The 111,234-nt window shown below is 37.5% G+C and overlaps 1 protein-coding gene across 3 annotated transcripts; it reads left to right on the top strand.

Moving 5' to 3' along the window:
* The first annotated feature begins 4,570 nt into the window (after positions 1-4,570).
* Positions 4,571-69,708, top strand: LOC140500787 (uncharacterized). 3 transcript variants are annotated; one of them, XM_072603699.1, is made up of 7 exons: positions 4,574-4,953; positions 22,666-23,829; positions 25,671-25,770; positions 27,444-27,689; positions 40,232-40,365; positions 50,577-50,700; positions 68,748-69,708. In XM_072603699.1, the coding sequence occupies exons 2-7, from the start codon at positions 22,686-22,688 to the stop codon at positions 68,905-68,907; spliced, it is 1,908 nt and encodes a 635-aa protein (XP_072459800.1). In that variant the 5' UTR covers positions 4,574-4,953; positions 22,666-22,685; the 3' UTR covers positions 68,908-69,708. The 3 variants fall into 3 exon arrangements, with proteins under 3 accessions (XP_072459803.1, XP_072459801.1, XP_072459800.1); XM_072603700.1 differs by lacking the exon at positions 50,577-50,700 and having other exon boundaries at positions 4,572-4,953; XM_072603702.1 differs by lacking the exons at positions 40,232-40,365; positions 50,577-50,700 and having other exon boundaries at positions 4,571-4,953.
* Positions 69,709-111,234: the final 41,526 nt, after the last annotated feature.

The following is a 111,234-nucleotide window of genomic DNA, read 5'->3' as shown; positions in this document are numbered from 1 at the left end:
AGGCATTTTGCAGGTGTGCTGTGTGGCAGCTTCAAAGATCTCAACCTTTTTTGCCTCCAGTGCTTTTAAAACTTGTGAGACCGTTTCCTGAGGCTCAGAACATGCCCGACCACTCCAAAGTCACACAGCACTAAGTTTCACTGGTCAAGTTTAAGCCTAGGTCTCTCAACCATGGGGCAGCCTCCCAAGGCTAAGCTTATAAAGAAAATAACATTATTGTCACGTTAGTTCATCCATAATTTATTACTGGGAGGCAGGGACAAAAATCTTTTTGGGGAAATTATGCGTATATTTAATCAAGAAGGTAATAAAATAGGTGCCTATTAGATCTTGGAAGGTATGGGTAGGAAAAGTGACTTTTTTCTTCAAATCCCAGAATAAAAAGATGGGGGAAGAGGGGAAGCAACTCCTAAAACTCCTTATCTTAAAGTCATGCAAACTTAAAGAAAAAAGCCAGAGAAAGCTTTAGATAACCTTGTAGATCAGAGAAGACCTAAAGGTAAGGTAGAGATATTTAGAGTACATCTCTGATTTTTTTTTTGGTTTGACAAACTCGTTGCTCTTCTACGAAGTTCTTTGGTATCTAACAGATAAAGTATAAACTATTGAATAGACAAGTGATAAGACCTTGTTTGGTATTTCTTAGGTCTTAATCTTTTGATAAAGCTAAAGAGGGACCTTTATCTTGAAGAAGATAAAAAGAATGCCCTAGAGTAATTCGAGATATATTTTTTTAAATCAAAAAAAGGGAACTTATACTCCTCTTGATTTCCATAACACTGATCTTTCTTGGTTCTCTAACTTCCTCTCAGACTCCTCTTTTTTCAGTCTTCTTTGCAGGATCATTATCCAACTTCTCTGTAACATTCATATGGTTGTCCTCCAGGACTTGACTTTTTCTGATTTCACCTCATACTAAGTGTTCAAGTGTCACATTTGATACTCCCACACCTATATATTTAGACTTCATCAGTCCCCAGAGTTCAGGTCCCCCATCATCAACTATCTGCTGGATAAGGTAGTCCTTGCTTACATTTTAATGAGGGAAGTCAATAATAAAAAAGGAGCTGAAAAAGGGTAGGAGGTATGGAATAAGGGGGCCTAGTAGAGAAAGTAGAAAGTCATAGTAAACTGCTTTGGAAAGAGAGCAGAGCAGCCTGGAGAGGAACCACAATTTCATATACTTAGATAGCTTTAATTAGATACCTAAATATATCTACTGTATGAGATGTTCAGGAAGTTTACCACCTCCTGGTGTGAGGGCTTGCCAAGCTCTTTTTGGGGCTGCTCATCTATCTTTGGTATCTACCTGATTTATTCAATCCTCACCTGTGGTTCCAAGAAGCTGTAGCATACACAGCAGCCACGCTCTGGTAAACCATCTTGGCAGACGGCCTAAAGCAGGTTGAAGGTAATTGACAGGCCTCAGACCTGTAAGTGAGTTAAAGGGATGTCTACCCTGAGCATGTAAAGATTTCTTCAGCAGAGTGGGCCAATGAGAACAATTTGTTCCCAACAGCAATCAAGACAGCTGAAGCAGGTGCCATGAAATGCTTAGAGTTTGGTCAGACATTGAAGATGCCAAGATGCCACTGCTTCCCAGGCTATGACCTGTTGTCCAGACTTTTGTGTTGCCTCTTGCCTTCTAGACTGACTCAGGAAGAGAAAGTGAGGATAACTTTTTGAAGTTACTACTTCAAATTATTTGTCTAAAATTAAACTTATCTTCCCCTCTAAACCTGCCCTTTTCACACTTATCTATTTCCATTGAAGGCACTATCATTCTTTAAATTACCACTCTGGAGTCAGTCTTCCATCTCAGAGATATCCAATCAGTTGCCAAGTCCCTATTTTTTTTTTTTACCTACACATTATCTCTTGTATCTATTTCCTTCTCCCTATTCACATGCCACCACCCTACTTCTCTTCTTACTTAAACTATGGAATAATTTTCTACTTTGTCTCTTTGTTTCTAACATCTCCCTTCTCTACTCCACTCAGCTGCCAAAATAATATTCCAAAGGCACAAGTCTAGCCGTGTTATGCCAGATACTACGGAGGAACTTTCACTGTTAATCCCTATGCCTCCCTATGGGGAACTGTCTCTCTCTAATCACTATTTCAGCAAAGCCCTGGGCAACACTTCTCTTCCTCTTCTCTGGCATCTTTCGTTGCATTCTTGACTACTATATCACACTATTGTTTCATATTTGATACTGTAATCTATCCAAAACCCCCAGATATTTTTCAGATGAATTTCTGTCTAGGCATGTTCCTCCACTTTCTTGTATTGGTGATATTGATTGTTTGAATTTATGTGTATAACTTTATATTTATTCCAATTCAGTCTTTTTCATGTGATCTTTTTATTTCTGAAATTAACAAATAAATATTTTCATATACATAGTATAATATTAGAGGAGTGTGCATGAAACAGAATTTCTTTATGCTTTTCTTTTAAATATATGTAATTCAACATAGCAAGTCAATAAACATTTATTAAGTGCTTAATATGAAAATAGTCTCTGCTACCCTCAATGTAAGCTCAAAGAGCTTACATTCTAAATCAGGAAAGCTGAAAATGGTATGTCTTAGGGGGAGGGGAGGAGGTCTGTGTTTCTTTCTGACCTTCTGTGCTATTAAAAAAATAAATAATTCAATGAACCTTTCACTTCCTTTCCTTTTGTTTTTTCACTATGCTATTCCTAGGGCAGCTAGAGGCACAGTGGGTAGAGTTTTGGGCCTGGAGTCAGGAGGACTTAAGTTCAAATCAGATCCCAGACATTAGCTGTGAGATCCTTGGCAAATCATTTAACCCTGTTTACTTCAGTTTCCTCATCTGTAAAATAAAGGGTAGAAGGAATGAAATAGCAAACCATTCCACTATCTTTGCTAAGAAAATCCAAATGGGCTCACAAATAGTTGGTTGACACTGAACAATTTCTATTTCTATCTCCTTTCCTATCCATTATACTTTCCCATTGGAGGGAAAAAACTTTGTAAGAAATATTCATAGTCAAAACAAAATCCAGTAATAACAATCTGATGTCTTATTCTATATCCTAAGTAAGTCATTATCACTGTCAATCTTCCAAATATATGGATTCATCACCACATTATTCAGAGTCCTTTTGTCTTTCAAAAGTTACCTTTTTATGTTATTGTTATAGTATAAATTGTTCTAGTTCTGCTTACTCTACAAGTCATAAGTAAGTCACATACAAGTCTTCCCAGGTTTGTCTGACTTTGGTGCAATCACATTCCATTACATTAATTTACTATAACTTGTTAAACCATTCCCCCAATTAATGGGCACCCCCTTCTTTTCTACTAAAAAAAAAAGAGCAGCTATATTTTCATATATAACCAATGGTAGTCAATTAACATTGTTACCTAGTAGGTACACTTATTAGGTGGCCACTAGGTGCCAAGCACTGAGCTACCTAAGCACTGGGGATACAGAAAGTCAAAAGCAGGCCCTGTTCTCAAGGATCAGACAGTCTAATGAGGAAGATAACATGCAACCAAATACATACAAAGCAAGCTATATATAGGAAAAATAGGAATTCATTATCAGAGGGAAAGCACTAGACTTAAGCCAGGTTGGTGAAGGCTTCCAGTAAAAGCTGAGATTTTAGTTGCAACTTAAAGGAAACTAAAAAGGTTGAAGTGGAGGAGAGAGAACATTTTGAGTATGGGGGACAGTGTGAGAAAATGTCACAAGGCGGGGGATGAAGTAAGGCCAGAGTCACTCCATGGAAGAGTGGTGGCTGGTGAATAAAAAATAAAACTGGAAAGGGTGGAGGGCTTTGAAGTTGTGATAGGCTTTGAAGCCAGTGGAGTTTCTTGAGAGGGCAGGGGCTGTCTGTCTGTCTGATCAGACTAGTACTTTACGGACTGCAGTGCACGGAGAGTCTCCTGGGAGGACGGGGTTGCCCTCTGCAGTAATGGGAGGTGGCAGACAGGAGGGTTAGAGGGAAAAATCGTGAATATATGAGGACTTTTCCTCTTTGAGCCAAGCAAGACACAACAGTACAAGCTCAGAAGGAACGCTGAGCCTAATGAGATCGCCTCCACAACATGCAAAGATATGGACTGGATCAACTGGACATAACTTCCGAGGGAAGGCATTAAGACTAAGGAGGCCGCTCCGGGCAGGGCTTCAGCAGAAACTTGAAGGAAGGGAGGGAAGCTACGCTGTCTTGGGGCTCTACGTCGAGGGGGCACCCCCAGGTTACAGCAAGTGCAGTTTCTTTCAATCGCAAGTTGAAAACAAGGTTTTGTGGCGTAGCCGTTCGACTCGCTTTAGATCCTCCACTTTCACGCTGGGGTCTCGCCATTCCTCCGCCCCCGACCCTTTTTTCCTGGTCGCCGGGCGGAGGGCCGCCTTGCTTCACACTCCCCTGGGCAGAGCTTACACCGACCGGGAGCGAGAGATAAGCAGCCGAGCCCAGCGCGAGCCGTAGCTCCCGCAGGGCCCCGGAAGTCCTGCAGTGGAAGACTGGGGTAAGAAGGGGCGGGGAGAGATACGTTGGGGGCGTGGCCAATGGAAGGGGCGGGGCGGGGCGTTCCGAACTGTCCTAGCGACTGGGCGGAGCTCAGGAGGGAGTGGGGAGGCCGCCGCTGTCGCAGCAGCTTGGAGGCGCCGGCCTAATCGCGCACGTGGGGGCGGGCCGGAGAGGCCGCGCCGAAGGAAGGAACAGGTGGACGAGCGGACCGGGAAGCGGCAGCCAGGCTAGCCTCCAAAGGGGAGCCGCGCAGCCCCAGCCTTGCTCCGCCTTGGGTCCCCCGGAATCGGCCAGGCTCGGCTCCCTCCAGCCGCGGCCGGCGGAGAGACTTGCCGCCGGCCCTTGCGGGAGCCCTCGCTGCGCGCCCCGCGCGGACCCCGCTGCGGCTGTTAGCGTTAACGGCCGGTGGATGCCGCCCGCCGCGCCGGCCCGGCCGATCTGCTAGGTGAGTTTGGCTTGGGCTCCGGCGCCTACAGGTGGGGAGCCCGGGGCCCGGAGCGGGTGACGCAGATCGGCCGGCAGCTGGACTGGGTGGAGCGGCCTCCGCTGGCGGCTCCCGTGGCCGCTCCGGGAAGCACGCGCCGTTGTTTGGTTGGATGTGATTGTCTGAGGGGCACTGCTTCCCCCTCCCCCCAGAGCTCTGCGCTAGGGAGGGCTCAGATTGTCGCTTTGCCACTTACCACCTGGCCCTGTGACCCGGTGTAGGGGCATGATCCCATGCCTCCCGAGGGCGGGCACAGACCCTGTTTTTCTGCGGAGCCCTTGGCAGTTGCGCAATCAATGCGCGTTCAGTTGCGGGAGGCTTGTCAGGTCACTGTCCTGGGCCTCAGTTGTCTTACCTCGAAGGAACTGGTGGCTTCCTCTTCCAAATGAGTTAATTTCAAAGTCGTAAGAATTGACTTCCTGTGGAATTTTTAGTCTTTTATTTTTTTTTCAGATTATCCATGCTTGTACTTGTTTTATTGTTAGGTAAACTCCCGATCGAAATAGGGAAGCTTTTTTTTAGTTCCTTGCAGTCGACATCATTTAGCTGTCCCTTACATACAAGATGAGGATCCAAAGATAAGCATGGTACGCAGAAGATCCTAGATTTTCAGCTAAATTAGAACACCGGAGACAGCAACAGCCCTCTCCTGTTTCTCATTTTTCAGATGAAGAAAGACCAAAGGGAGGAACTAATCTGCCCAAGATCACACAGGAGCAGAGTTCCTATTTTTAAAAATTGGAATCTACCCCTTAATAACATCCTTCGCCCCTCAGAACTTAGTTCTTCCAGTGGTTTTCCACTCACGTTGTGAAGCATAAGTACTTTTAGCTACCCCCACGAACCAAAACAGTGATCATAATCTAGAGAGGAGGGACTGAGGGAGTTGTTGGGAAGGCTCAGCTACATGGTGATGAGATTAGAGGTGATCTGGTTTATTTTGGGAGGGGTATCTTGTTCTGTGTAGCTGAAGTCCAGTAGCGCGTGGATGGAGAGTGGAATTACTGGAGGACTGAGCACTGAACTTCCAAAGTTTAGGGGTTTGAGGTAGGGCTTTGAAAGACTTTCAAGCTCACAACACTTTCCATCATCAGCTCTGCTTGGTAAATTGTAAGCTTCCTGAGGGCAGGGACTTTCATTTTATTACTTGTATCCCCAGTACTCTTAGCACAATTCCTGGCACATAATAGGTACTTATTAAATGTTTATTGAATTGAATTGAACTACTTCAGTTCATCTTGAATCGTAAGTGCTCCTAACTTTTCCTCCGGGACCATGCACACTTTTATATACATTTTCCAGCACCTGTTCTTGCTTCTATTTAGCACCTCTAAGTCTTTTCCAGTTCTAAAACTGACTCCATTTCTTACCAAGCACAACCTCCTCAATTTACTGAAGAGGAAACCGAAGTTGAAAGAGATTAAGTGACCAGCACAGGAGTATATGTTCTTGTTCCGTCATTTCAGTCATATCCAAAACTTTGTACCCCATTTGGGGGTTTATTGGCGAAGATACTGCAGTGGTTTGCAGTTTCCTTCTTCAGCTAATACTGCAAATGAGGAACTGAGGCTGTTAAACAGGGTTAAGTGACTAGCTCAGGATCACACAGCTAGTAAGTGTCTGACGATAGAGTGAACTCAGGAAGAGTCCTGATTTCAGGCCCTGCACTCTATTCACTTCTACATCTAGGGGCCTCTACAAGGTTATATAGCTATTAACTTATCGAGATAAGATTCAAACTGTTCTTCCTGACTCCAAATCTTTCACTTTTTTCGGGGGGTGGCACACTTTGCACGCAGTTTGAGGCAATCAGGATTAAGTGATTTGTTCAAGGTCACATAGCTAGGAATCTGAGGCCATATTTGAACTCAGGTCCTTCTGACCAGTTGCTTATGCTTATCCATTGCCCCGCCCAAATCTTTTACCCTACCCACTACATCACTTTGCCTTCAAAATAGAAGGATGAAATCATAAAGGCAAATTATTTAACTGCTTTGCCTTTGTTGGAGTACTCTAGGAGATGTCTGACAAATTAGTAACCTCCCCCCTTCCCCACATTATTACTGTATCATGCTTCCAAATCAGATTTGTGGCCTGGTGGTATGTAGCGTACTCTAAGGACAGTCAGTTCTGCTTCTGTCCTAAGGTTGAATATCATCTGAGTTACTTTTACTGTGTGTTCCACATCTACCTCCTGGGTTTCTTAACATGAGTGTATCTTATTGTCCAGCGCTATTGTATGCCTTTCTCTATCCTTTTTCCTGTCCAGTTGCTGTTGGATAAGGTATACCCCCCCCCAAGCATATTCCAGTCATGAGACTCATCCCACTGAACATCAGTGTTACCCATGATGTTAAATTTGCATCCTTGTTTTAGTAACTCCTATTTGCATGCATTCGAGGCAAATAAGTTTTTTTGCCCAATGCTTTCTTGGAATTTATTTCCTGTGAAATTGTGGCAGTCAGTAATCTACTATCATTTTTCCTACATTGTAACTGCTCTCCATGGTATCTTGCTTGCTTGAGATATATGGATAATCTTCCTTTATCTTCCTTTTGTTAAAGACCTTTTGATTTGATTTCTAAGACTCCAGGCAAATAGAATCTTACCCGCTCTTTTTAGACAGTCTATCTTTGGCCAAAAGCCTGTCATTCCTTTATCATAAGCTTTTAGCAACAAATCTAAATTCCATTTTAGATATTATGTTTTTAACCACTAGCTGTCTTCTTCCGAAATCTGCCTTCTCTCCCCTTTCTGAAGCACTTGCATTCAATCATCAGTTATGAGTACTTCTTGCTCTTAACATCTTAATTTTCTTTCCCAAGACTTGTTATTAAAGAAAAAAACAAATTCATCTGCATAAAGTGTCCAGCAAACCTAGTTTAGGATCATAAAACACCTTAAGGGCTAAAACTCTTCAGTTAGATTTTTCTTATTTTGAGACTGGGTTTTCCTAGCTTCCTCAGGCAGGAAATACAGTGGCCACTCATGGACCTGATTCCACTGCTGATTAGTATAAAAACTCTGACCTCTGTTTCTTATCTGGGCTGGTTTGCCCCTCCTTAGGCTGACTTGTATCTTTAACCACCCAGCCTTTCCCCAGCTGCTCCTATTCAGGACTTCCCGTGGATATCCAATTGGCTTTAGCAGTACTACAACTCAAAACTCCTCAGTTTAAACCATCCACCAGCCCCAGGTTCTTCCTGTATTAGGGATTACAGATGTTTTCCATTACACTCTGCTACTTTGCTAGATTCTAATCATTTAGTATTTGTAGTAGTTAAGGACTGGCTGGACTGTGTTTTATTTTTAAGAAAAAAATTTGTAAATAAGACTAATGCCACTAATATTTTAGTGGCCATGTTTTAATTTTTCAATTTTTTTAATTAAAAATTTTAAAAATAATTTTTCATGATATCCCTGGGTTTTCCCTGTGCTGTATGCCACCTAATACCACTCCCAAAGAACTGTCCTTTTAAACAAAGAATTTAAAGGGGGAAAAAAGGAAAAGAAAAAAATTGTAAAACTGATCAATACACTTCCCCTCCCCCAAATCTCACATTACATTCAAAGTCTTATACCTGTGAACCCCCTACCTCTTCAAAGAAGCGGAGAGGTATCTTCTCATATTTCTTTTTTGTGGTCAAGCTAGTTCTTTACAGATTTGCAACATTCATTTTTAATTGTTTTTGTGGTTCATGTTCTTTTTTATATTGTCTTCAGGTACATTTTTTACTTTTGTTTTCTTTGTTTTACTTTGTTTTCTTCATTTTACATCAGTTCATATAAATCTTTTCTTGATTTTTAGTATTTGTATTTTTCACTTGTGAGAAATGACCCTAACAGACAAGCTCAGACCCTTGTAATAGAACAATATTTATTTTGAAATTAGGAAAACTTTATTAATCTTTATGTTCATTCTCTCCCTGCCCTCCCCCGGCCCCTCATATGAATGGGTAGCTCCCAAGTAAGGCTATAGGAAGACTACAATTTGTTCAGACCAATGCAGGCCCTTTACACTGTTGAACTTCTGCCACATCGCCACATCATCTCTTGGCCACCTGACTTCATGTTCTCTCTGATAGGCTTCCCCTCAGACAGCTGTCAAACCCGCACAAATTTCTGACCTTTTACCTAACCATGCTAGAACACAGCTCTGATTAACTGCTGTCACTTAAAGCTGGGAGGAGTTTTAACCCTGTGGAAACAGAACTTTTTCCTTTGTTTCCCATGCTTCTTACAGCAGAGTACCACTCCATTACATTTATGGACCACGATTTTTGGACCCCTTCCTTAATCAGGGGGAATCTACTTGGTTTCCAGTTGTTTGCTACCATTGAGTCCTGCTTTATTTTGCAGTACAAAGAACCTTTCTTTTTGTCATTGTCATTTGGAGAGAGTATATGCTTAGCGTGGGAATCTCTGGGTTGTGGGTATTTTTGCTACTCCATTTACATAACTCTAAATTGCTTTTTAGAAGAGTTTCACTAATTCACAGCACCACCAGCAATACCTTAGTGTGCATATCTGTCCATAACCCCACTAATGTTGACTAGTTGTGTTCATCTTTATCGATTTGTTGGGTATGAGGTAAAACCCAAGGTTTTGATTTTCATTTCTCTTATTAATAGTGATTTTGAGCATTTTCATATTGTCGCATTTTGCAAATCTTCATATGAAGACTTCATATCTTTTGACGTATTAGAGAATGATGAGTTTTATATATTTGTTAATTGTCTATATATCTTGGATATCAAGCCCTTATGAGAGATATTTAACAAAAAAAATCTTCTCTTGATCTTTTTTTCCTTTTTCTTTTAAAATGAGTTTTTAATTGATATCTTTTGTTTTTCTATCATCAAAATGTCTCTCAGTATATATTTACCTCTGCTCTCCCAAAAAGCCACCTCATGTAACCAAAAAAAATAAATAAATAAGGAAAAAAGGCAAAAATCAGGAAAATTGATGAATATGTCAAAAAAAGTCTGGAGATATATGTATTACTCCACACTTGTGGCCCTCCCACCTCTGGGGTGGGAATGTCTTCTTTCTCTTTTTTTGGGGCCAAGTTAAGTCTGTAATTTTGCTACATTCACTTTTCGTACTTTTCTGTATTAATCACATTTATCATTTCTTCTAGCATAGTAATAGTCCTTTTAATTCATGGATTGAGTTTTGTTTAACCATTTTCCAGTTGACAGGTATCTATTTTGTTAGCCATTCATTGCAGCTACAGAAAGTACTGTTGTAAATATTTTGGTGTATATGGGGACTTTCTTATTGTCGGACTTTGAGGTGTGTGGGGAAGGGCATGAACATTTTAGTCATTTTATCTGCATAGTTCCAAATTGCTTTCCAAAATTGGTTGTGCTTATTTACAGACTAAGTGACAATGCACTAGTGAGCCTATTTTCTCCTAGCTCCTTTGATACTAATTTTGTTGGTATAGAAGCTGGTCAGTTTCATGTCATCAAAATTTATTTATCTTTTCTAATTGTCTATATCTCTTTTTGGTTAAGAATATGTGGTGTAATCCAGCTAACATGTATAAAATGCTTTAAGATTTACAAAGCACTTTGCAAATATCCCATTTCTTTTAACAACCTAATGAGGCGGTGCTATATAGATGAGGCAGTGCTTTATTTATTTTTTTTAATTAATTTATTTAACTTTTAACATTCATTTTCACAAAATTTTGGGTTCCCAATTTTCTCCCCATTTGTCCCCTCCCCCCACTCCAGAACACCGAGCATTCTAATTGCCCCTATCACCAATCTGCCCTCTCTTCTATCATCCCTCCCTTCCCTTGTCCCCATCTTCTCTTTTGTCCTGTAGGGCCAGATAACTTTCTATACCCCTTTACCTGTATTTCTTATTTCCTAGTTGTATGCAAGAACAATACTCAACAGTTGTTCCTAAAACTTTGAGTTCCAACTTCTCTTCATTCCTCCCTCCCCACCCCATTCCCTTTGGAGGGCAGGCAATTCAATATAGGCCATAACTGTGTAGTTTTGCAAATGACTTCCATAATAGTCGTGTTGTGTAAGACTAACTATATTTCCCTCCATCCTGTCCTGCCCCCCCCATTGCTTCTATTCTCTCTTTTGATCCTGTCCCTCCCCAAGAGTGTTGACTTCAAATTGCTCCCTCCTCCCATTGCCCTCCCTTCCCTCATCCCCCCCACCCTGCTTATCCCTTTCTCCCCCACTTTCCTGTATTGTAAGATAGGTTTTCATACCAAAATGAGTGTGCATTTTATTCCTTCCTTTAGTGGAATGTGATGAGAGTAAACTTCTTACCTCCCCTCTTTTTCCCTCCACTAAAAAGTCTTTTGCCTGCCTCTTTTATGAGAGATAATTTGCCCCATTCCATTTCTCCCTTTCTCTTCCCAATATATTTCTCTCTCACCCCTTAATTTCATTGTTTTAAGATATGATCCCATCCTATTCCATTCACTCTGTGCTCTCTGTCTCTGTGTGTGTGTGCGCGTGTGTGTGTATGTAATCCCACCAACTATCCAGATACTGAAAAGTTTCAAGAGTTACAAATATTGTCTTTCCATGTAGGAATGTAAACAGTTCAACTTTAGTAAGACCCTTATGACTTCTCTTTGCTGTTTACCTTTTCATGCTTCTCTTCATTCTTGTGTTTGAAAGTCAAATTTTCTTTTCAGCTCTGGTCTTTTCATCAAGAATGCTTGAAAGTCCCCAATTTCATTGAAAGACCATTTTTTCCCCTGAAGTATTATACTCAGTTTTGATGGGTAGGTGATTCTTGGTTTTAGTCCTAGTTCCTTTGACTTTTGGAATATCATATTCCACGCCCTTCGATCCCTTAATGTAGAAGCTGCTAGATCTTGTGTTATCCTGATTGTATTTCCACAATACTTGAATTGTTTCTTTCTAGCTGCTTGCAATATTTTCTCCTTGACCAGGGAACTCTAGAATTTGGCCACAATGTTCCTAGGAGTTTCTCTTTTTGGATTTCTTTCAGGCGGTGACCAGTGGATTCCTTGAATACTTATTTTGCCCTCTGGTTCTAGAATATCAGGGCAGTTTTTCTTGATAATTTCATGAAAGATGATGTCTAGGTTCTTTTTTTGATCATGGCTTTCAGGTGGTCCCATAATTTTTAAATTGTCTCTCCTGGATCTATTTTCCAGGTCAGTTGTTTTTCCAATGAGATATTTCACATTATCTTTCATTTTTTCATTCTTCTGGTTTTGTTTTGTGATTTCTTGGTTTCTCATAAAGTCATTAGCCTCCATCTGTTCCATTCTAATTTTGAAAGAACTATTTTCTTCAGTGAGCTTTTGAACCTCCTTTTCCATTTGGCTAATTCTGCTTTGTAAAGCATTCTTCTCATTGGCTTTTTGAACCTCTTTTGCCAATTGAGTTAGCCTATTTTTCAAGGTGTTACTTTTTCCAGCATTTTTTTGGGTTTCCTTTAGCAAGGTGTTGACCTGCTTTTCATGCTTTTCTTGCATCTCTCTCATTTCTCTTCCCAGTTTTTCCTCCACCTCTCTAATTTAATTTTCAAAATCCTTTTTGAGCTCTTCCATGGCCTGAGCCCATTGAATATTTATTTTGCCTGTTTGGGATACAGAAACCTTGATTTCTATGTCTTTCCCTGATGGTAAGCATTGTTCTTCCTCATCAGAAGGGAAGGGAAGAAATATCTGTTCACCAATAAAGTAACCTTCTATGGTCTTATTTTTTTTCCCTTTTCTGGGCATTTTCCCAGCCAGTGACTTGACTTCTGAGCTTCCTCTTCACACCCACCTTGCCTCCAGATCTGCCCAGCCAGTGCTTGGGGTCTGAGATTCAAATGCTGCTTCCCAGCCTCAGGGCTTTGGGCGGGGGCAGGGCTGCTATTCAGTGTGAGATTAAGTTCAGCTGCTCAGGTGGGGGCAGGGCTGCCACACAGGGCTCAGTTCCCTCAGGGGGTTTATGTGGAGACCTTCAACAATGGATCCTAGCTCCTGCCTGAGGCCATGCTTTAGAGATGAGGAAACTGAGGCAGAGAAAGGTTAAGGGAACTTGGCCAGGGTCATTATACAGCTAGTAAGTGTCTGACCCATGGATTTGGACTCCAATCTTCCTTACTCCAGGTCTAGCATTCTCAGTTGTACCACCTAGCCTCTATTAGCTGTAGCTGCAAATTACCTGTTTCCCTTCTAATTTTTAATAACTATGATCTTTAATATTCAGGCTGCATAGCTTTTTTTGAATTATTGTAGAATGTGTTGTAAAATATTGGTTTAAGCCTAATTTTTGCCAGACTTCTTTAAATTTTTTCCTGGAAGTTCTTATCAGTTAGGGAGTACTTCCTGGGTAATTTATGTATTGGGGTTTATTGAACCCTGAGTTATTATCTCAGTGTTCTCTTCTTTGTACAGTACGTTTCATTGATCTTTTACGTTTTTTAAAAATCATTGTGAAGTAGCTTTGATGATAGCTTACTTATTATAATCTAGTGCTATTTCCTCTTCATTCCTATTATTTTCATCATTTTTCTTAATATTTTATATCTTTCTCTCAATGAATTTTGTTTATTTTTTCTAACTCTGTAAAAAGTATCCCTTTGGTAGTTTGGCATGGAATTAAATTTATCAATTACCTTTAGTAGTATTACCATTTTTAATTATATTGTGATAATCCACAAATGAGCACTGAATAGTCCTCTATTTAAATTATTTCTTTAAGGAGTACTTTGTAATTGAATCAATTATCAAGTATCAGCAATCAAGTAAAACCAAGTAGTGAGTATGCTTTTGTAGATTTACACCCAAATATTTCATGTATTTTGTAGTATTTTAAAATGAGATTTCCCTTTCTGTTATTGCCTTTTGGAATTTGTTGTATAGAAATATTACTTAATGTTTTATGAGTTTATTTTGTAGCCTTCAACTTTTCTAAAGCTGTTAATTATTCCAATTAGTTTTTCTTGTTTATTTTTCCTAGGGTTTTCTGTGATAGAACTTCTCAATCTGTTTTTTAAAAAGTTTTTGATAAGTATATTTTCAGTATAATTGTTTTCCTTTGAAATCTTTATCATTATTATTATTTTTTCAAATTTTATGCATTTAAAAACATTATTCTGTAAAGGGGACCCATGGACTTCACCAGACTTGACATAGGTGGAGTTCATGTCACCAAAAAGGTTAAGGACCACAGTTTTTAATCAAACTACCATGCAGTCAACAAATAGGAATAATTTTGTCTTCTCTTTGCCTGTCTTTATTATGCCTTTAATTGCTTCTCTTGTTGCTAGCGTTTTTTGGACTATATCAAATAATAGGAGGGCAAGTAGGCATCTTGCTTTGTTCGTATAATATTGGGAAAGCTTGTGTATCACCGTTGCACATGAGGATTGATTTTCATTTTAGATAAGTATTTTTTTATCATATTAAAGAAGATCCCTTTCTGTCTATGCTTTATAGAGTTGTGTTTTTTTTTTTTAACATAAGTGAGTCTTGTACAAGGCTCTTTCAGCATATGTTAAGCTAATCTTATGGTTTTGAATACTTTTATTTTTAATATGATTAATTATTGTTTTACAAATGGTAAGCCATTTGTGACTTGCTTGTATAAATCCAACTTGGTCATGATGAATGATTTCTTATATTGGGTATATTGCTGTAGTCTGATAGGATTATATTTAAAATTTTTGAGTCGGTATTCATTATGATATTGTTTCATAGTTTCTATTTTGGTTTACCTCTTCCTCCTTTATACATGAGACTGAATTTGTCTCCTAGAAGTCATTTGGTCCAGTGTTTTCTCAATTTCGGAGAATAATTTGTATGGCATAGGGATTACTTGTTCTTTAACATTTGATAGAATTGTCCTGTAAATCTCTTAAGACCAGAATTTTTTCCTTGATAATTCTTTTGTAGCTAATTCTATTTCCTTTTCTAGAAAAAAAGCTGGATCATTTAAGATATTTATCAGGTATTCTAACTGGCTATTTTATATTTTTGAAGTTAATCCTCTTTCTTGTGTTTTCGGTTTTGTTGGCATAAATGCATAGTACTTTGCTTTTCCTTAGAGTAGGTCTTCTTATCTCTTCCTCCACCGAAAGTCCCTAGACTGTTTATTCATAGGCGCACTACTGATACACTTAGGAGCTTTGATCTGCCTATTTCTGCTAGGGGCCATTTCACCCCTCATTAGACAGCCTGAGGCCTCCCACTCCGGTGTTGCTATTAGTGCTAAACTGGTGACACTGGATCATCCTAGTCCTACTGCTGCTTTGATTACAAAGCTGGAGGTATACACTGTCTTCCAGTAGTAGGAATTACAGGTGTATTTTAAATTTTGTTTTGTTGAGTTGATTTTCTGCCCTCTTCATTTTAATCAGATACACTCAAAGGTAACTAATTTTCTTAGTCTTTTCAAAGAACCAGCTTTTAGTTTTTAATCGGTTCAGTAGTCTTTTAGTTTTCCAATGATATGTTTCTCCTCCTATCTTCAAAATTTTCTCCCCCCCATTTTTTCCTTAGGTTGTTTATTTGCTGAGTCTCAAGTATATGTTCAGTTTATTAATACTCTTTCTATTTTGTTAACATTTTTAGGGAAGTAGTTTTCCTTTTGGAATGTTTTAAGGGTGTCTCAGAAATCTGGTGTGTTGTCTCATTATAATTTTATTTTACGTAATTGTTTAAAGATTTGTTCTTTGATTCACATATTAGGATTTCATTATTAACGATTTAGAGTATTTCATATAATTAAAAATTATTTACAGTTTTTTATGAACAGTTTGTTCATATCCTTTGAACACTTATCTATTGGGAAATGACTTTTGGTTACACATGCCAGTTTATATATTTTGGCTACCAAATATTTAAATTTTTACTGCTTTACAATATAGTCTGAGGCCTATAAGTGCTATTTTCCCTTCATTCCTGCTTTTTAAACTTATTTCCTTTGATATTCTTAGAGATTGTTTTACTTGGCAGAAGGATTTATTAACATGATGGATCCTAGAAATATTTTATGGCCATGTTTCAATTTTTTTTTAAAAAAGGAACATAAATAAGTGATGGATAATTCTCATTACAAATTATATCTGTATCTCTTTATTGAAGTAACTGTCTGTGGAACTTTAAAAAAATCTTTTGCTTATTATTAAGGGTATGGTATTTTAAAAATCTGTTGTTTTGTTGGCTTGAGTATTACCACATATCACAATTCCTCTACTGTATGGCCAGGGGGTGGAGGATGGGAGTGGGGAGGTACTTTCAGTCTTGTAATTATGAGTTTTATATACTTACTTATCCTCAGATAAACTTTGATAGACCTGTACTTGAACATTTTTCAACCTATTAGATGGAATCTATAGGATTATTTTTTGGGGGAGAGGGAAATTTTTTTGTTATGAACTTGACAGGAATCAACATACATGAATATTTTCTTATAAATAGGACAGAAAATGTATTTCATATGAAAGTGACTCTACCAAGTACAGCTTGTTTTTTAAAGGATATATTACATTTTTAAGTAGAAATCCTTTGGTAGTACTGACACTGCCCTTCTTGTCTGTGTCCCCTTTTGAACTTTCTTCTGCTTTCTTCTGAGTATTTGAAAACATTTTAACTTTTTTTTTTTTGTCACTATCACTACCCTTTACTCCTCACTATCCCTTAGTCCCCATATAAAAGCCCTTCTTTTTAACAGATACAGTCAAGCAAAACCAATTTGTGTCATGTTGATTGTGCTCAAAAATGTAAGTCTCATTCTATACCTAAGTTACAGTTTATCACTTATTTGTCAAGAATAGGAAGCATGCTTCACTCTCAGCCTTCTGAAGCTGTGACTGGCTATTTAATTGATCAGTTCTTTTAAGTCTTTCAGCATTGTTGTCCTTTATGTTTTCATTATTTTCTTCCATTTCTTCACTTCACTCTACATTAGTCCATGCAAGCCCTCCCAGGTTTCTCTAAATTTATCATTTCTTAAAGCAAAATAGTATTCTTTTACATTCATGTACAATAATTTTTTTGGCCATTCACCAATTAAGGAGCACCCCTTTAGTTTCCTGTTCATAACTCAAGGTACTAGTATAAATATTTTTGTTCATATGGTTCCTTTCTATCTGTCTATTTTTGGAGTATAAGTGGTATCCTTGGGTCAAAGGGTATGAAACAGTTTCATGACTTTTAGGTTATAATTCAAATCACTTTCCAGAATTACTGAACCATTTCATGTGTCTACCATCTGTGTGTCTGCCCTCCCACAGGTTCTCCAGTGATTGTCATTTCCCTTTTTTAGTCATCTTTGGCAGTCTGATGATGGTTGAGACAGAACCTCAGAGTTGTTTTAATTTGTATTTTTATGTATTATTTTTTATATAGCTTGAATTTTTTCCTTTGAGAATTGCTTGTTATATACTTTAGCTAATTATTTTTGGGGGTAATGACTCCAGCTCTTATATATTTGTAAGGCTGTCCCAAAACTCTTAGTTCAATTTTAAGCTAATAAAGCCTTATTGTAAAGCTTTATATATTTATAAAGAACACCTTTTATAGTAGTTTAAAACTAACTGCACTAAGGCTTTTGATATAACCTACATAGTTTCAATACCAGACTTTTATTAGAGAAACTTGATGCGAAAATAACTTCCCAAAGATAACTGTTTCTCTTCCAGTTCTGACTCATTGTTCTTTGTGCAGAAGACTTCAATTTTCACTAATCAATTTCCTGGGAACCTTTCTGTCTCTTGTTCTTTCAGTAACTCTGCCCCTTACCTGTAGATGCAAAAGGTATCTTCTAATTTGTTTATGGTAAGACTTTTTTTATATCTGGGTTATTATTTATTTGAAGATTATTAAGGCATATGATATGATATATGGTCATAAGCTGAATTTCTCTTGGAAAATTTTCTGATTTTTCAGCAGTTTGGGTCATATAGTAAATCCTTTATTCTTGTCGTTAATGTCTTTGTATTTATTGAATTCCATGCCATTATGTTCAGTTTGCCTCTGTATCTTCTGTACCTTGTCATTACTGTTGATCAGCTTTTTTTTTTTTTTAGGTACTGCCAAATAATTTTTTATGGGTATTGTTTTGTAGTATAATTGGAACTCTGGTACTATTAGACCTCTTCCTTCCCACCACTTTTCATTATTCCATGTAGTCTAATTCTATAAATTTTATAAATTCCCTTGGTTGTTTGGTATGGTACTAAATAAACTATCTTAGGTAGTTATCATTTTTATTATGTTGGCATGTGTGAACATGATTTTCCATTATTTTATGTTATTAATATGGTATCATGTTTATAGCTTCTCTAACGTTGTATTCCCTGCATCCCTGGTATGAATCCAACCTGTTCTTGATGTATAATCTTTTTAGTATGTTAGTGTAGTCACATTGCTAAATGCTTTATTTACTATTTTTTACATTAACATTCATTAGTAATATTGGCATATACTTCTGAACTAAACAAATATCAGCTATGAGTACTTTCCTGTATTTAGGAGAATGGGGAGGGATGTATAACTCTATTGTATATAACTGGCTTTTCTTTTAAAGTATAGTGAATTCAGTATGCTAGTTTCAAAGCTGTTCTGTTTGTTCAGATTCCTTTTGGCCTCTCTGTATTTCATAAACATGTTTTAATGTTCTATTATTTACTCTTTTTTTTCCTTTTGGGCAACCTTATCCTAGCTACTCTCTCCCCCTCTACTCCCTGCCACTCTCTAATTAAGAAAAAAAGAAAAAACATAGGCTTTGTAGTCAAGCAAAACAAATTTCTGTATTGGCTATTTCTGAAAATGTATGGCATTCTAAATCTTGAATCTGTCCCTGTCTGTAAGTGAGGAGCGTAGTGTGCTCCAATCAGTCCTTTGGAATCATAGGGAGGTTCAAGAGGAGGACTCTTCTTCTTTTCCTTCTTTGATTTTTACATATACTGTGCTTGATACATCTCCATTGTGAAAAATAGTAAATCCTTCCATTTCTTCCACTATTCAGCCTTAGCAAATCCTTTACCAAACCCCTTCCTCTTTTCTCTCATAAAACAAATAATGTGCAACCAAATTATACTTCAGGCCCTGTGTTTTTCTTCATTTTCTCTATGACCCTGAAAGGTACTGACCTTCTAAAGGAGGGGGCCCTTATCTCTTCTTCACCTTGTAATAAGAATAATAATAATAGGTAGTATTTATATAGCACTTAAGTTTCGTACTACAGCCCTGTATGGTTAGGTGCTATTTTTTTGTCCTTTTACTGATGAGGAAAAATAAGCACTTAATTTTCATTTCATCTCTTCTCAGTGCTAAAATGCTTTTTCCTTTCTTGGTTTCTTTTGTCTGCTATAAACATTTCAGAGATTACATTTAGCTTTGTTCTTTTCTTGAGGGATGCTTGATAGCCCTCTATTCTGTTAAAGGACCATTCTTTACCCTGTGGGATTATACTCAGCTTTGCAGAGTAGTCATCTCTTAACTGATAAATCCTGTGGTCTGTTCTCAGTCCTTATTCTGCTTGTCTTTCATAGCTTTTGGCATTGTTGCCCAATCCCTCCTCCTGGGCATTTTCTTCTCCCTTGGCTTCTGCAAAAGTGTTCTGACCTGTCTTGGTTCTGATCGTTTCTTTTCAGACCTCTTTTCTGGGATTGTCATCTTCATCTCTGTGACAAGTCCCACTGGTTTCTGCCCTGGCCTTTCTTCTCTCTTATTGATCTCATCAGCTCCCGTAATTAGGTAGATAGTTAAAGAACATTTAAATGTTTGCTATGTTCCTGGCACCTTGCTTAAGGATACAAAACCAAGAAAACAAGACAGTCCCTATTCTTAAGGACTTTTCATTCTTATAGGGGAGGGCAAAACATAATGGGGAGCTAGAAAGCCTGGGGGTGGATAAGGAGGCATCTGGTGTGGGAGTGAAACAGGCTAGAGGATGAGCAAGAAGAGAAGAGAGCAGCTCATCCGGGGCTCCTTAAGACATGGAGCTTTCTTGTAAGGCATTCACCAGTCAAGGACCAAGAGATAGAATCAATTATTGTGTTAGGTTATTTTTCTCTGTCCAAATTACTTCCAAATTATGTCACTTTCAACTGTATTCTTATTATCAGCTACCTGCTGGGCATTTCCACCTGTATGTCTTTCTTGTAGGTATTTCAAAAGCAATATAGAATCATACTTTTAGATGGAGCTTAAAGGTCGTCTACTCTAACCCCCTTTTTTCTCTAGAAAAGAAAACAGAGGCTCTAAGATGGGTGAGGAACCTATGGCCTCAAGGCCAAATGTGGCCCTCCAGGTCCTCAAGTTCTTCACAAAACGGTTTTGTTTGGATTCAGTCAAAGGGCTACACTTGAGGACTTAGAGGGCCACATGTGACCTTGAGGCCATAGGTTCTTCACCCCTGTCCTAAGAGATGAAGTGATTTTGACTACTTAAGCAAAAGTTCTGGGATTTGAACCCAGGTACCCTAAAGCAAAATTCATTGTAATGGAATTTATATTTCTTTCCCAAACACAACTCTCCTCTAAACTTTCCAATTTCTGTTGAAGATCACCTTCCTTGTGAATGAATGATGAAAAAGATTTTATTAAAACATTTACTTTCTAGGTACTGGTGATACAGAGACAAAAAGTGAGAAAGTCTCTTTCCTCTAGGAGCTTACATTCAAATGAGGGAGGGGTGTCACAGCAATGGATACCGAAGCCATAGTCATTCCACTGCTGTGTGCTTTCTAGAAGCAGTCGATATTACTATTATTTAATGATTATTGATTTGAATATTGTTCCCAGAGCAAGAGGTGGAAAGTAGGAGACAGGGACAGCATGAATGACCTCAGAGCAGATAGCAATATGTCCAGGATGTATGGACATGAAACATGGTCTGGGGCTAGTCAGATGTACTTTATGCAAGTTTGCACATCCTGACCAAACAAGCCTCACAGGGAATTCCAGCTTGAGGAGCTTAATTCCCCCTGGGATGTATGACGTCTATGATGTCTGATTCCAAATGCCCTAAGATATCCAAGGTAGATGAATGTATTCCTCAGGGTTACATTACTGTTGTCATTCTTGACTTTCCCTTTTCTCAGCCCCAACATGCAGTCAGTTTCCAAGTCTTGTCAGTCCTCTCTCCACAGCATTTTTGGTATCTCATTCTTTCTGCTCACAAAACCTCTACCTAAGTTCAGACCCCTCTTTCATGACCAATGAAAAAAATTTTATTATTCTAATTGTTTCTACTCTTTTCCTTCTCCATTCCATCTTCCACACAGCTGCCAGATTGGTATTTTTAAACATTTTTATTCATTAAACATTTCCCAATTACATGTAAAAAATTTTAACATTCACTTTAAAAAATTTTAAGTTCCAAATTCTCTCTCTTCTCCTCTTGAGAAGGTAAGCAATTTATTGGTTGTACGTGTGAAGTCATGCAAAACATATTTCCGTATCAGGCATGTTGCAAAAGAACACACACACACACACACACACACACACACACACACACACACACACACACCAAGAAAAATAAAGTTTGAAAATATGCTTCAATCTGTACTCACTCAAATTGATATTTCTACAACACACACCTGACCATGGCTCCCCGTTGCTTACAGAGGTAAAAATAAACTGTTTAAGGTGGGCATTTGGAGCCCAATGCAATCTAGCTATATGTATCTTACCTTTCCAGTCTCATCTTCATGCACTCTCTGTTCTAGTCAAACTGAACTCCTAGCTGTTCCCTACATACAGTATTGTACCATCTCCTGACTATGCCCTTTGCTTAAGTGGTTTTGCACATCTGGAAAACACTCTTTCCAAAAACCTCCACTTCTTAAAGTCCCCACATCCTTCAAAATACAGTTCTGGTGCCACCTTTTCTCCTAGGAGGCCTTTACAGATTTGCACACCTTGCCCCCAGAGTATTTTTGCTCTCTTCATTTAGAAATGTATTTATTCATGTACACATTGTATTTATTCATGTACATATTGTTTCTGCCCAGTTGACTGAAAGTTCCTAGAGGAATAGATTGAGTTTTGTCTTTGTATCTGGCAACTAACACATGGTAAGAACTTAATAAATGTTCTGTTGAGACAACAATGTAAATAGAAAGAACAAGAAGAAAGAAAATAGATACTGTGTAATTACAGTGCTCAAGTTTGACTCTGAAGAAGGGAAACACCTTCTGTGTTTGCAGATGTGAGGGATCCTGAATGTACTGGCAGGCTTGGGTGATAGCTTGCATAATTTGGCTGAATTACTTTTCTTTTTTCGTTGTCACTAGAGATGGTTGTCTGGGAAAGGAAGAGAGAAAAAGTATACTTAGAAATGAAAATCACGTGAAAATAAAAAATGAACAAGATTTATTAAAATACTCGAATTGAATTTCATATGTTATACAACCTCTTTCAAAGGGGTTTTCATTTTACTTAAAAAAAATAAAGATTAAAAGATGACATCTCCACATTTATAAATTAGTCTTTTCCACTCTGGGATTTGATCTGTTTGGCAAATGTGTTTCAGCAGAACATTCCATTTCTTCCTGTCTTCCAGAAAATAGGGCACTATGCCTTTCTGTCTCTTATAGTCCATAGTTATAGACCTTATTTATATTATGCTCCACATGTTAAGAGACCTGGACTACAACATTGTCTACCTAACTTTGCAAAATTGCATAACACATTTTAACTATTCTTTTTTATTTGTAGGTCCTCCTAAGCTGTGGAAAATGAATGAATTTAAATTTAAATATCAATACATACCACCTGTGACTGTGCATTTACCTGAGGAAATCACCACATCCAAACTATCTTCCTCCTCTGTGGAGGGCTTTGAAGCCAAAATTGCAAGTCTGGTAGAAATGTTTCTTGTAGAGGTATATAGGTGTAAGCTTTGCCAGTTCACCAGCAGCATAAAAAATAAAATCAAGACACATGTATTTAACATTCATGAAAAGGATGAATGCCATCCCAGTTCTGAAGGTCAAGAAATGAGTACAGATCCAGATGAAAATGATTCCTACAGTATTGGAGATGAAATAAGTCAAGAAAACAAAGAGAATGAAGAGAATCTGGAGAAAATGTCCTTCCTGTTGCCCATGTACAGAATGCTTCATAACATGAGTCCTGAATGCTGTGATATAAATAATCATAGAGACAGTACCCATACACCCAATACGTGTGATGTAAACACACTTTTTGAAGAAGAATCTGGACAATTCCATCTAGAAGAACCCTGTTCTGTGGTATCTGATCCACTGTCCTATTCACCAGACCTCTCTGAATCTAAAAAAAGCAAGGAAGATGAGGAAGCTCAGTCTGAGCATCTAATGTCTCTTGGCTTGTGCCGCATTTCTAGTATGAAATCTCTAGGCATGGAAAAAAAAGTAGCCAAGTTAGACACAAAACAGGAAATGGGTAGAAGTCGTAAAAGAGACACAAATGACAAAAGTAACTCTTCTCAACCACTGAAGGATATTTATTCCATAAAGAGTGGTGAGGAAGGCTATCTCTGTGCCTCTTGTGACCAGCAGTTCACATCCAAAGATGCCCTTGAAATACATGATAGATGCCATAATGGAAGTCAAGGATTCCGATGTTTTTACTGTAATTTCAATGTGACTGAGTGGAATTTAATGGAGAAACACTTAAAATCTCATAAGCGGATGAAGAAGAGCTACCAATGCCTAACATGTGAGAAGGTTTTTGTGACCCAAAGTGCCTGGAAAGTGCACAAGAAGAGTTACCGTGGGAGGAAGGGCGCTCCTCCACACTCAGACTGCAAGGTGCTTTATGAGACAGAGCCAGCAGAAAACCTCCCCTTGACCTGCCGTCATGAGGGTTTGTTGAAGTGCCCTCCCTGTGATTTTATTGGTAAGTTTTGAAGAGTTGCTTTCAGCACTTATGCTCATCATTAACCTCTGAAGTTTTCTGTTAGACATTAGCAGTGATGCACCCGTTAATTTCCCAGTGTACCCTATTTTACTATCAGCTTCTCAAAGCTTGTGCTAATTACAAGACAATTTCACATAAATTCTAATGGAAATGTGTATGTAGAAAATGACTTCCTGGTGCAGTTTACATTTTCTTTTATTAATCTGCAACTTAAATGCCTCTAATTTTATTCCCTCCATATACATGTTTCTATTCAACCAAAGTAGTCACTTGGAAAAAAAATGACATTAAAATATAAAGGATTCTAATAAACCTTTTAACCAAGTTTTAGTTTCTAAAATCTAGTTTTACCATTTTAATCACCTTTTTCTTTAGCTTACAATAAATTTATCTCTTTGAGGTTAAGGATTTGGCTAAAGAGATTTCACCTCTCCCTGTAAACTGATTTAATTCAGTGATTCCACTGCCACTTTTCAGTTTGGTGCTCTTTTCTTTTCATATATTTTTAGATCTTGTCATAGACAAATATCATTGAGTTGTTCTGTCTCTTTCTTTAAGAACATACAGTAAATGCCCATTTTAATTGTAAGAATTATTGCAAGTTTCCTTTTTGGTTTTTAAGGTGATCAAACTCAATAAAAATATAAATTCCATAGCAGTGAGTTTATGTGATAAATAGATACTGTACATGGTTCTTTTACATGCAGTGATTGCTAGGCTAACTTTACTCGTGGACTATCAGAAATCCCCAAACAAATTTGATTGTGTTGGGAAAGGTCATTTACGGTTTCTAGTAATATTTCTTCCTTGCTGATACTATAGTAGTTCATGCTGGGCAAAAAACCTAAATCTTGTTGACCGCTTACCGCGATCTGTTCCCACAAAAGAGCTTGCTTCTCTTTGGGATCTTTTCCAGTTTTAAAGATGATGATTCCATGATTTCACTGGAATGAATGAGAATGTAACTTTTGGGTGAATGTTTGAGAGTTTGTAATTTGTTAAAAAGTTCCTATCAGTAAATCTGATCAGGAACAAAGCTACAGATGCTGTCGCTTTAATACCATGAGAGATTAGCCACAGACCACCTGGAAGACGTTGAGAACAAAGCCCAGTTCTTTTGTGTGTGTTAGTGATCATTTCTGGATGAAGTGTACCCTCTTCTAAAAGAGAAGTGCGGATTGAAGGTAAGCAGAAGAGCAAAAGAGAGGAGCAAGGCTGATGTGGGAGAGAGATTGCTCAAGACACTAGCGGGAGGGACTTGGCTAACAGAAGCTGTATTTGTGATGCTTGAACTACACTGTAATTTTGATAGCATTGGGCTGTTTGGTACCTGGTGATGTACCTGTGTATAAATACATCAGATAAGAATGGTCATTTGATTTCCTCTGTCTTTGCAGATTACAACCTCTTCATATCTCAGGGAGTTTTCGTGAACTGTTAGTAAAAACTTCATCTGTTGCTAGTTTCTTGGTGATCTCTCTGAACTCAGCCAGGCTGGCCTTTAAACAAGACATAGAAAACAGTTATCAGTACCATATTTGAAGATTTTCTTCCTTTTTAGAAGCACCTATAACTTGCCCCTCCCACTGGCATAGGCTTTGAGAATTCAGAATCCACTCTATGCCATAAAAAGGCAACCGAGGACAACTTTAGTGGAGATAATCTATAATGTAATTTAAAAATTACACTTGCATTACATGTACTATATATCGTCAGAATAAAAGAATTTTCTGGTAGCTACTAAACGTGACAAAAAATGTAATTTAATAGTTCCTAAATACATATATTTCTTTTTCTTGTTTTTTAAATCTTTAAAACAGACAGCGATTGGCCTAAGGTCCACAAACATCTGAATAGTACCCATGACTATAATGCCAACCCACATCCATGTACTGAGTGTGAAAAAAAGTTCTTCAGAATGTAGGTAACCTTTATCACCACTCTCTTACAAAACTAATTTGTTTGAAATGTCAAGGGTTAAGAGCAGGTGGGGAAATTGAGAGTAATGTAGCAGGAGAATATGGTAGTATATTAGGAATCTTGAGAAAAGAGGGTTTTTTTTAAAAATTGTTGTTTTAAACCAAATAAAGATTGATTGTAGGATAAAACAAAAACTAGAGCTTTTAAAAAAAATCAAGTTAGTAACCTGCCTCTTGGTTAGCGTGTTTTTATAGGTAGATTTCACAATATACTGAATCCTCTCATAATAGAAAGAATTTAGTGTATTATTTTTGATAAAATCTAAGAAATGTTTGGTACAGTTACTGTGGTTGTCTTTCAGATCATGTAGATTATATTTAATATCATATTTGTTATCATAGAGTCTTTTATATTCTTCTGTGATGGTAATTTAATTTCTCCAGAAAAATTCTCTGATCTTTGGGAAACCCTGAAAAACCATTTGAATGATTCATATACTCATTTAATCATTTAATTTTCAGAAGCTATCTTCTCATCATTTCTTAAGGCATACTCTGGACTTTCATTTCAGGGTTTTTCCAGAGATTAAAGGCATATTATTCCCCTCATTTTGCCCATTTTCTTATCATTTGGCATATTCCATACTGTGGGAGTGGCCAATACTGTGTTATTTAAAGAACTGGTTAATATGAAGAATTTTGAATTTTCAGTTTTTCAGACTGAACTATTTAAAGCAAATTTTGAACTTTAGAAAGTGATCCTTCACAGAAACATTATCTTACCTACTCTTTTCTGGTCCCTTCATTTCAAGAAGTTGTAGTAGTATTGCAAGATCTAGTACAGTGTGATGCTATATAATTGTCTAGCAGACCAGGGATGTTGTCTCTCTCTGTGTAGTTGGTAGATGCCCATGGAGCCCATTCTTATTCTTTGTCTTGTTCTGTTCCCAGTGAAAGGAAAGCATCACAGGAGTAATGTTACTCCCTACATCTTTGGTTAACCTGAAATTGCTGCTTAATGTATAATTTTAGTAGGAATGCAAAATGGGCTTGATGTTTTGATGTCAATCTGCTTCTTAAGATCATCTTTTACTAGTTAATAAAATACCTAGCAGATAGTTGTTTAAACATGATTAACACCTCAGATTGAATTGCCACTCAACAAATAAAATAGTTTTTTACAATGATTTTTACATGGCTGTATGTCTTTAGAACATAGCATGTAGGACCAGATATCTTCTGGTTTTAAATAAATAATTTTGTTAGTCATTATTAAACCACTTTAGACTATGGTTTTGATGTCCATAAAAAAAATAAATCTAATTGTAAATTGCTCTAAGATGCTTGAATGAAAAGCACTGCATAGTATATAGTGTTGTGTCTTTATTTTATCATTCAATTTTGACTGCTTGAAGCCATCGTAGAGAATTGTTTATTGAATTTTATTCAACATAAGTATTAGTAGATAATTAAATTAGTCACCTCTTAGCTTGGATAAGGTACTAGTTAGTGGGCCTTTTATCTTGTATCCGAAGGATAAGGGTTTTGGTTGGAGTTTTTGGTTTTTTTTTTAGCAGTTTTTAGTGTAAATGGAATTGCACTTCATGTTGAAATTTATTTTAGCTATGAATTCTTCTATTTTGATTATTGGTTTTTTCCTTCCCATTTGTATAGAACAGATTTGAAGATGCATATGTCCAAACACAAGAAAGCCAGGGCCTTTCTTTGTTCATTATGTGACCAGACATTCAAATACAGACGTCAATTGAGCAGGCATCATAAGCATGTGCATCAGAAACTGAATATAAAAGAGAGAAAAAAAAGAAAGAAAGCAGAGGTTAGCCTCATTTATTCAGGCACAGAAGCCACAACCAGAACCAGAAAAAATGCTGATGAATTTACCTGCAAAATTTGCAACAGGTATGACTTGTTAAAGTTAGTTAATTATGGTTAGATATGGTAACAGTCACCAGCACTAAGGCATACATTTCTTGATATTTTTGTCTAATTTTGAATTTAATCATTGCTCATTTAATGCTATATTAGCTACTTTGTATCTCTGTTAAGCTTTATCTTCACATCTGTAGTGCGATATATTTCACAGGATTCTGGGATTTATATAAAATATATAAAACTTTCAGTAGGAGTTTTGTGGTCAAAAGGAAGACTCTGACAGACTTAGAAGTACTATATGAATCAGATATTACTCGATCAGAATCCCTTCACTCTTCTACATTTTCTAAATTGTAAAAGCTCCTTTGTTCATACATTTCATGGAACAGTTTGTGAGAATGCATCTGAATTCAGTTCTTATCCAAGGCTTGATTGCTATGGTTGAACTAGCCTCTCACCCAGGATTGTCATTTTTGAAATTCTAAATAGTCAAATTGTAAACCCTTTAAAAAATAAATCTTTCATGTGTTATATTCATCACCTGTTGAATATAACATTTGTTGCTTATTCTTTCATATATTGGCTTGATATTTGGCAATTGTTATACAACTTTCCTTCCACAGTAGAGTGATTATTCCTTTAATTATTTTTGTCACTAACATAAAAGGGATTTTTTTTTTTAGCATTAACTTCTGTGATTTAATAGCAATTTACATTAATGAATACCCTTCTAATATTACAGATTAGCTCAAGCACTGACCCTATAATTCATTAACTATGCCTATTGTCTGAAATGTGTGTGGAGAGACAGAGTATGTCATTGTTTGACTTAGTTTAGAAAAGCATGAGAAAAGAGTATGATAATCAAATATCTACTTAGCGTGTTAGAAAAAAATGTAATTATTGCTTCTTGCCTTCCCCAAATAAATAACGCTTCTCAGCTTCTCCATTGCCATCAACGATTACTTCATCTTCTTAGTTTTCTAGGCTTGTGTGTTTGACATCTTTTACATTCCTTTCTTATCTTTATCTCCCACATTTTCTCCATGATGTCTCTCGGATTTGACCTTTATTTCTACGGTAGCCAACCCAGGATAAGCCCTTACTATAATTTGGACTATTTTAAAAACTTTGTAGGCCAGTCATGTAGCCAATCTTTTTCTACCCCATTGCATTTGGCTAACAACTATAGGTGTGAATGAAAACCTAAAAAGTTATCTCTCTATTCAAAAATCTACTGTGGTATGTCTACTTTTCCTCTTAAATAAAATTTTAAATTTCAAAAATTCAAATTCAAAACAAAGGTCATATAAAATGTCACCATGTCCCTTTCTTTCTCTTTGGTATTGTAGTTTCAGATAACAAAATTAACTCCTTAATCTGTCTTTCGGATCTAATTTTTCTTCTGTTACTCAGCATAATTCTGCAATAGCTGGCAATCTGCTTTCCATTCTGTGTCTTAATTTGCCAATTCAATCTTTTGGGCCTTCATGCATGTTAATTTTACTGAAACTGTAATCATCTCCTTTCTACCAATCTATTTTTTGCATCAAGATGTAGTTTTTGCTATATTATTTTACACTTGTTTATAAGTTGCTGTGTATTTGTTTTAAGTGAATGTTAATTTCACAACAAATTCTAAGTTTTGGAGCTACAGGGGAATGCGTTCCTATATGCCAGACTTTCTCATTCCTATGTACTTCACTGAATCAAAAAGCATTTACTAAGTGCTTATGTGCCAGCCACCATGCTGAGTGATGAGGATACAAAATAAGGTAAAAATGCTGTCCCTGACCTCGAGGAGCTCACAGTCTAATGAAGAAGACTGCGTGTAACCAACTATGAATATACAGTATATATACAGTATATGGTCCAAGGGGTATGAACATTTTAGTTACTTTATTTGAATAATTCCAAATTGCTTTCTATTTACCATTTTACAGCTCCACCAACATTGTATTAGTACGTCTATCATTCTGTAACCCCTCCAACATTGACTTGCTATTTTTGTCATTTTTGTCACTTTGCAGGGTATATGGTAAAATCTCAGGGTTATTTTGATTTATATGTCCACAATCATTAGCAATTTCAAGCAATTTTTTCATATGGTTCTTACAACTTTGCAGAGAGCTGTTTGTTCATTTTCTTTGCCTACTTATCTTTTGGGGAATGGCTATTTGTCCTACACACACACACACACACACACACACACACACACACACACACACACACACACACTTCATTCAGTGATCCTATTAAAAGAGCTATATTCTGAGGTTGTTATTTATTTGTACCTACCTCTTAATGGAGGTGGAAGATTGGCAGATGTCACATATTATGAATATTTTCAGAGTTTTTCTATGACCAGTTATGCTGATTTTCTTTCTCTCTGAAAGGTAATATTTGTTATATTGAATGACTCTTTGGGGGAGGACAAAGGACAAAGATACTTGGGATAACTGTGATCATGTAAGAAACAAAATATCAGCAGTTTTTTTTTAAGTTAGGGGTAGATAAGGTTAAACTGTAAAAAAAGAAAGAAAGAAGATATGTCATGTAATATATGTTTTCTGTGTAGATGTTAAAAACTGAAAAGAACTAATATGGGATATGACTATTAATTGTGGTATAACAATGTAATGGAATATAACATTATACAAGTGATAAAGAAGAATATAAGGAAATGTGGAAAATGAGGCAGAGAAATAGATGCAAAATTTAAAAATCATATACTCCTTTGCTGTTAAAAATCCTAAATAGTAAAAATATCATTGTAGAAAAGATTATAGCATCCACAAACAAGACATTATGGGTTGAATTTTAGCAGCCTTCAGTTTAGTGGTTGTGATAGAAGCATGAGAATGCTGGCCTAAAGTTCTTTTCTGCTGAACCACTTTCGAGTTTTGCTTGTCATTCTTGTGAAACCGAGTACTTTCCTACTTTGTTCTTGGAATTATGAAACGTTGAGCAATATTGTTCATTTTCTTTTAGCTCTTTAAAACTTTATTTTGGATCTTGTCTAATCTAATTTCTGGATTTACTTCTCCCAGTACCATTTTAAAAAAATTATCGATTAATACTTTATAATCTAATTTGAGATCCTGTAATATCAGACTGCATATATTTTAACATTTTCCATTAATTCCTGATTCCAAGTCCATTTTGCTATCTCCTAATCCATGCTGCTTCTCAAGAATCCTGGTCTTAATTTTAAGTCAGGTAAAATATTTATAGTTCTTATTCTCTAAAACGTTTTTAAACCAACCTAAATTAACTTGATTTTGGTAATTGATTTATTTCTCTAACACTAAAAGCCCTCATTTAAAGAATAGTTCCATATTCCTGACCTCAACAAACCTCAAGAAATAAACCATAAATTCAAAATAAACTTTGAACCATGAAACATAAAGTTAACACTTTTTGTGTTTTATGATAAAACAAACTATAAAATCTCAGCCTACAGACTGTAAAATCTCAGCCAGAGAGATGACATAAAGAAGTAGGAATATGGGACATTTGTGGACTCTTTATATTTTGATGGCCATCATTATGAATAAGGTACTTCACGTAGATCTGTGACTTCAAGATTTTAACTTTCCCTTGGCATCCAGGACGTGTATAATTCAGTAGAATTTTTCCTATAGTATTGACTTACAAAGATCTGTAGAAACCCTCCAGGCTCTTCTCTTAATGTACAATAACTCGTTGCCTAAGGGAGGTAATCTGTTTATGCGGCTCCAAGTGTCTATCCTGGGTCACCTCTTCTCCTTCTATATACTGTTTTTGCTTGGTGATGTTATCAGTTTCCATCTTGTCTGTCTTCTCATGGATTCAATTATCTAACTGCTGATAATTCTCAAATCTACTTATTCAGCATTGATACTCTCCTCTGACTTCCTCTCATATTTCAACTGTCTATTGGACAATTTGCACTTATAGGCATCTTAAGATGTTTGTTAACTTTTAAGATATTGTGTAGGCATCTTAAACATGTCCCAAACTGAACTCATTATCATTCCCTCCCAAGCCCTCCCCTCTTCCTGACTCCCATTACTGAAATGACTGACACTTCTAATTACTAGGCTTCCTCTTCATTCCCACCCCCACTCCTACCATGTTCAGTCAGTTTCCAAGTCATATCAATTCTACTCTTGTAACATCCCTTCATATGCTGCCTCCTCTCCTCAGTACTGCCTGCCACTATCCTATCACCTCATGCCTGTACTATTGCAATAGCTTTCAATTCGGTCTTCCTGCCTCCAGTCTCTTCCCCCTCTAGTCTGTCTTCTACCTATCCACCTAGCAGTCAAATTGATCTTTCTTAAGGGCAAATCTGACCTTGTCCCACACATTCCCCCCATACAGATATACATTATTTATAAACTCTAGTGCCTCCTTGTTAGCTCCAAGATCATCCCTTCGTAACCTTGCCCTTTCCCACCTTTCCAAGCTTCTTACCCCATGCTCCCTTTCAGGTACTCCGAAATTCAGCCACAACAGCCTCTTTGCTCTTCTTTGCACACAACCTTCCTTCTCCTGACTTGGTGCATTTCCACTGGTTATCCTCCCTTGTCTGATATTCTCTCCCTTGTCATCTTAATTTCTTTGAATTCCTTCAAGTTCCCACCTTCACTGGGGAATTGGGAAACTTTTCCTATTCACCCTTAATGCCGGTGCCATCCCTCTGTTGCTTCTCTGTAGTTTATTTTGTATGAATCTTGTTTGTGCAATAGTTGTTCGTATGCTGTTCCACCTATTAGACTGAGTTCCCTGGGAGCAGGGACTGTTTTTGCTTTCTTTGTTTCCCCATTGCTCAGTACAATGCCTGGTACACAGTAGATGCTTAGTGTTTGATGGACTTGATAATGGAAAGAACACTGGATTTGGAGTCAAAGGACCTGGGTTTGAATCGTACCTCTGACAGTTAGGTCCTTAATAGATGCTCATTGATTGACATTTGAGTTTTTGGATAAGATAGGAAAATCATATTCCCTATAAAGTTGCCTTCAAACAGAAAGGTTTGTTTAATCCAAGAGGTACTTCTATGTAAAGGGTAAATAATTGGCTTAGGAGTCAGGATAGTGTAGAATCAAGTCCCATCTCTGACACATACTGATTGATCCTGTGGAAGTAACTTAATAACCAGAGGAGTCTATGAGCCCATTCTTCTAGGTCTGCTATTCTTCTAGGTTCCTAGTACGCAGAAGGCTTCACCGCACTCTGCTGTAGTTATTCTCCCACAAATTGTTAATGTGGTGCAGTTATAATTTCACCTTCCACATCTGTTTTGGTCCATGTTTCATGATCCCATTGCCTCACTGGCAGTGTGACAGCTTCCACAGTAAGCCTTTTATTTGAAAATCCAGTGTAAACCTGAGTCCTCAGCAAGGATACATATCACTGCTCTCTGGGGCTACCACTCTGCCTGCTGCCCCATGGGAGGATAGAGGAAAAGTAGATGGCATATGACTGAATTGCTGTGCATCTCTCTGTACTCTCCTATGCCATGCTTGGCTTTTAGTATCAGTAAACTATTTTGACCCATCCTAGAGTTGCTCTATGTGTCTTTTACTGGAACTTCCCCTCTAAATTTTCATAGCTGAACCTCCCAGTTCAGTGTTCCAAGTGATTCTTTAAGATTACATACTGCACATGGCTAATATGGAAATATGTTTTGCATGATTTCATATATATATAATTGATATTCTATTGCTTGCTTTCTTAATGTGCAGTGGTGGAATTTGAGGGAGGGGAAGAATTTGGAACTCAGTTTTTTTTTAAAGAACTCTAAAAATAAATAATAGCTTAAAAAAAAAAAAAAAGAGGACCTCTCAAAAAACTACATGTTGCAGGGAAGATGCCAACCTAAAATGTTAGAGGAGATTTTCTCACTGAGAATTCCTTATACTGTTCCTAGTTTCAGTAAAAAAAAAAAAAAAAAAAAAAAAAAAGGAAAGTCAATTCAAACAAAAAAATTAATTAAAACATAATATGAAAATACTTCTTCCTTTTCTTTCCCATCCCCAAAGAAAAAAAGGCCCTAGAAACACACACACACACACACACACACACACACACACACAACAACTTATAGAGATTGCATTCATTTATTAAGTCTTATGGGCAAGGCACATACTAATATTCTTGAAAGCCTTCCTATTCTCACCTTAAAATTTCATTAATAGTGATATCATTGTACTTGTAGATTAATGTCTTACAGATTTGAGATTATTGTCATAAAGAGATGGGAAGAGCATATGGCTCAGTATATTTTTTGTTTGCCTTGGGGGTGGGTGGGGGTAGATAAAAATAAGGTTCAGGGTTTTTAAAATATTTTTATTCTTTCTGAAGTTAAACATTAAATCGAATGGACATTTGTCTATATATGGTTGCTATCTTTCATTCTCAAAGAGGACCAAATGACATCACTAAGTTGGAGTCAAAGTACAATGTCTCCAACTTTGGCTGATCAGACCAATACAAGCTCAGAAGGCTCTACCACAGGTTTGGTTAAGTTACTTAACCTTTCCTGCCGTAAGATCATTTAGAGTGGAGATGTCTCTAAATGTGCATATCTCACGTAATGGAAGAGAAAAAGAGGATTGTACATGAAACTGAAGGTCTTGGTTATGTGCAGCTTGCTTTTCTTTTTAAGTACGTAAGATAAACCTGTAGCTTTCCAAGCTATCCTGATTATCTGTAGGCACATGATCGTTTTCCCCCAAGCTTTAGGTGTCTTTCTGTCTTTCAGCTGTCTCTTAGAACCAATTGTTTAGAGTCCTTAAAACTGAATATTAATCTTGTTAGAATAACAAGTTAGTGATCTGGCAGCATACAACTGATCTGAAAAAGATTGCTGTATTTTAACCAGTAATTTACCATATATTAAAATATAATCAGTTTGGTTTTTGGTCTGTTGTTTGTCACTTGCCATATTCAATGCCTGATGACTTCATTCTCATATTCATGATTATATGGGTGTGTGATTTCAGTATAGTCTGCAAGCCTTTGGCCTTTCTCATTTCTTCTGAACTACCTGTGCCCACCACTGCACTGAAGTGACTAAATATCACAGTATATGTTAATTTGGGGAAGGGTCAGAAGGTTCTAATTGAGTTCTTTGCAAAATTGCTGTTTCTGTATCCTCTGCAACAAATACTGGAACATAAGATGTGACTATTTTCATGGTGGAATTTTGCAAATGCACTACAGGAGGAGCACTACAATACAAGATGACCAAGTGTATTGTGAAATATTTCTTGTATTTTGATGTACAATAAGGCCAATTCTGCCAGCACCTCTATTTGTTTCTCTAAGAGGAACAAGATCTCTAAGGGAAACTTACAAGTATAAGCTATCCTCCCACTTGACTGCAACTTTCTTTTAATTTTTTTTTTAGAGGACCAACAACTGTTTATAGATAATCTAAAAACTGTCATTTTGTACTTCTTTTTCTGTAACTGCCACTTGCCATCATTGCAAAGTGGAAGGACTGTCATGGGAACCTCTAATCCTGTTGTATAAATTACACATAATTTTAAAAAGCTCTTTGTATAACAGTGAATGGTTATGGTGACTTTTTACATATATTCTCATTTGTACCTCACATTAACCCTTTGACTGAAGTCAGATATAAAGTATTAATCCCATTTTTTATGTGATGACACCAGCTTAGAGAGATCCTGTGTCTTGTGCAGGGTCTTGCAGCTTGACAGTGACAGACCTGGATCAGGGTGGTGTATTGGGTGAAGAATGTTGGGTTTAGAGTCAGAGGGCATGAGTTCAAGGTATAGCTCTGCTACTTATTGTATGCCTTGGTTAAGTTACTTAACCTTTCCTGCCTCAATTTCCTCATCTATAAAATAAAGAGGTTTGACTAGATAACATGTAAGGACCTGTGTAGCTGTAGTTTTAAGATCCTAGGAATTCTGGTCTTTTGATAGCAAATCCAGGATTCAATTATTTATTGTATCAGCTCTCAGTCCAATAAAGTCTTTTGTATCACATAATGTTTTCATGCTGAATATGTTATGTTTCTATTTCTAAGGTTTTTATTAGTATGATTTCTCCATATTTTATTGTGTATAAAGGAAAACATGGTCAATATTAAGTTTTCACCATTTAAATTTTTCTGTGCCTAGGTTTTAATGGTATTTGTGCTGTGACTGTACATAACTTTCTGAAATGATGAGTTGTTATAATTCATAAATGATCCTTATGGTGGGAGGTTAAATTGGTTTTCTCAGTGGGACCTCCCTTTTTTTCTAGAGTTGTGAGTGTTCTAGGAGCCTATTCTTTTCATCTTTGTTTTGTTTTTTTTTTAACAAGTGATTTGATTAAGATGCCTTTTATTTTGATTTTTATCATGGCTGTTTGGATGCTGTTTCTGTCACTGGAAGATAGGCTTCAGGAACTAAGGAACAAACACTTTTCATAGAAGTAACTTGTGAGGAAAATATCTAGTTTTTCACCTGCTACTTTACTTTCCCCACGTAGCACTTTTATTTCCTATTTGTGGAACTGTGCCTCCTTTCCCTTTTTGGTTTTGGATAGCCAACCATCTTTCTTGATTAGAACAAAGGATATTTATCTTTAAGTTCCAAAGTAAGATGAGTTCACTATCTAAATCAAAAACCCATCCTTTGGAAATATTATTCATTCAGCAAATACTTCAATGCCTCCTGATAGCAAGGCTCTCCACAGATAAAAACAAATTCATGTTTGCAGCAGTCTCCTGATTATTTTCTAGTTTTCAAAGGAGTCATGAAGTTTTTCTGCTGCATCACCAGGATTTTGTGGTGGTGCAGTAACTAACGTAGATGGCTCAAATACATAATGATACATTCAGTATCATAACCACTTAAGCTATTCAAAATCGTATTTTGATTATGGAGTGAAAAGTGCCAGCAGGGAACTCCTTTCTCCTCAATTAAATGAGACTCATCTGCTGTAACTCTGTGTTCTTGTGCTTAGATGAGATACTCAGAGCTATTGTGCAGTATTCTGGTAGTTCATATGTTTTCTTTTGTTTCTTTGTTTTTCATGATTTTCCTTTTATCTGTTTGTAATTTTTGGAATTACTGTTACTTGTAGTTGGGCTCCCTTGTTTTCCAGTGGTGGGATTCAGTTTTAAATATCATAGTCATTCACAGTGTGCCTCTTTAGTCCCATTTGTGATTTTGATATTGGAGCCCAGAGTTATTGGCAAGAGTTACTTCTCTTCGAGTTTAGATCATCTTGGATCTATCTGTTTCCGTATGCTAGCTCCAAGTCTTTTAAATACTCTCCTTTTCTTTATGTATTGAGTCTTTAAGCTGTGCAAGTTTTCATTGTATCATAAACCTGTAATTGGAAGAGACTTCAGAAGTCAAGTCAAATCCCCTCATTTTATAGATGTAGAAGGCTCAGGATCGTTTTGTGACTTGCCCAAGGTCACATAAGTATTAAATGGCAAAATTTGACAGATGACAGATTTGAACCCATCTAATTTTATAGTTACTTAAAAGTAAAACGATTTTTTAAAATGGACATCAAAAGGCTTCCACTTTTATGAGAATTTAACAATTTTCTTGTAAGAAACTTCATTGTAAGAATTTTTGGAAGGAACTTTTTAAAATGTCAAAGTTGAAATCATTTCTGATAGCCAATTCAGTTCAACAAGCATTTATCAAATAGATTTACATGCCAGGCACTGTGCTAAGTGCTAGGAATACAAAGAAAAAAACTAACCTCCTTTCAAGGAGGTTAATTTAATGGGGGAAAACCAACACATAACATGTTTTATGTGATAATACATGTAACATGTTTATATTTGTGTAACAATTTCTAAAGGGAAGGGCATTACTCATGGGGGTTAGAGATATGGCAGGATCAAGATAGGCTTCTTATATAGGTGGAACTTGAACTGAGGTTAAAGTAAGGTGCTAGGGGGAGGTGAGGAGTGAGTGCATTCCAGACATGGGAAAAATCTGTACAACAGAACAACAAGCTGGCCAGTCTGTGCCATACGGTGTACATGAAAGAGAATGATGTACATTAGGTATGGAAAGGTAGGCCGGAGCAAGATTGTAAAGAACTTGAAAAAACAAACTAAACAGTTGGTTTTCCTTTAGGAAAAAAGGAAAAAGGGAGCCCCTGAAGCATCTTTGAGTATGGGATTAACATGGTTTGACCTGTGCTTTAGGAAGACCAATTTGGCATTTGAAAATGAGAATTAGAGAGGGGAAGGGTGATCAGAAGGCTATTGCAGTAGTCTAAGTGAAAGGTAAGTGAGGCTGTGAATTAGGGTAGTAACTGTGAGTAGACAGAAATAAACTAATGGGAGAGATGTTGTAAAGGTTGATTTGGGAAGATTTTCCTGTAAATATCATCGCTGTTTTACAGATGGAAACCAAGCACAGATTTGGTGATATTGTCAGGAAAAGCATCCATCCTATGGAGAGACCTAATAAGTTCACTTAGCATATGTAACAGTAGTGGTTTAATACTAATACTCTCTAGGCCTTCCCTACTCAGTCCTAGTTAAATTATTTATAGAGTATTGTGTACAACAATTTTCTTCATTTATTTGAGTCATGTCCAGCTCTTCATGACCCTATTTGAGGTTTTCTTGGCAAAGATACTGGAATGGTTTACCATTACCTTCTCCAGCTTATTTTACAGAAGAGGAAATTGAGGCAAAAAGGGTTAAATGACTTGCCCAAGGTCACATAGCTAGTAAGTGTCTGAGGCCAGATTTGAACTCAAGTTTTCCTGACTCCAGGCCTGGCACTTTTTCCACCACACCACTTAGCTGCTGCATGGACAATAGAAGTTGACTTAAAAAGGCAGGGGGACAACATAGGAGGACAAGAAGCTGGGGTTAGTCAGATGCTAGATGTGTTCATAAAGTCAAGTGCTAAGCATACATATAGATAGGATCATGGCCATAGAACTGGAAGGGACCTTAAGGACACGTGACTTAGCTCTTGAGATTGTCACATAAAAGCCACTGTTTAAATACATTACATTGTCATAGAAGTTGCATTGGAATTTCAGTGTGTAAGACTGAATATTTCTAGTTAGTGTTTGCTCTTAAATTTTGTCAATTTGCTGAGTTAGTAGGACTTTTTGGCTGCCTATTTTTTTCTAGTTTGTGAGCACTATAATTGGCATTTCATAAAAATTCTGGAAGGTTTTGAGCTTTTCCAATTTAAAGTTTATTAGGTGGCTCGGAGGTATCTAGGCAGCTCAGTGGAGAGAACACCGGGCCTGGAGGCAGGAAGACCCAAGTTCCTGTCTGACCTCAGACATGTACCAGCTGTGTGCCCCTGAGCAAGTCACTTAACCTCTGTTTGGCTTATTACATTGGAGAAGGAAATGGCAAGCCACGTCAGTATATTTGCCATGAAAACCCCATGGACAGTATTGCTGTGCTTTAGTTCACAGAGTCATGAAGAATTGGACTCAACTGAACAACAAAAGCTTTTTAAAAGCATAACTTTTATTGTTTCTGATGCTCTTTTTGCTATAATTTTTCTCCTCTCCTCTTAGAAGCATAAATAAATTTTAAACTTTAAACTAATCAATAATACCGTATTGTCCATACAGTCTTTTGACTGTCACACTTTATGCAAATGTAAACTGCCTGAAGGAAAAAAAAATTGAGGTGGGGCATAACTATAATTTTGTTGTTCTAATGAATACTTGATATAGGGTCTTCCTTCTTTATTACAGATCAGGAATTCATCTATAATTTCTAACCTTTGAGAGGTTCCTAGGACACAGAGAGGTTAAGTGACTTGCCCATGCTCATATTGCTGTATGAGTCAAAGGTAAAACTTGAACCCAAGTCTTCTTGACTCTAAAGTTGGCACTCTGTTCACCATGCTGTGCTACTTAGCACATAGTAGGTGCTTAATAAATACTTGTTCAGTTGAATGTGCTTTGCTTGTCAATAAGTTGTGTTCTAGAACAGGATCTGTTCTGAGTTAATATTTTAAACAAGACTGGCAATCTGACCACTTGAAAAGCATTTGTGGCAGTGCTCACTCCTGTGTGAAAGCTAAAAATCTTTAGAGGATGTGGGATCGTAGGATCATGGACTCAGCCAAAAGGGAACTTACTGGCCATCAAGTCCAACCCTCTAATTTTGCAGATAGGGAAACTGAGGCACAGAGAGCTTAAGTGACTTCCCCAGGGTCACATAGCTAGGAAGTCTCTGAGGTAGTATTTGAAGTTTGGTCTTTGTGACCGTAAGTCCAGTGCTCTATCCACTCTGCCACCTACTAGTTACTTTCTATGGTGTGCTAGTTAAAGAATCCTTCTGGTAGACATTTAGATCAGAAAAGTAACATCTGCAGTGATATTTTGATACTTTCTCAGGTGATTTTTTTTTTTTTTTAAAACCATATCTTTAGATTCACATTCCCTACTAAAGTGAGAAACAGCCTTAATATGTTAGCATCATAGATGTAGAACTAGAAGATACCTTTGAGTTCATCTAGTCTATCTAACCCTTCTGTTTTAAAGAGGAGGAACTGAGACCTTATTTTACTAAGTTTTGACAAACCTTGCTTCCTTTTGAATAGGAAATGTTCCTCCAAATTGGCCTTGCAGAGACATATGGGTATACACGCTGGAGTTAAGCCTTTCCATTGTCAGCACTGTGATTATAAAACAAGACTGAAGGCTTCATTGATACAACACATGCGGATCCATACTGGTAAGCCAGTAGTTTTCATCTGCTGCTTGAGCTGCCTTTCAACAGTAGTTCTTTAAATCCTTAAGTCATGGTTTTAGATAGAGAGCCAGCCCTTCTACAGTAGGTGGTGCTCTTGGGCTATCTCATAGTTCTCAGAACAGGCTTCTTTTTCTTCTTATTTGGTTCTTTCTCTTTAATTCAGTGACATGATGGAGTTTATGGCTTTGCCTGGGGGGAGCAACAGCTGGGTACTTTGAAAAGTTCTTTCCTACTTTTCTCTTTTCCTTTATCTCCCTACGTCTGACAGCTATCTAAACCTTGCCTTTGCTATGGGTCTGAGTGAGTGAAATTATTAAAGTGCTTTAGCTTCTGAATTCTGATTCTGGGTTCTGCCCAGACTCTAGAATCAAGGCCTTTCTTCCCCTTTTCATACACACCTATAAATCCTAAAGGCTTATTTGTGGTGGCTATTATCTCTTTTCCTCTTCTTACCTCTTCTAACTCTCCTGTCCTTTACTCACAACAGGGGAAGTTAACGTTGTGTTAGTGCTCTAATCCAACCCAGTCATTTTACAAATGAAGAAGCTGAGATTGTGTTGGGTTTTTTTTAAGATAAATTTATCAATATCTTTTGTTTTTATATCGCCTGCAATTTCCAGTGTATCATCCCTCTTCTCCCTGCTAGACAGCCATCCCTTAAAGAATAAAAAAGAGGAAGAAAAATCCAGCAAAACTAACCAAATAATGAAAAAGTTATATGTAATGTTGTACATCTGCAGTATTCACCTCTGCAAAGATGTTGGGGGAAGTACTTATATCTTTTTTTTGAGACCAAGCTCAGTGAGTCTTTATAATTTTGAAGCATTAAATTGGGATTATTTTGTTGTTGTTTGGAGTGGCTAAGAGAGTTGCACAAAAGTAGAATTAGGTCTCCTACTAATATTCCGGTCGTCTTTCCATTCTACCTCGCTCCTCCAGAATCTTAGCTTTGAAGAGCTGGGGTTTTTGTTCTAAAATTTTTCTGTGTGAAGTGGAAATATCGGTAGATTTAGCATAAATCCTATAGGCCAGCCTTTACCCAAATTAACCATTTCTGCCTTGCTAGCATATTATTTCCTTCTACTGTGAGAAAGATTGGTCCTCCTTTGCTCTCTAAAAGTAAAATGAAATAGGGTAACCTTTAACCATAATCACATGGTCAGAAGTAATGGATGTGAAAGTTTAAAAACTTGTAAGCTTTATACACATATAAGGTAATGACATTTTGCACATTTCTTTGTATCCTCTGCATTTTTCACAAGAATAAGCACTTAATAAATTTTTTTTCATTCATTTATCTTTCCTGTCTTTGGGGAACCTTCAGTTAGCCAGTAAACTTGTTTCTCTGAAGATATAGAGTCATAGAATTTTAGTGCTGGTGGCTTCTGACAGCCATTATAGATGATCCCTTCTTCCTTTCCACTAGCAATGATATAACATATTTATATTGCTCTATCTCCTGACTCCATATTCAGTGCTCTTTCTTATATACCATAGTGCCTTTCAAAATATGAATTATTATTATTGTCACTAGGCATTTATTAAATGTTCATTTACCCATCTGTATGATAGTGTATTCTAAACTTTAAAAGAATAATGGCTTTTTGGAAAGTCAATAGTGATTCAAAAAGTGAATTGGTTAAGTTACATATTCACTTTCTGCTGTGAATTCTCCTTTCCCACTTTTTGGCCCTGGCAGAAAAATAATCTTTAGGCCTCATTCTCAGTGTACTCTGTTTTAGAGCCACAGGGCAGAGTTTAGGGGGTGAGGTAGGGATTAATTTCCCCATGGTCATAAACATCTTGTTCTCTTCCTCATCTTAGTGGTTTGATTGAAAGGAAAAAGTAAGTTCTGACATGACAGCCAGCCACCTTGGCACAAGGAAGTGCCAACTTACATGAATTTGCTTGGGTTCCAGATGTTTCTAAGTAGGTTTAGATCAAGGTATGTTATTAACTCTTCCTTGCACCTTTCCCATTTCAACAAACAGAAGTAGCTAATTCTGCCATAGAGCTGAAGTATCATAGTATAACTTAAGGCACAACTTTTTGAGGAAGGTGACAGAATTTAGGTGTGTTATAGCCTGCTGTTCATTTCTGCAAATAAAAGGCATGTGCCTCAGCTTAAGAAGTATGAGGTTGGATCTTTTGAAGAACTTTTCATTTCAGGAAAGACTTCTTTTCATTTGCTTTGTTTTATGTAATGCTGAATTCTCTGTTAGAGAGCCAGAGCTCTTTCTTCATTGGTGTAGCTGGGTGTGGGGTTGTTTGAGGTTTACGTTTATAGAAACTACATTTCCATGGTTATACCCACTTCCTTCTTCCTGATGGAAAAAAGTGGCAGTCATAGAATTCTTAGATTACCCCATGGTAGCTTTTTTATCTAGCTTCATATGGAATTTTTGGGCATTCCAAACAGTTGGCCATTTTAATTTTTCTCTTTTAAAGAAAATGTTAAGAACCAAGGAGTTGGGTGATATAAAGTGAACAAGGGGTTGTCTTCTATTAATGACTGACCTAAGCCTAATTTTAAAAAAGTATTTCTATAATATGCTCTGAATTTAATTTCTCCTGTGGTATAGTCTTTTCCCATACATGTAACACTAATTAGCAGCTTCAGGCAGCATTTATCTACTTAAACAGGTAATCAGTAAGGGCTGGCCAACATACTCTTCAGTTAATAAAAATATTTTATATTGTTAGAGAATAATAAGCAAATATACTTTTTAATTTTTTTAAATACATTTTATCTTTCATTTTTTACCCCACTAGAATTTCACCTAATAGCTCTCCTTATAACCTCCCACAGGGGTTATTATTCTATATAACAAATATTTTTTTAAAGAAAAAGGATGAGCAAAACTGATCAGTAAATTGAAAAAGTCAGAAAATATATGTAGTATTCTATACCCATGGACCTCCCCACCTCTGTAAAGGACTAGAGTGGAATTGTCTTCTCATATCTCTTCTTTGGAAATATACTGCTTCTTTGTAATTGTGCATGATTCATTTTTGATTGTTTTGTATTGGTTTTCTTTTCACTTATATTGCTATAGGCCCTATGTATAGTATTGTCTTAGCTGTGATTACTTTATGTGAGATTACTACACCAGTAATTATGTACATTAAAAACATATTAAATTTTTAATGACAAAAATGAAATAATATTTGATTCTAGGGTCACTTGGGAGGCACTGGAGTTTTTAGTAGGAAAGTAACAGTCAAAATGTACTTTAGGAATATAACTTTGGCAGACTGTGTAGAGGATGGATTGGAGGCAAGAATGTTGAGGCAAGAAGACCAATTAGGAGAATTCTTATATTTAGGTAGTATGTATCCATCTGGAGTTCATTATGTAAGCTGAGAGTCTAAACCTAGTTTCTGCCAAACTACTTTACAATTTTACCATAAATTCTTGTCAAAGAGAGTGTTCTTTCTCTAGTAGTTCATGTTCTTGACTATTCAAATAGGCCAAGTGAGAGGGAATGAAGACTTAAATGAGTTATGGGGCTGTTAGTAGACAGAAGGGGTCAGATGAGAAAGATATTTTGAAAGTAGAAATGATAAGATTTTATAACTGATCGGGTATGTAAGAGAAAGTCAGTCATTAAAGATGACACCAAGGTTAAGAACCTAGGCGACTGGAAGGTTGTAGTGTCCTTGACAGTAATACGTTAATTTTAAAGAGGGGTGGGTTTGGAGAGAAATTAGGGTTGGATATATAGATCATAGAGATAAATGGAGGTTCCGTGGCTGTCATGATCAAAGAGACACTATGCAGAGACATGTGGTGGCAGGAATTTGCCTGTGCTTTATAATACTTAGTTCAGGTTAGGTTGGGTTATATCATTCCTGAATACCTCATGACTTGTGTAGCCATGGAAGGCCAATTGGAAGAGGAAGAAGAATGAGGTAGTGTAGATGTGTTGAATACAGAAAATTGGGAGGATAAGACGTAACCCATTTTTCCACCCTGTGAAGTTGATTGCCCATCCCTTGGGGTTAAGCCAAGTCCTACATTTTAGACTCCTATTTTAATAAATGCATAAAAAATCCTTACGATATACATGTTGGTATGTAAATAGCTTTTGCCAAAGTAATTATGTTTTTTGTACAAATACTCAAATGCATCTGATCTCTTTTTTGTGTATGTTTTTCTTCAGTGATGTGGATTGCAGCTCATTGATGTTGTCCATTCTGTCTATTCCTATTTTCTATGTACTCTCATAAATTTGCTATGGGGTTCCACTCAGCACACTGGGAACTATTTTTGACTTCTCTTGATATGTCAAAGATAGCCAGTGAAATACATGGGATAGCCATTGATCATTCCTTTGCTCTTCTCACATCTGTCTTCTGTGTAGTTTCTTATTTATTATGTGTTGCAAACTGCTCACACCCACCATTGTTCTTTCCATTGGCTTCTGAGAGATCTTCAATTTTAATTCTTTGGAGAATGTAGTATTATACTATTAATACCAGTTGTACAATGCTGATAGAATATTGGCACTTAAAAGATAGGTCTTCATTCTATCAGCAAATTTGAGTTCATGAAAGAGGAGCTGTAATTCTCCATAGTCTATCAAGCTTGCTTTTCTCTTCCTATTTAATTATATACCCAACTTTTCTATTTGCAGTATCTTTCTAGTATATGTTATGTTTGTGTGTATGCTGAGGAATTCTATAAATTGTCTATATAACTAAAAAACTAAACTACCTTAAGAAAAAAAGGTGAAGTTATGATCCCAGACAAAAAAACAACAGTAAAAATAGAAATGGATAAAAACAGAAATAGATAAAACAGGGAAACCAATACCATACTCATAGATAACATAGATATCATAGATAACATAGACAATAAAACAACAAAAAGTACTCAGTGCACATGTACCATGGCTCATCTTTGGAGTTTCTAATGGAAATGCCAGTGGAGAATTGCTTGGAGAAAGACAGCAAAACTTTGATAGTGATAGATTTTGGTGTTCCTATTTAAGACCTGGTTTATGATGTTGCATTTATCAATGTCTTTCTGCAAAGGATCTCCACTTCTGTCTATCTTTGGTCCTTTGATAAAAGCTTATGACAGTTTTTCCAAGATATCAGTAGTTTGGGAGATCAGTTCTTATATAAATATTTCCTTCTCTTAATACAGTGACCAAACAACGATGTCAAAAAACTTCTTTGTCTCAGCCTGGAACTCACATTTGAAGATAGAATGCTGAACAGTCCCTGTGCTGCTGCTGATAATATGCAGTGGCTCATCTTTTTTTTATATTTTTCTAGAAACAGGTTCATTCTTCCCGAGGTTCATCCTTGGCCTCACTACCTAGACTACATTTTCCCCCTGGCAACCCACACTCCAGTTCCATAAGCCCATGCACAGGCCATAGGTGTTGTTCTCATTGTTTCCTAGGGATAAGAGAACAGGTTCAGGGATTAGAGGGCATGAGAAACTAATGCCACCCTCTTTCTAATACATATTCCATGTTTTGTAAATCAGTTCCTTGATGCCATCACAATTGTGTCACAGATCTCATCTATTTATGTTTTAATCCAGTGACTTTTCCCATCATTTGTTTTTTAGATCCATGTTTATTTTCTATACGAGCATATACAGGACGATGATGTTAAGAGTCCAAGTGTAGTGGCTCTGCTTTTTTTCACAATGAAACAAGTTTGTTATAAAACTCTTTATACATTTTTTTCCCCATCTTTCATCTGTTTATTGTCTTCTTTCCATCTTTAGCCTTAAAAAAAAATCATTTATAACATTCTTTTAAAAAATTTCTTTGAATTTCAGCTTCTCTCTCTAGCCTTTCCCCCATCCACTACAGAGTATATAATTATCCCCTGGTTCTGCTGACTTCATTTTGTATCATGTAAGTTTTACCAGGTTTTTCTGAAACCATCTGCGCATTATTTTTTATAGTACTGTAGTATGCCATCCCAATCATATACCACAACTTGTTCAGCCATTCCCCAACTAATGGCATCCCTTCAATTTCCAACTTTTTACCATCACAAAAAGAACGGCTGTAAATATTTTTGTACAGATAGGATCTTTTCCTTTTTCTTTGATCTCTTTGTGATACAGATTTAGTAGTGGTATTTGTGCCAGAAATTTCTTTTAACAGTATTTCCTCTGCCACTCTTATCTCTTTAACGCTTCTCAGGATTTTTGTTGGGTTGGATCCCATGAACATTTTTCTATAAGGTTTTGCTTGTAATTGTTTTCACATTGTTGTCTTCTTCTGAGTTTGTGTCTTGATCTTCACTGCTACCATATTAGTTTTTTATGATCAAGTTCTTCTTTTGTTGTTTGCTCATTTTTCCAGCCTGTTTCTTGACTTTAAACTTTATTTTAAATTGGGCTCTGCTCACGGGGTGGGAAGGCACTGTCCCCAGCTTCAGAATTCTTCATGTAGCTATTTTCATGGTTAGTTCTGGGGGTCTGCACGTTTCCCATGCTTCCAAGGTGGTGTGATCTCACCCTGATCTTTGGTTTACTTTGCCACTTCAGAATTCAATTTGAGCCGTGATTTTGAAGTTGTTGGGAGGTGAATGTTAGGAGAGTTCAGCTGACTTGCTTGTCTTGCTATCTTGACTCTGCTCCATCTTTGTCCCTAAATGTCCGTGGAATGACTGGTTAGTTGGGTCTTTGGACAGGTTTCTTTTAGTCTGTCATTGCTCCTCTCTACCTTAAGAGATGATACTGCTGAAAATCTTTTGCCATTCATCCCCATAAGATTTTACAGCTAAGTAGAACTCTTTTCTAAATTGTTGCCATTGGCTGCTATATCTCTCTGCTAGGCAAGTAAGTCAAGTGTTGCTATTTGAAGTGGTGTTTGGACTCTTTGATCCCCTTGCCATGGCAATTTATTTCTTCAGTTTAGATCTCCATGTGACATTATTGTAATTGGGGTTGTGGTGGGTGAGAGATGAGATGATTGAGGAAACAAAGGTTTGAGCTTCCAAGCATATCTATTTATTAAGCAGTGCATGCCAATTGCATAGCAAATCAGGACTAGCTGCCTTCCTCAGCTTTGGCATTGGACTCCAAATGCAGGGGGAGACAGACTCTTATAAATCAAAAACAATTAATCAAATGATACCAGTTAATTAAAAGAAAACATTGGGATGCAGCATTAGGTAATCTTATTTCTAATTAGAGGAAAGATTAGGAACTTTCCAAGTTGGGAGGGGGAGAGCAGACAGGTGCTGAATTCAGAAAAAGAGATGTCCCACTTCTCCCAGGTGGAACATGGAAATAATAACTGGTTGATCGGTATGGGTCTAGTTTTCAGATAATAAATATGGTTTGCATGAGATGTATAATTGTGAGAAAATTCCTTGTATTAGTCTTTGGATATGACCAGGTTTCTGATCAGCATAACCTAGCTTCTTAGTTAAGAGTCTCTAAGCAGCAGGTAGAGTTGGTCTAGTTTCCCAGGTACGTAGGGCTAGGTTCAAATAGTGCAATAAAGTCATCTCACAATTCCCACAGTTGAATAAAGTTTTCTTATAAGGCAGAAATTGGACTACATCCATAACTGAATAAAAGGGAACTGAGTTAGCTCTAGAATTGAGTCAATGTGGTTCACTCAATTCCCACCTCCATGTGCTGCTCCAGTCCCCTCAATTCCCTGAGTCCCTTCTTTTTTTCATATTCCATTTTTTATTCAGTGATCATATTGGTGGACTTAACTGTACACAGACTGGTTATTCAAAAATAATTCCCACATTTGTAATGAGTAGTTTCCTATCAGTATAATCATGCTCATTTTTTTTTTTTGTGGTAATGTTATTATTAGGTGCTCACTTTATCTGGCGCCTTCTTTTTCTTTTCTCAAAGAAAGTATTTATAATATATGGGTGAAGTTTCTGTGTAACATTTGACTGTTTTATTATTTATTTCAGATTCCTATTCTTAAAGTTACTTTTCACCATTCTTACCTATTCTTGCCTTTGTACTGAAGTCACAGTTGTCATAGTATCAATATGTTGATTTAATTTGAAGGATTTTGAGTTCTTTATAGAATTTGTGTATCTCTTGTCCTGAATATCAGATAATGATGCATAAACTTCTATGATTTTCATAGTGACATTTTTGTAAATACTTATTAGGCACTGCAATATACAATAACCAAATATCCCATGGAATGATTTTCTTATTGCCTCTGTTTGCATAATAAATGCTAAACTCTGTTTTTAATTAAGGAGAACCTGTGTGGTTTGAGCACATGGTAATTAATTCTTTGGCCATGGTGACCCATCAAATAAATTTCATCTTAAATTTTATTTAAAATTAATAATATCTTAGTAAATAGTATTTTAGTTCTTTCAATTACATGTAAAGACAATTTTCAACATTCTTTTTTTTGAAAGATTTGAAGATTTTGAGTTCTAAAATTTTCTCTATCCCACTTTTCTCTTCCCCCTCTCCTAAGCAGCAAACAACACATTTCTGTATTAGTCATGTTGTGGCTAATGGAACAAACTAATGGAACAAAAGGAAAACAAAACACAAAAAACAAGTGAATATATTATACTTAGATCTTCATTCAGACTCTATTAGTTCTTTCTCTGGATGTTGATTGCATTTTCTACCATGAGTCTTTTGGAATTGTGTTGAATTGTTGTATTGCTGAGAGAGCTAAGTCTATCAAAGTCAGTCATTGAACAGTGTGGCTGTTGCTATGTACAATGTTCTCCTGGTTCTGCTCATTTCACTCCGAATCAGTTCGTATAAGTCTTTCCAGGTTTTTCTGAAGTCTGCCTGTTCATCATTTCTTATAACACAATAGTATTCCATTACATTCATATATCACAACTTGTTCAGCCATTCCCCAATTGATAGATATCCCCTCAATTTCAAATTCTTTCCCATCACAAAAATAGCTGCTATAAATACTTTTATACATGTAAGTCCTTAATAAATTTCATTTTATGGTTTTAAGAGTTTAGTTTTACAGTGATTCAGTGCAGTTCTTCTTGACTTCACCTTTGCTCTAAATTTCATTCCTTCCTACTTCTAGATAATCTCTTCTCATCTTTCATTTCTCCTTATCTTGAATCTCTCTCTTTCTGCTGTATCTTTAAACACATATAGATCTCCCTTACCTTAAAAAAAATTTAAAAACCTCTTGGTGCTACTGTCCTCTGTAACTGCTGTTCCTCTGTCATTTATTATCAAACATCTTGAATGAGTGGGACTATAGCTACTGCTGCCATTTCTGTCTGATCCTCTAAAGTGAGTTTTGCGTTCCTAGTGCTATTGAAATTGCTGTTTGAACAATCCATTGACCATTTAAAGTTTCATTTTCATGGATCTTTTGGTGTCATTCAGAATTTTAAAACTATCTTTTTCTTCTTGAAACTCTTTTTTCCTTGGCTTTAGTGCTACACTAATTTTCCTTCAACCTGTCTTCCTATCCCTGTCTCCAATTGTGTCTTCCCAGGGATCAGTCGATACCTTTTGTCCCAACTTCAACTCTCATCTTTTTATCAGTGATATTCAGATTTTCATCTCTAGGAATCTTTTCCTCCAGCTTCCAGTTTGGGTATTTTCAGCTTACTTACAGAATATCGCTATTTTGTTAGCTTATCGTGATGTCAGACTCATTTTGTCCAAATCTAACCTTTTCAGAAGCTAAATATGACCCATATTTGGATATGTATAAAAATAAAATTGAAGGAAAATCCTTAATATCACAGAATGATTTTGACTAATAGTCATTTTGAGTATATTGTTGATGTTTTTTATCTTTTGATTTTTGATGATCAGAAGTAACATCAACTTAATTTCCAAGTGATTAAACAAACTATTAATTTCCAAATCATTAAACTATACGAAATTGTTTACTTCTTTGAAAAATGAATAGAAAATGTACATGGAACTGACTTATTCCAAACATCTGAGTTTCTAACAGTATTGATAGCATCTGCCCAAAAGGATAGTATGACTATTTAGGACTACCTCCCTCCCTCTCTCCTTTCTTTCCTTCCTATCTTCCTTCCTTCTCACTTATTCTTACTCAATTATTCTGTAGCAATGGTCAGTAAAAGCTAAACCACTTAAACTTTCTTCCAGTTCTGATTCTCTGAAATTCTAGAATGCAATATATTATTTCCAAGTTAAAGAGCTGATTTTTTGTCTTTTGACTCTCCATTTGTGGCTTTACATATCTCAATAGGTGAAAAACCTTTTAAGTGTGAAATTTGCTCCTATGCCTCAATTGATGCCAGTTCCCTACGCAGACATTTTAGAACCCACACACGGGAAAGGCCCTACAAATGCCAGCTTTGTTCATACAGTAGGTAAGTTTGCAAATTTTTTTTTCTTAAGGAAAAGCAATAAATAAAATAGGAGTTAAGATGTTCTATTGTTCCTGGTAAGAAAAGAAAAAAGGATCAGTCATATAGGTATATTTATATCAGTAGCAGAATTATTAGTTTAGTGTGCTGTGCATGACAGTTTGTATTATGAAAAAAATTCTCTCTGTTTTAAGAGAATGTCCTTTCTGTTGCTTTCACAGCTGTTATCTTCATTCTCATTGCTTCCCCTAAGGGTATGTCCTCTAGAAATACTGAAATGAGTAACTAAAGGATTATGATTCTTCTGTAATAAAGTGAAATGTTTAAAGTTGGCTATACTGTGCTACCTGCTATAGGATGGAGTGATTATGGAAAAGATATTTTTTGAAGAACTTACGTTCCAAAGGGGGCAGAGCAAAGATAGCTGAGTAGGACAGACTGGTAGAAGCTCTCTGCTGTAGCTCATAAAGGACCTGTAAAAAATGACTTTAAACAAATTCTAGAGCAGCAGAAGCCACAAAACGGCAGAGTGAAAGAGATTTCCAGCCCAAGGCAGCCTGGAAAGCCAACAGCAAAAGTCTGTCACACCAGGCACGGAGTGGAGCACAGTGTGACCTTGGCCAGGCGGCAGGCACAGGACAGGAGCAGGCCTCAGGGAGCATGGAATCCCTGGCAGCAGTTATCCCTCAACCCACAAACATCAAAGGCAATTTCAAAGGTTAGCGAGAAAGCGCTTTCACCTGCATGAGAAAGGAACGTGGTCTAGCCCTGGCACCCCTAGGGTGGCAGGAGTTGCTGTGGCACAGCATCCATTTTAGGAGCCCTCATCCTAAAGCCCCTGAGGGAATTGCGCCACTGATCTGGATCTCAGCCCTGAGTTGTAGCCCTGGAGTGAGGAAGAGTAATGGCTGACCTTCTGGAGCTGGTGGAGGCTCTGGAGAGGGGATTCTGCTCACAGATCCTGGGCAGAAAAGAGTGCTTGTGGTTGCTCCTAGACCAGAGCACAGGCCAGGAAAGGAGTAAACTACTCTCCCTTGACTGTGCCACCTCGGAGGAACTGAGAACTTACAGGTCCCCAGAGTATACCCTCCTCTCGACAAAGGACTTAAAAGTCAAGTAACTGGCTGGTAAAATGCCCAAAAAAGGAGAAAAAAAATAAGACCATAGAAGGCTGCTTTCTTGGTGAACAGGTATTTTCTTCCTTCATTTTGGGGTGAGGAAGAACAATGCATTCCATCAGAGAAAGACATAAAAGTCAAATCTTCTGTATCTCAAACATCCAAAATAAATATGCAGTGGTCTCAGGCCATGGAAGAGCTCAAAAAGGATTTTGAAAATCAAGTAAGAGAGGTGGAGGAAAAATTGGGAAGAGAAATGAGAGAGATGCCAAAAAAAAGCAAGTCAACAGCTTGCTAAAGGAGACCCCAAAAAATGCTGAAGAAAATAACACCTTTAAAAATAGGCTAACTCAATTGGCAAAAGAGGTCCAAAAAGCAAATGAAGAGAAGAATGCTTTCAAAAGCAGAAGTAGCCAAATGGAAAAGGAGTTTCAAAAGCTCACTGAAGAAAATAGTTCTTTAAAAATTAGAATGGAACAGATAGAAGCTAATGACTTTATTAGCAACAGAAATTATAAAACAAAACCAAAGGAATGAAAAAATAGTAGACAATGTGAAATATCTCATTGGAAAAACAACTGACCTGGAAAATAGTTCCAGAAGAGACAATTTAAAAATTATGAGACTACCTGAAAGCCATGATCAAAAAAAGAGCCTAGACATCACCTTTCATGAAATTATCAAGGAAAACTGCCCTGATATTTTAGAACCAGAGAGTAAAATAAATATTGAAAAAAATCCACCAATCACCTCCTGAAAGAGATCCAACAATAGAAACTCCTAGGAATATTGTAGCCAAAACCCAGAGTTCCCAGGTCAAGGAGGAAATGTTGCAAGCAGTCAGAAAGAAACAGTTTGAGCATTGTGGAAATACAATCAGGATACCACAAGATCTGGCAGCTTCTATGTTAAAGGATAGAAGGGCATGGAATATGATATTCCTGAAGTCAAAGGAACTAGAACTAAAACCAAAAATCACCTACCCAGCAAAACTGAGTATAATATTTCAAGGGAAAAAATGGTCATTCAATGAAATAGAGGACTTTCAAGCATTCTTGATGAAAAGACCAGAGCTGAATAGAAAATTTGATTTTCAAGCACAAGAATCAAGAGAAGCATGAAAAGGTAAACAGGAAAGAGAAAGCATAAAGGACTTTCTAAAGTTGAACTGTTTATATTCCTACATGGAAAGATATTTGTAACCCTTGAAACTTTTCTCAGTATTTGGGTAGATGGAGGGATTATATATATATATATATATATATATATATATATATATATATATATATATATATATATATATATATACACACACACACACACACACACACATACACACACACTTATACATAGAGAGACGTATATAGACAGAGAGCACAAAGTGAGTTGAATAGGAAGGGTTGATACCTAGAAAAATAAAATTAAGGGATGAGAGAGGGATATATTGGGAGGAGAAAGGGACAAATGGAATGGGGCAAATTATCTCTCATAAACGAGGCAAGAAAAAGCTTTTTCAGTGGAGGGGAAGAGGGGGGAGGTGAGAGGAAAAAAGTGATGCTCTCATTACATTTGACATAAGGAGGGAGTAACATGCACACATTTTGGTATGAAAATCTATTTTACACTACAGGAAAGTAGGGGAGAAGGGGATAACTGGGGTGGGGGGGATGATAGAAGGGAGGACAAATGGGATGAGGGAGTAATTAGAAGTAAATACTTTTGGGGATGGACATGGTCAGAAGAGAGAATAGAAGAAATGGGGGGCAGGATAAGATGGAGGGAAATATAGTTAGTCTTATTCAACATGACTTTTATGGAAGTCTTTTGCAAAACCACACATATATAGCCTACGTTGAATTCCTTGCCTTCCCAGTGGGGATGGGTGGGGAGAGAGGAATGAAGAGAAGCTGGAACTCAAAGTTTTAGGAACAACAGTTGAGTATTGTTCTTGCATACAACTGGGAAATAAGAAATACAGGTAATGGGGTATAGAAATTTATCTTGCCCTACAGGACAAAAGAGAAGATGGAGAAAAGGGAAGGGAGGGGTGTTAGAAGGGAGAGCAGATTGATGGTAGGGGTAATTAGAATGCTTGGTGTTTTGGGGTGGGGGAGGGGAGAGATGGGGAGAAAATTTGGAACTCAGAATTTTGGGGAAATGAATGTTGAAAACAAAATAAATAAAATAAAAGAACTTATGTTTCATGTGTAGGGGAAGATAATTTTTGATGTTTTCTGCATTTGACTATTTCTTGTAATGATGTTTTTAACGATTCTACTTTTAAATTTAAAATTCTTCAAAAATTTAAAAATATTTTCAGTTTCACAGTTCAGATGGTTTTATAGAAATACTATCTATGTACTATACACACACATACACACACACATACATACATAAGTGTGTGTGTATGTGTGAGAGAGAACTTAATAAATTAGGCAGAAAATTCACATATATTAATAAAGTTATATTTAATATAATATCTGAGAGAAGCTAATGTCCAGAAGTCATTAGATATTTTGTGAATCATAATTTCTGTCCTTTTGTGCAAGATTTAAAATCTGTCATGATTATAGGTATCTGAAAATATTTGGAATTTTATCTAATTTGGAAGAGAAAAAATATAACTAGATACAATGGAGTAAAACACACAATTAATAGTCATAATCATGAATGTAAAGTGTATGTACTCACCCATAGATTAGAAGGCAGCATCCAATGGTAAATTTGTAATAAAAATATAAAACATAAGGAGTCACACAGAATAAAAACAAGTGACCAGAGGAGAATTGTTGAGGGAAATTGAGAAAAGCTGGCATACTTATCATGATCTTAGACAAAGCAACAGGAAAAATAGAAATAGTTAAAAGAGATACACAGGGAAACTATAGTAGGCTTAAAGGCATCATAAATAACAATATATATGCAACAAATGTCATAATATATCTAAATTTTTTAAAAATTAATTTGTTCTCAATTTTCTACAATTACTTCTATAACTAGATTTCCTCTTTCTTCCTCTCTTCTCCCTCCCCAAGACAGCATGCAGTTTTATCCGGGTTCTACACATGCATTCTTATTAACCGCATTTTCACATTAATCATGTTGCATAGAAGAATTAAAATGAATGGGAGAAACCATGAGAAAAAACAAAACATAACAAGACAATATTCTGCTTTATTCTTTGTTCCAATTCCATAGTTCTTTCTCTGGATGTAGATGGCATTTTGCCTCAAGAGTCCTTTGGGAATGTTTTAGGTTCTTGCATTGCTGTGAAGGGCTAAGTCTATCAGAAATAGGCCTTGCACTCTGTGACTGTTAACTATGTACAGTGTTCTCCTGGTCCTGCTCATTACACTCAGCATCAGTTGATATAAGTCCTTCTAGGCCTCTCTAAAGTCCTACTGTTCATCATTTCTTATAGCACAATAGTATTCCATATGTGTTCATATGCCACAACTTGTTCAGCCATTCCCCAGTTGATGGGCATCCCCTCAGTTTCCAGTTCTTGGCTATCATAAAGACAGCTGCTATAAATATTTTTGTACATGTGGGATCTTTTCCCATTTTTATGTTCTCTTTGGGATACAGTCCTGATGGGTCAAAGGGTATGCACATTTTTGTGGTCCTTTGGGCATGGTTCCAAATTGCTCTCCAGAATGGTTGTATCAACTCACAGCTCCACCAACAATGAATTAATGTTCCAATTCTCCTGCATCTTCTCCAACATTTATCATCTTGCTGTTTTGTCCTGTTAGCCAGTCTAATAGGTGTGATGTGGTACCTCAGAGTTGTTTTGATTTGCATTTCTCTAATCAATAGTGATTTAGAGCAATTTTTTATATGACTACAGATAGCTTTAATTTCTTCCTCTGAAAATTGCCTCTTTCTATCCTTTGACAATTCTTTTCTTTTTGTTTTTTAGATTTTAAATTTAAACTTATTTAAGTTTTCAACATTCATTTCCACAAAATTTTGAGTTCCAAATTTTCTCCCCATCCCTCCCCTCCCCCACCCCAAAACACCAAGCATTCTAATTACCCCTACCACCAATCTGCCCTCCCTTGTAACATCCCTTCCTTCCCTTATCCCAATCTTCTCTTTTGTCCTGTAGGGCAAGATAAATTTCTATACCCCATTACCTGTATTTCTTATTTCCCAGTTGTAAGCAAGAATTTTACTCAACAGTTGTTCCTAAAACTTTTGAGTTCCAACTTCTCTTCTTTCCTCCCTCCCCACCTATCCCCATTGGGAAGGCAAGGAATTCAAAATAAGCTGTATATGTGTGGTTTTGCAAAAGTCTTCCATAAAAGTCATGTTGAATAAGACTAACTATATTTCCCTCCATCCTATCCTGCCCCCCATTTCTTCTGTTCTCTTTTGATCTTGTCCCTCCCCAAGAGTGTTGACTTCTGATTGCTCCCTTCTCCCATTACCCTCCCTTCCATCATCTCCCCCACCCTGCTTATCCTCTTCTCCCATACTTTTCCGTATTGTAAGATATGTTTTCATAACAAAATGAGTGCATTTTATTCCTTCCTTGAGTCAAATGTCTTGTGAGTAAGCTTCACGTTTTCCCTGTCACCTCCCCGCCTTTTCCCTCCATTGAAAAGTCTTTTTCTTGCCTCTTTCATGAGAGCTAATTTGTCCCCTTCCATTTCTCCCTTTCTCCTCCCAATATATTCCTCTGTCACCCCTTAATTTTATATTTTTTAGATATGATCCCTTCTTTTTCAACTCACCCTGTGCTGTCTCCCTCTCTCTCTCTCTGTCTGTGTGTGTATGTGTGTGTGTGTGTAATCCCACCAACTACCCAGATACTGGAAAAAAGTTTCAAGAGTTATAAATATTGTCTTTCCATGTAGGAATGTAAACAGTTAAACTTTAGTAAGTCCTTTTTGATTTCTCTTTCCTGTTTATCTTTTCATACTTCTCTTTATTCTTGTGTTTAAAAGTCAAATTTTCTTTTCAGCTCTGGTCTTTTCATCCTTTACTTCATTGAAAGACCATTTTTTTCCCCTGAAGTATTATACTCAGTTTTGCTGAGTAGGTGATTCTTGGTTTTAATCCTACTTCCTTTGACATCTGGAATATCATATTCCAAGCCCTTAATGTAGAAGCTGCTAGATCTTGTGTTATCCTGATTGTATTTCCACACTACTCAAATTGTGTCTTTCTAGCTGCTTGCAATATTTTCTCCTTGACCTAGTAACTCTGGAATTTGGCTACAATGTTCCTAGGAGTTTCTCTTTTTTGGATCTATTTCAGGAGGTGATTGATGGATTCTTTCAATATTTATTTTGCCCCCTCGTTCTGGAATGTCAGGGTAATTTTCCTTTTGTTATTTCATGGAAGATGATGTCTAGGCTCTTTTTTTGATCATAGCTTTCAGGTAGTCCCATAATTTTTAAATTGTCTCTCCTGGGTCTATTTTCCAGGTCAGTTGTTTTTCCAATGAGATATTTCACATTATTTTCCATTTTTTCATTCTTTTGGTTTTGTTTTGTGATTTCTTGGTTTCTCATAAAGTCATGAGCCTCCATCTGTTCCATTCTAATTTTTTTTAATGTTTTTTTATTTTTTAATGTTTAACAATCACTGCAATTGAGATTTTATCCCCCCCCACCTACCCCCCACTATCCCCCTCCCTCCCCACGACTGCATACAATTCTGTATAGATTCTACATATACTTTCCTATTGAGTATATTTTCACTATAGTCATGCTATGTAGTCAGACTAAAATGAATGAAAGAAATCGTATAACAAATCAGAACATGATACACAAACACATACACATACACAAACATGATCTGCTACATTATGTGAGTGACTTCCATATTTCTCTCTCTGAGTGTGGAAGGCATTTTGCCTTGAGATCCACCATTGGGATTTTTTTTTTTTTGTAAGAAGTTCTTGTGTTATTACAAAAATCTAAGTCTACCAGAAAAAACTCTCACACACTGTGGTTGTTGCTGTGCATAAAGTTCTCCTGGTTCTGCTCCTTTCACTCAGCATCAGGTCATATAAGTCCTTCCAGGCCTCTCTGAAGTCTTCTTGTTCATCATTTCTTATGGCACAATAGTACTCCATTACATTCATATACCATAATTTATTCAGCCATTCCCCAATTGATGGACATCCCCTTGACTTCCACTTTTTGGCAACTACATAGAGTGCTGCTATAAATATTTTTGTACATGTGGGACCCTTTCCCATTTTTATGATCTCTTGGGGATATAGTCCTAGTAGCGATATTGCTGGGTCAAAGGGTATGCACATTTTTGTAGCCCTTTGGGCATAGTTCCAAATTGCTCTCCAGAATGGTTGGATGCGCTCGCAGCTCCACCAACAATGAATTAGTGTTCCAACTCTCCCACATCCTCTCCAGCATTTATCATTTTCTTGTTCTGTCATGTTTGCCAATCTTATAGATGTGATGTGGTACCTCAGAGTTGTTTTGATTTGCATCTCTCTAACCAATAGTGATTTAGAGCATTTTTTCATATGATTATAGATAGCTTTAATTTCTTCCTCTGAAAATTGCCTGTTCATATCCTTTGACCATTTATCAATTGGGGAATGACTTGTATGATTATACATTTGGGTCAGTTCTCTATATATTCTAGAAATGAGGCCTTTATCCCCAAGCTTAGCTGTAAAAATTCTTTCCCAATTTACTACATCCCTCCGGATTTTGGTTGCATTGGGTTTGGTTGTGCAAAAACTTCTCAGTGTAATGTAATCAAAGTTATCCATTTTGCATTTCATAATGCTTTCTATCTCTCCTTTAGTAAAGAATTCTTCCCTTCTCCATAGATCTGATAAATACACTATTCCTTGCTTCTCCAGTTTTATTCATGGTATCAATCTTTATACCTAAATCATGTACCCCTTTGGACTTTATTCTTGTGTACGGTGTCAGGTAAGGGTCTATGCCTAATTTCCGCCACACTGTTATCCAGTTTTCCCAGCAATTTTTGTCAGACAATGAGTTCTTATCCCAGAAGCTGGGGTCCTTGGGTTTATCAAACAGAAGGTTGCTATATTCCTTGCCTACTGCATCTTGAGTGCCAAGTCTATTCCACTTGTCTACCTCTCTGTTTCTTAGCCAATACCAAGTGGTTTTGATAATTGCTGCTTTATAGTACAGTTTGAGGTCTGGTAGCTCTAGGCCACCTTCCCAAGCATTTCTTTTCATTAGTCCCTTTGATATTCTGGACCTTTTGTTTTTCCAAATGAATTTTGATATTATTTTATCCAGCTCTAGAAAGTAATTGTCTGATAGTTTAATTGGTGTGGCACTAAATAAATATATTAATTTAGGTAGAATTGTCATTTTTATTATATTAGCACAGCCTACCCATGAGCAACTAATGTTTTTCCACTTACTTAAATCTGACTTTATTTGTGCAAAAAGTGTCTTGTAATTGTGTTCATATAATCCCTGGGTTTGTTTTGGCAGGTAGACTCCTAAGTATTTTATACTGTCTACCCTAGCTTTAAATGGGATTTCTCTTTCTATCTCTTGCTGTTGGACTTTGTTGCTAATATATAGGAACGCAGAAGATTTGTGTGGGTTTATTTTGTAACCTGCAACTTTGCCAAAGTTGTTTATTAATTCAAGTAATTTTTTACTTGAATCTCTGGGATTCTCTAGGTAAATCATCATATCATCTGCAAAGAGTGATAACTTAGTTTCTTCTTTGGCTATTCTTATTCCTTGAATATCTTTATCTTGTCTAATTGCTACAGCTAACATTACTAGTACCATATTGAATAATAGTGGTGATAATGGACAACCTTGTTTCACCCCTGATCTTATTGGGAATGCATCTAGCTTATCCCCATTGCATATAATGCTTGCTGAAGGTTTTAGATAGATACTGCTTATTATTTTGTGGAAAGTTCCCTTTATTCCTACGTTCTCCAGTGTTTTTAGTAGGAATGGGTGTTGTATTTTGTCAAAAGCTTTTTCTGCATCTATTGAGATAATCATGTGGTTTTTGTTAGCTTTGTTGTTGATGTGATCGATAATGCTAATAGTTTTCCTAATATTGAACCAGCCCTATAGTCCTGGTATGAATCCTACCTGATCATAATGTATAAATCTCATGATAAGATGCTGTATTCGTTTTGCTAGAATCTTATTTAAAATTTTTGCATCTATATTCATTAGGGAAATTGGTCTATAATTTTCTTTCTCTGTTTTGTCTCTTCCTGGTTTGGGTATCAAAACCATATTTGTATCATAGAAAGAATTTGGGAGGACTCCTTCTTCCCCAATTTTCAAAAATAGTGTATGTAATATTGGAATTAACTGTTCTTTAAATGTTTGATAGAATTCACTTGTGAATCCATCTGGCCCTGGAGATTTTTTCCTAGGGAGTTCATTGATGGCTTGTTCAATTTCTTTTTCTGAAATGGGGTTGTTTAAGTATTCAACTTCCTCTTCTGTTAATCTGGGCAATTTGTATTTTTTAAAATATTCATCCATCTCGTTTAGATTATCGAATTTGTTGGGCATAAAGTTGGGCAAAGTAGTTTCTAATTATTGTTTTAATTTCCTCCTCATTGGAGGTGAGTTCACCCTTTTCATTTTTAATATTAGTAATTTGATTTTCTTCTTTCTTTTTTTTAATCAGATTGACCAAAGGTTTATCAATTTTTATTAGTTTTTTCATAAAACCAACTATTGGTTTTATTTATTAATTCAATAGTTTTCTTAATTTCAATTTTATTAATCTCTCCTTTGGTTTTCAGTATTTCTAATTTGGTATTTACTTGGGGATTTTCAATTTGTTCTTTTTCTAGCTTTTTCAACTGCAAGCCTAAGTCATTGATCTCCTCTTTCTCTATTTTATTTATGTAAGCATTCAAAGATATAAAACTTCCCCTAATAACTGCTTTTGCAGTATCCCATAAGTTTTGGTATGTTGTCTCACTATTGTCACTCTCTTGAATGAAATTGTTGATTGTTTCTATGATTTCTTCTTTAACTCAACCCTTCTTTAGAATTAGATTATTTAGTTTCCAATTGATTTTTGGTTTCTCTTTCCATGGCCTTTTATTACATGTAATTTTTAATGCATTATGATCTGAAAAGGATGCATTGATTATCTCTACCTTTCTGCACTGGATTGTGAGATTTTTATGTCCTAGTACATGGTCAATTTTTGTAAATGTTCCATGTACCGCTGAGAAAAAGGTATATTCCTTTCTATTCCCATTTAATTTTCTCCAAAGATCTATCATATCTACCTTATCCAGAGTTTTATTTACCTCCTTAACCTCTTTCTTGTTTATTTTGAGGTTGGATTTATCGAGTTCAGAGAGGGGGAGGTTGAGGTCCCCCACTAGTATAGTTTTGCTATCAATTTCTTCCTTCAACTCCCCCAACCTCTCCTCTAAGAATCTGGATGCTATACCACTTGGAGCATACATGTTTAGTAATGATATTGCTTCATTGTCTATGGTGCCTTTTAGCAGGATATAGTTTCCATCCTTATCCCTTTTGATTAGATCTATTTCTGCTTTTGCTTTGTCTGACATTAGGATTGCTACTCCTGCCTTTCTTACATGAGCTGAAGCACAATATATTCTGCTCCATCCTTTGACCTTTATCCTATGTGTATCCCCCCGTTTCAAATGTGTTTCTTGTAAGCAGCATATTGTTGGATTATGGCTTTTAATCCATTCTGCTATCCGTCTCCGTTTTATGGGAGAGTTCATTCCATTCACATTCACAGTTATGATTACACTCTGTGTATTTCCCTCCAACCTCTTTCCCACCATTTGTGCTTTTAGCTCTCCTGTCTCCCTTCCCCTCCTCAATAGTATTCACTTTTCTCCCCCTCCTCCTGCAGCCTTCCCCTCCTTCTTTTAGCCCCCCTCCCTTTTACTCCCCTTTACTCTTATTGCTTCTTTCCTCCCTTTTAGCCACCCTTCCCTTTCTTCCCCCTTCCCCTCCTACTACCTATAGAGCTAGTTAGGATTATCTACTTAAGATTATTGTTCCCTCCTTTGAACAAATCAGATGAGAGTACCTCTCAAACAATGCTCATCTCCCTCCCCTCCTTCCCTCTCCTATAGTTTTGTACTTCTTCCTGTGATATAATTTGCCATTTTCTGCTTCCCCTTTTCACACCTCCTATTACAATCCCTTCTCATACTTAAATCATATTTTTGACATGACATCATTTACTTTATGCCCATTCCCTCTACATATATCCCTTTTATCATAATAGCTGCACAGTTCTCAAGATTAACAGGTATCATCTTCCCTTATAGGGAGGTAAACAGTTTGCCCTAATTGAGTAGCAAGTTTTTGTTTTTGTTTTTTCCCCTCTGTTTACCTTTTTATGATTCTCTGGAGACCTGCATTTGAAGATCAAATTGTCTATTGAGTTCTGGTGTTTTGGTCAGGAAGCTCTGGAAATCCCTTATTTCGTTGAATGACTTTCTCCTTGCCTGAAATGTTATGCTGAACTTTGCTGGGTAGTTGATCCTTGGTTGAAGTCCCAACTCCTTTGCCTTACGGAATATTGGGTTCCAATTCTTTCGATCTTTTAATGTAGAAGCTGCAAGGTCCTGTGTGATCCTGACTGTGTGTCCTTGATATTTGAATTGTTTCTTTCTGGCTGCTTTGTAGTATTTTCTCCTTCACTTGATAGCTCTGGAATTTGGCAACTATATTTCTTGGGGTTTTGAGTTTGGGATCCCTTTCGGGAGGGGAACGGTGGATTCTTTCGATGACTATTTTGCCCTCTGAGTCTAGTACTTCTGGGCAGTTTTCCTTGATGATTTCCTGGAAGATATTGTCCAGACTCTTTTCTTCATCATGGGTTTCTGGCAGGCCAATAATTCTTAAATTTTCTCTCCTGGATCTATTTTCCAGGTCAGTTGTTTTTCCAATTAAATATTTTACATTTTCTTCTATCTTTTCATTCTTTAGATTTTGTTTGACTGATTCTTGTTGCCTCATTGAGTCATTAGTTTCTACTTGCCCAATTCTAATCTTCATCGTATTGTTTTCTTCAGTTAGCTTTTGCATCTCCTTTTCCATCTGACCAATTTTTCCCTTTAAGGAGCTATTTTCTCCATTTAATTTTTGTACTTCTTTTTCCATTCGACCAATTTTCCCAGTTAGGTTTTGGGTTTCCTTTTCCATCTGATCAATTTTCCCAATTAGGTTTTGGGTTTCCTTTTCCGTTTGATTAACTCTTCCTTTTAGGGAATTATTCTCTCCAGTTAATTTTTGAACTTCCTTTTCCATTTGTTCAATTTTCCTTTTCAGAGTGATGTTCTCATCAGTGAATTCTTTTTTTATAATTTTAAAATCATTGGCCAGTTTTTCTTTTATATCCTTCTTCAGATGTTCCAGGTAATCTAGTTGTGCTTGCGAGAAATTCATAGTCCCATCTGAGGTTTCAGATGGAAGTACAGTCTCAGCTCTGACCTCTTTGGTGTTTGTGTTTTGGTCCTTATCCCCATAGAAAGATTCTGTGGTTTTTTCACTTTTCGTCTGCTTTTTCCGATTCATGATGTTGGCTGAGTGTTGTAGCTTCTGGTTCTTTCAGTCAGAAGGTACAGATCTTTAAGTTGAGCTGATGTGTGTCTAGGCTAAAAGCAGGCTTTTTTTTTTTTGTTTGTTTCCCAGATCAACCCTGGGGTTAGCTTGTTAGGTGTGTGGGAGGGGTGGTCTGGTCTCAGGAGATCTCCTCAGCTGACCTGAGGCAAAAGCAAGGTCAGGGGATGGTGATCCCAGCTTCCCTATTGTCTTCCCTTTTCCCCTGGAGGGCTGGGGCACGCCTAGAAGCTAATGCGTGTTCCCGCCCCTCCTGGGGCTTGTCTCCTGGCTCTGAGGCTTGCCTGGGTCTCAGTGCGAATTTTCTCTGCCCTGGGTCGTCTGTCCTTCCAGATCGCGTCCGCCACAGTAGGAAGAATCCTCCTTTGCTATTTTTCTAGCCTCTGGTGTTATGAGACTATTTGCCCCCTTCTGCTGTTCCCGCTGATCCAGGATTTATCTGGGGAAGAATTTTATGGTTCTTTCACGGTCATCAGGGGGGAGGAGAGAGCATTTACTGATCACTCCGCCATCCTAGCTCCCGGAAGTTCCAGTAGGTGACTTACCGAAGTTTAGTCTTCAGGCTGAAGGTTTCAAGGGCTGCTGCGCTGATATCTGGCGCTCAGCGGCTCTCACCGGCTCGGTTTGGCTTGTCTCCTGCTCCGCTGGTTTCGCCCGCCACTCTCGGGCTTCTCAGGTCCCTTCCGCCCTGCTGCGCTGACCGCACTGCGCTGTGCGCTGGGGGCTTACCCCCACGGAACAGATCCTTCCCGTGGACCTTCCAGTCCAACCTGGGCTCCGAATCTGTCAAAGTCTGTCACCCACTGGATTCTACACCTCCAAAGTCTGGTCAGATTCTCCTTTCAGAGATATCCAGAGGAGTTTGTCCAGGAGCTTAGGTGAGTCGTTGCTTTCACTCCGCCATCTTGGCTCCGCCCCCCCTCCATTCTAATTTTTAAAGAACTATATTCTTCAGTGAGCTTTTGAACCTCCTTTTCCATTTGGCTACTTCTGCTTTTGAAAGCATTCTTCTCTTCATTTGCTTTTTGGACCTCTTTTGCCAGTTGAGTTAGCTTATTTTTAAAGGTGTTATTTTCTTCAGCATTTTTTTGGGTCTCCTTTAGCAAATTGTTGGCTTGCTTTTCATGATCTTCTTGCATCTCTCTCATTTCTCTTCCCAATTTTTTCTCCACTTCTCTTGCTTGATTTTCAAAATTCTTTTTGAGCTCTTCCATGGCCTAAGTCCATTGAATATTTATTTTGGATGTTTGGGATACAGAAGATTTGACTTTTATGTCTTTCCCTGATGCTAAGCATTGTTCTTCCTGTTCACCTGTTCACCAAGAAAGTAACCTATAGTCTTATTTTTTTTCCCTTTTTTGAGCATTTTCCCAACCAGTTACTTGACTTTTGGGTCCTTTGTCAAGAGCAGGGTATACTCTGAGGATCTGTAAATCTCAGTTTCTCCAAAGTGGCACAATCAAGTATGTACACTGGTCTCGGAGGAACCAGAAACTTTTTTGCCCAGAATCTGTAAGTAGTAGTTTCTTCTTCACAACCACCTGGCCTCCAGTTCCACCAAGCCAGCATGGGGGGCTGAGATTCAGATAAGGTGCTCAATTCCCCCAAGATCTTTGGGGGGGGGCAGGACCGCCATGCCAGGCTGACGTATGGATCAGCTGCTCAGTTCCCCCAGGGTCTTTATGATTCAATAATGGATGCGGGCTGCTGCCACCGCCACCTGAGGCCAGAGCTATCGGAAGACCCTGCTTCCTTCTTGGCCAGCTTAAAAAACCTTCTCACTGACCTTTGGCCCTGTGGGTTGAGGGATCTGCCAACCACTGCTACTGCTGCTGGGGATTCTCCCCCGCCTCACCCTCCCCTCCAATACCTGCTTGGGTCCTCCTCCAGGCACTGTGCCTTGTCTTGTGCAGCAGACCTTTCTCGTCGGCCTTTCAGGTCACCCTGGGCTGGAAATCTCCACTCCGTTGTTCTGTGACTTCTGCTGCTCTAGAATTTGTTGAGTCTTTCTTTACAGGTATTTTATGGGCTGTGGGGGAAGAGCTAGTGTATGTGCATCTTTCTACTCCTCCATCTTGGCTCCACCCTCCCCCCCTTGACCATTTTTCAGTTGGGGAATGACTTGTATTCTTGTAAATTTGACTCAGTTCTCTATACATCTTAGAATGAGGCCTTTATCACAGACACTAGTTGCAAAAGTTCTCTCCCAGTTACTTTTCAATTTAATGTAATCAGAATTATCCATTTTGTACTTCATAATGTTCTCTGTCTCTTGTTGGGTCATAAATTTCTCCGTTCTCCATAAATCTGATAAGTACACTATTGTTTGCTCCCCTGATTTGTTTATAGTATTTTCAGGCTTTATACCTAGATCATGTATCATATCTAAATACTTTAAAGAAAAATTAATTAAATTGTGAGGAGAAACAGGCAGTGAAAAACCAAATAAGGTCCTGAATAGAATCTTAGAAAAGCTGGATAGAGCATGGTTGATTGCAGAATGAGAACCAAAAGGAATATTAATGTTCCTCATTTGAATGTGTTACCTTTATAAAAATAGGTCATGTAATGCTTGTGCCATTAAAAAACCCTCACACTCACAGAAAAACATATTAAATACATCAGTTGCTGAACAAAATGTAATAAAAATATAATCAATAAAGGGCAGTTGAAGAAGTCAAATTAAATGGAGACTAATCCTAACAATTTGATGACTCAAAGAACAAATTATAAAAAACAGTACATAATTTCCTCAGAGAACAATAGTGCAACAACAGAGCAAAACATTTGGATGCAACCTAAGTGTTACTAAGGGAAAAATTTATCTTTAAGCACTTTCATCGGTAAATGAGTGATGTAGTGTGCAATTGAAAAAAAGTAGAAAAGCAGCATATCAAAAAAACCCAATTTGAACATACACAAAAGTTCTAAAATTCAAAGAGAAAAAATTGAAAATAAAAACCCCTTTGAATTGTTATGCAAAATAATGTAATGGTTTTTCCCCAAAATCTAATAAACTCCTGGGTAGTACAAAACTGTTTTGCCCAGTTATATAACAATGAAACTGATTAATACAAAAGAGGAGTATTCACAAAAATATTAAATGTCTAAATTAACAGAACATATATAAAACCACTTAATCCCAGAAAAAGAAATCAAATAATCCATAAATGAACTCCCAAAGATAAAATCACTTGACCAGATTATAAATCATTCAAGGGATAATTTCAGTATTTCATAATTATTCGCAAAAATAGGGAAAGAAGGTATCCTACTATAATCCTTCTATGAAACAAATGTGGTCCTCATACCCACTCCAGGAACAAGTAAAGCAGAGAAAAACAAAACTATAGATTAATACTCCAAAAGAATATAGGGCACAAAATAATAGCGAAGAGGCTTCAATAAATCTGTTTACAAGATTATGCAGACTCTCCAGGTTGGATTTACTACAGAAATGCAGACTTGTTTCAGTATTAGGAAAACTACAAATATACTTTTTTATAATTCCATAAATTTTAATCATTTATTTAGAAGTAATTACAGTTAAACCAGTTAGATACATTACAAAGCAAATGTTCTATTTGCCACATATAAATAGTTCAAAGTTGTGAGAACTAAATAAAGATGAAAAGAAAAAAGAAATCTGTCGAATTATAATATGTTAACAATTGCCTTGCACATCCTCCTATATTTCATGATGAATAAATGTCTTAAAGTTAATGTGGGAAGTCTTTGTATTCTGTCATCAAATGAGCAAATTTATAATCAGCCTGATGTTTCATATTATGCATAACCCCAAGGAAAGCCTGTTCATGATGCCCATTAGTGACAGCATGTGAACCTGTCAAAGCTAGGCTTTTTTGTGTTCGCACTTTAGATTTTGTAAGCACTGCCCTATCACACTGGATCTCCTGGTAAACCTGAGTAGTTCTTAAAAATATTGGCTTTAACAAGAAGACAAGAAGAAGTTGAGGGAATAAATATGCAAAGAAGAAGAAATTGGCTGTTTTCAAGTGATACAAATATTGACAAACTTACCATATTCAGTGCACTGTGCTAAGTGCTAGGAAAACAAAGACAACATAGGCTCTTCTCTCAGAAAGCAGGTTCCCATTATTCAGGGGGCAAAGAACATTAAATGTTAGTTTTATGAGTGGTAGTTTAATGAGTTATCATTAATTGAATTTTAGAGGACTATGGCCCTTGATATCATCAGGTCCAGTTCCTGATTTTTATATATGTTGAAACACCAAGAATGGTTATGGTTTACTAATAGTTGTCACATAGGTATTATTTTTGATATACTAAAGTACTTATGTGGCCCATGGTCTTTTGTTTGATAACGTATTATATTTCTCAGGGTATTTTTAAGCCATCAGAAGTGGTTTCAAATTTTTTAAAATTAAATTGTTAATGGAAGTCAACATTTAAATTTCTTAAATTATTGGTAGCATACTTTTTTTCCCTAAGCAACCAGAAATCTTGTCTGATATGTGGTAACTGCAACAGTTTGTGCTTGTACAAAAAATACAGACTCCTTGGTCATGATTGTAACAAAAATGGCCTTATTTTCAGAAGAATTCAATGACCCTTTAATGCTAGGCTTTCAAAAGTTAGAATCAGAGAGAACTGACTCATGAGTCTTTCAACTCTGTTGGGTAAAGAACCTGGAGAGCAGAGAAGACCAGCAAAATCACAAATTAGCTTTCTAAGTATACTTAAGTTTTGAAATTAAGTATTATATGTCCTTTCTAGGATAAAATATTTAGCATGTGGGTATCCTAAATAACCTTGGTTCTTTGAAGGGAAATGCAAGACTTTTAAAGTTTGAAAGTATTTATGAAATCCAAAATTTAATATGGTATTTGACCTTCATGTGATTTATAGCCTGTTAGCTAAACTCTTAACATATTTGTTTGAAAGGTATAAAAAAGATGAAAATTTACTAATTTGCCATTGGGGCAGAGTTTGTTTATTAGCAGGGATATGTGCGTTAACTTGGAGGGTAGTGGTCTTATTTCTTCAAACCCAGAAATGACACAGTAATTGAACATTTACCATATTGCTGAATTTCAGTGTCCTCTGTGGGACATAGAATTAGACAGAGCTCTGCTCTACAGAATCAAGCTCAATTATAATATGCCATTTTAGCTTGTGTGACTGAAACAGTCACTGGCTTTGCAGGGAGTTTCTCAGTCATAAAGTATACCTACAACATCCTGGCTCAGATAACAAAGTTTACTTTTTCTAAAGATTTTCAAAAGCTGCTAGTTTCAGAAAACATACATATGCTTCCATTTTAAGAAAATTTCCTAAGAAAGACCTATCCATTTTCTTTTCATTGCAGCATTCAGAAGAAAAGCCTGGATCTCCACGTACGGCGACACCACACAGGCGAGACCTTTGGCTGTAACTTTTGTGGCTACTCCTCTCCTGATAAGCAGCTGCTTCGGAAACATGTTAAAAAATACCACCTCAGTTTGGAAGCTCCTTTGGCTGACACTTAACCAGCCATATGTGTGTATGTGTGTGTGTGTGTGTGTATGTGTACACTCTCAAATCATTACTGATTTCTTCACCGTGACCAGAGGGCATACCTGTGACAAGATACTGCAGAGATAAGGATTTGTGGTTATTTATACAGCTTGGTACTGGTGAACCTTACAGAATGCTTAGTATAAGAGTACAGTGTAGTAGAAAAACACTGCTATTGGAATCTGAAGAGACCTAACTTTGAGTTTAGGCTCTGACATCTAATAGCTCTGGGACCTTGAACAAGTTACAATCTCTCTGAGCCTCAGTTTCCTTTTCTGTAAAATGGAGCTAATACTTGCACTATATATCTCACAGAGTTATTGTGAGGAAATTGCTTTTTAAACCTTAGATTGATGTACAAATGTGAATTATCTCTACATCATATATAATTCTCTGCTATTAGCTTCTTAGTGTGCTCTGCATTCTAAAATATGTGATAGAACAGGATTAAGTAGCTTTCCCCACCCCCTTTACTACCTCCTACTGTTTTCTGGGGTAGTTTGAAAGGAAAATGGGAACTAATCAGAATACAATTTGGTAGTATCAAACCCTAGGTCTGTAATTTAAAGTAATAAATGGTCAGAGTACATTTACTATTAGCATGATATTCTTCCCCATCCTATCAGAATAAAAAAGATACTTAAGAACCACTGACTAGTTATGTTCTAACTATTTATTACATGCAGATTATTCACTATTGCTCAAATAATGAAATAGTAAGTGCAAAAAACACGCTAAAGGAAACATCCAATAAATCTGCTTTTACAAACTCATTGATCTCATTCCATTATTTATTTTGGGTATATTTGAAATTCAGATATTTATTATTTAACTCTTAGGAAAACCATCTATCAAGATTAAAATCAACAATGTGGCAAGAAGACTGTGTTTCTATAGCGGTCGTAATTCACAGAAGGACAATTTTAGAGTTGTATAAGACTTCAGCAGTTGTCTATTCCAAATCATACATGAAACCAAACCCCAAGAAGTAGTCATCCAGCCTCTCCTTGAAGACTTCCAAAGAGAGGTACCTTACCTCCTAAGGCTTCCCATCCCACTTTTGGCCAGCCCTAATTGTTTTTTTTCTCTTTTTTATAAATTAATTTGTTTTCAGTTTTCTACAGTCACTTCCATATGTCTTAGATTTTTCCTCCATTCCCCCTCTTTCCCTCCCTAAGATGCTGTGCAATCTTATATAGGTTCTACACATACATTCTTATTAAATACATTATCACCTTAGTCATGTTGCATAGAAGAATTAAAATGAATGGAAGAAGCCATCAAAACATAACACGAGAGAAAATAAGTGATCTGCTTCATTCTGCTATCCAGTTCCATAATTCTTTCTCTGAACGTGGAAGACATTTTGCCTCAGAAGTTTATTGGGAATTTTTTTAGGTCCTTGCATTGCTGTGAAGGGTGAAGTCTACCAGAAAAATTCCTCACATGCTATGGTTGTTGCTGTGTACAAAGTTCTCTTGGTTCTGCTTCTTTCACTCAGCATTAGTTCATATAGATTCTTCCAGGCCTCTCTGAAGTCTTCCTGTTCATCATTTCTTATAGCACAACAGTATTCCATTACATTCATATACCACAACTTTTTCAGCCGTTCCCCAATTGATGGGCATCCCCTCAATTTCCAGTTCTTGGCCACCACAAAGAGAACTGCTATAAATATTTTTGTACATGTAACTCTAATTGTTGTTGAATTTTTCCTGATGTCAAGTCTCAATTTACCTCTTTTCACCTTCTACCTACAGCTCCAATTTTTCCTTATGGAATGAATAGAACCTGTTAAATCACTTCCATCACAATATCCCATTTCAGCTACTTGACTATAATTTTGATGCTCTCCCTTCCTCCCCTTATAAGTCTTTTTTTGATGTTTTTTAAAACATAATTTATTTCTTTTTAGTTTTCAGCATTCACTTCCATAAGATTTTGAGTTTTAAATTTTCTCTCACTCCCTTTTCTCTCCCCTTTCCAAGATGGTGTGCAATCTGACATTGGCTTCACTTATACATTCATATTAAATATATTTTCACATTAGTCATGATGTAAAGAAGAATTAGAACTAATGAGAGGAACCACAAGAAAAAAGAAAGAAAACAACAAAAGAAAGGAGAGCAAATAGGATGTTTCCATCTGCATTCAGACTCCAAAGTTCTTTCTTTGGGTATGGATAGCATTTTCCATCCTGAGTCTTTTGGAGTCGTCTTAGATCCTTGCATTGCTGAGAAGAGCTAAGTGTATTAAAGTCAGTCATCTCACAATGTTGCTGTTACTATGTACAACGTTCTCCTGGTTCTGCTCATTTCACTCTGCATCAATGCAGATAAGCCTTTCCAGGTTTTTCTGAAGTTTGCCCACTCATCATTTCTTAGAGTATAATAATATTTCATTATGTTCATACACCACAACTTGTTCAGCCATTCCCCAATTGGTGGACATCCCCTCAATTTCCAATTCTTTGCCACCATGAAGAGAAATGCTATAAATATATTTGTACATGTGGGACCTTTTCCCGTTTTAAGGATTTCTTTGGGATACAGACCTAAAAGTGGTATTGGCTGAGTCAAAGGGTATGTGTTTTTATAGCCCTTTGGGCATAGTTCCAAATTGCTCTCTGGAATGACTGAATCTTTTCATAGCTCCACCTATGGAGCTATGGAACACATAGCTGGTGTTCCAATTTTCCCATATCTTCAACATTTATCATTTTCCTATTTTGTCATGTCAGTCAATCTGATAGGTGTGATGTGGTACCTCAGAGTTCTTTTGATTTGCATTTCCCTAATCAATATTAATTGATTTAAAGTCTTCTCTTCACCAAACATTCCTCCAACAAATCTTCATAAGTTATGGATTCAAGGCCTTTTGTTATCCTGGTTGTCTTCCTCTAACTAATCAAAGTCCTTTTGAAACTGTGGTCCTCAGAGCAGAGCACAAGATTCCTGATGAAGGCAGACTACATTGTAATTACCATCTCCTTATAGCTGGAATCCATGACCCCCACATTCCCATTATTTTTTTGCCTACTATATCACACTGCTGACTCATTGAGCTTACATTCCACTAAAAACAATTCTTTTTCATCAAATGTTCTGACCATGTCTTTTCCCTATTATCCTTGTGAAATGGATTTCCTGAATCAAGAATTACCCTTCCTAACCCCATCCCCTTCGACCTTTTCCATTTTTGTTAGATGTTATTCCCTGCTGTATAAGTATTCAATCCAGTGACATTGGCCTCCTTTCTGTTTTAGGAACAAGACACTCCATCTCTCAGTTCCAGGTATTTTCTCTGACTTCACCGTGCCTTGAATGCTCTCCCTCCCCGTCTTCATCTGCTACCTTCTCTGCGTAACTTAAGTTTTTCCCCAACCCCAACTTAATTCTAACGCCTTCCCTCTTGTAGTTATTTTCTATTTATCCAGCATATAGCTTGCCTTATATATTTGTTTGCTTGTTATCTCCCTCATTAGATTGTAAGCTCCTTGAGAGCAGAGACAATCATTTGCCTCTTTTTGTATCCCTAGCATTTAGCACAGTGCCTGGCACATAGTAGACACCTAATGACTGGTTCAGCAGTCACATTTGTCAGTTCTTTTTTTCCTCCAGAGGATTATAATTCTAGGCCAGGTGACTTTAATTCATTAATCAACTGACTGAAATAGCTACTTTGTGCCATGTACTTTGCTAGGTGATTGAAGTTCAAATTCGAAGAATGGAATAATCTATTCTAACAAAGACAAATGAAGCTAAGTATTTACATGTATATGTATGTATATGTATGTATATGTAACATACACACACACACATATATACAATATGCAACGTACATATACAATATACATGTAACCTACAGAGAGCGCACCAGGGTCCAGTCATCCCATCAAATCTCAGTAATCTCTAAGAAGTAAACTTTGTCTCCTTGTGTTAGGACCTCTAGATCTTCTATATCAATTGTGACCACTGGTTTTATTATTAAAACTTGGGTTTCTTTCTTTTGGCTACTCTGTAGTACCTAACTAGGAAGGATATACATAGGAAGTCTTCCTTCCCCATTCCTATCCCTTTTCATTTGAAGTCCTTTTCATTAGATCTACAAGACACTTGGCAAGAGCATTCTCTCTATTTTTACAATTGATAAAAATCAGTTTTTCTTCCACTCCACTTCCCTCACCCCAAGGAGAAAAAAACAAATCAAAACCTGCATAATATACAATCAAAACAAATTTCCACATTTATTTTGTCTTAAGAAATGTATCATTTTGGGGGTGGAGACAAGATGGTGGAGTAGTCACACACACTTTCTACAGCACTGCCCCCCTAGCCCAGTCAAATACCCATTAAAAAATGGCTCTAAAATTCTGGAGCTTCAGAACCCACAGAATGACAGAGTGAAGCAAAGCTCCAGCACAAGACTGCCTGGAAGTGTCTGTTGCTCTATGCAGGGAGCAGAGCGCAGTCCAGCATGGGCAGCACTGGCACAGACAGGACCCGAGCAGGCCTTGGGGAGACTGAAACTCTCTCTCACCTGTGGCAGTTTCCAGACTTCAGGACCCCAAAACTCTGAGGACAAATTGGAAGGTCAGTGGTAAAAACCTGTGGGACCAGTGTGGGAGAGTGGTGTGGTCCAGCCCCAGCACCAGGGTAGCAGAGGGGAAGAGGGCAAAGGAACCTGCAGCAGCAACAGGGGCAGAGACAGTGACTGTTTCTGGAGCTCTAGGTCCACAGATTGTGGGGGAATCAATCAAGTACACTCCTCACCCCCACTGGAAGCAGAGATCTACCTTGACAAAAGGTAGCTCAAAAGTCAAGTAAATGACTGGAGAAATTAGCAAAAACCAGAAAAAGAATCAGACTATAGAATCTTACTTTGGTGACAAGGAGGACCAAAACATTGAAACAGAAGACAACAAAGTCAAAGCTCCTCCATCCAAAGCCTCCAAGAGAAATAAGGATTGGTCTTAGGCCATGGAGGAGTTCAAAAAGATTTTGAAAATCAAGTAAGAGAAGTAAAGCAAAAATTGGGAAGAGAAATGAGAGCAATGCCAGAAAATTATGAAAAACAAGTCAACTGCTTGCTAAAGGAGACCCAAAACAATGCTGAAGAAAATAACACTTTAAAAAATAGACTAACCCAAATGACAAAAGAGATCCAAAAAGTCAATGAAAAGAAGAATGCCCTAAAAAGCAGAATTGGCCATGTGGAATAGGAGGTCCAAAAGCTCACTGAAGAAAATAATTCTTTAAAGATTAGAATGGAGCAGATGGAAGCTAATAACTTTATGAAAAATCAAGAAATTATAAAACAAAACCAAAAGAACAAAAAAATAGCAGACAATAGGAAATATCTCATTGGAAAAACAACTGACCTGGAACATACATCCAGGAAAGACAATTTAAAAATTATGGGACTACCTGAAAACCATGATCAAAAAATAGCCTAGACATCATCTTTCAAGAAATTATCAAAGAAAACTGCCCTGATATTCTAGAATCAGAGGGTAAAATAAATATTGAAAGAATCCACCAATCACCTCCTGAAAGAGATCCCAAAAGGAAAACTCCTAGGAATATTGTAGCCAAATTCCAGAGCTCCCAGGTCAAGGAGAAAATATTGCAAGCAGCCAGAAAGAAACAATTTGAGTATTGTGGAAATACAATCAGGATAACATAAGATCTAGCAGCTTCTATATTAAGGGATCAACGAGTTTGGAATATGATTTTCCAGAACTGAAAAGAACTAGAATTAAAATCCAGAATCACCTACCCAGTAAAACTGAGTATAATACTTCAGGGGAAAAAATGGCCATTCAATGAAATAGAGAACTTTCAAGCATTCTTGATGAAAAGAACAGAGCTGAATAGAAAATCTGATTTTCAAACACAAGAATCAAGAGAAGCGTGAAAAGGTAAACAGGAAAGAGAAATCATAAGGGACTTACTAAAGTTGAACTGTTTACATTCCTACATGGAAGGATAATATTTATAACTCTTGAGACTTTTCTCAGTACTAAGGTAGTTGGAGGGATTATATAAATATAGACAGAGGGCACAGGATGAGTTGACTAGGAAGGGATAATATCTAAAAAAATAAAATTAAAGGGTGAGAGAGGAATATATTGGGAGGAGAAAGGGAAAAAAATAGAATGGAGCAAATTATCTCTCATAAAAGAGGGAAGAAAAGTGTTTCAATGGAAGAGAAGAGAGGGGAGGTGAGAGGGGAAAAAGTGAATCTTACTCTCATCACATTTGGCTTAAGGAGGGAATAACATACACACAATTTGCTATGAAACTATCTTACAGTACAGGAAAACAGGGGAGAAGGAGGAGTTGGGGGGATGATACAAGGGAAGGCAAATGGGAGGAGGGTGTAATTAGAAGTAAATACTTTGGAGGAGGGATAGGGTCAAAAGAGAGAATAGAATGAATGGGGGGGGCAGGATCAGAAGGAGGGAAACAGTCTTCCATAACATGACTTTTGTGGAAGTCTTTTGCATAACTGTACATGTACAATATATATTGAATTGATTGCCTTCTCAGTGGGGATGGGTGGGGAGGGAGGAAAGGAGAGAAGTTGAAACGCAGAGTTTTGAAAATGAATGTTAAAAAATTGTTTTTACATGCAACTGGGAAATAAGATATACAAGCAATGGGGTATAGAAATTTATCTTGTCCTCCAAGAAAATTCAAGGGATGGGGATAAGAGAAGGGAGGGCTGTCATAGAAGGGAGGGCAGATTGAAGGAAGGGGTAATCAGAAGGCATACTGTCTTGAGGTGGGCAGATGGGAGAGATGGGGAGAAAATTTGGAACTCACAATCTTTTGGAAATAAATGTTGAAAACTAAAAATAAATAAATTAGAATTAAAAAAAAAAAAAAAGAAATGTCTCATGTACCAAGTCCTTCACCTCTGCTAGGTGATGGGTAGCGCATTTCATCAATTCTTTGGAAACATGTTTGCTTATTGAATTGATCAGAATTATTAAGTCTGTGAAGGTAATCAGCCTTGGTAAACATTTCATCATTACCTTCTGATTTAGAAGGTGGAACCCTATGCTCCAAAACCTCCATTTAAGGAGAGATCCTAGGACAGTTCAGGACTACTCCATGCCTCTGTGCATTGTACCTCCTCTCCCCCATTCTTCAGTTTTCAGGTTTTATAGATTGTTTCATCTCATTAGACTGGAAGCTCCTTGAGGATAGGGATTTTCTTTCTTTTCATTCATATTTGTATCTCCAGCTCTTATCACAGTAGCTGGCACATAGCAAGGACTTAATAAATGTTTATTAACTGATTTCAAAGTTGTTTACTTTTGCAATAGTTATATTACAAATTGTCTTCCTGTTTCTGTTCATTTCATTCTGCATCAGTACCTACAAGTCTACCCAGGTTTTTTAAAGCTTTCCTTATAGCAAAACAGTACTCCATGACATACATATGCCATAATTTGTTTTGTCATTTCATAGTTGATGGGTAACCCTTTTGTTTTCATTTCTTTGCCATTACAAAAAACTGCCAAAAATACTTGTGTACATAATGGACCTTTTCCTGTTTCTTTGAGCTCTTCAAGCTATAGACGTAGTAATGGTATTGCTCAATTACCAAGTAGTCCTTAGATGTAAAGAAATGAGATTATTGAGTCTGTTACTCTCCAAGTGCCATAGGCTCTAACACTCATGTCCTTGCTATTTAATAAAAAATGACAGATTAAGATTATTTTCTTATGCCTTGTCAGGTAAAGACGCTAACTGCTTGTTTTGCTAACAGGCCATAAGCTACTTAAAGATCATATTTCTGTGTTTTAATACAATATTCCAGATACTACCACCTGTGACCATAAAGTCCTTCCTAACTCACTCAATTTCTGAGTCTCCCTCCCCACCTTCCAGTAATGGCTTCCAATGTTATAGAGATGTTATTTTCTTCCACCCATCACCCCAGCAGTTCTCGATTTGCTAAAGACCAATTTGCTTATTTTAAAAAAAGCCTGCTTAATCAAAGAACTGCGCACTTCTTGCTTCCCCAGTAGCCATACTACACAGCAAAAGTTTAAGAAATGCTAGTGATGCTAGTGTTTGAGTCATTTTGGTTTCACTTGGTTTGCTGATATTGCTGGTAATTTAACCTGCCCCAATAATGTTGACCAGAGTTTGATATAATAGTTAAAAATATGAACCAATCCAGTCAATCAAAGAACATTTATCAAGCATCAGATACTGTACTAAGCACTGGGGGCACAAAAAGAGGCAAAAGACAGACCTTATCCACAAGGAGCTTACAATCTAATGGGTAAGACAACATGCAAACAAATATATACAAAATAAGCTATGTAAAGGAAAAATGAGAAATAATAAAGGGAAAGCACTAGAATTAAGAGGGGTTGGGAAAAGCATCTAGTAAAAGAAGGGGTTGTAGCTGAGACTTTAAAGGAAGCCAAAGGGGTCGGTAGGTGGAGTGGAGAAAGAAGAGAACTCCGTGTGTGGGGGACAACCAGAGAAAATGCCCAAAGCCAAGAGTTATCTTATTAGTTTGATTGAAGGAGGGAAGAGCATTCCAGACAGGGAGGACATGGAGAAAAGATGCTCAGAGTCAGGAGCTGGTTGTCTTACTCATGGAACAGCCAGAAGGCCAATGTCACTGGATTGAAGAGTATGTACTGGGGAGTAAGGTGTAAGAAAACTATAGAGGTAGGAAGAGGCTAAGTTAAAAACAGCTTTGAGTGCCAAACAGAGCATTTTGTATGTGATCCTGGAGGCAATAGGGAGCCATTGGAGTTTGGTGAGAAGCAGGTGACATGATCTTGGCCTTTGTTTTAGGAAAATTACTTCAGTGGCTGAATGAAGAATGAAGTAGGGAGAGACTTGAGGCAGGCAGTTCCACCAACAGGCTATCATAATAGTCCAGGCAAGGGATGATGAGGGCTTGTACTATAGTGGTAGCAGTGTCAGAGGGGAAGAGAGGTCATGTTGGGGAAATGTTGTTGCAAAGGTGAAATCAATAGTCCATGGCAGCAGCTTAGATGTGGGAGGATGGGCAGTAGTGAGCAGGCAAGGATGACTCCTAGGTTGTGAGCCCCAAGAACTGGGAGAATGGTGTTACCCTGGACAGTAATAGGGAAGATAGGAGTAGGAGAGGATTTAGGGGGAATGACAAGTTCAGTTTTGGACATATTGAACTTAAAATATCTGTGGGACAACGAATTTGAGGTGGAGGTCAGCCAAAAGATTGAGGCAGAATAGGTAGTCATGAGAATCATCAGCATAGAAATGGGAATTAAATCTATGAGAACTAATGAGATCACCAAATGGAGCAATATAGAGGGAGAAAACGATCCAGGACTGAGCCCCTGAGGGACACCTATAGTATGTAAGATGGGATGGTAAGATGAGACTGCATTTTAACAGACATATCAGAACTTACTTTCATGGATGCAAAGGAGCACCATTGCCTCCAAAGGCTCTACAATTATTCCAATGATGAAAAGGGATGGAGCAAAGGAGACAGAGGAGTGGTCAGATAGGTAGGAAGAAAACCAGGAAAGAGTGGTGTCCTGAAAACCCAGAGAAAAGAGAGTATCAAGTAAGAGAGAATGAACAACATTGTCAAAGGCTGCACAGAGGTCAAGGAGAATGAGAATTGAAAAAAAGGCCCTTGGATTTGGCAACTAAGAGATCATTGGTAACTTTGGAAAGAGCAATTTCAGTGATAAGGTCAGAAGCCAGACTGTAAAAGGTACAACATGCTTACTTAGAGATTAATGGAAATATTTAAGGTGGAAAAGAATCATATTTACGGGAAAAGATGTTTTAAAACAAGGATAGTATGCTTGAGCAAAGTTTAAAATGATACAGTGATTTATGAGTATTGCTGAAAGGGAACATTATAAAATGGATGAGGCAGTGGAATACAAGTCAATTTCCCTTTGTGGTGTTTAAAAAGGTGGAGAGACGTAGTTTCTAAATAATTAGTCATTTTATTAAATATGTCAACATTTTTTAAAAAAGGATGGTTATTGACCTTCTCTCTTAGACCAAAGACCCCTCATGGCAGTGGACTCACAGTTTATATGCCCTTGGAAGAGTAGGTATTCCTGAGGGTGGCCATCAACTCTGATAGGTTAACAATGAGAGAATGAATATTATAATGAGGGGCTGGGCAATATTCCAAAGAAGGTCTTGGGGGTTTCTGACTTGGATCACCCAAGTTTTGATCAAAGAGATCTTTCAACTTACATATCAAAGAAGAAATCCACTTCTAGCCCAGACCTGTCTGACCAAACACAATTAACAGGAAGTCACCAATTCTCTCAACGTAAGTTTTAGCTGAAGATTTCCCATGCTTGTTGATTTCTGGATAAGGAAGTAGAAAGGGTCAGGGGGAGAGGAAACTTGGTTCTGATTCAATAATTAGTTATTAATATAAGAGAGAAATGATCATTTCTCTCACCTGCCACTGATTGGCCATCTGATCTTGGGCAAATCTAAGACTCATTTTTCCTCATCTGCATTACTGAGATAATCTGACCTTCCTACCTCTCAGGGTTGCTAATAAATATCAAATGAGATAATATATACCAAAAACTCTTTGAAAACTTGGAGGCACTGTACAGATGTAAAAACTGTATTATTCTATATGTTAAGATTCAAAGGAATAAGACTCTTTTCTAGGTTGAAAGACTGAAACACAAACATAGAATAGTAAAAAACAAAGAAAAAAGTAGAAATAGGTACTATTAGTATTTTTTGGTCCTGATCCCTGATGGCTTGGAGGAATTGTCCATCCCAGGAGAGTAGTCATTTCTAGTATGGGAATTTATTATATTTGAATATACAATATTCTTAGATATTTGGAGACTTAATTAATGGTCACAGTAGCAACAAGACAAACTGACAAAGAGACAGGAAGTAGCATGTGCCCAATGCTCATCTGGACCACCCCTTCCCTTTGCACCCTGGTAAAGATGGTTCAGAACCCAGATTCCAACTGCTATAAGAATAGCAGTGTCCTCCAAGTCTACTGACTTTGCGTCTATCATTTAAAGGAACAACCTTTGTGGATAAGATATTCCTACCAATAGCACCAATCATTGATTAACTGCCAACAACCAGTTGGGAATGACAGCATTGTCCTCCTCCCCTCCCCCATCAACATGCGTCCCAGCCTGGCTACCGCCTCAGCAGACACAGCTACTGAAGGCCAGGAAAAGAAAGCTCTTTGATCCCAAAGTCCTTATTGCTGTGAAATAATTAAACATCAAAAAACTGATACAATATTATTAATAGAAATAATGTCAAAGATTATTCATTATCATCACCTGAACTATGGAACTCTGTCATCTAATTTGAGACACTAACTTCCTATATGTGTTGCCTCTCCCTAGTGAACTCTCTGAAAGAAACTTCTTTCTTGCTTTTCTGTTTGTATCCCCAGCACTTAAAATAGTGTTTTGTAACAATGCTTTTTCATTCATTCATTCATTCTTTGAAGCTGTCAATGACTATAATAGCAATATGACTGAAGAAAGAACTGAATTTGGTTATCTTGATATCCATCATATGATCCCTAAGGATAATGGTTCTTAGAGGGAAAAATAAAACATCTCTCTCCCTTCATTATATAGTAAAAGTGTCATTTATTACCTACTTGACTCCTAGAGACTCCTACTGAGGCAAGGGAGTTGTGAGGCTCAGAGAGATAATAGATGTAAAGCACTTGGCAAATCTTAAAATACTATATAAATGCCAGTTATTATTATTATTTATTATTAGTCTCCAATCACTAGGATTTTGGTCTGGTTATGACTTCTTTTCTTGAGTCTGCTATTGTACTACTGCTGAGTTGAGGAAATGTTTATAGAAAGTAAATTTAGTAGGAGTTTGATGGTAACTATTTAACAACAGGGCTCCCTGGGGGGACAAAACTGTAAGCACACACTTTTAAGTTTAATCTGCAACATTAATGCTTTCTTAAGTCTAGACAACTGGTGAAATAATAAATCAAGTCCTGATTAGTAGCTGTTACTGATTTCTTGAGGGGTAAGTGCTCACACTGAAAATTTAACAATGTGCTTTCAGGTTGGTTAGAGATGGCTCCAGCATACCTCCATATTAAGGTTAAAAAAATATTTATGAAACTGATCGTGTTCAAATAACTTCACAGAAGAACAATATGCAGTTTTTAAATATAATAAGCCATGGGGAAGTACAACTAAGAAGGAGCTAAAATATTGGGCAGAGAACTCCTTTTTGGTGTCTTAGTGGGATAAAGAAGTACACAGTTCACAAAAGAGAAGAGGGAAATGTTCTGAAATATCACAGCATTTTGATTTCTTTGGAGTTTATTTTTGTTATTCTTTCAGCAGAATTCAAACATTGTACTCTTTAGACATTTAATAGTGAGTTTGTCTGTTGGTAGAAGTGGATCATTTTACGAATTAAAGCCTAAGGCCAAAATAAAAATATTTTTCTTTAAATATTGCATTTTATATTAGAGAGGATAATTCTAAAAAAGACAAAAGCAGAAGCACAATAACCTATTAAAAACATCACAATAGAAGGTACTTTTAAGTGTACTTTCTGTTATTCTCTGCCATGAATGCTAACATTCTGCTCTGAGGCTAGTAAATTAGAACAGATATCTGGCAACTGAACTTTTATTTTGGTTGTGGACCTTTAAAAATATCTACGTTTGAGACCTAGAATAGTGTTGGTCACTCTCCTCTATTATTTTCACCACTCAAAAGATAAGAGTAGATGTCAATACTGTATAACATGATCTTATCACATCCCTGCTTTAAAAACAGAAAACTTTTAATAGGCATGTGATAGGAATGAAAGAATTTTATACTCTGCTTGAACTAGTCATTGAAGTAAAATGAAGCTTCTTTGTTAAAGATATTAGTGAACATAAAAAATAATTGTTATACAGTAACATTATATGAGAATTATAATTGATATTATATTATGATATTGTCATATGTTATTATTTTGCTAGCTGAATACTTTGCTCAATGACGTGCATCAAGACAGTCTTTTAAGGTCAGATTCTTGTTAAATTTAGAAAGTGACTAGTATTTAGCACTTCCTGATTTACATAATGTAAACTTTAAAGCTCTAGGTCAATTTCGTTAACTCCAGTGACATGATTTTGGTCTCTGAGCTACATGCAACTAAAACAGTTTCATGTGAATAATATCATCTGTTGATGTTATCTGCTAACAGGTCAGCTGTGGACAAAAGGCTCCTTCTGTATTCCCATTTTCCCTTTCCTAACTCTCCCCTCCTATTATTTTGTTCCCTCTTAGACTTTCCCTTTCATGCTCAGGAAAAGACTTTTATGAAGAACTAGCTCAATAAAACACAGCACCAGCAGGGTTGGCTTATAATCAAGAAGGAGTTTGAAAGAAGGTAATTGTCTAGATTCAATATTTATCATTTACTCATTGGAGGCATTTAGATTTTAAACAGAAGAGAGCTGTCTCATAGACTTAAATGCATCTCTTCTAGTGTCAAGGAATTTCTTGTATGATAACAAGATTCAGTTATAAAAGGTGAATTTATATGTCTCATATTTACACTTAGAGCTCACTCAGGAGCAAAAAATAGACTATTCCCTTTAAATTGAGTTCATTGTTTTAACAGACATATGAGAACTTACTTGCATGGATACAAATGAGAAGCACTGCCTTGAAAAGCTATACAATTATGCCAGTGATACAGGTCACAACATTTTTGGAACAACTCCTTTGGAACTCCCTTCAAAGACTGTAATACATTCTTTGGAATGTTACTAGTGATTTGAACAAAATTTGTTCCTTGAGGGCCAGCGTGCTACTTAGAAATAACCCAAGATATTCAAAGGTAAATCTTACAAATAGGATTGGTGGTTAGTTGTTGTTGTTCATTCATTTCAGCCGTATCGAATTCTTTGTGACCTCCATTTGGGGTTTTCTTGATAAAGATACTGGAGTGATTTTCCATTTCCTTCTCCAGGGTGGTCAGTAAGGTAATACTATTTTTTATTCAAAAGATGTGAACATAAAGTAAGAAATCTGATTTGTGTGTTGTTCAAAGTTACTGAGGGCAATTCCAAGAGATATAAAGCATGTTTTACTTGAAGAAACAGAAGACTAGGCTGGCGTGGAGTGTGGAGGAGAGGATGATCACTGTCTTCATGAGTGTGAAGGACTTTCAAATCAAAAAGAGATGAGTTATTTGGCTTGGCTCCAGAAAGCTGAAAGAAAAACTACGTATAGGAGTTTCAGAGGCAGATTTCAGTTTGATATAAGGAAAGATTTTCTGATAGTTACAAAAGTTATCCAAAAATGGGATGTATTAGTGAGTTCCTGATCACTAGAAATCTTGACGTCTAGGTGACCACCTGACAGGATGATGAACTTTTGTTCAAGTATTAGTTGACTAAAAGGACTCTTGTGGTTCCTTTCAACACAGATCCCTGTGTCTATGATTTTCCTATCTACCCATTCTTCCTAGTTTCAATTCTGACCTCCAACTGCAATTCAGACATCTCTGAACACAACAGAACATATCCTTTCCCCTAAACTGTCCTCACTTCTCCTACCTTCCCTGTTGCTGAAGAAGACAACACCTTCCTTCCAGTCCTTCAGACTCACATCCTGGATTCCTCACTATTTTTCACCCCCCCCCTCCCATATCCAAGTTTTTGCCAAGACCTGTTGATTTCATCTATATGACATCTCTTAAATATACTGTCATCTGACACTGCCTTCTCTCTGCCTGATGAGAACTGCCTGAATGGGGACCCAGCTAGCCAGTTCCAGTTGGGCAACTCCTCTCCTCTCCTCTCCCTCTCCTCTTCTCTCCTTCCTTGCCTTAGATGTTTTACCCAGGGGAAGTTACACTCCATGGCCAAAAGTTGCCTTTTTTCCTTTGGGTTTACTGGCTAGATTTCTTGCTCAAAGACCAAGCCTTATACTCAGTTCACTCTGGAGCTCATAGCCTGGACCACAAGTTCCCACCTACCTAGCACAGAGTGAATGTAATTACTAAATAGTAACTGATTCTATTTTACCCAGGAACCCTGAGGGTTTCCCCCTCCCAGTTTGATTTTTTTTATAAAAGGGGCCATCCCTTGAGTACTTAAAGAAGCCTATTCATTGAATGGGTGTCTCATACTCAAAGTGAGAATGTGGTAAGACCTTAGCCTGGAGAGCCAGGGTCTCACATTGCATCCTGGACCATCTCCAGTTGTCCTGATGAATATCAGGTCACTGGACCCAGATGGATCAGAAGAAAGTGAGGTTGGTGACCTTGCACAGCCCTTCCTCAGTCAAATAAAAGTCAACTGCAAGTCATGTCATCATCTTGATGTCATGGCCCTCTTCAAGAACAAAGGACAAATACAACAAGCCATCTCTCTAGTGCAGGTCATTATCACCTCACACCTGGATTACTACAATAGCCAGCTGGTGGGTCTGCCTCCCTCAAGTCTCTCCCCACCCTAATTCATCTCCCAAAAAGTGATTTTCCTAAAACACAGGTCTGATCATGTCACCTCTCCTAATCAATAAACTCTAGTGACTCCCTGTTTTCTCCAGGTGCAAATAGAAGTTTTCTGTTGGCATTCAAAGCCCTTTATAACCTAGCCCCTTCGTACCTTACTAGGTCTTCATACACTTTACACCCCAGTACATAGTCTTAAATCCAGGGATGCTGGCCTCCTGGTTGTCCCATGAATAAGATATTCAATGAACCCTTGGCTCTGGACAGTTTTTCTACATGTCCTCTATGCCTCGAATGATCTCCCCTCTTTACTCCAACTATTGATCTTCCTAGCTCCTTTTAAGTCTCAACTAAAGTTTCTTTTACTAGAAGTCTTTCTCAATTCCTCTTAATTCCAATGCCTTCCCTCTGTGAATTATTTCCTATTTTTCTTGTATGTCGCTTGTTTTGTACATACTTGTTTGCAGATTATCTCCCTCATTAAGCCATAAGCTCCTTGAGGACAGGTACTGTCTTTTGCTTCTTTTTTGTAAGTCTAGTGGTTAGCACATAGTAGGTACTTAATAAAAGTTTATTAATTGGTTGATTGAGCCTATGATACTGTGCTTTAATTGTAGGAATTCAAAAATTGTTAAGGCAAAGTCCCATTAGAAAAAAATTGTTTAGCCTCCTAAAGTAACAACTTCACAGATTCTAAGAACTATAGGAAATCTGGAGTTCCTACTTCATCCTTACCCTTTTACAAATATAAGGGGGAGGGAGGATTTGACTCAATCTCACACACACAACATCCTACCACCACCTTTGCCCTGATATTTTTATCAAGTAAGAATACATTTCAGGGCAGCAAGGTGGCACAATGGATAGAGTACTAAGCCTGAAGTCAAGAAGATTCATCTTCCTGAGTTCAAATCCAGCCTCAGAAACTTACTAGTTGTGTGACCCTAGGTAAGTCACTTAACTCTATTTACTTCAGTTTCCTTGTCTACAAAATGAGCTAGAGAAGGAAATGGCAAGGCACTCCAGTGCCTTTGCCAAGAAAACCCCAAAATGGTGTCACTAAGAGTTGGACACTAACTGAACAACAACAACTCATTTCAATTGAATCAGAGATATGAACTAGGTGTGAACAAGGTCTAGATACCTCCAGGAATCAATTAAAGGTATTTCAACTACATGACAGGAGATTTGTTCAGATTGGTTGAGAGACCTGGTCATACCCTACAGGGCTTGCATAAAAAACAGGGAGGTAGTTTGGAATTGAGAAGTTGAGTTTCTAGCTTAGCAGAAGGAGCCACGCCAGCTAAGCCCCTGAAAAGGCATTATTTAGCGGGAAAAGAAGAGCCCCAGCCTGGGTCTCAGTATTCTCCCTACCCCTAGCCTTGCCTGAAGGAAGACTTTGTGAACTACAGAAGGATGGAGAATTTGGACTTTTTCATCATGAGCATCCTTGGAACAGTTGAGGCAGTCTATACTAGGAGCTGAGGACAGACGGACTTACTAAGGAAAGGGGCTTCAAAACTCTACAGTAATCTCAACAGAGAAGTTGTAGCATGCCTAAAGGAAATGTCATGAAACCTAGGAAGGAGTAAGAAGCTAATTCTTCTGACCCCTAAAAGTGAATTCCTGACATCCATGAAGCTATATTATCCCTTTGCAGCATGTGCTTTCTAAACTTCCTGTTTCCTCCTATATTCTTTTTGTATAGACAGTATGTCACAGACTTTTGGAGGGATGTTTTATACCAACTGTTCCTACTATTCCACCTTTATAAATATCCTAGCCTAAAAAGCTAATTAGGTCTGGCTGACTAATTGATATCAACCAATTATTATGAGGGGAGGTACACAAGTGGAAACTTTTTTGAGCTATAGAATTAGATTCTCAACTCCTTGGGGCTACCCTAGAAGTCAGAGAGATGGAGCAGCCAAATGGAAAAAAGTGTTAGAAGGGCAGCTCAGATCATACCCTATGTAGATGAAGAAATGGGCCCAGAGAAGTAAGGTGACTTGTACAAGATTGTGAACTAAGTGGTAGAACCAGATTTAGAATCATAGTCCCTCAGCTACCAGTCCAATGGCATTTCTACTACATTAGTCTTTTAAAGGATAAAATAATTGAATGTATAATTTCTGCATATTTGTTATTACCTCATAGTTATACATCAATAATATGCTTTGTGCAATGTGGCATGATTAATAGCATGAATTTTTGATGATCATTTTAATTATATTTTCACATATATTTTAGTTATTCATATCCATGTATGTGTAGTTGGATAGACCACTAGACTTGGAGTCAGTAAGATCTGAGTTCAGATTCCAGCTCAGACACTTGCCAGCTATGGGAACCTAAGTAAGTCACTTTACTTAGTTTCCTAGTCTGAAGTAAGAGCGATTGGGTTCAATGATCTCTAAGTTCTCTTACAACTCTAAATTTATGCTGCTGTACTACGAACTATGAAATGTGACAATCGTGATTAGTGGCTTTTTTATTTCAATGTAGTGTAATTTTGGGAAGGAAAAAATGATAAAAATCTTTGTGTCACAAATATCTTTACACGTACTAAAATTTCAGGTGATCATATACATTTGGAGAAGGAAAAGTATTCAAAACAGCCTTTAAAAAGTTTTAAAATGTCTCTGTGCCCCACCAAGCCCAAATCTTCAACTTTATTTTCAGTGAGGATAAACAAAGTATTTAATTGCTTGAAATTTAAGTAATAGTAAATAATATTCCGGAACAAAATAACCACTACAAAGTCACTGTGAGAGTAAATGAAATCAAGGGAAAGAGAAGATGGAGAAGGCCAAAAATAAACCAGACAAAACTCATCTTAAAGAGTCAGGAAGAAGAAGGAATCAGGGGTAGAGACAGGAATTATCTGAGAGGTAGAAGGAGGAAAACCACATGCAGAGTTTTTCAAAAGCCTAGGGGAGAGATAGAACCCAGAAAAAGGGAATGATCAACAATATTTAATACTATGCAATGGTCAAGGATTATGACAATATGAAGAAGTTATTGGATCTGGAAATTAGGTCATTACTGACTTCCAGAAAGAGTAGTTTGATTCAAGTTGCTGAGGAATGAGTGTTTAGTGTGTGGTAAGTAAAGTGAGGCTATGAGATACCTTTGTTGTCATTTCAGTTGTATCCAACTCTTCATGACTCCATTTGGGGTTTTCTTGGCAAAGATACTAGGGTTGTTTGCCATTTTCTTCTCCAGGCCATCTTACAGTTGAAGAACTTAAGCAAACAGGATCAAGTGACTTATCCCAGGTCACACAGCTAGTAAGTGACTCAGTGTGGATTTGAACTCATGAAGATGAATCTCTTTGATTCTAAACCTAGTATTCTACTCACTGTGCCACCTAGCTGCCCTTAACCCATGTGAAGTTTAGATGAATGCTAACTGGGGATGTTGTTGAAGGCATTCTTGTTTCAGCATTGACTGAACTTTAGATGGCCTTTTAAGTCCTTTCTGATTGTGATTTTGGCAGGGTAGGGGGAAGAAAAGATAATAACTAGATCAAATAGAAGACTCAAAGGAAGATTTGGCTTTGTTTGTAGATCTGAGGGAAGGAGTCTTTAGAGGGAGACTCAAGATTCGTGAGAGAGAATGAGTGATGAAGCAGAATGACAAAGGAAGCAGGAAGGGATGGGACTGTAGAAATAACAGAAGGCTAAGGAAAGAGTTTAGCTATTTTATCTTTTGAGACTAGCAAGAAGGAAAGAATGAATGTATGAATACATAGTTTTTCCAGTATGGAGGAGAAGAAATTGAGAGTGGTCACATGGGATACCCTTAATTTTCTAAGAGTGAAGATCATCTGTTGTGAGAGAATTAAAAGGATTAGATATTTTAGAGTTTATTTTTTTTTCTGGCTTGAAAGTAAAAGAACTGTTGTGGAAATATGATAGGAAGTATGATGAATGAAAGGATGTAACAGTGAGAACCCACTTGAAGTATATATATGTGTATATATATGTATGTGTATATATACATATATATGTATATGTATATATATAAATATATATGTGTGTATATATCCATATATATATATCCATCCATCCATATATATATATACATATATATATAGTAGATTACTTAGGGCAGCCAGGTGGCCCAATGGATAGAGTGCTAGGCCTGGAATCAGGAAAATTCATCTGCCCTAAGTTCAAATGTGACTTCAGACACTTACTAGATGCATGACCCTGGGCAAGTCACTTCTCCCTTTTGCTTCAGCTTCCTCATCTGTAAAGTGAGCTGGAGAAGGAAATGGTAAACAACTGCAGGATCTTTGCCAAGAAAACCCCAAGTGGGGTCAGAGAGTTGGACACAACTGAAAAATGTTTGATGATTCAAGAAACAATAGTTTCTAATAGTAGACAGCATAATTATGCAGCTTCCATTAATGTAACTCCAGGATGTGGGAGGAGGATTCAAGAATGAAGATGGTGGGGTCATATGTGGTGATTAGCAAGATAAGGACAGATGGGATGGGATGCAAGAGTGGAGTAGAGTGCATTCATAAAATGTCTACTTATTAAAGACTATAAAGGGAGAAAATGAAGCCAAAAGGAGTGAAGGAAAGAGAAAAAGGAGGAATCAATAGATTGGGGGTCCTGATGAAGGTGAAGCAGAATATCAGAGGCATAAAGACCAGATACTGTGTTTGGAAAAATTTTAGCATTCAGGATCTTGAAAGTTGAGTAGTTTTCTCCTCTCTAGCAAGAGGCTGAATGAAGTAGAATGCAGATTGCTATGATAGAGTTTGAAGAAGCTTAGGAACTTCAAACTTGTGGCTTTATTTCGTATATGAGTTGGACTAAATGGTCCCTTGCAACTCTTAAATTCTATGAATTTGTGACTTGAAAAGCTGATTTATCAGAAGGGTCATTAATCTGGATATTCATTGCTCTGAGGATGATGGAAGGGAATAGATTAGGAAGTAAGGTGCTAAAGTCATTGATAAAAGTAGGAAAATATCCAAGGATATTGGTAGATTGATAGTGACAAGTATCAGGAAGTGTGAATTCCAAAGAAGAGGCAGTGATGGTGGCACAGCAAAGAAAGTGGCAACAGAGAGCAAGACGTATACTCACTATTAGATCTGAGACTCAGAGGATATGAGGGGAAAACCAACAATTAAGTGGGGGAAGAGCTGTGGTGTCCATGAGGACAAGTCAAGTTTCAATTAATGCCAGTATATGGCAAGAGTTTTAGAGAGGACTAGGCATAAAATGTATTTATTGACCAAAAATATTTGGTGTTTCAGAATATATAATGGAAGGGATAGGAGGGAAAAAGAGAGGGATAGGTATGAAATGAGAATTGAATTGGGATGGTGGGATGAGTGTGGATAGAGGTGAAGGGGAAAGAGATTTATACCGAAGCACGGTTTTTGGATGATAGGGATTAGGGGAGCAGAGAGTTATAGAGGAGAGATTGAACTCTAGTTCAATCTAGTATGGTAGAGGGAAAATAATGAATTGGAAAAAAAGTTTATATAATAAATCAGCACTAGGTTCTAATTAGAATGTTAGTATGGTGTAATGTACAGGATTGGCATCCCTCAGATAACTTCCAGAAAAAACTGTGGAAGTCATCAAGGATTTCCAAAGTGCCTTTGGAAGACAGCTACTGTGCTTAGATCATGTTTTCTTTGACTCAGAAATGTTGGTCATGAAGAAGGAAAGCAAGTTTCTGGGCCAGCTGTTTCAGAAGCATAGAACATCTGCAAGAATTGAGAAAACCAGGGTTACAAAGTGCTGTAATGGACATACTAACAATTGGGTATTAATAATGGAAAGGCAGAAGTAGTATTTAAAGGGGGAAAAATTGCCCATTATAAAGGCAAGAGTTTCGAGAGAAATAGTGACAATACTCAGGTCGCATTTAAATCCTACAGAATGGATTAGACAACCAAGCCCAACAAAATACCCTAGAAACATTTCTCAGAATGGTCAAGCAAAAAAAATAATTACAGGAAAACAAATGATTTCTACCAGATGTTATCATGCTAAATTTCAATCTCTCTTCAAAATCAACTAAGATGTTTAACCTTTTTATTTTTGGTGAGGGAGTAGAGCTGTGTAATTCTAAAAGGGTTTGAGGAAGCTTATAAAATTAAACAATATCAAAATAAGACTATTGAGAATAAAAGAAAAATAGACCTTCTGAAAGAAGTTTGCCAGTTACCTGGGGTTGAATTAACTGCTGTAGCTGGGTGCTGAATTTGACTTTTATACTATCTGGCAGCTATGGCCAAAAAGGAACGTTTGTCAGTTTACAGAGCTTTTATTGGCTGACAAAACACATTATTTGTCTACAAAGAAAAAACTTTTTTTCAGGGAACTAAACACAGGAGAATTTATCATTTGAATCCTTGTTAAAGAGACTTTGGGCACCAGTGGACAAAGTCTTCAACCCTAGTCTTGTAAAAGTTGATGTTCAAGTAAATATTACATGTGTCAACCTGCTGCAAAGATTAAAGGTGTACTATGAAACTGCAATTCAATGAAGATACTTTTTAAGGGATGGGGAGGAACTTGGTATAGTAACACTCAACATATCTATAATGCTTCATAGTTCACAAACCATCTTCACAACTTTTTGAAATAAGTCATACAAGTGGGAATATCCTCATCTTAAAGATATGATAACTGAGGCTTGGCAGCTAGGTCATGCAGTGGATTAAGTACCAGGGCTCTGGAATCAGGAAGACCTCAGCTGGAATCTGTGGGACTCTGGGCAATCGCTGAACTCTGTTTATCTCAGTTTCCTTACCTTTAAAATGAGTTGGAGAAATAAATGGCAAACCACTCTAGTATCTTTGCCAAGAAACTTTCCCCTTCCCTTCACAGGGAATCACAGAGTTTGACACAACTAACCTGACTGAACAATCACAATAACTAAGACTCAGAAATGCAGTGTGGTTTGTTAGACAAAAATACCATATTTGCAGTTAGTGGGTTCATATCCTGACTCTGATACTTGTCCACAGTCACACAAAGTCACTTGACCTCTATCAAACTGAGTTTTATTACATGTCTCTGGGAGAATCTGGCTTAAACTTACAAGAATATATATAAATGTTTTCCCTCTATCCATTGGTGTATGATGTCTTTGTCAAGGTGTTTACAAAGGGCTGTTATCTATTATCCCAGCTGTTAGTGGTTCTACCCAATTTAAGGTCTAGTCTGTTTTCCTCAAGACTTCTTTCTCTGCCTCTCACAGTATACCTTCACTCCCTTCACTTGGTTACTGCCTACAGCACTAGATTAGGTGACTGGGACCCCTACACTGGAAATAAGGAGACAGAGATTTCTAGCTAGCTTTTTTCTGCCTGTGGAAAGAATCATTCCTATGTCCCTATCCCAGACTCATTTAAGGTCTTTCTGAAGAACTTTGGAATTGATTTCATGACATGGAAGACACTGGCATGGGACCACATAGCATGACATATTTGCATCAAAGAAGGTGCTGTTCTGCATGAGTGAGGCAGAATTGAAGTAGCTCAAAAGAAACGTGAGATGCTTACCTTTAGTCATCGCTACCCCAAATGTTCACATGAACTGTTTGTGCCCAATCTGTGGTAGAACATTCTGAACTCACATTGGTCTGATCAGCCACAGTCAGACACTCTGTTCCTTGACTCCAACATAGTGATGTCATTTTGGTCCTCTTTGAGAATGAGGGACAACAACCAACCAACCAAGCCCACACCCATACCTGCTGCACAGCTCAGGGATCAGGGTGTACCATATAAGAAACACAGACAGGCTCTGACAGGCCCAGTATCACTCACCCCTAGACAGCTGAGAACTCACTCCTGGCTATTAGGGCTCAGGGCTCTTCAGCTACCCAAGTGCCTTTGTCTAGTCTTTCTGATCCATAGTCTGCCTTTTCTTTTTCAGTTTTTGCTTTTTTCAGTCTTCAGTTTTTGTTTTTCGTTATTTTTGTTGTTGTCTTTGAGAGGTCATTCATCTCTCTGTATGGTTGTATCATTTATGTGTGCCAAATCCTGAAATTTAGGGTATCCTTTAAATTCCTATTCCAGCCCTTTCAAAATACTTCCATTGGCCCAAGTTGGCAGAATTAGTTTAAGGCAGAATTTAACTATTTCTGGATATTCCCATTACAAGTAAGCTTTGGCAACCATCATCCTGGAACCTAAGGAGAATGAACTTGTAGCTTCTACAAACTATAAGGAGTTCCAAGAAGAAACATTTACCTCTTCTATGAGAGGAGATATCTAAAGTGCTTCTCTCCCTTTTTACTCCCCACCCCACCCTATAGGTTGACAATAAAGATTATTTTGGGATAGGTTTGTTGTAGAGTTCCAAGGGTCTTGAATTCTATAAGTCCTACAATTGCACACCCAGATGAGGGTCATCAGCAGATTCCCTCGCACAGTCATGTCAACCTCAAATAGAAATGGAGGCCACTAAACCATAGCATATTGACTTAGAAAACCATATATTAGCATTATCTATGCTCTATTATAATTTTATTTATTTTAAAAAATAATTCTAAATTATGCCTTAATCTAGTTCTGGCTGCATTGTAGAGTATTGTCTGCTTTTTGTGTGACATCTTTGCACCAAGGTTTTTAACCTGGGTTCCATGGACCTCAAAAATTCATTTAATAAAATTCAAGAGGTCTGTACTGAATTGAAAAAAAATTACATCTTTATTTTCACCAACCTCTAACTAAAATTTCCTTCCATTAGAATAAAAAAAATCTGATTCTAAAAAGGGCTTATAAGCTTTATCAGATGACCAGAGGGGTGACATAATCCATAGGGGTACAATCAGAAATTAAACAAAACTGCTTCCTGATGAGTTACTTGCAAAACCTACCATGAAGTATAGTTGACATTTCTAAGAGGTAGGCCAAAGGAGTGCAAAATCTTGAAAGTTATTGTGCCTAGAAAGATTTGAAATAAGTCATATAAAATATGTATCTGTGTATTAATATATAAAAATATATGATATGTTTTACTATGTGGTTATTATAAGCTAGAAATTTGAAACAAAGGGAAGTGGAAGATGATACCACCACAACAGCTCTACCTAGGGAAGTTTTTCTTCCCCTTCATTTTCTTCCCCTTCTCTTCCTTCTCTCTCTCTTTAGAGGGAGCTGATAGTGCTATGGATAGAGTCTGTGCCTAAAGTCAGAATACCTGAGTTAAAGTCCATCCTCAGACACTTACTAGCTAAGTGACAACTTACTGGGCAAGTTACAAAACCTCTCTGTCTCAGTTTCCTCACCTATAGATGGGTATAAAAGTAGCACTTACTTTCCAGGGTTATTGTGAGGATCAGATGAGATAATGTTTGTAAAAAGTGCTTGGCACAGTACCTGGCATGTAGTAGATGGTATATAAATGCTTTTCCCCTTCCTTCCCCTTCATTTGCAAGGGAAAATCAAGGGATGGGAAATAAAAAGAAAAAATCTCAAGAACCTCTCAAATTCAAAGAGCCTGTAGCAGCTTGTCCAGAAGGGTAGTCATTTAGATGAAGCTTAATTGGACACAATTTAGGAGTTGGACATTAAGCAGGGAATTAATTACAAGGCATTTGTTTATTTTTCCATTTGTTTATTTGCTTGTTTGCTTTTCCAGAGCATTTCTATCTCTAAACCATAGGTTCTGACAGAGACCCTGCGCTTGGTGAACTAGAAATGGGCATTTAATAAAAGACTTACAGCCTACGGTTATTAGCTTAATAGCCCTTCTGGTTTTGCGGGCTTTGCTCCTTGAGCGAGAGGGTAAGCCTGTGGTAAGGTTGAAAACCAAGTGTCTTTTTATAGGGTAGGGGGGAAAAGCCATTCAGGTTTCCAATGACTCTCTCTGTGTGACTCCTTTCTGGAAAAAAATGTTGTAGCTCAAACATCTAGGCCTTTTATTATCCTGTTGGAATTCCTTCCTCTCCTCTTTGCTCATATACATACTGAATATCCATATTTAAAACCAAACTCAAGAGCTGCTCTCTACAAGATGCATTCCCTGATTAGTATTTGGATGTGAGATTGCCTGGGAATTCTGGAGGCTGGAGGTATTTGCTTTTGAGAGGTAACACGGACAAAGCATTGGCTTTGGAATTAGAAATATCTAGCTTCCAATCTTGCCTCTGATATTTACTAGTGGTGTCACCTTTGGCAAGTTACTTCATCTCTTCATAAATGTAACCATGAGGTTGGACTCAATGGTTTCTAAAATCCCTTCTAGTTTAAATATTTGATCCTTTGAGGTTCAGATAGCTTCTAAGGATGCCCAAGTGGCAACCAGAAAAATAAATGCAAGGGTAGGACTAGGGGAGGGAGACAGATCTATTTAGGAGTTTTGTGTATTGTATCAATGGTCTCCAGTAATGTTAGATGTATTTGGTTTCAAGTGTCTTCCAGGCTCAGTCTCAGCAAATGTAAACTAACAAAATGCTTATAAATTTTTTTGGTTATAATCCACAGTAGGTACTTAATGGATGTGTTAACCTTTCAACAAACATTTAAGTTCCTAATGTTTTCAGGATATGGTGCTAAGTTTTCTACCTTTACAATATCTTTTCTCCCCTCCTTTCTTTAAGAGGGAAGAAGGCTAGTTTAGTTTTGGACATGTTGAGTTTGAGAAGCCAACAATAATATCCAGATGGAGATGTATAGCAGACTGCTGCTGATTCATGGATGGAGTTCAGAAGAGAGTTTAGGACTTGACAGAAAAAGAAAAAGGATGAAAATCATCAAAGAGTGGTGTCATAGAAACCAAGAGAGGAAATGGTATCAAGAAGAAGAGGGTCATCAGTGATGTCAAAAGCCACAGAGAGACTACATAGGATGAGAACTGAGAAAAGGTCATTTAAGAGGTAATCTTGGATAGAGTGAATTCAGTCTGGTGGTAGGGCCAGAAACCGGATTACAGGGAATGAAGAACCAGTGGGGGCAGTGAGTATAGAAGATTTCCCTTAGCAGTTTGGCAGTAAAAGGAAATATAGCTATAGAATGACAGTTTAAATTGATGAATATCAAATGAGGATTTTTAAAGGAATGGACATACTTGAGAAGTAGCAGTTAAAGATGGAACAACAGAAATTATTTATGGGACAGGTTGTTAGAAGAGTCAGGAGGGTTTAGGTTGCAGGACACAGGTAGAAAGTTTGATCTTGGCAAAGAGAAAAATCACCTGTTCTTTAAGGATAGTAATAAAAAAGGGGTCAGGGAAGACATTGAAAGATTTTGATATATGGAGATGAAGGAGCTCACCAGGTGGCTCTTATTTTCTCAACAAAATAAGGGGTAAAAATATTTACTAAAAGGGATGGAGTGAAAGAGGAGAAATATTGGGAACTTGAAAGTTAGAAAAGAAAAACAAAGTTTTGCTGTTTAACTGTGAGGACCCAGTTGAGATTAAGTAACTTGGATTTGTTGTGAGCCCAGCCAGGCTGTTGGTTTTGCTTGGTTTCCTGCAGAGATATTTGATAGGTTGTGAGGAGGACAGGAAAAGTAGATGGTGGAGGCAATTCAGGGAAAACATTAGTAGGGAAAGAGGGGCAAGGAAATCAAAGATATAGGACTGAAATGGTATGTGCAAAAACCAGCCCACCTCTTAGGTATCTTTCTTCTTGTGATATATTCATGAATATTTGAGTTAGTTAAAAATTACTCATAGAAACAGTTCTAAGAAGATTCCAGTTAGTAAATTATTATATGGTGCTCCAGTATTCTGAAAGAATTCTAAAATGGTAGCCAAAGCTTCCAGCCAAGAACCAAGTTCCATATCCCCTGAGATTTACTTCTATGTATAGCACTTTGGTACTACCCTGAACACTTCAAATAGCCAAGAGGAAAAAAAATCACAACTGTAATCACATAACAATGTAAAAGTGAACTGAAAATATTCTATACTTCATAAGCAACACTATGAAATAGAAGAAAAAAAAAGAAAATGAAGGCTAATTGAACCTAAGGAAGGAAATGTGCTTAAGAATTACTATTAAGAAAGATCTAACACAGCATTTTGTTTGAGGGCAACATTCTAGCACTAGTTCTGGGATTAGTTTCCACTCTTTTAACATAAAAAAGGGGTCATTAATTTTGAAAAGCACAAATGAAGTGCCTGGAGTCAGAAACAAAGTCAGCAAGGAACTATATATAATACTGGAAAATGAAATAAAATTAAGGAGGCAGCACATTTACAACAAGAACCTATGTTTTCTGGGAAGAATTCCCTTAAGCTTCTGAAAATACTGATTTTATAACATAATTTTTCATTAACTTCTCAAAAAAATTTTTGTGAACTTGACAAACTTCAACAACCATGATTTTTCCTTTTATGAAGACGAAAGATTATATATAAAACAATTAATTTCTATTATGTACATCTCCTTTGCTTAAAAGAAAAGATAGAGACTAGACTTGTGATTTCACTAAATGTAGGGAGTTCCCAAAGAGGCATTTTCTCTATAAGTTAGTTTTAAAAAGTTGCCTAGAACACTGAGGAGATGAAATGACTTACCTAAGGTCATATAGCCAGTATGTATCAAAGACAGAACATGATCCTACTAAGTCTTCCTGGCTCTAAGACCAGCTCTCTATGTGATACTGCTTTTCCTTTAGAAAAAAAGTAGGGACAGTTGGGAGCACAGTGAATAGAACATTGTAGTCAGGAGGATCTAAGTTCAAATATGACCTCAGACTCTTGATACTTACTAGCTGTGCTACCTTGGACAAGTTACTTAACCCCAATTTCCTTGCCTTGATCCCTCCCCAAAAAAGTGTACGTTAAATTTGATAGGATAGTATCAACATTACCCTGCTTATCTCCTTACAATCTTCTTTCTACTCTCTTTTGGGTACTTTTTTCTTTTAAAAAATAATTCTGGGGCAGCTAGATGGTACAGTAAATAGAGTACCAGCCCTAGAGTCAGAAGGTCCTGAGTTCAAATTTTACCTCAAACAATTCCTAGTCATGTAATTCTGGGCAAGTCACTTAATCCCAATCCTTGATTGCCCTCCCTCCCTCCAAATTCTGAATTTAAGTAACAAAAAAGAGCATTTCCATACACATAGCAGATCACATAAAAGAGCTTTCTATATGAAGTAGTGACTATTTTATATTCTTGCTTTTTAAAAAACATGTAATAAATGCTGCATCCTACTTTCCAAATTGTCCTACTTTTCCTTCTGAATTTCCTTCTGTTCCTTTCTGTGTACTTTAAAAAATGTTTCAATGACTCTTTTGTTTTTTTGGCATCATCATTGCTCAGGCCCCTCCTTCAAGTCTTCTAATTAAAAACTGAGAGAAAAAAGAAAATTTTGTAATAAATAACCACAGTCAAATGAAACGAAAACATACAGTGGCTACATTCGAAAGAATGTTTTATTTTGTACCTTATATCCATCACTTCTCTGTCAGGAGATGATTGCAAGTTTCATGGCACAGTAATATTTCATTATATTCGTGTGCCACAATTTGTTCAGTCATTTCCCAGTGGTTGAAGAGGCAATCTAATGCATCTTTTTAGGTCCCAGTTCTTCTCCTGCCTGTCCCTTTAATCTATTTTTCATATTCAGGAATTTGTTTTGCTTGTTACTTCCTTCCTCCTTATTTTCCTCCTTCTTAATAATTTCCCTCCCCATCCTTTTTCTTTTCCTGTTAGATTTAATATTGTTTTTTACACCAAAGTGAATCAGTATGAATTTGTTCAACTTTTATTTGTCCATTTCAAATAAGAGACTCATCACTTCTTCACTTTCCCCACCATGATCTTCCTCCATATTTTATACTCTTTTTCTCATCAATTCCAATTATTAGAAATATCAAGTTCCACTCACTTCTTTCTTTCTCCAATAGTGTGCTCCTGTTACCCTTTAATCTCTAACCCCCTTTCAAACCCTTGAACAGAACCTATTCCTCCTAAAACCTCCATTTTTTTTTAGTTAACTCTCACAATATCTTTTGAAAATGCTAGGGTTCTGAATAGATATTTGTTTCTTCTCTCCCAATTAGAATGTTAGCACTGCATCATAATGGAGCTCCTTCCAGTAATCCAAATAAATTGATTTTTTCTAGATTTCTTTAGATTCTTGTGTTTCAAAGTTCCTACTCAATTCAATCTTTTCATGAGAAATGCTTGAAAATCCTGGAGTCTGTTAGTCTAGTTTTTTCCCCTTTAAGATTATGTTCACCTTTGCAGGGTATATTATTTTTAGTTATAAGACTATACCTTTTGCTGTTTGAAATATTACATTCCAATTTTTAGAAGGAGCCGCCAGGTCTTGTGTAATTCTAACTGAAATTCCTTGGTACTTGAGCTGCTTTTTTTTTGTGGATGCTTATGATATTTTTTTTCTCTTCCTTGACATAGGAACTTCAGATTTTGGCTATGATATTTCTGGAACTCTACCTTTCAAGGTTCCTCTAAGGATGTGGTTAGTGGATTCTTTTTCTCTTTATTTCTGGTAAAGAATAAAAACTCCTGGTTCTAATAGAGCTAGTGAACGTTCACTTATAATTTCTTGAAATATTAGTGTCCAGGCAATTTTTTGTTCTTGTTTTTCCAGAAGTCCAGTGATTCTTACATTATCTCTCATTAAACTATTCTCCAGCTCAGTCATTTTTGAGATCAGATATTTTATATTTCCTTCTATTTTTTTTAAAAATTTCTTTCTTTTTTTTGAGGGGGAGTTACATTTTGAGTTCTAAGATTCTCTCTCTCTCTCTCTCTCTCTCTCTCTCTCTCTCTCTCTCTCTCTCTCTCTCTCTCTCTCTCCCTCTCAAACTTGCACTAGACAAAGCCAACGTTTGGCACAGATATATATTTGAAACCATACCTGTCTTGCAGGGTAAGATAAATTTCTATACCCCCTTACCTATATTTCTTATTTCCCAGTTGTATGGAAAAACAATTCTCAACATTTGTTCCTAAAGCTTTGAGTTCCAACTTCTCTTCCTTTTTCCCTTTCCATCCATCCCCACTGAGAAGGGCAGCAATTCAACATAGGCTATATATATGTAGTTTTGCAAATGACTTCCATAATAGTCATGTTATGTAAGACTAACTATATTTGCCTCCATTCTATCCTGCCCCCATTTCTTCTATTCTCTCTTTTGACCTTGTCCCTCCCCAAGAGTGTTTACTTCTAATTGGACCCTCCTCCCATTTGCCCTCCCTTCCATCATCTCCCCTACTCTGCTTATCCCTTTCTCCCCCACTTTCCTGTAGTGTAAGATAGATTTTCACACCAAATTGAGTGTTATTCCTTCCTTGAGCCAAATGTGATGAGAGTAAACTTCATTTTATCCCTCACACCTCCCTCCTTTCCCCCTCCATTGAAAAAACTTTTTCTTGTCTCTTCTATGAGAGGCAATTTGCCCCATGCCATTTCTCCCTTTCTCCTCACAATATATTTCTCTCTCATTCCTTAATTTTACTTTTTTAGATATCATCCCTTCCTATTCAATTCACCCTGTGCTCTGTGTGTGTGTGTGTGTGTGTGTGTGTGTGTGTGTGTGTATAATCCCTCCAACTACCCAAATACTGAGAAAAGTCTCAAGGATTACAAATATTATCTTTCCATGTAGGAATGTAAACAGTTCAATTTTAGGAAGTCCTTTATGACTTCTCTTTCCTATTTACCTTTTCATACTTCTCTTGATTCTTGTGTTTGAAAGTCAGATTTTCTATTCAGTTCTGGTCTTTTCATCAAGAATGCTTGAAAGTCCTCTATATAATTGAATGACCATTTTTCCCCCTGAAATATTATACTCAGTTTTGCTGAGTAGGTGATTCTTGGTTTTAGTCCTAGTTCCTTTGACTTCTGGAATATCATATTCCCCACCCTTCAATTCCTTAATGTAGAAGCTGCTAGATCTTATGTTATCCTGATTGTATTTCCACAACACTTGAATTGTGTCTTTCCAGCTGCTTGCAATATTTTCTCTTTGACCTAGTAACTCTAGTAATTGGCTACAATGTTGCTTGGAGTTTCTCTTTTTGGATCTCTTTCAGGAGGTGATTGGTGGATTCTTTCAATATTTAATTTGCCCTCTGGTTCTAGAATATCAAGGCAGTTTTCCTTGATAATTTCATGAAAGGTGATGTCTAGGCTCTTTTTTTGATCATGGCTTTCAAGTAGTCCCATAATTTTTAAATTGCCTCTTCTGGATTTTCCAGGTCAGTTGTTTTTCCAATGAGATATTTCACATTGTTTTCTGTTTTTTCATTCTTTTGGTTTTGTTTTATAATATTTTGGTTTCTCTTAGAGTCATTAGCTTTCTTCTGCTCCATTCTCATTTTTAAAGAGCTATTTTCTTCAATGAGCTTTTGAACCTCCTTTTCTATTTGGCTAATTCTCCTTTTTAAAGCACTCTTCTCATTAGCTTTTTGGACCTCTTTTGCCAATCGAGTTAGCCTATTTTCTTCAGCATTTCTTTAGGTCTCTTTCAGCAAGCTGTTGACTTGCATTTCATGATTTTCTTGCATTTCTCTCATTTCTCTTCCCAATTTTTCCTCCACCTCCCTTACTTGATTTTCAAAATCTTTTTTGAGCTTTTCCATGACCTGAGACCATTGCATATTTATTTTGGAGGCCTCTGATGGTAAGCATTGTTCTTCCTCATCTGCAAGGATGGAAGGAAGTACCTGTTCACCCAGAAAGTAACCTTCTATATTCTTATTTTTTCCCCCTTTTTGGGCATTTTCCCAGCCAGTTACTTGACTTTTGAGTCCTTCAAGAGGAGAGTATACTCTGGGGACCTGTAAGTTCTCAGTTCCTCCAAGGTGGCACTATCAAGGGAAAGGAATTAATTTCCTGGCCAGCTCCTGACTGAGATTCAGATCAGCTGCTCAATTCCCCCAGGGTCTTTAGGCTGAGAGCTCCACAAAGGGATGCTGCTTCTGCTGTGGGGACCCTGCTCCCCTTCCACCCTTAGAAAAAACCTTCTCACTGACCTCTAAAAGCTCTATTTGGCACCTGTGGCTTGAGGGATCAGGGAACCTCCCTTGCTGCTACTGGGGACCCTGCCCCCCAATGCCTGCTCCAGGTGCATGCAGCCAAGGCTGGGCTGCATTCTGCCCTGCATCTGGCGCAACTGACCTTTCCAGTTGGCCCTCCAGGCCACCGTGGGCTGGAAATCTCTTTCACCCTGTCATTCTGTGGCTTCTACTGCTCTAGAATTTGTTGAGAGTCATTTTTTACAGGTATTTTATGAGCTGTGGGGGAGGAGCCAGCATATGTGTGTCTTTCTACTCCACCATCTTCTCAAGTTCCCTCTTAAAGCCAGCTTGTCAGGATCGTAGCAATCACAAACCCTTCTCTGCTTTTCCCTATCAAGTCAGAGGTGACTGCAGAAAACCAGGAGGCATTTTTCTAACCTGAGACATCTTAGGAGGTTGAAAGGAAAGGCCTGTGATACAGGAATGGGGGCCAGCTTCTGAGCACATGAGGCTGCAATGCCAGTGGTGGGCCTTGGATTCAGCTGCAGCAGCTCTGGGAACTTTCAGTCCAGAAATGTTCCAGGTCAAAGAGAAGTTCTTGCAATAGGACATGAGAGAGCAGAGGCCCTGGTCACAGTTCCAAGGCAAAGAGAATGCTAGCATTTGTGGCTCCAGGGAAGCAGGAACCATTCCTGAGTAAAGAGAAGAGCAAACCAGGAAAACAGGAAGCACATCTATCCTCAGATCACACTACCTTGGAAGCAATGAAAACTTATAAAGCCCCCTGAACTAGCTCTGAAAACAGCAGTGTGAAAAAGCTTGACATTTGAGATAGTGTCCCTTCCAGGCTGTCTTAGGCTGGAAATCTGTTTCACTCTGTCATTTTGTGGCTTCTGCTCCTCTCGAATTTGTTTAGAGTCACTTTTTACTGGTATTTTATGGGCTACGGTGGGAGAGCTAGAGTAGGTCTGTCCTTCTACTCCACCATCTTGGCTCCCATGTGCGTGTTTTAAATCCAGCTGTTCCAAAGAGAAAATTGGGTCACTCAGCCTGGAAGGGGGCTTCAAAGTATGTCGGGAGCATCCACTGTGAGATGAACACCCACTGCGAGATGTGCATTAGTTTAAGAGTCGTAATGACAGTAATAAAGTGCTGGTGATTATTTTCTGTAGCCTATCCTAACAGAAAATTCAATTGGAAATGGTCCCCTGATGGTCTGTTGAGTACTTGGGTCTTTTTAAGTGCCTTGCTCACTGTATAACAGGGGCTGACTTAGACCACAGAAAGAATAGAACTGAAAGCTGTTCTTCTTCATTCCATTGTTCAGAATGACTGTGACCTCCTCACTCATTTTGACTTATATTTGCACTTCAGAAGCAGCTATTGCACTTGAGATTATGAATGAAACTGACCGCTGGCCACCCTACAGAGCATCTCTGTAAGGAGAAGCATATTATGCCTCCTGGTAACACCGAGTACCTGCTTTCCCAGAAGGGTCCTTTAGGGGAGGTTTTTTTAAAAAAACTTTTGTGGTTTTTATTTTTAAAAGAATTTTTGATGCAAATTATTTACAAATAAGGAGATGGTTATGGGTCATTTTCTCCAAGAAAATCTTTGGAATTAATGGAATTAATGATTCCCACATCATTTTCACATGAATAGGAACCTGCTAGGATAGAGAATATATTTATTTTCTTTCTTCTGTTCCAAGGATATCTCTCTGAAACCCCCAAGTAAATTTAACATCTCAGCCAATCAATCAATAAGCATTTATTAAGTGCCTACGTGCCAGACACTATACTAAGCATCAGACACCATGACTCATGAAAAATTTTTTGTATCATTTTCCAAAAGCAATTTAAGAAGTCTCCTCTTCCTGAGTTCAAATCCAGTTCTACTAGCTGCATGACCCTGGAGAAGTCACTTAACCCTGTTTACTTCAGTTTCATTTTCTATAAAAGGATCTGGAGAAGAAAATGACAAACCATTCCAATATCTTTGCCAAAAAAAAAAAAAATGTGGTCATAGACAGTCAGACGTTATTGAAATAACTGAACAACAACAACTTAGATTCAGGAAGACAATTTTGACTCCTGCCTCAAATACTAACATTTACCCTGTTACTCTTGTCTTCTTTGGGCTTTGTTTACCTCACCTTTAAACTGGGGGCATGGGCTCAATGACCTCTAAAGTCCCTTCTAGCTCTAAATCTGATACTGTTATCTTAGTATTATCCAGCTTGTCTTAGAAGAATCAGAAGACCTCTATTTGAAGCATCTGGTCATAGGATATTCATCTTTATCTTCTCCCTTTCATGTATGACTTTGGTCAAATCACTTACCCTCCCTGGACCTCAGTTTCCTCATTTGTAAAATGAAAGGTTGTACTAGATGATGACTTTCCTGGCTCTTAGATTGCAGTTCCCATCCAGGAAACCTAGGAAAACTTTATTGTTCCCCACAGAACATTGAGATCAATTATTCACTAGCAAGCTACATTTACCATGAATACAAAGGAAAAGATTTATTAAAAAGGAGAATGACAGCAATAGAAATCCCAAAATGGACAACCATTAGTCCTGAAGGTATAGTAAGTTCCTAGAATCACATTTGTGCATATGAGACACCTTTTCCCACCTGTCTAATGTTGGCCCATTGTTTCCTGCTACCCCAAGGAAGGGTGTTGCCTCCCCGACTCAGCTCCTCTTCCTCTGGCCACTTGTTATGGCTTCCTGGCAAAGTCACCCAGATTTTTCAGGTCATGCTTTGCCATTCACTCTAGTATCCTCTAGTTATTCTGCCACCTACCTTTTGAAAATTGAGGGCAAGAAGATCCCTTTGTGCCTCTCCTCTTCCATGGGCCGACCTTCTCTTTTTCACCTTCTTTGGTTTTCCCCCGTTGTCAACCCCATCCATTACCATGCATGTCCTTTGAAGTGAATGTACATTTTTCCCGTGCTAACTTGAAAGGGAAAGGAAAAAGTAGGTGATGACTGTCCCCACCACGGGGTACAATTGATGACAGTAACGTTTAAAAAAAGATTTACCAACAACCCTGTGAGAGAGATAATGCAAATATCATTATTGCCTTTTTACATATGAGGAAACTGAGTCTCACAGGAGTGAATGATTTGTCCATGGTCACATGACTAGAGGGCTCAAAACTGAAGTCTGAATATAGATGACCTGCTTTCAATTCAGATATTCTATCCACTTGAGCCCCAGTTACACTACTAAGAAAGGAGTTCCTGGAGTGAGAAACAATGGTTGAATCTTGAGCAAATGGATGAAAGAGGGGCTCAGTAATGCAGTGCTGCCAAAGATCCGGGATAGGCACAACAATAACCAATAACCTTCCAACCCCTACTCATTGTACCTCCCAACTGTCATCAGCGGCAGGACTGGGCTTTGTCCTTACCCTTCATGCCACTAACTCACTCTGAGGTGGTGTGTCTTTGCTGCTAGATCGTAGACTGAAGTGCAACTGGAAATGTTATCTGCCCCTGAAGGATAATGCTACAATGAGTACTGAGGGCACTACGTAACGCAATTTTCATGGCTACAAAGACATAAAGAATTACCTTCCCCATTTGCAGCATTCAAGACTGACTATTTTCGTTTGTAGACACAAACAGATTCTAATCTCAGCAGCTAAACTTTGTTCACGTCTCTGGAAGTTGAAGCGTTGTCTGAATATCAGAAATTACGTCACAGTGTTTGGAATGTCCTTTTTCTCATGTACCGACCCCTAACCGGAGGCCTAGGAGTTCTGAGTTTTGCTGTTGTCTCTCTGATATCTGCTGTACCAGACTGAAAAGCAGAAAAACACCACACCCCCAGAACAGTATAACTTTATGCAACTGAGATTGGGAGGTGGCCCTCCCATCTTTTTACTGGCTAGATACTCTCAAAAATGGCAGTTACTAACTTAATGGCATTTTTCTTTAGGTCATTTATTTCCTATGTTTTTCTTCTGTTCTGTCAAGAGATTGTACTGTACATTGGAATAGGTGTTGGACTAGGAATACAGAAGCTTGGGTTCTTATCCCAACTCTGACATTTATCAGTTGGGTGATTTTAGCAAGGCATATAACCCCTCTGACTTTCAGTTTCCTATAGCTCCTATACAGAGTGGAGTCCTCACTCAAACTCCCCCTTGCAGTGATGATTCAGGGCTTCCAGAACAAAGCTGGTTATGTTGCATTTCCCCTTTTGGTTCTAAGGGCACCCCTAAGGGATTGGGAGTGCCTTTCTAAAGTAATCATCTCAAACCTCCATTCTAATATGTTCTCCCTAATATCAGTCATCAGCGACCATCAGTTTCCCCCTTACATCATCAGTGCCTGCCAAGAATTAGTACCCCATTATCATTTAATCAATGACTATAAATTAGCTTTTACAAAGGGATATTTACTGAGAAGATGTGTGTATGTATATGTGTGTATATATGTATATGTACATATGTGTTTATGTATATACACATATGTGTGCACATATGTATATATACAATTCATATACACACATATATATACATACGTTTATATACATATACACATATGAATAGAAGTTATCAAGTCCCCTGGACACCTGGGACACACTCTCCCCAATACCACCAAGTTCCATAGGCTCAGCACTCAATCAAAAGGCTCTTTTTCAAGTAGTAAGCAAAAAAAAAAAGAAAAAAAAAGATCTCTGCCCATATTCTGAAGTCCACATGGGGGATGCATCAATAATACATGCTACACATGCTCATAAGGACTGGGCTCATTGGTCAGCCCTGCTGTTATACTCTTTCTTGTTCATTTAATTTTTTTTTTTTGTCATACTCTGCAAATGGGCTGAGGTCCATTTTAAACACATTTTCCACATGCCCAATTCAGAAGAGTCCTCTGGGGTCCCAGGGAAGCATAAGCAGTGCATTTTAACTTGCTTCCCCAATGACATACAGAAAATAATCTCAAAATAGTCAAAGTGACAAGAGACCTTATATAGTCCCACAAGTACTTATTAAGTGGCCAGAATGCTAGGAACCCTCTTTAATTTCTTTCAACTTTCAGAGGACACCAGTGGAGGAACCCATGAGCCTCCCAATACTTAACTCTCATCACATAACAAGTCTATCTTTTGCACTCAGTAAACTTCTTTGACATTCTCCTTTATAGTTTCTTGTGCCAACTCCCATCCATCTCATGACTTTCCTTTGCCCTCTGAACGATCCTTGATTTCAGCTCTACCCCATGATTGGCAGTCACCCAGCCTCAGTGAAGTTCCACGATACTGCTCCAAAGATACAGGAAAGAGTGTTTTGAAATTTGCAACTTGCTAAAGAGAGGAAAAAGCAACACCAATCGAATTTTTGTTTTTCCATGATTTTGGTAATTCTGGTGGGGTCCATTCTTAGGATGTCACTTTGAACACTTTAGTGCAATCACAGTTTCCATTCACGTAGCCGACAGTCTATGGGATGGTATTTTTTCACCAGAGGTGAATCAATTGATAGTCATTGTTGCTGACTGTTTGCTTGTTTAAATTGTCAGAATTTTAAAAAATATACAACCATTTTCTTTAGTTAATTATATGGAACAGTGATTAATTTAGCTCATCATTTTATAACAGCAACTGGTGAAGAGAGCCCAATTTGTACGCTTTTCAGATCTCTTAAAACCTCAATTTCTGAGTTTGTTCCAATCTAGGATTAGACTGGCCCCCAGAGGTCATCCAGTTCATCCTTCTTCCTCTCTAGTCTATATTTAAAACTCAAAGGAAGGAAATTACATGACCTTACTTAGGAACCCCATAGACAGAGCCTGGCCTTAGATGTGAGTGGAGCAAACGTCTTCCATGTGGCTTCTCGACCAGAGGCTGGAGTGCAGTTGGGAATTGATGTGCCCCTAAAGCATAATGTACTATGAATGCCTGGATCATTACCATTACATTTCCATGGCAGCAGAAGAGTAAAAAATTGCCTTCTCTCTTTGTAGCTGTTGAAATTTAGCTGTTTTCATTTATGGAAACATGAATTCAATAATTTCAACAATTAACTTCTAATCTAGGGGTTAGAAAAAAACCCCTTCACTCCAAAAGATACCTTCCTCATTGTCTGCTGATCTTAGAAATTCCTTTGACAGAGGACATTTTTCACCCCACAGTTGGAGAGTTTATAATGTAAGTTCATAGTGTAAATATCAGTGAGAGAATGCTCACGCTGATTCCTGTTGAGGTATAAATGATAGATCTGCACCTTTCCTGATAACAGGTTTTGATAGGAAAGAAGAGATGGGAGAAGAGATCATAATGGTACCAGACTGAGGAAAGTAATATTTTTTTTTTTACAAATTTATTTATTTATTTATTTAACTTTTAACGTTCATTTTCACAGAATTTTGGGTTCCAAATTTTCTCCCCTTTTGTCCCCTCCCTGCCCCCAAACACCAAGCATTCTAATTGCCCCCATAACCAATCTGCTCTCTCTTCTATCATGCCCCTCTCTGCCCTTGTCTCCATCTTCTCTTTTGTCCTGGAGGGCCAAATAACTTTCTATACCCCTTTACCTGTATTTCTTATTTCCTAGTGGCAAGAACAGTGCTAGACAGTTGTTCCTAAAACTTTGAGTTCCAACTTCTCTTCCTCCCTCTCTCCCCACCCCTTCCCTTTGGAAGGCAAGCAATTCAATATAGGCCAAATCTGTGTAGTTTTGCAAATGACTTCCATAATAGTCGTGTTGTATAAGACTAACTATATTTCCCTCCATCCTATCCTGCTCCCCATTACTTCTATACTCTCTTTTGATCCTGTCCCTCCCCATGAGTGTTGACCTCAAATTGCTCCCTCCTCTCCATCATCCTCCCCACTTTGCTTATCCCCTTATCCCCCACTTTCCTGTATTGTAAGATAGGTTTTCATACCAAAATGAGTGTGCATTTTATTCCTTCCTTTAGTGGAATGTGATGAGAGTAAACTTCATGTTTTTCTCTCACCTCCCCTCTTTATCCCTCCACTAATAAGTCTTTTGCTTGCCTCTTTTATGAGAGATAATTTGCCCCATTCCATTTCTCCCTTTCTCCTCCCAATATATTTCTCTCTCACCCTTTAATTTCATTTTTTAAAGATATGATCCCATCCTATTCAATTCACTCTGTGCACTCTGTCTCTATGTGTGTGTGTGCGTGTGCATGTGCATGTGTGTGTGTGTAATCCCACCCAGTACCCAGATACTGAATAGTTTCAAGAGTTACAAATATTGTCTTTCCATGTAGGAATGTAAACAGTTCAACTTTAGTAAGTCCCTTATGACTTCTCTTTGCTGTTTACCTTTTCATGCTTCTCTTCATTCTTGTGTTTGAAAGTCAAATTTCCTTTTCAGCTCTGGTCTTTTCATCAAGAATGCCTGAAAGTCCTCGATTTCATTGAAAGACCATTTTTTTCCCCTGAAGTATTACAGTCAGTTTTGCTGGATAGGTGATTCTTGGTTTTAGTCCTAGTTCCTTTGACTTCTGGAATATCCTATTCCATGCCCTTTGATCCCTTAATGTAGAAGCTGCTAGATCTTGTGTTATCCTGATTGTATTTCCACAATACTTGCATTGTTTCTTTCTAGCTGCTTGCAATATTTTCTCCTTGACCTGGGAACTCTGGAATTTGGCCACAATGTTCCTAGGAGTTTCTCTTTTTGGATCTCTTTCAGGTGGTGTTCTGTGGATTCCTTGAATACTCATTTTGCCCTCTGGTTCTAGAATCTCAGGGCAGTTTTCCTTGATAATTTCATGAAAGATGATGTCTAGGCTCTTTTTTTGATCATGGCTTTCAGGTAGTCCCATAATTTTTAAATTGTCTCTCCTGGATCTATTTTCCAGGTCAGTTGTTTTTCCAATGAGATATTTCACATTATCTTCCATTTTTTCATTCTTTTGGTTTTGTTTTATGATTTCTTGGTTTCTCATAAAGTCATTAGCCTCCATCTGTTCCATTCTAATTTTGAAAGAGCTCTTTTCTTCAGTGAGCTTTTGAACCTCCTTTTCCATTTGGCTAATTCTGCTTTTGAAAGCATTCTTCTCCTCATTGGCTTTTTGAACCTCTTTTGCAAATTGAGTTAGCCTATTTTTCAAGGTGTTATTTTCTTCAGCATTTTTTTGGGTCTCCTTTAGCAGGGTGTTTACTTGTTTTTCATGCTTTGCTTGCATGTCTCTCATTGCTCTTCCCAGTTTTTCCTCCACCTCTCTAACTTGATTTTCAAAATCCTTTTTGAGCTCTTCCATGGCCTGAGCCCATTGAGTGCGCTGGGATACAGAAGCCTTGACTTCTGTGTCTTTCCCTGATGGTAAGCATTGTTCTTCCTCATCAGAAAGGAAGGGAGGAAATACCTGTTCACCAAGAAAGTAATCTTCTATAGTCTTATTTTTTTTCCCTTTTCTGGGCATTTTCCCAGCCAGTGACTTGCCTTCTGAATATTCTCTTCACACCCACTTGGTCTCCAGATCCTCCCAGCCAGCACTTGGGGTCTGAGATTCAAATGCTGCTTCCCAGCCTCAGGGCTTTTGGTGGGGGCAGGGCTGCTATTCAGTGTGAGATTAAGTTTAGGTGCTCAGGTGGGGGCAGGGCAGCTTCACAGGCTCAGTTCCCTCAGGGGGTTTATGCAGAGACCTTCAATAATGGATCCAGGCTCCTGCCTGCTTGTGGAGCCCCTGTCTGCTGCCGCCTCCGCGGCTGCCTCCCGAGGAAGCCTGAGTAATAGGGGCACCCCACTCCCCTCTTGACCCGCCAAAGAGACCCTCTCACCGACCCTTGTCACCTGTGGGTGAAGGGATCTGCGTGGCCGCTGGAGATTCTGTCCTTGAAGCCTGCTCGGATCTGCTCCTCTCAGTGCCACGCGGCCAAGGCAGGTCTGGGCTTGGCTCTGGGTCCACAGCGCGAAGGACCTTTTGCGAGCGGTTTTCACTCTATCTGGAACAGAAATCTCCTCCGCTCCATTGTTCTGTGGCTTCTGCTGCTCCAGAATTTGTTGGGAGTTCTTTTTTACAGATATTTTATGGGCTGTGGGTTCGTAGCTAGTGTATGTGTGTCTTTCTACTCCGCCATCTTGGCTCCGCCCCCTGAGGAAAGTAATATGAAATGAGAGAAAAGCTTTAAAAAAAAAAGGAAGGACTAGGGAGGTACCAAAGGCAACTTTACAATTTTGCTGAGAGCTGTCTTTTCCCATTAGTTCTTGCTTCTAGTGTGGGTTCAGATAATAATTATTTAGCCCCTCCCCCTTTTTTATACATAGCAGTAACTATGTCATCCATCTGGCTAGGTCAGTAGTGGGCACATCAGATTGTGCCACTGTGTGGTTTCTGTCTCCTTTGGCTTGAGGAGCAATCTTATTGATCACTTCAGACATCTATAATTTCCATCCCTGCACTTATCCACAGAACTAGCATAGACTGTAATTTACTAACTACCATGATAGAAAGAGATCTAGTCTGAATTTGATTCAGGATTTGAATCAGGATTCAAATTCTGGCTCTCCCACTTGCTAATTGTGTGATCATGACAATTTCTCTGGGACAGTTTCTTTTTTAAAAAATTTGTATTTGAATAGAGCACCAGACCTGGAGCCAGGAGGACCTGAGTTCAAATCCAGCCTCCTACACTTGACACTTATTAGCTGTGTGACCTTGGGCAAGTCCTTTAACCCCAATTGCCTTGCTTTCCCCCCTCCAAAAAAAAATTTGTCTTGACCCACTTACTAAATTTTTTAACATTATGGTAATTTTCTACTGACTACCTCTCCTCCCCCTTCTTAAACTCCTTCAAAATATATAATCAAGGAAGATGAATTAGCATAGAAGGTCTAAAAATGTATGCTTTATTTTGTATCCGTGGTCCACCA

The sequence above is a fragment of the Notamacropus eugenii genome, chromosome 4 (genome assembly GCF_028372415.1).
Source record: "Notamacropus eugenii isolate mMacEug1 chromosome 4, mMacEug1.pri_v2, whole genome shotgun sequence".
Lineage (NCBI taxonomy): Eukaryota > Metazoa > Chordata > Mammalia > Diprotodontia > Macropodidae > Notamacropus > Notamacropus eugenii.
The sequence above is the reverse complement of the archived record's forward strand: the minus strand, read 5'-3'. Positions and strand labels throughout refer to the sequence as shown.

Coding starts and splice junctions, on each gene's coding strand:
- LOC140500787 (XM_072603699.1), top strand. CDS start 22,686: ATGAATGAATTTAAATTTAAATATCAATACATACCACCTGTGACTGTG. Junction 25,771..27,443: donor GAAAAAAAGTTCTTCAGAAT/GTAGGTAACCTT, acceptor CCATTTGTATAG/AACAGATTTGAAGATGCATA. Junction 50,701..68,747: donor CAGCTTTGTTCATACAGTAG/GTAAGTTTGCAA, acceptor TTTTCATTGCAG/CATTCAGAAGAAAAGCCTGG.